Raw genomic sequence first — 143,614 nt, forward strand, 5'->3', positions numbered from 1 at the left:
ATAAGACAAAGTTTTTTCCAGAGCAAATGCTCTGAAAAACACCCCTCGTCTTATAATCGTGGTCGTCTTATAATCAGACCTCAACTAGGTGTGACTATGAGACTAAGATCCAGATCTTTCCGCTAGAGGGTTTAGCACTTGAAAATAAGGACAATTCATATGTTAAGAGTTTTTCGCTCACCTTTTTACCAAACAAAGGTGCTGACCATCCTTTGTCTTTATATTAATATGTTGTGAGTGTCTGGTTTTTTTATATATAAAACAAAATGAAGATTTTTTAAAATAAAAAATAAATGAAAAATAATGGGAAAATGCCATAGTTGGCACTTAAAATGTGCACGGGCTTCATCAGGCTATAAAATGAGCCGCCTTGTGGACATAATATAAAACAACCCTTAAAATCTGGAATGGTGCAGTTAACCCCAACTATATAGTTACATTGTCACCATTATGGTAGTGGAGACAAGGAAAATAACATCAAACTATTGAATTTAAATCATGGCAACTCAATGAGGGAATTTTTATATTCCAACCTGTTGTGTGACTTTTCTTTAAGGCAAACCTGCAGGTGTTAATTGAATGACATCTGATCCCAATCAAAGTTTGGTTCAGCCAGTGGCATCGCTACAGGGGGGGGCAATGTAAGCCCCCCATTGCCAAAATGCAGCCCGCGAGACCTCGAGTTGCGGCCCGCGTAAGATCGGCAGCCAGGGCAACTGATCTTACGCAGGCCGCACCTCGAGCCCTGCTACTTACCTGTGGGAGGGTCTTCTAAGTACTACATAGAGGAAGCGGAACCTAGCAGAGTTCACGTGACATCACATGACTCTGCTCCAGTCCTGCTTCCTCTGTGCAGTACCAGAGAACACAGAGGGAGGCCACGCATCGAGGAGCTGCAGTGCATGTAACGGGGTGGGGGTGGGTGTTTGAATGAGTATGCGTGATTGAGGGAATTAATCTGTGAATGAATGAATATATGAATGAATGAGTGTGTGTGATAGCATGGTGTGTAAGTGCTGGAACCTAGGTATGATGGGACTTTGCTGTTAGCAATCACACTCCTATCATGCCAAGTTAGCCAGTACATGCTGAAACCTAGCTTGCTGCCCCCCTTGTGTATTGATGCTGCCAGCAATGTGGGGTCTACACATCACTTACAGCCACCCTGTACCTGCATGTACTGGCTGACTTGGCATGATAGTGTGATTGCTAACAGCAATCACAGTCCCATCATGCCTAGGTACCAGCATCTACCGGTTGCCTGGGTATGATAGGAGTGTGATTGCTGTGTGGGCAGTGTGGACACCAGGGCTGGGTTTTTGCGTTATTCTGTAGATCCATATCTATATATTTCCATACATTATGTATACCTGCAAATAGTGTTTGTATGTCTTATTCAGTTGATTAATACCTGCAATGCTGTTTCCATGTATTTATTTGATCTATACCTGCAATGCTACATTTCATACTATTGTATACCTGCAAATACAGGATTTGTGTGTCTGATTCTGTTTATTTGATATATACCTGCAGTGCTTAGATCACAAGTGAATTTCAGTTGATCTATACATGCAAAGCTTGGTTTGTGTGTTAATGTGTTGATCTATACCTGCTATCGGCAACTGGGGTTAATAATATATATGGGCAGCAGGGGCATCAATACACAAGGGGCAAAAACGACAATGCAGTGTGAAAAATCCATCCTGATGTAGACATCTGTAGATTGTGTCCTGCTGTTTGTGTGTTTTTGATTATCAGTGTAGCAGAGCCTGTCCTCGGGTGTGTGTGGGTGTGGCAGAGCCTGTCTGGGTGGGGGTGTGTGGTGGTGTGGTTGTCTGTGTGGCAGAGCCTGTCCTGGTGTGTGTCTGGGTGTCGGTGTGACAGAGCCTGTGTTGGTGTGTGTGTGTGTGTGGTCATGTGTTTCCTGGCACTTAATTTACAGTAGGAATTATTTAATTTATATTTATCCAGAGATAAAATGCCCTCCTGAAGTTGTAGTGACTTCAGGGGACAAAACGTTAAAGGCCCTGAAATCATTTAGTGGAAAAGTTATTTATTGTGTTATAATATTTATTTAAAGGATTAGTCGCACTCAATTGTGGCTTCAGGCTTCCCATGTTGAATGATCAAGTATTATTTTAGCCCAATAACAAAAGTATAATTCCATAGCACATTACTTTTGGAAATTATGGAAGTTTAGAATGTTCAGGCTCCCCCTGCAGACGATTACTCTGGCTCTGCCGTCCCACAAAAAAGTAAGGAAAAAGTCTTGTATCAAACTACCGATAGTTTTAATAAGATTGTTTATGTGCAAGTGCAAACAAGTGCAGTAATATATTAAACACTTGACAAGTGCATAGTTGAGATTGTGCCCAGGAAGACCGTACCCCGTACCCAAATAATGACACAGACACTTTATTTGGGTGCAAAATATATTGTCCACAGCTTTAACATATATACAATATTTAAAGGTCATTGTCAACCAAGCCACCCCCGGTTAAACATAATTAACAGTTTTCCTCTTATTAACACTGACAATGACCTCCCATAACAAATAAATTAACCATATAACAATGGCACCAATACATACCAGGTGCCTCCACATTAACCCATTAACCACAATAGGGGTATACCAAGACACCCCTACCAGACCGTTTAACCAAATTATAACTATGTAGGGGCATACCGAGACACCCCTACACCACCAATTTAACCAAACCCCCAATGCAGGGGCATACCGAGACACCCCTACACCACCCCAGGTTCTGAGCCACAGGTCAGCTCGAAACCTACCCAAATAACTTGAACCAAGTCAAATTATTAAACCAAAACATAACAAACCACCTTACTAGGCAATAATCCCCAACTATCCCCGCCACAGGCCAGACCTTGAACCCTCAAGCCGTCTGAGCCCCGCCACACCGAAAAACAAAGCTTGGGTTAACGCATCCTGAAAACCCAAATTCAAAAAATCCATGCCCACATCAGTTAAGCGGACACCATCTTCCTAAATCGTTACCTCCCGCATGAAACAAAACAATGTCCGGAACCCCCTCCTCCTGTAAGAGGCGCCAAAGTTCCGCACACACGACATTCCATCCCGCACCACGAAGGCCAATCCAACGTAGCAACAGACGATCCTCCGGAAAGCCCAGTTGTTGACCCGTCGCACGAACTGCGGCTCTCTGACCAGCCCAATATACGTAAGGAATGACCCAGGATCCATGCCACCAAACCTGAAAAAACAAAATCAACATTAAACAGAAACCCCCCAGCAAAGCTGAGCTCATACCAGACCTTCAGGCCTAACATACGACCTAAATCGTACAGACTCCCAACACCCCAACTTCTTGACCAGATCACACTAAAACCCAGACGGGCTGCTTCTGTAGCAGCCCCAATACGAAAAGAGTGGGTACCAAACTGACGCGGATCCAGCCCCGCGCGATCCAAACAAGTACGAAAGATCCGTAAAAATCGATACCGAGACAAAGCCGACCCGTCCTCATGCAGGAGAAAAGGTCCCACCACCTCAGGGCGATGAGTCAAGTATTCAAAAACAACCCCGGACCCAAGCCATGGATACAATATGACATTGCAGCCTTTCCCAAGCACATCCATCTTGGACCGCCGTAAACGAATAGACACCATGTCCTCGCTGACCATCACATCAGACCGTTGAAGACCACCACCTCCTGCCCGACTCCTGCTCACCAGCTCCCCAATCCGGAAAGCTCCGAAAAACGCCAGAATGAATGCCAAACCGAACAACCTGGATTCATAAACCGAAAAACACCAACGGCAAAACATCAAGCACCTTCTGCAACACCTGTACAGAAACCGGGCGCCTAGAGTCACCAACACTAACCCGCCTCCGAAATCCCTTCAAAGCCTGGCGAACCAAAAATTCCTTAGTATGATCCTTCCAACCCTTAAGTTTGAACAAAAATGCCAAGGCTGACATATTCCTTCCCAAGACAGGGAATCCGCTATAACATTTAAGAAACCCAGGACATGCTCAGCCCGAAACACCACATTAAAAGACATACAGAGCAGAACAAATCTTCTTAACAACCGAACAACCGCCATAGATGAAGCCGACAGCCGATTTACCGCGTGAACCACTGCCATATTATGCGAGAAAAACACCACCTTCTTATCACGAAACGAATCGCCCCATAAAGACAAGGCAACCACCAAAGGAAAGAACTCCAAAAACGGTAAATTGCGCATGAGCGGACTGTCCCTCCAAGAATCCGGCCAACGCTCCGCGCACCAATAGCCCCGGAAGTACGCCCCGAAACCAATTCTCCCAGAAGCGTCAGTATAAAGCTCCAACTCCTCGGTGGACACCAACTCCCTGCGAAAAAACACTTTACCATTGAAATGTTGCAAAAACACCTCCCAAACCTCCAAATCAGCTCTCATAGCCGCCGAAAGCCGTACAAAATGATGCGCCAACTTGACGCCCGAAGTAGCCCTTGACAGACTCCGAATGAAAATCCTGCCCATAGGTATTGCCCGACACGCAAAATTCAAACGACCAATCAAGGATTGTAACTGCCTCAGGGTTACTTTCCGAACGCCGCGAAACTCGCGAACCACATCCCGAAGCGCCCACAGCTTATCTTGCGGCAGCCTGCATTCACCAGCAACCGAATCGATCTCCAGGCCCAAAAAACGTAAACAGGTAGTGGGACCCTCAGTCTTGTCCGCAGCCAGCGGAACACCAAACGACCCGGTCACCCACTCCAGCATCCGTAACAAGTAACCACACTCCCCAGAGCCCCAAGGACCCACACAAAGAAAGTCATCCAGATAGTGAACCAAAAACCGACTCCCTGACTCCATCCTGACCACCCATTCAATGAACGAACTGAACTTCTCAAAATAAGAACAAGAGATGGAGCAACCCATAGGGAGACACAAGTCGACAAAATACTGACCCTCAAAAGAACAACCCAACAAATGATGACAATCAGGGTGAATCGGTAAACGAAACGCCGATTCAATATCTGCCTTATCCATAAGTGCGTTCGGGCCCGCCTTCCTAACCAACTCGACAGCCTGGTCAAATGATGCATAGGAAACGGAACACAGCACTTCGTCAATGTCATCATTCACCGACAAACCCTTCTGGTATGACAGGTGATGAATCAACCTGTACTTCCCAACTTCCTTTTTAGGTACCACCCCCAATGGTGACAAACGTAAATTATCCAGAGAGGAAACAGAAAAGGGGCCCGCCATCCTGCCCAAAGAAACCTCCTTTGTCAACTTGTCCCTCACCACCTCTGGAAACTCCAAAACCGACTTCAAATTCCAACTACAACTTCTAAACTGCCGAACAGAAAAAGGAATGTAAAACCCGTAACGAAAACGCTCAAACAACTGTGCCGCTTCACGATTACCGTAACGGCTTAGCCAGGGTAGCATCGCGTTTAACCTCACCGGGGTTAGCCCCAGAGGAAGCGGCCCCGGACCCGGAAGGCGTGGTTCCCGGGACTCCTCCAGATTTTCCCTTCTTAAAATACTTTGCGAAACTATGGGCACCCCCACAACCGGAACATTCATGCTTGAACTTGCAAGCAGACCCCCACTTACAATGGCTGTCGTTGAACAGCCAGGAAAAACCTTTCCTGTTGATAGCCGATGAGGAACCGTGCCCGGCCGCGCCGGCCCCCGACTGAAAGGGCTGCGCCTTCTGCGCCATCATAAGCTTCATCCATAATGGCAGGTCCATCTGGTCCCACCGCATACCTGGATTAGCCGACAACCGCTGCCTAAACTGCTCGTCGTATTTCCACCACGCTAGACCCCCGTATGTCCTATATGCTTCCCAGATACCATCCAAGTAGCAGAAAAGGGGGGAGCACAAATTAGGTGACTTCTCCCCAATAACACTAGCCAAAATACAAAAACCCCTCAACCAATTCCCAAACGACTTGGGAATCTTCCTGTAACGCTTTTTCTTTTCCTCCTCCTCCTTCAAGTCAATAAACTCCTCTAAAGGTAACAAAGAAAATATCTCCACAAAGTCCCCTTTCCAAATCTTATCCTTAACATCCTGCTTAAGATGGACCCCCCCAGGGGGCCAGCAAAAGAAACAGGCATTCTGTCTAGCCGAATCAGGAATCCCACCTGTCAACTCTGCCCGCTCGGCACCAACCGAAGTAGCCCCCGTTGCCAAAACCTCACTACTATCCATGCCCTCCACTGCTGGTACAACCACGGCACTGGCCGCTCCCAAGCCGGAGCTAGCCGCAGACCACACCTGACCACAACCAGAACCCACCTGAGACCCCTTCTGCAGAGACCCCAACAAACCCTTCAAACCATCTAACAACTTTTGAGTTTCAACCATGGTTTTGGACTCACCATCGGAACCTCCGGCCGTAGCTCCTAGCCGCCGCCTTCACGAAGATCCCCCGGCAAGGCCGTACTACTATCACTCCCAGCCGCAGCAGGACGTCGCTGAGGACCCGGGCCATGAACTCCTTCTGCACTGGAAGACCTAGGAGGAGATAAAAGCCGAGACACCGACAGATTCCCCACGAAATGACGAATTCCGCCGAACAGGAATCCGGGACCGAAAGCCACTAACATCCCTAGCATCCCTCCCCGGGCTCCTACTGGGAGACCTAGACCTAATACAAGCCCTACTCAAACCTCTACCTAAGCCACCAGACGAAACCAGCGCTTCAATGTCATCGCGAAGACCAACATCCTGAGCCTGGCTCCCATAATCAGAAGTGCGGCCACCACGACCCACCTGCCTACCACTAGCCTCCTCAACAAAAAACCCAGCATCCTGCGTCATACGCTGCACCCGGCCCAACGAAGTGGCCGTAAATCCAGAGACGGCACCACGGGACCGCCCGTGGCCCACCGTGTAACTCCCATCACCTTCAGCCAGCTGCTCTGTCGCAAAAACGGCACCTTCCCCGCACCGAAGGCCCGAAGAAAACGCTCACCGCTGCAGAAGCCGCCCCCTCATCTTCCGACGAAAACGTCGGGGAATTCCCGCCGCTGCGCACCTCAGGGGCAGACGCACCGCCAACCACGCTGCCACCTGTCTCACCCCTCGCAGACTTGACAGCACCCCTCGACCTCCCGGGGCCCGCCACACTCGGTTCCTCATACCTGCCGACGTAGCCACGACCGCCACCAGCCAGGTCGACCTCCATCCTCTGCTGTTCCGCCAGGGCCCACTGCAGACCACGCAGCGCCCGCGAAGTACCACTCCCACGAACACCAGCTCCGCTCCGGCCTCCTGCACGCTCGTCACGCCGGTCTCCCGAGCGACTTCGGACCTGCCGTCCTCCCATCGACATCTCAGGGCTCAAACGTTCCTGAGGCCGACCCAATGAAGGAACCGTCCCGACGTCCAGTACAGGTGCCAACTGCTCCCTCAGCCATCCGGTACCGCGCAGCCATTCGAAGCCCCTCCAGAATCTCCTAAATTTCCCGCACCATCTGAAAAATAAAGCAAAAGCCTCTCCAAACCAAATCGCTCAATACAGAACAACCAGGATTTAGAAAAGCAGTTAAGTGACCGTTTACAAAATGGTTGCCACTTATATACCTTGATAATAACCCCACCCATAACAACTTTGAACCAATTAAATTAAATCACTCCTTTTGCACACCACCTAGCTCTGTCAAGGCCCACTCTGCCTAAGCTGCGCTGCTCCATGGGCTTCAGGTAACAGTGCAATGTTTGTAACAAAACTTGGGCCTTCCACAGTCCCTAGCATGCAATCACTCCCTCTGCTCCCACACTAAAATCAATTAAATATTTGCCACACTGGCTAGGAGAAGACAGAATTAATGCATTCGTTCTGACCATACTGTAACGTTGGGAGGTCCTCTCCCCCATAATCATCCCCAGAGCCCCTTTGTCACCTCATTCACTAAGCTGTACCTCTTTTACATTTCTCCCTTCAGGGATAGCTCAAATAAACATTGTGGTGTTGGTGTGTATGTATGTGTGAGAGTTCCTGTGTAGGTCAGGAATCATGGAAAGTTTAAAGGGTCGACAAGACAGCTGACATTTATGCCGCTATGTAAAAGTATTTGCTCTAAATATGTAAGACAAAATACTTTTGTGAGCTGTGTGAGAGATACTTTTTCTTTGTTCCTACAGTAAGAATGGATGGAACTGCGCACCTTGCCTATTATTTCAAGTTGTAGTTGAAGCTTCGACTAAGGGAAAGACGAGGCCTTTTCTATCCCCTCCGTAGTAGCCAAGTTAAAGAAATCAAGTCCGACAGATGTACCCCATCACCACTAAAACTAGGGCAAAACTCCTCCAATGCAACATGTCTAACCACCACCTCGCGACGTCGACGCACAAAACTCGCCATTAACTTATTAACCTTACCACGGCTACGCTCCATAGCCGCACTATCCCTCGCATGACGCCAATTGCGTCTCGGAACCATCTCCGACCAAACAAACCAGCTCCAAACGCTCAACATCACCCCCATATCCAGGCCCGGACTGGCCATCGTCGCATGACCCTGCTGCACGTTTGCTTCCCCTGTGGAGTAGAACAGGTTGTAAGCTCCGCTCAGACTTCCATGGACATAATCAGTTCAAGTGAGGGAGGCTGTATGAAGGAGAATGTGAGATTGAGTGAGTAAATTAATCAGCATCTGTGAAGGAGTGAATGAATTAATGGAGGGAATTAATGAGTATCAATGTATGAATGAATATCTGAAGGAGTGAATGATTATCTGAATTAGTGAATAAATATTTGTGAAGGCGTGAATGAGTGTGATAATATGGATGTGTAGGGGGGGCAAAGATGCAACAGGCAGGCTGTTTTAGGGGGCAAAGATGCCACAGGAAGGCTGTTTTGGGGGCAGCGACCATCACATAAATCAATACCAAAGTGAAAGCGTCCATGGAAGCCCTCCAGATGAGGGTGTCAGTGTGGCAGAGCCTGTCTTGGTGTGTGCGTTTGGGTGTTGGTGTGGCAGAGCCTGTCCAATCAGCTTACAATCCTTAGGTTAATTTATTCAGAGAAAGCAAAACAAAAAAAAAAAAAAAAAAAAGCAATGTTTCGGCCAAACAGGGCTTTTGTCAAGCTCAAAAGGCCTTGTTTGGCCGAAACGTTGCTTTTTTTGTTTTGCATTCTCTGAATAAAGTAACCTTAGGGCTGGAAGCCGATTGGAGTGCTGGGATTCTTTTTTGTATTCGTATACTTCAAGAGGGTTTATGTTGTCCCTTTTTTCCTGCTAGCACCCAGCTTCCTGGGAGTTTAGTGCTGAACCATTTTTTCTTTTTTAACTGTCCTGGTATGCGTGTCTGGTGTTGGTGTGGCAGAGCCTGTCCTGGTGTGTGTTTGGGTGTCAGTGTGGCAGAGCCTATCCTGGCGTGTGTGTGTCTGGGTGTCTGTGACAGATAACCAAACACACACCAACACAGGCTCGGTTTCCTGGCACTTAATTTACAGTAGGAACCATTTCATTTTTACTTATCCAGAGATTAAACGCCTTCCTGAATTTGTAGCGACTTCAGGGGACAAAACATTCAAGGCCCTGAAATCATTTAGTGGAAAAGGTATTGCGTTAATATTTATTTCAAGGATTAGTCGCACTAAATTGTGGCTTCAGCCTTCCCATGTTGAATGACCAAGTATTATGTATGTATGTACATATGTTTTTTCATAAAAATGGGCTGCTCAGTCTGAAATGTCCAGGCCTATTTTTTGTCCAAGTTCGGGCCTGCCCATATCATTATCCCCAGCGTGGAGGCCGTTGCGCCTAACTGCGGCTCTCCGTCGGGTCCAGTACACAAAAGAGTGGCCGATGATCCAAACGATGAAACGAGGCCCTGCAAAGCAAAACCGAAAAAAAAAAACATAACGAACAGAGGAAACAACCAAAACAAACCACAATCAACTCAACAAAAGCAACGGCCTGATAACATCCGAAAACAAGCCAACTCCTACCGACCAATTCTCTGGATGACTCCACCATCCAACCCCAAACCCGATCCGGAACGAATGCATCTCAAAACCGCCAGAAACAAGAGCACCTCAAAACAAATACCCTGCAGCACCCTAAACAATCTACAAAGAAGTCCCGCAGAAACGCAGCATCCGCCCGCCTACCGTAACGGCTTAGCCACGGCAGTATCGCGACGCGGTTCACTGGCGTTCTCCCTTTTAGACCCAGACTGACCCAAGCATGCACCTACCTCGGCACGCTTAAAGCACTTGGACAGGCTGCGACTACCCCCACGTTCTCCCCGATAACGCTCGCCAAAATACAAAAAGCCCGCAGCCAATTTCCGAAAGTCTTCGGAATTTTCCTCCACCTCTTGTCGGACTTTAAATGCACCACCAATGGACCGAAGAGACATATGCTTTCTGCCGCGCCGCATCCGGGACCACACTTGCCAACGACCCCTTATCACCCACACCCTCGCCGACCTCAACCTCAGCAGACACCCCTGCGCCCCCTACGTCTGGCCCTACCAATTGGGGTACCTCACCCGCACCACCTGCCACCGGAGCCCCTGGCTCCCACGCACCCCTAACCCCTGAGGCCGAACTGGCCCCTTGCCCACACACCTCCACCAAAACCCGAAGCCCCTGCAACAAACCCCGAACCGACCCACTGGCGCCCTGGGCAACGCGCTAATCAACTGCAATAGACACTCACCGACCCGCTGGGCCGTAGAATCCTGCACTGACGTCTATGGAACCTGTGGAGTGCCTGCCACCGAAGTCGCGCTCACAGGCTGTAAGGCCGGCTGCCGTCGATCCTCAGCATCCCGCTGACTCCTGGAAACAGAAAGACACCTGGAATGTGCTGCCAAAGACCGCAAACCCGATGACCTCTCCCGCAGCCTCAACGGAACAACCCCCCCAAGCCTGCACCCCCGTAGCCCTGTCCCGAGATACCCGCCGCCCCCCCCCCACAGGAGAACGACCCCACACCATCTGAACATCCCGACCCTAACACTGCAAACCCCCCTATCACAAGAAGAACGACGCACCAACTACGCCGGGACAGGGAACGAGAACACCTAACACGCCGAGAACGGCCAGATGCACTGCTCGCCCCCAACACCCCACCAGACCTGGGAGAACCACCCGCTGGGCCAGCACCCCCGGCCCCCACTAAATCAGCAGAAGAACCCGACGTACCACAAAGCTGCCGAGGCCCAAACACGCTACCCACAGGGGAAACAGACATACCCACCGAGCTCCTATCTGAACCCACCCCCCCCCTTATGACCCCATGGAAAAGGGGGACCCCTCACAGGACCCCCACCTGCAACATTACCCCCCCCACCTCCTGCTGCCCTGCGTACTTGTCTGGTCGACTCCTCCCAGCACACGCAGACCACGATGCAGGATGCACCCAGCTGTAAAGCCGGCTCCTCTTCCTCCCTGTCTCCAGATCCAGGGACTCTGCTCCAGACGACACCTGATCCGGGCCTCTAGGCCCCGGAGGCCTAGCACGACTGCTCCGTCTCCTGCAGCTCCGGACACTGGATCCTATGTCTGGGGAGCGAGCTGGCTCCCTGCCCGGCCTCCGGCCGGGGTCTCCATCAGCTCCAGAACGTCCCACCGTCGCCTGCCGTCCCACCGGCACCTCCTCCTCCCCCTCCGCTCCGAATCCCGGCCGCCCCCCTGGGAAATACCGGTGCTCCGGCCTGGTCCAGCTCCAGAGGCCGCACTACGATCCTCACTGGGCCTCTCCTCCTCTCCAGGACTCAACCAACGAAGCAGACGAGTCCTCTTCACCGACCTTCCAGACCCCCGAACCGGCTCCAGTGCAGAGCTATGCTCCAACGCAGCCTTCCGCACGCCAGCGAGCAGCTCCTCCATGTCCCGGTCAACCCACCAACCTGCAGGGGCAGTCAAAAGAGAGCAGGGGTGGGGGAGAAGCAAAGCCAGAAAGCAAAACAAACAGAAGAGCCAGAAAGCAAAACAAACAGAAAAGCCAGAAAGCAAAACAAACAGAAAAGCCAGAAAGCAAAACAAACAGAAAAGCCAGAAAGCAAAACAAACAGAAAAGCCAGAAAGCAAAACAAACAGAAAAGCCAGAAAGCAAAACAAACAGAAAAGCCAGAAAGCAAAACAAACAGAAAAGCCAGAAAGCCCAGCAGCACACAGACACGCAACCAAGTAAGCTGAGCCCAGGAAACCAGCCACTTATATAATCTACGCTCAACTCCACCCCCCAATTCAAATGTATTCAATTAACACCTGCAGGTTTGCCTTAAAGGGTCGTTTTATATTGTGTCCACAAGGTGGCGCTATATGTTAACTGTATAGCCTGGTGCATGTTCACACGCATGAACACACGCATGTACACAAAATATGTTCTGCTAAGCTACTTATTTGTTGTTTGATGCTGTAGGCTGCAGGTATATGGCGGCACAGAGCTGCCTTTAGGATTTCTGTGCTGAGGGCAATATATATTCATATTCAAAGCTGGGTGGCTCTGTAATAGATTTGAATACACTATAAATGCTCATCCCTGGTGAGCTTTTGCTGCAGGAAGATCCTGTCTGTATAATGTATGGTTAAATCTATGAGATTTCTCCAAAGTCTCCTCGCCTATTGAGTTATACATTATACAGGGCCAGCTCAACCTTTCTTGTTGGAGGAAACCCCCGGGATAGGACCCTTCCTAATAAACAGTGAAATGCAGTTCTCCTTCCAGCCCTCTCTTTATTAAACAGAGAGTACCTTGTTAGGTGATACACCTGCCAATTGTACAGCACTACAGAATATGATGGTGCTATATATATCAGTAATGAATAATAATCACTTTATCGCTCTATACGCGCGTACAGTATTTTGTTGATACTAAGAGACTAAAGGACACTTGAAATCTTTATTGTTTTACATTGCGGAGTTAGGAATAAGGATCCTGGGTGCTAAAGGTTTCCCCGTCATCCCTTTTGGGTATCCACATGTATTACACAGTAGAGATTTATGACCATAAACCAACCTCTTATTAGAGCCTTAAAAACATTATAGGAATGGTGTGTGTGTGTGGCTGATATAACTTCCAGAAAGGCCAAAAAAGTTATGCCTTCCCAAATCAAAAGGTTATTTCCGGCAGCCCTTTAAATAGTGGCGGAGGGAGATACGTTCAGCATATTAAGCGTATTTAATTGTGCCACCTTCAGCTCCCTTTCTTTTAAACTAAATATCTACAAATAATTCTGCTCCTTGGAAATTCGATGAGCCATTAGTTCTTTTAAAAAATAATGGAAAAATGTCATAGTTGGTCCTTAAAATGTGCACGGGCTTCATCAGGCTATAAAGTGCACATATAGCGCCGCCTTGTGGACATATATTTTAGGGGTCAATATAAAATGACCCCTAAAATCTAAACGGTGCAGTTAACCCCAACTATATAGTTACATTGTCACCATTATGGTAGTGGAGACAAGGAAAATATCAAACTATTGAATTTGAGTCTTGGCAACTCAATGAGGGCTTCTTTATCTTCCAACCTGTTGTGGGACTTTTCTTTAAGGCAAACCTGCAGGTGTTAATTGAATGACAGCTGACCCCAATCAAAGTTTGGTTCCGCCCCCTGTTTGAAGGTTAAGCTTAGAATGTTCAGGCTCGCCGTGCAGACGATTACTCTGGCTCTGCTGCCCCACACAAAAGTAAGGAAAACATCTTGTAACAAACAACTACCGATAGTTTAATTAGAGATTGTTTATGTGCAAGTGCAAACAAGTACAGTAATATATTAAACACTGGTAACAGTGCAATGTTTGCATTAAAACTTGGGCCTTCCACACCCCCTAGCATGCAATCACTCCCTCTGCTCCCACAACTCAAAATAAAATATTTGCAGTACTGGCTAAGTGAAGACTGAGAGTTAATGCAGTCTTCCCTCGTTCTGACCATGCTGTAACTTTGGGGGGTCCTCTCCCCCATAATCATCCCCAGAGTCCCTTTGTCCCCTCATTCACTAAGCTGCACCTCTCTCCTTTTTCCTCCCTCCTTACAGTTCAGGGATAGGTCAAATAAACATTGTGGTGTTGGTGTGTGTGTATGCGTTTGAGTGGCTGTGTAAATCAGGAATCGTGGAAGGTATAAAACAGTCGATAAGACACCTGACTTGTAAAAATATTTGCTCTAAAAATATAAGACAAAATACTTTTGTGAGCTGTGTATAGGTTAGAGTGGCTGTGTTCATATTTACACAACCACACTGTACAAGAACCCTAAGGTATGGAGCCAAAAACCTTGTCCTTTGTAGGCGTCCCACCCAACCACTTTTATTGAATATCTACACAGTACAATACAGAGAGTCAAATCACAAGTACAATGCAGAGAGTAACAAGTAAAGTAACAAGGCAAAAAGTAACAAGTACAGTGCAATGAATTACAAATCACAAGGCAAGGAGTAACAAATACAATGAGTTAAAAATCAATGCAAAGAATCACAAGTACAGTGCAATGAGTTACAAATTACAAAGGCATAGAGTTACAAATACAATTATGAAGTCACGAGTAACATGAAGTGAGTGTAATAGTAAATCTACATTGACAATAATCACAATTTAATTACATTCTTAGTCTGCGCCGGGTCCAGCCGCACTGCTGTTAATGTGGTTTTGTTTCCATTCCCAAAGAGATTACGAGCGGCCGGCTCCTTCTCCTCTTCAGACAAGACCTGACCACGCTGAGGCTCGGCTTTCCAGAGCAGGTGAACGTTACAGAGGGAGAATGGCATCGGATAGACCTGTGCATAAAAGATAAAGTAAGTTAATTATCACATCGTGAGCCAGACATGTAATTAATGCAGCCACAGGAAAGCTTAAATATTCTCCTTTACTCACAGAAGTAGAATGAAGGCAAATCTTTAAGAGCAGACACAGAGCTGCATTATACTCAACTAACTGACCCTCAGCTAACTCTACATGGAACATATAACCAAGACAAGTCACGCCAAATACACAACGATTCTAATCGCATGCAGTCACATTTACTTAAAGGAAAGTGTCAACATCGGGCAGTCAGGGAAGATGAATTACTGACTTCATTTACTTCAGTGCAGGGAGTCAGCCTGACTCTGGATCGCTGCCGCACGGCTTTGATAAATGAGACAGAGGGGGATCGGAGGAAAGCTACTTACAGAGGATCGAAAGAGTTGTGAAGTCCACGGAGTCATCATGTAGGACAGAAGGTATGGAGCACATGGATGGCTTGGGCTGGAGATCAGGGGTGACTTTACTGAAGTCACAAACAATAAACCGGGATTAATGCCTAGCGGCTGCTCCACTGGGTTTGCAGTCTACCTTGATAACCTGACTGGTTGATGCTTCCCAGAATCGCGCCTCTCGGATAGACTTTAATTTCTTTGTAGGTCCCGTGAGCTGCCGTTTTCTCTCTGTGCTCCCCTCCTCCATTAAAGCGAAGCGTGAACTCGTTCTGCATCCTTTCCAAGCCAACGTCATTCCACTCCCCAGTGTCTATTTTATGGTCGGGAAGTGTGACTGTTGGGACCATCACCGAGATTGTAGCAGACTGTTAGAAGCCCATGCATCACTTCGACAAAACAAACGGTGCCGTTAGATCCCCGGGTCATGCTGAACCATCGCTACGATAGCTCAGATAACTCGGTGGAAAGCTTTGATACGGACCTACCCGTTACGTTCTTACGGTTCAGTTACCCTTTGAATGTCTATTGACCCGGCTCCTCACACAGTTTGGCTGCATATCTGCGAGTTGTATGTTAGTGAATATTGGTAATAATACACATTACTAATCAAAGAACTTTCTAATTTATTCATGTCTTATAGGAATCATTACCAACCTCTGTCCTACATGATACCAGCCGTGACTATCCTGCTAACCCGCCTGGTTATACCGCGTCCCTCTGCTCAGTGACCCCCAAAGTATCGAAGCTGATCCAGTTTACCAGATGCATCCGCAGCTCCCACGTCCACTACAGAGCGGCCGTCTGCAGTAAGAGGTAAGCGATACTCTGCGTGATAGAAAGTCATTACCTGCTTATTAAGAACGACGTTGCGGAGACAGCCTTTAAAGGGTTTGTGCTGAAGGAGATTGTAGGAACGAGTAGATGACTGCTTAACGCCTCCGAGCTGCAGAACGGTATCCGGCTCCCAAAACCTGCAGAGAATGGCATGCATATCAGACACGGGTCACAGTAACACGTGGTGTGGGGCTTTACTACTGCAGATATTAAACATGCATAAAAACTATGTCATGACTCTTCAACACTTCCTTTCTTTTCAGGAAAAAAAACAATAGTTACCAATAAGATAAGCGTTTACGCTTTCACAACAATGGGCTTCAATAAAATTGAAAGCAATTCTAGTGAATGTAAGATTAGAAGCCGTCTGTAAATCCATGGGGTATAAAGACTCTCCCTGCCCGTCGTTACCTGGAATACACCATACTATCCTGAATTCTCACTGTCCCATCATGCGCTGATCTCCAATTCCTTCTGTGTAATCAGGATGCATAAAGAACGCGAGACTGAACGGCTGCCGCCTGCCCATGGAGAACACGACGGCCTCGCCGGTGTCCGTTATAAGCCGGGAAGGAGTGACCGAAGACTGCGTCTAAGACGTCTGTAGCAGCAGCCCCTGCAGCCGCGGCTTTGTCTGCGTTGATCTATGGATGAGCCACGAATGCAGGTATCACCCAACACGTGCTGGGGTCACAAGACTTCAGAAGACAGAGCTTTGGGGTCCTACCTTGTGCTTTCTAAGCATTCCCAGTTAAGCTGCACTCCATACACCGCATTCACGCCACTCGATTGTTAAACCACCACTCCCATGTGTCGAGGGATAATGAGAATCGTTGTCCTGTATGAAAGAGAAAAACATTTTGAAACACTTTACATGATTTCGTTTTACTGGCTTAAAATGTATCTGATCTTCCGCTGTTATGGTAGATTTAACCCCTTCTCTCCCTGTAACTCAACAGGTGCCCCCCCGGATACCTGCTTACAGAGAACGGCACAGAGGCTCACTGCGTATACACGGTATGTGCCAGCCACCCCTGCAAACACGGCACGTGCCACGCTCGCCAGCCAGATTCACCCACCTCTGCGCAGAGGGGTACGTCGGGAGCGGATGTCACGTCTTCAGCCCTGGACTCTGGATCAGCAATCCTTAGATCATCTTGATTTGCCTCCTGACGATCATAGGTAAATTTAACACACCGTCTCCCTCATTACCTCCCATGTAACCCGGGAGGGGGGCTCAGCACCACCTTTAAGGGGATCGGTCATTCATTAACCCAAGGGCATTGGTTTATACAGCGCTGGAAGTCCTACCAAGGGTGGATCAGGGCAAGTTAAGATTGGTAGCAACCCTGTTATTCATGATGGATCAAGAAAAAGCATTAAAATATAAAAAAATATTCAGTACCTTGCATGCTTCAAGAGGATAATTCTTGTGTCTCCATTCGCAGCGCTGATCGTCAGAATTCTGTTGTGGTCTCGCTGCAAGAGGAGGAAGACCATAAACCAAGGAGTTTATCACGGATCTGGGCATAGCCAGGACCTTGAGGACACCAGAAAAACATCTTCCATTACAACGAAGACCACGTGAGTAAAGTGTTTGTGGGATACAATGTTACATTTTTTATTCGTAGTTTGTAGCAAGTTTAAGACTTTGGTCCACTCACCAGCTGCTGCTGATCCTGGAATTCTGATACAATCCGTACTCCATACGCCTTAAGCCGCTTCATACACAGCTGAAAAGTTATAGGGATAAAGGCCTTGTGTAACGAGATGGAATGTTTTAATTACCCAAATCACACTCAAAATACATTTATGGGGGGGGGGGATTTTCCATTTTCTGCAGTAGTAGCTCTGACTCCGGACAGAGTAGGGAAGCACAGATTTGGGGCAGGACGGGTTAAATCGGATGACTACTCGTTTGGCAACTCGCTGAGACAGACGAACGAACCAATCAGTTTTAATTCGAGTGAATGTTCTCCGCAGGACGCATTCGACGTGACAGAGCTCCAGCTGTGTGATCGGAGCAGCGCCGCGCACGCTTTCTGCAGGAAGACCGGAGGGCTTCATGGAAACGGTCCCTTAAGCTGCGATTACGAGACGTCTGTCAGCCTGAAGGAGCCGTCAAAGTACCCCGCGTCGGAGCGGAGCGGTTCTTTTACCAGCAGAGATTTCGGCCGATACTTCTACGACGTGTTCCAAGAAGCTGCCTACATCCAGCAAGCGCTTTCATGCGACAGCTTAAAGTTCTATCACGTGGAAGGAGACGGCTCCCCGGCGGGCAGCCTCAGCACGCTGGCGTCGTCCGGAGCCGAGGGGGATGAGAAGTACGAGGAGGAGATAATACGGCGGGGGCCAAAGTTTGTGACTCTCTCTAAACTCTACTCTTACACGGCCGCCGAGGATCTGCAGTGAAAGAGCGATGATCGGGAAAGACATCCTATGCTTTTGGCAGAGACTTGCGGTGATAACATTGAGGATTGTGCAGCCAAAGCAACAATGGTTTGATCTGGAGAAGCTGCAGAAATAAAGGAGAGAAAGCGGACCAAAGAGCTTACAGTCTAACCAGTGGTATCCCCTCGCTCACCTTGGGACCGAGTCTGAAGATGTCCAGAACAGCAGCAAACAGGTCTGCAAACCTAGAGCCGGGACAAGAAGCTTGCATTAGTTCTCTAGTTACCCTTTATACCCCCGCGTGACTCCAATTAACGTCTGATCACCGCACCCCTATCAAAGCTTTAACGACTCCATTTAACGAGCTCCACCCGGGACTGGGATTCCATTTCCGTACGAGGGCCCAATAAGGATACAGGATTTATTTCATTTTAACATTACGGGGCTCACTCGGCCCACCCACGTGACCCCCCCCCTGTTCATGCCTTACCGCCGGCATGCATTCACCTGTGCCAAAGCCCCAGCTCCCTCTTCTGTTTTCACCCTTTAAAGTTTGAAATAAACTCAGTAAAACGATTATTCGGCTCTTTGTCCTCAGTTTGTAGTAAAACATTGTCAGGGGCCGGCGATTAAAACAAAATATGGAGACAATTGGAGACCAGCCCAAAACTTCATGAGGCCATTTTTTCTGCACTTATCTGCACTGGTGGTTATTATTGGGGCAGGCAGGGAGGTATATACAGTGCAGCTGAACAGTGTAAAACCACCCCATCACTATATAGGGGGCTTCAGCTAAGATGGGGGGGTAAATCCCCTGACACAGAGGAGGTGGAAGATAAGTGAAACAGCCCCCCAGCAGAAGTGGTAGAGGCTAATACAGTGAAGGGATCGTAAACGTGTGGGATAGACATACGGCTCCTGAATCTAAGACGAGACTGGACGGGGGCCGAATGGGGCTGATCTACTAATTTATCTGCATTTCAGGCCAGCGGCTGCTGTTGGTGCAGCAATTCCCATCATGCTGAGCCGCTGAGGGTGCAGCGGGTTGGGTTTAATAAGTAAAGTGTTTGCAGTCCTGGCCTGGTGCATGTAACCCCGTGGCTGCAGCATGTATGTGTAATAAGGGCTCGCTGAGTGTAACCCCGTGGCTGCAGCATGTATGTGTTATAACGGCTTGCTGAGTGTCACCCCGTGGCTGCAGCATGTATGTGTTATAACCCGAATGAGCTCGTCCCTAAAAAATACTTATACTCAAACTCACAACATACACCGAGACAGATGCTCTAATGAGATTAGAACCTGTAACTTTCCGCACGGCGAGTAACACAATTTACCTGCGCGTCACACTTCCGATAAATGGAGCTGCTCGTCCGTAATACAAATACTCAAATTCGCCCAATCTGAAAACATAATTTTACGTACAGGGATCAACGGGATTAGAACCAGGACCAACCTTCTTGGGATGTAACAAACACTGCCGCTGCGCCACCCTTGCAACAGACAAAGCTGCTTGTCCGTAATACAAATACTCAAATACCCCCCCCCCCCCCCCCGAAACCATAATTCTACACACTAAGCAGTTAGACACACTAAGCAATAGGCAGTGCACCTTTTAGATTGTGTGCATTATGTTAGATGTTATGTGTATTTGTGCATCACACGCAGGCGTCATATGTTCATGGCGAGGAAAAGCCTTCAATCATCCGATGGTGTAATGGTTAGGTGCACTGCCTGCCATATGTTGCGGTCCCGGTTTGATTCCCTGTAGCTCCGTGGGGAGCATCCAGCCATGTGGTGGTTTGAAGGTTCGGTGTGTTGCATACTTGATGCTGTGGTCCCAGTCTGATTTCGCTTGAAGGTTTGGTGTGTTGCCTACGAGATGATGCGCTGATAGCTTGCTTCCGTGTGGCTCGGTACAGCTACTGACAATGTCTCTGTGCGTACGGTGGTCTTACCCTGAAAAAAAAAAAAACCTGTGCTGCAGTATTATTGTTATTTTTTTTAGTATTTATAGAAAAAAGCATAAAAGGTGTTGTGTACTACCGACTGGCCCTAACCCCCAATCATCCTGACCCGCACATACGCACTTTCACACACCACCGAACATACTCATACGTCTTACACACCGCACCGAACATACCCATACGCCTTACACACCGCACCGACCATGCCGCACCGCAACCACTCGCCAGGCCTCACGGGGATTAGAACCAGAAACCAAACCGCTTGGTAAGTAAGTACACTTGACACCTGCGCCACCCTTGTGGCAGACCGAATTTGCTCGTCCGTAATACTTATACTCAAATTCACAGAGTCTAAAAACATAACTTAATGTCTCTAGTCGCAGGACTTCCTGGGGCTCGAACCCGGAACTCACGGCACAGTGTGTGATACACGCATCACACGCGCCACCTTCGAGATGGGGAAGAGCTGCTCATCCCTAATACAAATACACAAATTCACCCACTGGAAAAACATAATGTTACAAATATCCACCCTTACACGCAGGCCGCACAGGGATTAGAACCAGGAGCCTCACGCATGGTGAGCGATTCACCTAACACACGTGCCACACACACAGCTGGATTGCCGCCCTTGTCCCATCCACATATACTCAAATTTACCTACTCCAAAAAACATAAAATCATACGTTATACAGGAATCACAGAGATTAGAACCAGGGGCCAGGAGCATGGTGATGAACACAGCTAAGACATGCGCCACCAGTACCATGGGGCAAAAGTGCCTTGTCTGTTATACAAATACTCAGATTCACCGACTCTGAAAACATAACATTAGTTTATATACAGGATACATGGAGAATAGAACCTGCATCCACTTGTATGGATGAGGGGAGGGGGGGGTAACGCACCAAACACCTAGACCACCATCTCAACTGGGTCAGGAGGATTGCCAGTTCCACAAATACTCTGATGTACCTGCTCTAAAAGATTAAGAATAAGATCATACAGCAGACTGGCAGGTGAGAACCAGCAGCCAACCACACGTTAGGCAATCCACTTAACCATCACGCCATTCCACCACACGAGATGGATGCCCACCGGCTCCACATATACTAATATCTCCCGACTCTAAAAACATTAGAAATAAATCGGCCATGAAGCAAAGTGGGTTAGAAGAACTATATAGTTACCTACGGGAGCTAAGCGGGTTTGAACCATAAACCAGTCGCAGTTTAGGCGATACACCTAACCGTTACGCCACACCACGACGTGGCGTCGGCTGCCCACCTGCTCTACATTTACTCATACGGACCCCCTCTAAAAACATAAGAAGAACATGCAGACGCGCTACACACGTAGATCCAGCTTTCATGGAGATTAGAACCAAAATACTTTTATATGGTTAGTAACGCATATGATGTCTGCCTGCTCCACATATAATCATATGCACCAAGTATAAAATGATACAAATACACAGATCCACTATAACAATCAACACAACTGCACCACACATTCACAGGGACTAAAATTATCATTCACAACATGAATAACGCACCCAACCTTTACGCCACCGCATGAACGGGAGCTCGCCGGCTGCCTGATACACATACATGCACCAAATATAAAATAAGTCACACACGCACGCACTATAACACTCACTATAACACAGCCACACTATACACAGCGAGTTCACCTGTTGTATTACAGGTAATACACGCAGCCACTACACCACACCATGGCATGATAAACATATACTTAGATTCACACACTCTAAAAACATTTAAAAAAAACACATTCACCAGACGTTTGTTTACTGAGATCACGGGGTTGGAGCCAACAAAGCGCTGCATGGTAGATAATGCACCAAACACCTAACCTACCACTGCGGCTGGTTATGACTTGACTGATTGTCCCCCAAATACTCTTATGTACCCCACTCTAAACACTTAAGAAAAAAAACATTCAAGCCAACATCAAGTTACCGACAGGAGTTAAGGGGGTTAGAACCAACAACAAGAGAAACGGTAGGTGACGTACCTAACCGTTACACCACGAAGCAGCACGGCTCCTGATCTTCCCCTGCCCCACATATACTCATATATACCCCTCTAAACACATTAAAAGAAAACACACGGACATGTTGCACACATCAACATGGGTTTCACGGAGACTAGAACCGGTAGCGTTTTGGGTGGTGGGTAAGGCACCTAACATCTACACCACCGGCGCAAATTGATCTTTGCTGGCTGCTGTTTCCACAGCACAATACTCTCATGTACCCGCTCTAAAAGATTAGAAATCAGCTCATACAGCAGACTGACGGGTGAGAACCAGCAGCCAGCCACACGTTACACAATTCACTTAACCATCACGCCATTCCATTACAGGAAATGGGCGCCCACCGGCTCCACATATACTAATATCTCCCGACTCTAAAAACATTAGAAATAAATTAGCCACGAAGCGAAGGGGGTTAGAAGCACTATACAGTTACCTACGGGAGCAAAGCGGGTTTGAACCAGAAACCAGTCACAGTTTAGGCGATACACCTAACCGTTACGCCACACCACCACAGGGTGTTGGCCCGCCCACCTGCTCTATATTTACTCATACGGACCCCCTCTAAAAACATAAGAAGAACATGCAGACGCGCTACACATGTAGATCCAGCTTTCATGGAGTTTAGAACCAAAATACTTTTATATGGTTAGCAATGCATACGATGTCTGCCTGCTCCACATATAATCATATGCACCAAGTATAAAATGATACAAATACACAGATCCACTATAACGATTAGACTTGGGCACCAGGGAGCTCTTCGTGTTCGTCTTCAGGGGGGAAAAAATCTTCGTAAGGCTAGGTTTCCACTTGGGTTTTTGTCCTGCGTTTTTTTCTTGATGAAAAACGCCAGGAAAAACGCCAAGAAAACTGCCACTGCATTTACCTGCATTTTGGCGTTTTTTCTGGAGTTTTTTCTGGCGTTTTAGCCTTTCTGTGGAAATTGCTTTTTTTGACCTTAGGCAGTTTTTCCAGCCATTACAAGTTAGAAGTTTCACCCAGCTAAAAGGGATTAGGATAAATGGCAAGTATCTGCCCTCTCCTGATGTCATTTACTTGGTAGACCCTTTTGTCTCTTTTCTGTGGTTTGTAAGGCATGCTTTATTTCGAATGTCTGCTCCTCTGGGAAGATTGGCCCCAAATGATGGTGCAAATTGTTTGCTGTTGCTTTTGGCACGCAGGATCCAGTTGATGCGTCGGGTATGTTTGTTTGTAATGGTATGTTTGTTCCAAATGGTGTAAAATTCAAAATGAACCAGTCCAGGACTTTGTTTTGTGTGAAACTGTTTGTTTTCAGCCTATTTCTCGTAGGACACACAGATACTGGGTCCATCCTCTGCATTGTAACTGTGGAAAAAACGCCATAAAAAACGCCAAGGCAATAAACCCACATGGCTTTTTCATGGCGTTTTTTCTCTCCTACGCAGCCGGGAGAAAACGAAGATGAAACGGGCACGAAGAATGTCCACGAATATTCGCCCGAAAAGAAGACAGGAACGGGCGAATATTCGCGGACATTCTTCGTGCTCGTTTCATCTTTGTTTTCTCCCGGCTGCGTAGCAGGGGTTAATACGTGGTTAAGAACACATCGGAGCCGCAGCAGCAGATGCGTTCGCGCCGTGAAGGTACGTGTGTGCGACTCTATTAGTCGCCGGAAGGGGGCTCGTCTGGCATCAACAAATGAATTATTTAATTTTATTTTAAAGTTATATTTATTGTTTACTTTATTATATTTATTTAACGTTGTAGTGCTACCCTACCCAGCTATACCTACCTACGTGCACTAGTATACCTAGTTTAGCTAAATTTGATGGGACAGAACTGGAAAAAAGCAGGACTGTCCACAAAAATGTTGGGTGTGTTGGCAGGTATGCGAATGGAAAAATGTGGGACAAGAACTAAAAAATAGCTTAGGGTTAATGTACGGTTATGTTTAAGATTATTAGCAGTGCACTGTTTTGGTTAAAGATGTATTATGTCTAAATAAGAAGCTTGCATTAGTTCTCTAGTTACCCTTTATACCCCCGCGTGACTCCAATTAAGTCTGATCACCGCACCCCTATCAAAGCTTTAACGACTCCATTTAACGAATTGAATGACAGCTGACCTCAATCAAAGTTGGGTTCCGCCCCCTGTTTGAAGGTTAAGTTTAGAATGTTCAGGCTCCCTGTGCACACAATTACTCTGGCTCCACGCAAAAGGAAGGAAGGAAGGAAGGAAGGAAGGAAAACATCTTGTAACAAACAACTACCGATAGTTTTAATTAGAGATTGTTTATGTGCAAGTGCAAACAAGTACAGTAATATATTAAACACTGGTAACATTGCAATGTTTGTAACAAAACCTGGGCCTTCCACACCCCCTAGTATGCAATCACTCCCTCTGCTCCCACAACTCAAAATAAAATATTTGCCGCACTGGCTAAGCGAAGACGGTGAGAGTTAATGCAGTCTTTCCTCGTTCTGACCATACTGTAACTTTGGGGGGTCCTCTCCCCCATAATCATCCCCAGAGTCCCTTTGTCCCCTCATTCACTAAGCTGCACCTCTCTCCTTTTTCCTCCCTCCTTACAGTTCAGGGATAGCTCAAATAAACATTGTGGTGTTGGTGTGTGTGTATGTGTTTGAGTGGCTGTGTAAATCAGGAATCGTGGAAAGTATAAAACAGTCGATAAGACACCTGACTTGTAAAAATATTTGCTCTAAAAATGTAAGACAAAATACTTTTGTGAGCTGTGTATAAGTTAGAGCGGCTGTGTTCGTATTTACACAACCACACGGTACAAGAACCCTTAGGTGTGGAGGCAGAAACCTTGTCCTTTGTAGGCATCCCACCTAACCACAATGCCACAACGCTGTTATGCACTTTTTCTCCCCATTTGGCATATAAAGCCTGCCTGTTCCTGAGGAGATGTGCGTAGGGGCTGCAGGCGAGTGTAATATATCTGTGGGGGGAAGAAGTTTCCAACTATGTGGTGGCGCAAAGGTTAGGTGTAAATCCTCTGATACAGAAGGTTACAGGTTCGTTCCCCCAGCTTGACTTATGTAAATATATATAAGTTTTAGAACGAGTGCATGTGAGGATAAGAGGACTATGGAAAGTGGAAATTCTCGGCCACGCGGGTGGCACAATGGTCAGATGTCTTATGCACCATACAAAAGGTTGCTGGTTCAATTCCCATGAGCCCTAACAGTAGTGGTGTCTGTGGTGGTGGTGTCGGCCTTAGGTTGAGTGCATGAGTCGGTGTGGTTGTGTATGAGTGTGTTTGTGTGTGATGGTGTGTTTGTGTATGTCAGGACTCATGGGAATTGAATCACGAGATAAGGCACCTGTTTTTATGCCGTTATCTAAATATATTTTGTGCTGAAAAAAAAAATAATCAGTGCATGCAGCTAATTATATATTGACATAGCAGTTTTTTTCCTCAAACACAACCAGGAGGAATCAAACCAACAACCCCGCACATCATAGACAGCCCACTTAACCATCACACCACACAGTTCTTACAAATGGTCCCGCTCCCCGTGGATATATAATGCCTGCCTGTGCCTGGATCACGGAGCCGGTATATAAATGTGAAACAGAATTGTTAGTGTGACTGCCGTGTGGCGTAATGGTGAGCAATCAACCTTCCATGCAAAGGGTTGCTGGTTCTAATACCCGCGCGTCGAAAAGCTTTATTAGTAAGAGATATGTCCTTTTTTTTATTTATATTACAAAAAAACCTTGCATTTAATAAATGGATTGCAAAAAGCCGGGTGAATTTGTGATTAGGAAGTGAAGTTCATATTCTGGAAATATAATGGATGGTGGACGTTGCTTACAGTCAGGATGTGTATTTTGTTACACTGTGATGTGAGGGATGTCGATGTTGAGGGACCTAATAGTAAGAGTCAATGAGCACCCAATCTCGACTGGCTCCTTTAGTAAAGTTTCCGAGAGAGCGCAAGGGTCCCTTCTGGCTGCCTGTGTTAAACATAGAAAGTGACGGCAGATAAGAAGCATTCGGCCCATCCAGTCTGCCCAACCTCTGAATCCTTTCCTTAGTATCTGGCCTCATCCTATATCTAGCTTAGCCCTATACCTATCCCATGCTTGCTTAAATGTCTTCACTGTATTAACATCTACCACTTCTCCTGTATGGTGATTGCATGCATTCACTACCCTTTCTGTAAAGTAGTATTTCCTGATGGGCCCGTTGATGTATGGTGAATAGTACACGATGGCAGGATGCTCATGCTATTGGAACAGCACAAAATATATACGTAGAGAAGCATGTTTCCTTGTATAACATTTTGGATGATTTATAATTTACAATACAAGGCAGAAACTCTTCCTGCTACCAACGCCTCTTGTTATACAACCCAGCACCCTGCTTGCTTTTTCCAACGCTTTACGGCATTGTCTGCTTACCTTTAAGTCATCAGTAATTATTACTCTAAATCCCTGTTGTCTGCTGTCACTGGCAGAACAGCATTCCCAATGCTATAGTTTGTCTCACTATTTCTACATCCCAAGTGCATTCGTCCATAAAAGATAAACTCAAATTCACCTACTCTGAAGACTTAGATATACGCGCAGCCGCTATAATAATATATATTTACCAGGAATAGAATCACCATTACGCCACAAGACAACTAGACTTTTTGCTGTTTTGCCATGAAACAAGCTATATCTACATATATTTTGTACTATTTACCTCTCCATGGTCATAAGATGTCTGCCTGTTCCTGACTCACACCTGTACCTCATTTCCTCAATCAAAAGTCTATTTAACCCGGGCGTTTCTCCAGCCTTCCAGCCAGAACTTTGTGTTGGTCCTGCGGAGCTGATGCTCTGGTCTTGAGCTTGGAGATTGACCGGCAAAGGTTTGTGAATTCTGTGATTTTGAAATGAATGCAGCCCTCTTGATCTACCCCCCAGAAGCAAAGATCGTTTCTTTCAGTCACAGAGTGTCTCACATAGTCAGGGTATGCATAGTTTTTTTGTACAAGTTTATTTGCCTTTTGTTACCTAATGCTGTAAAAGTAATTTCTTTGTGTTACATAAGTTTTTCAGTAGTTTGGTTACTTAAATGGTTAATTTCATACTTTCAGATGCTCTTTCGCAGTATACAGGAGCTCTCAAGGGCCATAATCCTGTTAGAAGCGGTTTTCTATATATATTTTTTATTTGAAATGTGTTTGTCAAATATACTTTGAAAATGCAGGGTTTGCCCCCTATTAACACAAGCGGGCCCTCCTCACCTGTGTTTTAAGTCAAATTGTTACATACGGCTTATACCCTGTCTAGCCATTGTACGGCGCTACTAAATATGATGGCGCTATATAAAACATATTGGGGCTGGAATGTACCATGTGCAGCAAAAAATGGCCTCATGAAGTTTTGGGGTGGTCTCCAATTGTTTCCATGGTTTGTTTTAATTGCTGGCCCCTAACAATGTTTTACTATAAATTGAGGACAAAGAGCCAAATAATCGTTTTACTGAGTTTATTTCAATCTTTAAAGGGTGAAAACAGAAGAGGGAGCTGAGGCTTTGGCACAGGTGAATGCATGCCGGCGGTAAGGCATGAACAGGGGGGGTCACGTGGGTGGGCCGAGTGAGCCCCGTAATGTTAATGAAATGAATCCTCTATCCTTATTGGGCCCTCGTAAGGAAATAGAATCCCAGTCCCGGATGGCGCTCGTTAAAGCTTTGATAGGGGTGCGGTGATCAGACGTTAATTGGAGTCACGCGGGGGTATAAAGGGTAACTAGAGAACTAATGCAAGCTTCTTGTCCTGGCTCTAGGTTTGCAGACCTGTTCGCTGCTGTTCTGGACATCTTCAGACTCGGCGGACTCGGTCCCAAGGTGAGCGAGGGGATACCATGGGTTAGACTGTAAGCTCTTTGGTCCGCTTTCTCTCCTTTATTTCTGCAGCTTCTCCAGATCAAACCATTGTTGCTTTGGGTGCACAATCCTCAATGTTATCACTGCAAGTCTCTGCCAAAAGCATAGGATGTCTTTCCCAATCATTGCTCTTTCACTGCAGATCATCGGCGTCCGTGTAAGAGTACAGTTTAGAGAGAGTCACAAACTTTGGCCCCCACCGTCTCATCTCCTCCTCGTACTCCACGTCCCCCTCGGCTCCGGACGACGCCAGCGTGCTGAGGCTGCCCGCCGGGGAGCCGTCTCCTTCCACGTGATAGACCTTTAAGCTGTCGCATGAAAGCGCTTGCTGGATGTAGGCAGCTTCTTGGAACGCGTCGTAGAAGTATCGGCCGAAATCTCCGCTGGTAAAACTGCTCCGCTCCGACACGGCTGACAGACGTCTCGGAATCGCAGCTTAAGGGACCGTTTCCATGAAGCCCTCCGGTCTTCCTGCAGAAAGCGTGCGCGGCGCTGCTCCTATCACACAGCTGGAGCTCTGTCGCGTTGAATGCGTCCTGCAGAGAACATTCACTCGAATTAAAACTGATTGGCAACTCGCTGAGACAGACGAACGAACCAAACGAGCATTCATCCAATTTAACCCGTCCTGCACCAAATCTGTGCTTGCCTACCCCCCCCATAAATGTATTTTGAGTGTGATTAGGTAATTAAAACATTCCATCTCGTTACACAAGGCAATTATCCCTTTAACTGTTCAGCTGTGTATGAAGCGGCTTAAGGCGTATGGAGTACGGATTGTATCAGAATTCCAGGATCAGCAGCAGCTCCCACCCGTTATCGGCCTGTAATTGTCCATGGTTGGTATTAGTTGGTGAGTGGACCAAAGTCTTAAACTTGCTACAAACTACATATAAAAAATGTAACATTGTATCCCACAAACTCTTTACTCACGTGGTCTTCGTGCCGCCGCCTTCTTCGTTGTAATGGAAGATGTTTTTTTCTGGTGTCCTCAAGGTCCTGGCTATGCCCAGGATACGTGATAAACTCCTTGGTTTATGGTCTTCCTCCTCTTCCAGCGAGACCACAACAGAATTCCGACGATCAGCGCTGCGAATGGAGACACAACAATGATCCTCTTGAAGCATGCAAGGTACGGAATATTTTTTATATTTTAATGCTTTTTCTTGATCCATCATGAATAACAGGGTTGCTACCAATCTTAACTTGCCCTGATCCACCCTTGGTAGGACTTCCAGCGCTGGATAAACAAAGTGTTTCAAAATGTTTTTCTTTTATACAGGACAACGATTCTCATTATCCCTCCACACATGGGAGTGCTGGTTTAACAATCGAGAGGAGTGAATGCGGTGTACGGAGTGCAGCTTAACTGGGAATGCTTAGAAAGCACAAGGTAAGACCCCAAAGCTCTGTCTTCCAAAGTCTTGTGACCCCAGCACGCGTTGGGTGATACCTGCATTCGTGGCTCATCCATAGATCAACGCAGACAAAGCAGCCGCTGCTACAGACGTCTGAGACGCAGCCTTCGCTCACTCCTTCCCGGCTTATAACGGACACCGGCGAGGCCGTCGTGTACTCCATGGGCAGGCGGTAGCCGTTCAGTCTCGCGTTCTTTATGCATCCTGATTACACAGAAGGAATTGGAGATCAGCGCATGGTGGGACAATGAGAATTCAGCATCGTATGGTGTATTCCAGGTAATGACGGGCAGGGAGAGTCTCTATACCCCATGGATTTACAGATGGCTTCTACTCTTACATTCACTAGAAATGCTTTTAGTTTTATTGAAGCTCATTGTTGTGAAAGCGTAAACGCTTACTATCTGTAACTATTGTTTTTTTACCTTGATAACCCGATTGGTTGATGCTTCCCAGAGTCGCGCATCTCGGAACGACTTTAATTTTTGTAGGTCCTGTGAGCTGCTGTCGTCTCTCTGTGCTCCCCCCCTCCATTAAAGCGAAGCGTGAACTCGTTCTGCATCCTTTCCAAGCCAGCTTTGTTCCACTCTCCGAGATTGTAGGAGACTGTTAGAAGCCCATGCCTCACCTCGACAAAACAAACTGTGCCGTTAGATCCCCGGGTCATGCTGAACCATCGGGTGCTGAAGCTCCGCTATGATCTACAGGCTGCTCGCCATTGCTGCGGACCCGGACCACCTAACAGTGGAGAACTCTGGGCTCTCGCAGCGAACGCTGAAATACAATGACCCTAAAGCTGTCCCATCTACCGGCTGCTCTGAATCAGGAGCTTCAGATGTGGACGCGACTCTACCCAACGTGCAGCATGGCGCATGTCACGGTATGGACTTCATGCTGTTTGGTACCTGCAGGTGGATGGATTCGCTCCGGTCCTTAGAAGACAAACGCAGGATGATGCTGTCTGCGTTGCGTGTTCTTAACGTTGCCTGAAAATGTGTGCGCTGCGGATGGAGAGCATGAGGGAGCAGGTACTGGATGTGGCCTCCAGGATGGAAGAAGTGTTCGTGGACATCTGCAAAACGATGAGTATATAATGCAGATTACGCTATTCACTATGATACAGAAATGATCGCCCCGCAGAGCACCAGGCGGTGGCAGAGCGTTCAGATGTGATGTATGAAGAGTCCATTCTGGCGGAGCTTTGGCCCCAAACATTCGAATGGATTCCTTGATGATTGCACCGCGACTCCCCATTTTCCAATAATCTACACTATACTCTGGGCATTCACAAAGATGTCCTGGTTCAGGTGAGTCTCTTTAATATAACATAAATATTGGCATGAAAAATAGCACTTCTTCTAAATGGCTTAATATAAAACACATTTGTATATTGGGAGACATTGTGATATCAGCGAGGTGGCGGAACCATTAATTCAGGTTTCTCTCCTTTTAATGTTCTTGTAGAGTTATTACCCGTGAGCACATCGGTGAAAGCCAAACCTGTACCTTTTCTACAGTCCTGGTGAGCTGGTGGGCAATCACAGCTGGGCGTCCGGGGGTCACTGACGCAAGGAGAGTCGCAGGGTGCGGGTGATGAGCAAGCTGTACCCTTCCTCGCACAGCCTGGGGAACTATTAACGGCCTCCAGCGTGCTGCTAGATCATACACCTGTGTTAAAGGAAACACACACACCCCATAAAGAAAATTATTAGATATCATTCTGCAGGTCAGCACAAAGTAGCTCAGATAACTCTGTGGAAAGCTTTGATACGGAGCCCGCTACCGGTTGCGTTCTTACAGTTTAGTTACCCTTTGTTACCCTTAGAATGTCTATTGACCTGACTCCTCGTGCAGTCCGGCTGCATATCTGCGAGTTGTATGTTACTGAATATTGGTAATAATATACGTTACTAATCAAAACTTTCTCATTTATTCGTGTCTTATAGGAATCATTACCAACCTCTGTCCTACGTGATACCGGCCATGACTATCCTAACCCACCTGGTTATACCGCGTCCCTCTGCTCAGTGACCCCCAAAGTACCGAAGCTGATCCAGTTTACCAGATGCATCCGCAGCTCCCACGTCCACTACAGAGCAGCCGTCTGCAGTAAGAGGTAAGCGATACTCTGCGTGATAGAAAGTCATTACCTGCTTATTAAGAACGATGTTGCGGAGACAGCCTTTAAAGGGTTTGTGCGGAAGGAGATTGTGGGAACGAGTAGATGACTGCTTAACGCCTCCGAGCTGCAGAACGGTATCCGGCTCCCAAAACCTGCAGAGAATGGCATGCATATCAGACCCGGGTCACAGTAACACGTGGTGTGGGGCTTTACTACTGCAGATAATATTAAACATGTATAAAAATTGTCATGATTCTTCAACACTTCCTTTCTCTTCATCCACGCAGACTGCAAACCCAGTGGAGCAGCCGCTAGGCATTAATCCCGGTTTATCGTCTGTGACTGCAGTAAAGTCAGCCCTGATCTCCCGCCCAAGCCGTCCATGTGCTTCATACCTTCTGTCCTGCATGATGACTACGTGGACTTCACAACTCGTTCGATCCTCTGTAAGTAGCTTTCCTCCGATCCCCTCTGTCATTTATCAAAGCCGTGCGGCAGCGATCCAGAGTCAGGCTGACTCCCTGCACCGAAGTAAATGAAGTCAGTAATTCATCTTCCCTGACTGCCCGACGTTGACATTTTCCTTAAGTAAATTTGACTGCGTGCGACTCGAATTGTTGTGTATTTGGTGTGACTTGTCTTGGTTATGTTCCATGTAGCGTTAGCTGAGGGTCAGTTAGTTGAGTATAATGCAGTTCTGTGTCTGCTCTTAAAGATTCGCCTTCATTCTACTTCTGTGAGTAAAGGAGAATATTTAAGCTTTCCTGTGGCTGCATTAATTACATGTCTGGCTCACAATGTGTTAATTAACTTACTTTATCTTTTATGCACAGGTCTATCCGATGCCATTCTCCCTCTGTAACGTTCACCTGCTCTGGAAAGCCAAGCCTCAGCGTGGTCAGGTCTTGTCTGAAGATGAGAAGGAGCCGACCCCTTGTAATCTCTTTGGGAATGGAAACAAAACCCCATTAACAGCAGTGTGGCTGGACCCGGAGCAGACTAAGAATGTAATTCAACTGTGATTATTGTCAATGTAGACTTACTTTTACTTTCACTTAATGTTACTCATGACTTCATAATTGTATTTATCTCTAAGCCTTGTAATTTGTAACTCATTGCACTGTACTTGTGATTCTTTGCTTTGTGATTTGTTACTCATTGCACTGTACTTGTTACATTTTGACTTGTGATTTGCTACTCGTGATTTACTTGTGATTTGTTACTCATTGCATTGTACTTGTGATTTGACTCTCTGTATTGTACTGTGTGGACATTCAATAAAAGTGGTTTAGTTCTCGATTTCTTCTCAGTTTGAATCAATTAAAGCACAAAAAGAAACAAATAAGCCTCTCTTGCGCCTAAGAAAGCATCTGAGGGTATATAATAACTATTTAATAACCATATAAAATAACTATACAATATAAGGAAGAGAAGGTGCTCTGCCTCTGCTCTCTAGTTGTTGATGCTGCTGCTCCTCCTCCTCTCTACACCCTTTCCTGATACTCACCAACTGCGATGAAGTTCTTACGGTCTCTTGATGCTCTGCTGTGTAGTAATAATCCGTCTGTGCTGTCGCTTACGCACTCCAGCGATAGGTGGGTGGCCAATACCGTGGCCCAAAGTCAAACAGTGACACCTAGAAAAACAAACATTTTAGTTCCAAAGGTAGACTGTCTGAAGTTGGTGATGTAAGGGATAAGTCACACGGGAACATAGTCCAGAGAATCTGCCTACCTGTAACCGGTGAGAGTCGACATGCAAGTCCCACCATTCAGGCAAGGGTTTTGGGGCAGAGAATAACAGTTCTGGTAAAATTGTTTCTGTGCAGGACACGTTTCTGACTTGGGGAATTGAGACTAAAGATGCGCTACCTCCACCCACGAGAGGCGGGGATCTGCTGACTGCGCCATGGATTGTGCACCCGCCATCCTGCGAACAGAACTCAATGGATACTTGGGAATTCCTTTCCTTCAGAACTGATCGGATCTGTCATTGAGAAGAATACAAAAAAACTCAGTTAAGACGGCACCAAAAACTTATCTAGACACCATCACAGTTCTGTTGCCATTAGGCACCCCAGGACCAGCTCCCTCCCACAACAAACGCAGATAAAGATGATTAAAACGCATCGCTCTTAGAGCTTTACTTTTGTTATAAAGTAATAAACCCCCGGTTGTACCCTCAGAGATTCAAAATAAAGTGAATTATTTCCACAAAACTCTGAAAGACAAACCGGATACATCTAGATATCATGAGGCTGATAAATATTCTGCGTTTTGTAATATCATTAATTTTAAGAGACAGCCAGCGTTATTCTTACTCAGTAATAACGCCATAAACACTCTGTCCATACCTTCTCTCTCTGGGCTGTCAATAAGCTCCGTAAGATCTCGGGTTTGTGGCAGGAGGCAGCTCCGCATACTGAAAATGTCACGTCGGTCGCGTTATCCTCTGCATTCACCACACTGAAGATGTGGATATGGCTGGGATGGGCAGCTGCCACGTCGGCCTGGAGCGGGTCACGTCTGCTAACTCCAAACTCATCCTTCTCGATGAATTCCTCTGCTGTAATGCCTAAAATGCGGGTTAAAAAGTTGTGACTGAGAAGCAGAGATAGTAACATATTTACCCAGATAGGAGCGGGGAAGAGAATTGGGGTTACGCACTGAGTAGGACAGGGGTCACTTAATGCCAAGAGTGTTCCTGTCCCACCATTTCCTTTTATCCCTATGCAGGGATACTACATCATTTTAATGTCTTCATGGTACAATGTAAAGGAGTCCAGGGAAATGGTTACATATATATGTAGCTCTGGTGACCTGTACATCACTTCTTTATCTAGTGCAAACTCTATGATGGTCAAACCAGGCAGTCTTCCCATCAAATGTCCCAGCGGAGTCCTACAAGAATCTACCTGAGACCCCTCCGCACGACTTATTACTTACTTGTGAGTCTCAGAGACACCAAGCTGCGGAAGGCGTCACTTCCAATCTCTTGTACATACATTTTGATAGTAGAGAAGGTATCTGGCCACACACCGTCAGAAACCGTAATATTGAGGTTGTACGTTCCCTGCAGAGGTCTCTCGGTCATTAGGATTGTCGCTTTGTTTTGGTTCAACCAAAAATACCTACAGAAAAAAACTGTCAATGCAATGTTATCTTCCTCAGACACGTCTTCTCTCTCCCACATACACCAGACACGTCTTCTCTCTCCCACATACACCAGACACGTCTTCTCTCTCCCACATACACCAGACACGTCTTCTCTCCCCCTAATACACCAGACACGTCTTCTCTCTCCCTCATACACCAGACACGTCTTCTCTCTCCCTCATACACCAGACACGTCTTCTCTCTCCCTCATACACCAGACACGTCTTCTCTCTCTTTCATACACCCAGGGCCAGCCTTAGGGGTGTGCGACCTGTGCGGCCGAACAGGGCGCCATGGCAACAGGGGAGCCTGCCTTCCACCGCAGGACTCCGGCAACGAGGTAAGTAAGGATAGGGAGAAGGGGCAGAGGAGGGGGCAGTGAGAAGGGGGGGGTCAGTGAGAAGGGGCAGTGAGAAGGGGATGGGGGTGGCGCCAGAAGATTAGTCCGCACAGGGCACCAGAATACTTAAGGCCGGCTCTGCATACACCAGACACTTCAGCTCTCTCCCTCATATATCACACATGTATTCTCCCTCTCTTATACAACAGACACGTCTGCTCACTCCCTCATACACCAGACATGTCGTCTCTCTCCCTCATACACCAGACATGTCGTCTCTCTCCCTCATACACCAGACATGTCTGTTTGTTCCCTCATACACCAGACACGTCTGTTCATTCCCTCATACACCAGACACGTCTGCTGACTCTCTCATACACCAGAAACGTCTTCTCTCATACACCAGACACATCTTCCCTCATACACCAGACACATCTTCCCTCATACACCAGACACATCTTCCCTCATACACCAGACACATCTTCTCTCTTCCTCATACAACAGACACTTCGTCTCTCTCCCTCATACACCAGACACGTCTTCTTTCTCCCTCATGCACCAGACACGTCTTCTCTCTCCCTCATACACCAGACACGTCTTCTCTCTCCCTCATACACCAGACACGTCTTCTCTCTCCCTCATACACCAGACACTTCAACTCTCTCCCTCATATATCAGACATGTCTTCTTGCTCCCTCATATATCAGACATGTATTCTCCCTCTCTTATACAAGAGACACGTCTGCTCTCTCCCTCATACACCAGACACGTCTGTTTGTTCCCTCATACACCAGACACATCTTCTCTCATACACCAGACACATCTTCTCTCTTTATCATACAAAAGACACGTCTTCTCTCACCCTCATACACCAGACATGTCTTCTTGCTCCCTCATACACCAGACATGTCTTATGGAGCAAGAAGACATGTCTGATGTATGAGGGAGTGAGCTGAAGTATCTGGTGTATGAGCGAAAGAGAAGACGTGTCTGGTTTATGAGGGAGCGAGAAGACGTGTCTGGTTTATGAGGGAGCGAGAAGACGTGTCTGGTTTATGAGGGAGCGAGAAGACATGTCTGGTGTATGAGGGAGCGAGAAGACATGTCTGGTGTATGAGGGAGCAAGATGACATGTCTGTTGTATAAGAAAGGGAGAAGACATAGCTGGCGTATGAGGTAGCAAGCAGATGTATCTGTTGCATTTGAGAGAGAGAAGACATGTCTGGTGTATGAGGGAGTGAGAAGACACGTCTGGTGTATGAGGGTGCGACATTACGTGCCTGGTGTATGAGGGTGCGAGGTTACGTGCCTATTGTATAAGAGAGGGAGAAGGCACGTCTGCTGTATGAGGTAGAGAGAAGACGTGTCTGGTGTATGAGGGTGAGAGAAGACGTGTATGAGGGGGAGAGAAGATGTGTCTGGTGTTTGAGTAGGAGAGAATATGTGTCTGCTGTATGAGGGAGAGGGAAGACGTGTCTCGTGTATGAGGGAGAGGGAAGACGTGTCTCGTGTATGAGGGAGAGAGAAGACGTGTCTCGTGTATGAGGGAGAGAGAAGACGTGTCTGGTGTATGAGGGAGAGAGAAGACGTGTCTGGTGTATGAGCGAAAGAGAAGATGTGTCTGGTTTACGAGGGAGCGAGAAGACGTGTCTGGTTTATGAGGGAGCGAGAAGACATGTCTGGTGTTTGAGGAGCAAGATGACATGTCTGTTGTATGAGAAAGGGAGAAGACATAGCTGGCGTATGAGGTAGCAAGCAGATGTGTCTGGTGGATGAGAGAGAGAGAAGACATGTCTGGTGTATGAGGGAGTGAGAAGACACGTCTGGTGTATGAGGGTGCGACATTACGTGCCTGGTGTATGAGGGTGCGAGATTACGTGCCTATTGTATAAGAGAGGGAGAAGGCATGTCTGCTGTATGAGGTAGAGAGAAGACGTGTCTGGTGTTTGAGGGGGAGAGAATATGTGTCTGCTGTATGTGGGAGAGGGAAGACGTGTCTCGTGTATGAGGGAGAGGGAAGACATGTCTCGTGTATGAGGGAGCAAGATGACGTGTCTGGTGTATGAAGGTGAGAGAAGACATGTCTGGTGGATGAGGGAGAGAGAAGACGTGACTAGTGTATGAGGGAAGGACAAGACGTGTCTGGTGTATGAGTGAGAGAAAAGATGTGACTGGTGTATGAGGGAGAGAAAAGACGTGTCTGGTGTAAGAGGGAGAGAGAAGACGTGTCTGGTGAATGAAGGAGAGAGAAGACGTGTCTGGTGTATGAGGAAGAGAGAAGACGTGTATGAGGGAGAGAGAAGACGTGTCTGGTGTATGAGGGAGTGATCTGAAGTGTCTGGTGTATAAAGGAGAGAGAAGACATGTCTGGTGTATGAAAGAGGGAGAATTCATGTTTCGTATATGAGGGAGAGAGCAGACGTGTCTGTTGTATGAGGGAGCGAGAAGACGTGTCTGGTTTATGAGGGAGTGAGAAGACGTGTCTGTTGTATAAGAAAGGGAGAAGACATATCTGGCGTATGAGGTAGCAAGCAGATGTGTCTGGTGGATGAGGGAGAGAGAAGACATGTCTGGTATATGAGGGAGCGAGAAGACATGTCTGGTTTATGAGGGAGGGAGAAGACGTGTTGTGTATGAGGGAGCAAGGAAAAAAAATATATATATATATATATCATACATGTCTTTTCGCTTCCTCATACACCAGACACGTCTTCTCACTCCCTCATACACCAGACACGTCTTCTCTCTCCCTCATACACCAGACACGTCTTCTCTCTCCCTCATACACCAGACACATCTTCTCTCTCCCTCATACACCAGACACGTCTTCTCTCTCCCTCATACACCAGACACGTCTTCTCACTCCCTCATACACCAGACACGTCTTCTCTCTCCCTCATACACCAAACACATCTTCTCTCTCCGTCATACACATCCTCTCTCTCCCTCATACACTAGACATGTCTTCTCTCTGCCTGATACACCAGACACACTTCTTCTCACTCCTTCATACACCAGACATGTCTTCTCGCTCCCTCATACATCAGACACACCTTCCCTCTCCTTCATGCACCAGACACGGCTTCTCAGTCCTTCATACTCCAGACCCATCTTCTCTCTCCCTCATACAGTAGACATGTCTTCTCCCTCCCTTATACAGTAATCTCGCACCCTCATACATCAGTCACGTAATCTCTCTCCCTCATACACCAGACATCCCTTTTCCCTATCTTATACAACACGTCATCCCACTCCCTCATACACCAGACACATCTGTTCTCTCACTTATACACCAGACAAGTCTTCTCTCTCCCTCATACACCAGACACATCTCCTCCCTCATACACCAGACACATCTCCTCCCTCATACACCAGACACGTCTTATCCCTCTCTTATACAACAGACATGTCTTCTCTCTCCTTTATAGACCAGACACTTCAGTTATCTTCCTCATACACGAGACACATCAGCTCGCTCCCTCATACACCAGACATTTCTTCTCATTCCCTCATACACCAGACATGCCTTCTCCCTCTCTTATACAACAAAAAAACCTATCTCCCTCATATACCAGACACGTCTTCTCTCTCCCTCATTAAAAAGACACGTCTGCTCGCTTACTCATACACCAGAGTTGTCCCATCCCTTTCAGATACAACAGACATGTCATCCCGCTCCCTCATATACCAGACATCTCTTCTCTCCTTCGTACACCAGACATGTCTTCTCCCTCTTTTATACACCAGACACCTCAGTTATCTCCCTCATACACCAGACACATCTGTTCTCTCCCTCATACACCAGACACGACTGCTCACTCCCTCATACACCAGACATGTCTTTTGGCTCCCTCATACACCAGACACATCTGTTCTCTCCCTCATACACCAGACATTTCTTCTCATTCCCTCATACACCAGACATGCCTTCTCCCTCTCTTATACAACAAACAAACCTATCTCCCTCATATACCAGACACGTCTTCTCTCTCCCTCATTAAAAAGACACGTCTGCTCGCTTACTCATACACCAGAGTTGTCCCATCCCTTTCATATACAACAGACATGTCATCCCGCTCCCTCATATACCAGACATCTCTTCTCTCCTTCATACACCAGACATGTCTTCTCCCTCTTTTATACACCAGACACCTCAGTTCTCTCCCTCATACACCAGACACATCTGTTCTCTCCCTCATACACCAGACACGACTGCTCACTCCCTCATACACCAGACATGTCTTTTGGCTCCCTCATACACCAGACACATCTGTTCTCTCCCTCATACACTAGACACATCTCTTCTCTCCCTCATACACTAGACACATCTCTTCTCTCCCTCATACACCAGACACATCTCTTCTCTCCCTCATACACCAGACACATCTCTTCTCTCCCTCATACACCAGACACATCTCTTCTCTCCCTCATACACCAGACACATCTCTTCTCTCCCTCATACACCAGACACATCTCTTCTCTACCTCATACACCAGACATGTCTTCTCCCTCTCTTATACACCACACGTCAACTACCTCTCTTATACAACTGACATGTCCTCTCACTCCGTCATTCATCAGACATATCTATCTCCCTCATACACTAGACACGTCTGCTCAATCCCTCATACACCAGACGTGTCATCCCGTTCCCTCATACACCAGACGTGTCTTCTCTCTCCCTCATACACTAGACATGTCTTCTTGCTCTGTCATACACCAGACATGTCATCCCATTCCCTCATACACCAGAGATGTCTGCTCGCTTCCTCATACACCAGACACATCATCTCTCTCCCTCATACAGCAGACACGTCTTCTTGCTCCGTCATACACCAGACACGTCTTCTCTCTCCCTCATACACCAGACACGTCTTTTCTCTCCCTCATACACCAGACACGTCTTCTCCCTCTCTTATACACCAGACACGTCTACTTCCTCTCTTATACAACATGTCCTCTCACTCCGTCATTTATCAGACACATCTATCTCCCTCATACACCAGACACGTCTGCTCAATCCTGTCATCCAGTTCCTTCATACACCTTATAGACCGGCACTAAAGATCGTCCTACCTTAGCAGTGATCCACCTGAATGATCAAAGTCTGACATCTCAAACACTTGTCATGACAGAGTATTCCAATTTACCTCTGGATTGATGAATAAATATCCATCAACTTCTCTGAGACCTCTTTAAGCAACTGGTCAGCCACCGGCCGACATGGTCAACCTATAACCCATTGCGTGTCAATAGTGAAGTGCATTAATGACCATGAAATGCGTGTGTTATTCGAGCCATGGAACTCACCTGGGTATTTGAGAGACGGAGGAATAGTGTTTTATATCCCATCTTCATCCAGCACAACGACCTTCCCAATCTCTACTGATGACCACCCGGCTGTTTTAAACAAGAAAAAATGGTAAGACATTCATAAGTATGTCTGCATTCGTGCCCATCTGTATTTTTAATCATTTGTCCTACATTCTGCTGTCAGGAACTGTACAATATACGATCAGCATGCCCTGCCGGAGAATTAACTAGGACTAATTTCCAATACGTCCCTCCTGTTTAGCTCAGTTAAGCGCGGAATGAAAATAACTCTGACAGCCATTAACGTTGCCTAAAGATTATTCATTCGCTGTTGCTGCTCACTTTCACTTGGCGGCGTTTCCCAGAAGGGATTTTTGGATGTAAACTCATTGTGCAGATTTAAAGCGATCTAATAAATATCAACTCTTATATTTTACATGTCATTAGCCTACTTAAAAAATGTAAAAAAATAAGAATGGGCATGCGCGTCTGTCCTTGGCAAGGAGATTAATTATTTTTTCCTTTGTTTCAATCTCTCGTATGCTTAAATTATTCATTCATTTTATGTACATATATAAAATTCATATTTATAAATCTTCTAGCAAAAAAATGACGTGTCTAGAACGACCTTTATCTTACAGCCACCATTCGCCGCGCGTCTCTATAATCAATTTAAAAACAAACATTATTCCTGCCTCTTTATCAAGAGAACGTACGTATAACCAAACTGATGTTCGGGGGGGGGGGGGGGGGATAGGAAGGGTCATTAAAGACTTGGTGACAAGAAGAAAATTAGATTTCTGAGCCAAAACATGTAAAATAATGCATCTGGGACAGAGAACGTAAAGATATAATTCTGATGGTCATTTGGCAAAGTTAAAGTAAACGGGGCTCCGTTCTCTGCAGTATCCAGATCCACAGCATACAAAAAATCCGATGTCTCGTTGACATGGACGCTCTGAGGCCAGACTGCGTTTTCCCAAACAATAGGTTTGTACGGAGCAGCCAATGCTGGCCCGTTGTCGTTAACATCCAGAAGGTCTAGAATGACAGTTGCGCCTCGTGTTTGAACTGGGATACCCCGGTCTGAGGCTACAATGACCAGGTGGTATTGGGAAGTCACCTCCCGGTCTAGGGCTTTCACCACTTTGACAGCCCCACTTTGGTCAACATAAAACTGACCGAAGACATCAGGCTCCGCGTGAATGCCATAAGCAAACTGTCCATTTAATTCGGAGTCGGCGTCAGAAGCTGTGACATGCGTAACGGTAGAGCCCACGGTTATATTTTCCAAGAAAGGGGGCACTTGCAAAACAGATGGTCATTGCAGTCCTGTAACTCGATCAGGCAGTGGGAAACTGAAGAAAAATCACAGTTCCGGACCTCGATGGTAAGGTTAAATCTCCGTTCCTCAGGGATCTCATTATCCAGCTTCTTATTAAGTTTAATTATCGCGTGTTTCTCATTTTGGTTGCTTTCAATAGTGAATGCGTGGCCTGGGTCTCCTCCAACGATGCTAAATGACAATAAAGCGTTTTCTCCATCATCTTCATCTACTGCCACCACCTGAAGGACGTTAGAGGTGATTTCACTTGTCTCCCAGACGGTAGCATGCCACGTATCCTGGGTGAACACCGGAGCGTGATCGTTGATATCTAGAACATGAATAGTTGCCGTACCGTTGGAACTCATTCCTCCGCCGTCTTCAACTTCAATAAGAAGAAAGTAAGTATCTGTCTCTTCACGGAAAACTAATATGCATACAATCCACGGACAGACCCTGCGGCTCGGAAACAATTTATACAGCCGCGTTATTCCAAAGCTCTTGAAGATGAGATGAATGTGGACGGGAATTTGTTTCAATGGATAACACGAGTATAACTGATGCCCCATGTCAATGGCTCATTTTTTTATTTTTTTATTTCTGGCCCAATTGCCCCAATAACGCATTTTATCGGGGTTAATTTGTTCTCATTTGCAAACCGTGCTGCTCTTCAGAGGAGCGTTAGGATGTAGATCCTTCTGAACACCATTATAAATTCACGATATTAAGCCGTTTGTGAAGCCTGAAGCTGCTTCTACAATAGTTTTCATTAGCATTGCATAAAAGAATACATTTAATTTTTTGTGCATAACTTAATTTAAATACACAAAAAGTGACATGATTTGCATTAGCTTCTGGCAGGTTAAAGTCATTTTATACGAACAGAACTGCATGAGTTAATCCCTGGGTTTCTTTACATGTTGACAGGTGTGCCCAACCCTAAATATTTAAAAGGTGAGGAGGTAACAGGGCTGAGAGTTACCAACGTAACAATTGACCCTCCCTCTGGCACTGCAGCAGGATCAGACTTTGGGGTATTTTAGCAGGATCAGATGTTGGGGTGTGGAGGGGTATGGGTATCTCAGCAGGATCAGATGTTGGGGTAAAGCGGGGTATGGGTATCTCAGCAGGATCAGACGTTGGGGTATGGAGGGGTATGGGTATCTCAGCAGGATCAGATGTTGGGGTAAAGCGGGGTATGGGTATCTCAGCAGGATCAGACGTTGGGGTATGGAGGGGTATGGGTATCTCAGCAGTATCAGACCTTGGGGTATGGAAGGGTATGGGTATCTCAGCAGGATCAGACCTTGGGTATGAAGGGCTATGGGCACCTCAGCAGGATGAGGCATTGGGGTTTTATGGGCTATGGGCACTGCTTTGTTAAGATACATCGGGGTGGTTTGTGGGCAACTTAGCAGGAACAGACCTTGGGGTATGGAGTGGCATGGGTATCTCAGCAGGATCAGACCTTGGGGTAGGGAGGGGTATGGGTATCTCGGCAGGACCTTGGGGTGGGGAGGGTTGTGGGCAACTATTTAGGAATAGATCTTGGGATGTATGCTGCATTTCTGTTGAGCAGTAAGGCCACTGTGCCAAAATAAACCCCATATTATCCTCACCAGAATTGGGTTGCCCATGTTTTCCAGGTCGAGCAGACTCTGATCCATCCGACGACATAACTTCTAGGAGATACGAGCCCTTGGTCAAACACGGCAGCTGTGTAAATGACTCCTGTCTGGGGATCGATGTGGAACAGAGCATGGTCTCCGCTGCGATCTTCTAAAATAGAATAGGTGATCTGGAGCAAGACAATCAGACCACAGTTAGCGCAGGCTGCCCTGAAAACACTTTGCTGATATAAGGTGGAACTGATGGAAAATCACAAATGCTCTTTGTTGCAAAGGCCTGGAAGCTTTTACTGAACATGTTCTGCCAGGACTACATATATTATTAACGTAACAGTAATGCCGGTGCGCAGGAAATGCTGCGATCCGATGAGCAAAAGGTCTGTCTGCTCTGCCGCAAACCAATTTAATTTCTCTTTATTATTTATTCGTGGCTTTAACTGACACATGACCCCTCGACAATCAACAATCTGGCCCTAATACCAGACAGTGTTATCAGGCGAGAAAACCCCCCTATGTGGCATCAGTAACTCTAATTAACGTGCTGACCCCCTGGTCTAGTGTAGATATTGGTATGGCCCTGTCCCACGGATCAGTATGGCCCTGTACTATGAACTGGTATACACCCCTGTCCTTTGAACCAGTATGGCCCTATCCTATGAATCAGTATTGCCCTGTCCCATGAATCGTTATGGCCCTGTGCTATAAACTGGTATGCACCCCTGTCCTCTTGATAGGTATGGCCCTATGCTATGAAATGTTATGGTCCTGTCCTATGAACTAGTATGGCCTTGTCCTGCTGATTGGTATGGCCCTGTCCTGCTGATTGGTATGGCGCTGTCCTGCTGATTGGTATGGCCCTGTTTTACAGATTGGTATGGCCCTGTTTTACAGATTGGTATGCCCCTGTCCTACAGACTGGTATGGCCCTGTTTTACAGACTGGTATGGCCTTGTCTTACAGACTGGTGTGGCCCTGTTTTACAGATTGGTGTGGCCCTGTCTTACAGATTGATATTCCCCTGTCCTACAGATTGGTATGGCCCTGCTTTACGGATTGGTATGGCCCTGTTTTATGGATTGGTATGGCCCTGTTTCATGGATTGGTATGGCCCTGTTTTATGGATTGGTATGGCCCGGCACAGAATTGATATCCGGAGATTCTACCTGTAACGTTAATGTACACCGTAGTGAAGGCAGCCAATGGCACAGCAGCAACGGTCTGAGCTCGGATCTTCAGGATAAAAGTCCTGGTTGTTTCCTAATCTAAAGGTTCAGCTACAAGAACGGAGGCAGAGCCTTCTTCTCGATTTACCGTCGGGTAGAAACGAACGGACATGTTAGTCTCCGGGACCAATCCTTCCTCTAAATTGTACGTCACACGAGGGTCTCCCAGCAGTGAGGAAGCTTTACCTTTCTGTAGGAATGGCAGAACATTGTGTAATTAACAATAAACTACAGTAAAAAGAAGCCCTCAACAGCAGGAAGTCCCCTCGGAAATGACAGGCATTAGAAGGGTGATTAAGGCTCCTTAGTGGTGATGTCTCCATACCCCGTTCCCTCTCACTAGTTTCATATCAGGCCTAACGGGAAGCAGATGTCTAGATGGGTATGATCCCTGGTAGCCAGGCATGAGGGAGAAATCCATATTCAGATGAGATCATACACCAATGGGCGGAATCCTTCTATGACTCCTACCAATGGCTGGAAGCATTGTTTTTTTTAAACTTAAAATTTTTATTGTATTTTTGATTTTTTGACAATATAAACACTTGTAAAAACAGCGCATAACAGCACAAAAATAGACAGTGTCACAGCAAAGTGGGCATGAGTAACATCACAACCAGACAAAAGGCAACAGTGAAAATACACAGTTGAGCAAACTGGATGAAACATAGCGTCATCCATTAGAGAGGAAAGAAACATCAGACCACTGAATAGAAAATAGCCCTGAGAGCCTAGCACCGTAGAAAAAAACTGCACAGTGGCAGAGATCTCAAGAGGTGGAAGGCGCCATTGAAAATAATACATAACAGAAATATAAACAAAAAAACACGTTTGGATCAGGGCGGACATGAAGTCATATCAGGAACAGTGCGCATGAAGTAGGGACCCTAACAAACAATATATCACAAGGAGAAAAATTATAAAATAAAATAAGAATAAGAGAGAGACCGGGCGCGACCAATCCAGACCTCCCAACTCATCAGACGTGCCACAAGGGCGAGAGCCGGATTTGGGACCAGGGAGCCCAAATTTTATCATACAGAGGGAGCAGCTGATCATTCTGAAAAGAAAGCTTTTCAAAAACATGTGTGCGGTCGAGATGGAGGAGAATGTCAGGGAGGCGAGGGACCAAGGGCGATTTCCAATTACGAGCAATCAATAACTTCATAGTTAAAAAAAAATGGATAACCAGTTTCCGGGTGGCCGAGGGGAAATCATCTGGGAACATGTGGAGGAGAGCCAATTGCGGAGTACAGGGGAGAGGAATATGTAGTTCAGACTCTAATAAACGGAATAACTTCTTCCATACAGCAAATATCGGAGGGCACAACCACCACACATGTACCAAAGAACCAACCTCCATACAGCCCTTCCAACACATGGGGGAGCAAGAAGGAAACATATGAGCCAAACGTTGTGGGGTGAGATACCATCTACAGACCAATTTTTATTGTAATTCAATATGATTAAGGCAATGCGAGACACCTCTCATTGCTTCCTCTGAGGAAAGCCACGTCTCAAGTTCAAAGGGGGAGTGTAAATCTCTTTCCCACGCCAACATGTGAGGGAGCTTGTTGTCCCAATGGTACTGCAAGAGAGAAGTATAACAGAAGGAGATCATCCCCTTAAAAGAGGCAGGTTTACAACATGCATGTACTATAGGGTCATCAGAGAAAGTGTTAATTGTAAATAAGGAGGAGTGTGACTGTAACAAAGAGGCAGGCAGTGAATAAGTAACCCTAATGTCGGAGAACGAGCGCAGAGTCCCCTTATCAAAAAGATCCCCCACGCGCAGAGTAAATCCGCTCCCCCAGCCCTGCAGGCGGAGATTGGGAACAAGAAGTTCCAAGGAACTAAGCGGAGTGGCTCTAGTAATATGAAGCAAAGAAGGCCTACGTTTAGCCACTTCACCCCATATTTGAAACGCACATAGTGTGGTGGGAGGGAGAGGAGACAACTTGGGTCTGAGACGAGGGGGGAGCCATAACAATTGGGGGACAGAGTACGGTAGAATCTGGAGATTCTCCCGACTAACCCATTGAGGAAGATTGCCGCGATAATGAAATAAAAGCGTTTGAGAAAGGATAGTGGCACGGTAATAAGTGAAAATGTCTGGGGCCCCTAAGCCACCCTTAAACCTGGGAGAATAAAAGGCACTCCTGGAGATGCGTGACCTACCCCTAACATTAATAAAATCAGTGAGTGTCCTCTGCATGTGTAACAAAAATGAACGGGGAATACTGGTCGGGACTGCCCTAAAGGTGTACAACAACTTCGGCAAAATCACCATTTTGACAGAGGAGATGCGGCCCAGCCAGGAGAGATCAAAGAAACGCCAACGATTAATATCAGTGAGAACTTGCTTCCAAAGGGAACGAACATTGAAATCATGCAATTTAGAGATGTTACGAGGCAACTTAATACCGAGATAGGAAAGGTAATCCCTCCTCCAATCAAAAGCATAAGAGGCTCGGAGCGAACTGGACAGCTGATCAGGTAAGTTAAGTGACATTGCTTGAGTTTTGTGCACATTGATCTTATGGTAAGAAATTGCAGCATATTGCTGGAAATGGTGGAGTAGCGACGGCAACGAAGCGGACGGAGACGTAATAGAAGCTAAAATATCATCAGCAAACAACCCCAGAGTAACATCCGCCCCGAGTTTAGAAGGAAAACCCTTAACCCTAGGATCGGAACGAATGTGTTGAGCCAGGGGTTCCAAGGCCAGCGTATACAATAGTGGGGAGAGCGGACAGCCCTGGCGCGTCCCATTAGAAATCATAAAAGGGGAAGAAAGAAAGCCCGAATAGGAGACCGAAGCCGAGGGAGAAGAGTAGAGAGCCATTATCGAACGGACCAAGGGAGGTGAAAATGCAAATTTAGAAAGAACCGAAGATAAAAGTTGCCAATGAAGGCGGTCGAAAGCCTTTTCCGCGTCAAAGGATAGCAGGACTCCCGGGATCTTAGCAACGGAAGCCTGCCACAATACATTGATAAATTTATGAGTGTTATCGTTCGCTTGCCTATGGCGCACGAAACCGACTTGGTCGGAGTGCAGTAGGGAAGGGAGTAACAGGGTAGGTCTATTCGCGATAAGTTTTGCGTAAAGTTTCACATCATTATTCAACAGTGAAATGGGGCGGAAATTTTCACATCTATCCGTAGATTTACCGGGTTTAGGGATCGTGACAATATGGGCGTATAAGTTTTCAGAGGGAATATGGCCCTTGGTCATAAAAAGACTGGAACAAAGAAAGAAGGTGGGGACCCAAAAGCGGAAAAAAGGTTTTATAGTAAAAGCATGTTAAACCATCAGGCCCCGGAGCCGAATTTTTCTTCAGCATGCGGACTGTGGAATGGAGCTCATCCAAGGTCAGGGGGGCCTCTAGTTGCGATAACATCTCCTTCGTAAGAGTAGGCAGAGACACAGAGTCAAGATACGTATTAATAGAGGAGAGAGTGGGTTGAGGCGTAGAAGCACCGTAAGTTATGCAAGGAAGAGTAGAAAGTGGCAAACCTATCCGCTATGTGAGAAGGGTTTTTAAGGGGGAGTCCCTGTGGTGACAAGACAAATTGAGGACGCGCCAGGGCCATCGAATGCCTGAGCTTATTAGCCAACATAGAGTCGGCTTTATTACCTTTAGAGTAAAAGCGCTGACGCAAGCGCAACAGCATGCGAGACGTGTGTTCAGCCTGAATCGTGGACAGTTTAAGCTTTATAGCAGCAATGTCAGCAATCAATTGATCAGAGGGGTGTTGTTTATTTAGGGATTCTAAATCATAAAGCTGTAAAAGTAAGGAGTCCTTATCACCAGCCATGGCCCTTTGCTTCTTCAACTGGGAAGCAATACTAATAAACCGACCACGGATGACCGCTTTATGGGCATTCCATAATGTCTCTATGGAGGTGTGCGGGGATTGGTTTTCAGCAAAATACAGGCCTAGATGAGAATGAACCTGAGATTGTATCTCCACATCAGAAATAAGGGAATTATTCAGGCGCCAAGACCCCTTGCCAACAAAAGAATGATCAACCCGAAGCGAAAGAAACACCGGCGCATGATCCGACCAATTTATAAGCAGTCCCAAACCAGTTGGAGTGTATGTTTGTCAACCAAAATATGATCAATTCTAGTGTAAGACTTATGCACTGCCGAAAAAAAAGAATAGTCCCTGTCAGTGGGTGACGTAAGCGCCATGTATCGTAAAGCTGAAAGGTGTGAAAGGATTTAGTAAGAGAAGTAGCCAACGACTTCACTTGTTTACCATAACTGCCCCTAAAAGTAGTGGAAGTGTCTAATGTAGGGTCCAGAAGAGCGTTAAGGTCACCACCCAGAACCAGACGGCCTTTTTTCAGGCGATCAATCTTAGACAAAAGCTTAGTCACAAAGTGCAGTTGTGACGTGTTAGGTGTGTAAAAGGAGACCAGAGTGTATTCGTGTGAGTTGATAATGCAATTAAGAATCAGAAATCTCCCCTGGGGGTCAGCCGTCTTCCTAAGTAGTTGAAACGATAGGTGCCTAGACAAAAAAATAGAAACACCCGCTGTACAAGTCTTGGCCATAGAATGAAAATGCCACGGGAAATCTTTGGAAAAATATGGTGGGGGCTTTGATTGCTTAAAGTGCGTTTCTTGGAGACATAAAATGTGTGCATGAGCTTTTTTGGCCTCCGAGTATAACATCCGCCGTTTGTGAGGCGTGTTGAGCCCATTAACATTAATGGACATTACAGTAAGAGACGCCATCAGGAGAATATGGAGGGAGCACTAGAGACTGCACACAGGGTGACAAAATAAAAACCTAGAAAACATAATAGAAAGGGCCAAGACACAAAAAGAAAACAAAATGACGAAGACCCCCAGGGAAGACCGCCGAATAGCAAAAGGAGAAAAAGATCGCGCCCAGTCTCTGTACATAACGGTATTACCGAGAAACAACATAAGGTACCCAAAGAAATCAGGAAGCCTGAGAAAAATATGCATGCGAATACATTCCATTGGTCAGAAGGGTCACAATGCGCAAAAAGATATGACATAAGGTAGGTATAATATGCGTCCGATAGCTGATCCAAAACAGAACAAAAATAATAATATGTAAACAAAAACAGATCAAACGGAAACATGTTCCGAAAATCACGACCTAGGAAGCAGGAGGCCGCCAAGGGGGGAGGCAGATAGAGAACCCTGTGTACCGAAAACAGGGCTCCCAAGAGAGGAGAGGAGGTGGAACGTGTGAGCTAATGTGAGAGCGTGCAAGAGGAGACCTCCGGCACAAATACCACAAAAACTATGTAAGGAAATGATATATAAACAAACCATGGTGCATGTGTATGAGAGAAAAGAAGAAAAAAAAAAAAAAAGGGGAAAGGGGAAAGGGGAAAGGGGGGGAGGGAAGGAAGGGCAAGAAAATAAATGGGGCCAAAGTACATCATAGGAAGGCCGAAAATAGTAGTAACCATATATAATCAGGCCGAAACCTAGCCAATAATGTGGTGTAAAAAAGGCCGGCACAGGCAAAAACAGAAAGAATAAACAAAAAACTGAAAAACTGCTCGGGATCTCGAAGAATATGCAGGTGGCTCGCTCAACAGGACAATGTGTAGTGTGTAGTGTAAAAAAGAAAGAAAACGTGTAGGCAACAAAGGAATTAAAAACGCTAGCAATGAATACAGCATCTCACGTATAAGCCGGCAGCAACGTAAATGAGTCCCGTGGAGCAGAGACACCATCTGGAGACGCTGCCGGGCAGCCGCAGGACACGAACACATCCCACATCGGGAAGTCACAGAGACACGCGAAGCGGGGGAGCCGAAAAAGCAAACCCCCAGATGTACAGTCTTCATCTGTCAACGTCCTTGACGAATGAGGTGAGGAGGCCACTCTCAGCCCGGCAAACTCGCAGACTACCGCAGAACGGCGGGAAGTTGAAGAGGCAGCAAAAAGAAGGCCCGGGGTGCGAGGGCGACATCTACCGGCAGATCCAATCGGTCGAGGAGGCTCAGCCGTAGCAATCCCGGCAAACATCGTCCCAGTGTGTAGCAAACAATAATAAAATAAAAAATAAAAATAAATAATAATAATAAAAAAAAAAAAAAAAAAAAAGAAACCAAAAGGGGGAATCCAGCAACCCGGCAAACACAATAGTGGAATACGAGACGAGAGCCCAAAAACCTTAGGGAGCGGAGCGCGTAGCGGACACCGTGGACCATTCTCGTGCCAATCGCTTGGGTGAGGAGGCTGTAGAGCAGGAAGGCGGTGGAACCGAGGGAGGGTTCTGTGGTTGCACATCTAAGCCCCAATCCGCCAATAAGGCCATACCGTCCCTGGGAGACCGAATCAAGTGGGTCATACCGTCCCTAGAAATCAGGAGGCGAGTAGGGAAACCCCACTTGTACGATATTTTGTGGAAGCGTAGTGTAGCTGTGATCGCAGACAGGGATTTTCTGTGTTGCAGTGTATATTGTGAGAGGTCATTAAAGAGTTGCAAATGGCGGTATCGCTCAGGTATGTCCGTGTTGAGTCTCACCTTGGACATGAACTGTTCCTTGAGTTCGTAGTAGTGTACCCTCAGAATAACATCACGAGGAGGGGAACCCTTCAGTGATTTACGGCCCGGCAGGCGATGTATACGGTCAATATGTATGTCAGCCGTGTCAGGAAGATCCACCACCTCACGCATAAAGGAGGAAACATAGGCCCGTAGGTCGCCAGGCAATACATCCTCAGAAATCCCACGAATGCGAACATTGTTACGGCGTGACCAGTCCTCCAAATCACTCAGCTTCAGGCGTAGGGAGTCAGCTTCAGCCTGGAGAGAATCACACACATCCACTACCGTATTATGGGCGGCGGAGAAGTCCTCCATTTTGTTTTCCAGGTGGCTCGTTCTGTCTCCCAAGTTCTGCAGGTCCCTCTGGACAGCAGAGAAGGTTTCCTCAATGTCATGACGAAACTTGTGTCTCATCTCCTCCAGCAGCAGTTTCATAGATGTAATGGTAACCGCTTGATTTTCAGAATCGTCCGTGGAAGGAGTCGGCGAGGCCGGTTGGAGAGCAGGGTCTGGAAGCAACATGGGATCATCTACCTCCTCCCCCCCACGCGCCAACTGCAAAGCGCGGGAAGCCGCCTTTCTCTTTGGCTTAGGCTCAAAAAAGCCAGGTAAGTTTTGGGCAGACGATCGATTCCTATTCAGGGACATCACAGCAGCCAGGTACAAGCCAAAAAAAACTCAACCAGGTGCCAAAAATGTAGTATATACTGCAAATATAGAACAAAATCCGGAGGAGCTCCACCAACTTGCGTCCTACTTCTTAGCCATCCAAGCCACGCCCCGGCTGGAAGCATTGTAAGGTGCCCAACCAATGGCTGGAAGCATTGTACAGTTCCCACCGACGGGTGGAAAAATTCCACTGGTTTCCAGGTCAGAGGTCACGTCATACCACAACAGGCGTATCTCTCATGGTATTTTCTGGAATCACCAGGTCATATCTTTCTTTTTCCCAGACCGGAGGCTGATTCTGAGCATCTGTGATTCGAACGGCTACTTCCACCTGCGTGCTTCTATTTCCTCCGTCCGTGGCCGTGACCTCTAGTGTTATTAATGATTTCTGATGGGGAAAAAAAGGTTAAGACAAAAAAATTAATTACATTCACTTAAACCTTCTCCATTCAGCAACCTCCCCGACCAAAAAAAACAAACCCAAAATTGCTCTCCCAATTGATTTAAAAGCTGTGAGTGACAGATGGTTGACGAGTTTCATGCACCACTCACATACTCTGGTACTCAAAGTGTTATTTAGTTGTATGGTACTTTTTCTAGAGGGTTTTTCATTCTATCGCCCAACCAATTTCCAATTGCAGAGCTAACCAGAGGCACGTAAAAAAAACAAGAAAAAAAAAAGACAGTGGACGATTCCCAGCAAACAGCTGGACTTCTGCAATGAAGAGTCTCATTTAGCGGTAACCTCGGGGACTCACACGGGGGGCCTTCCGATCAGTGTCCAGATGTCGTCGTCTGGTCGTAGAGACTTTTGATTTTAGAAAAAGCAAACATGACAGCTTGACAATGCCTTAAAACTATCCAAAAAGCCCCGTTACGTCCCCACTTAAAAAGCCACCAGCTGTGTTTGCAAAGCATAAAGTTGAAATATCCAAACACAAAGCTACTCGCTGTCATAAGAGATACATTGTAGTTTGTCCGCATGTACATTAAACCGGTTACTTAATATTATGAACAAAAGAGAGATACAAGTGCGCCATATCTTATTACGGCATTATATATATATTATATATATATATATATATATAGTGGCTTACAATCCTACTATAAGTCATATTGTATAAAGGGGTCTGGGGTCAGAAGGTGACCCCGCAATATTTTTATTTAAGAGTACAATCACTTGTTGAAATGTAAGTTGTATCTCTAAACACGGCATGTAAACGCTTGCTACGTTACCCGAGATATTGGCTGGCGAACATAAAGCCACCCCGTAGAGGTGTTAATGCTGAAGGCCACTGGTTCCTCTCCAGACACGGAGTAGGTGATCGTTCCATTCAGGCTATAATCGTCATCACGGGCCGCAACGCGGAGGAAGCTGCTCCCCACGGCAGCATCTTCTCTCAGGAAATCTAGGACAAGAATGAAAACATTTGAATTCTATGTTGTCCACTGGGGTCCCAAATACCCCATGGGCGAGCCGGCCAAGCTCTTGTGGACCAGCAGATCTAGGAAGACTCTTAACGCTGAATTCCACTTAAAGCTATAATTAGAAGAGGACAGAAGAACATGATGGGGACTTGGTGCTTGTAGAGATCTCATACTCTACCCACGGAGACTCAATTACATTCGTAGTGGTTGTTCTCAAAGCTGGGGTCGTCATTTTGGTCTTGGATCTGTATGTTGATCTGGCACAGCCCTATGAGAGGCTCGGCCGCCTGGTCTGTGGCTTTGATGGCGACGGGGAACTCTTTCTGCTTCTCCCGATCAATGCTCTGAAGGGTTGTCAGGACTCCTGCGTGGGAAACGTGTTAAAGAAAGCACGGAGGCGATGTGACTGGTGATTCCTGCTATAACACGTGAAGAACATTTTCTCATAAGCTTTTGAGAAAAAAAGCTTGGCTGATTAACCTGAAATACAACCATGGTTAAAACCTGCATCGCCGAGCCTATCTGACCCACTGGTTTTAACAGAATCAAATGAAGCTCCATGATGTCACCTCTGGCTGTTGACCCTGGGGTAGAAGGGTAGAAGCGTATCCACCAATCCAGCAATCCAGCAAAAAGCATATTAAAAACCTAGAACACAAATACACTGGGGAGGAAAGTGTGTCCTCGGTCACCGTGCCGCAGCCCGTCTCTCCATACAATGTTTAAAGGGCTTTAAGGTATAGGAGGCGGTGGCACCTGTGTCCGGATGGATGCTGAATGCAGGAAGAGAGCCCTCGCGATGAACGATCCCGTACTTCACTTGACTGTTGACGCCAACGTCTGCGTCTTTCGCCTCCACCTGCAGCACAAACGTTCCTGGGGGCTGCTTCTACAGGACTACGGCGTGGTGACGGTACTGGGCACACTGGAAATAACATTAAATCCACACATTTGTTTTAGGATCCGGCTACATCTTGGAGCCAAGGACAGTTCTAACGCGGCTTTAGTTCGTTGGCGTTCAGTAAGGGATGATTCTCCTAAGCAGTTTTCTGGAGTTTGATTTAATGTATGAGGTACCTGATGGAAGACGGGCTTGTTCTGGTTGACGTCATCGACTCTCACGACGACTGTAGTCGTGCTGGTGAGGCTGTGAGGACCCCCCGAAGCGGTGTCATCTGTGGCGGTCCCATACAGAACATACTCGGCTCCATGATGCTTTGGAAGCAGGTTAGAACCAAGACGGATTATTCCTGTTAAATGGTTTGAGGATAAATCAGTCCCATTGTTACAAATCCTTAACCCAGGGTAAGTGATACCCCCTACTCAACTATTTAGGAACTTCAAGTTATAGTTACTGTGACGGAATTCTGGGGAGGAAGTCGATTTTATCTCGATGACTAATTTTTTTCTTTATGTAGCAGAATATGCGAGAAATCATCAGGTATCTGTAAAAAGCATCGGTGGCATTGGGGGGGGTGTTAGTTATGGATGTATACAAAATATAGCTCTACGTACCTTTCTCGGAATCAATAATAAAGCTCCCTTCTTTATTTCCTTCCGAAATGTTGTAAGTCACATGATCTCCATCTGGATCAAAGGCATGTACGGTGGCAACCAGGGTGTTGGGAGCAGCTTCCTCCGATACAAACGTTCTGTATCTGGAAAACGGAGTACATAATCAAGTTCGTCCGCAGAGAAACGCTGCCAAGAGACCCATTCAGTGCTACCCCCTACCCCGAGGCTCGGCCAACACCAAACCTATAGGCCTTCTGAGCTGAAAACTCATCCCAGCCTCACCGGCCCTGGCAAAGAAGTTATAGAATGAAGTCTATGCAGTCGCCTTTCATTTATGGATCGTATTGGGACAAACCCCCGAGCCTTCGTTGGGAGAGACCTGATGAACCGCAATGTATTACAATGTATTAGGTTATGGGAGTGAAGCTACAATATTTTACGCCATAAAGAAAAAAGTAGACTTGCGCATTCGTCTTCGGGCGAACATGAAAACGAGCACGAAGAGGCCGTTTTTTTGTTCGTTCCGAAGACACGCCGAAGAGAATACAGTGCCGGCAAAACGTAGGAGAAGACGAAGACTCACAACCACGAAGAATCGAAGAACCACGAAGATCGTCTTCGTTTTTGCCGCGCAGCCGCCAAAATTTCAAACAGGAGTGAGCTGATCTCGTCTGTCCAATCAGCTCACTCTTGTGACGTCACGCTAAGGGTCTCGTCCAATGCCTGTCCTGCTGTTTTTTGAATTCTGAAGGCGCCTTTATAAGACCAGAGCTTGCCTGAGAGATCCATTCATTTTTCGCTGTGACTGCTTTGGCAACACTGCTGTGCTGCATCCGAGCGTTACAGAGAGATTGTTCTGTTCTGTGTGAGACTGGTAAGCCTCAGCCTGCCATTTCTCACAGTGTACTTCATCCTCACTTCAGTGCTACTTAATATAATTAATAATAATAATTTGATTAGTTTAATTTTTTTTTTATTTAATTTGTCATTAAGTGTAGTGTAAGTGCTGTTGAGTTGACAGTGCACCCAGTGCCTCAGTGGCACTGGGGTGCCCTTGCCCTGGGCTGGCACTAGTGCCTACTGCCTGTCCTGCTGAAATAAATTAAATAGAATTTATAAATAATAATTTAATAGAATCTATAATTTAATAGCTCATTATAATATATATATATATATTTGTCAGTCGTATATATATATACTATAGTATACTAGTGTAGAGTGTACTGTAGACATTCATCTACTAGTGTCTAATTTAAAATCAGTAATATTAATTAATATAATTAATAATTGAATTCATTATAAAATTATATATTTGTCAGTTATAGTTAGTAATAGTATACTAGTGTAGAGTGTACTGTAGACATTCAAGACATCTACTAGTGTCTAATCTAAAATCAGTAATATCAATAATTCTTATCTTAATAGTTAATTAAATTAGTTAACTATAAATAAAAGTAATAATATTAATTAATTACTACTAGCGTATAGTTCAGCTAATCTTATTAGTACTGGTGCTGCAGCTCTATAGTTTGTGCTTTGTTTTAGCAACGGTAAGAGACCAAGTAGATTTTTCTTAATTAATCTTTCATTTTATTTCATTTGATTTGCTCACCTCAGTCCATCAGTGAAGTGAACTTGTTGGGCTAGTGAGTGCAGCCGCATAAGTGCTGTGTTTTTTTTTGATCAGCAAGCAGTGACGTTAACTGTTTTGCAAAGATTTTCTCATTTATTTTACATTTTATTTCAATTTTATTAAAAGTACCCTTAGTGCTTTGCTCACCTCAGTCCATCAGTGAAGTGAACTTGTTGGGCTAGTGAGTGCAGCCGCATAAGTGCTGTGTGTTTTTGTTCAGCAAGCAGTGAAGCTAACTGTTTTGCTGTGACATTTTATTTTATTTCTAATTCTTTTCAAGAAAAATTGACTGTGTGACGAGCTGTACTAAGCAAAGCTTCAAGCTACTAGCTGTAGTACTAAAATAATTCTAATCTTCTTTAATCTTAATTTATAATATATTATAAATAATATATAACAATATCAATTCTAATTCTAAATTCTAATTCATAATCTATATTCTTCTATCTATAATACATAATATATAAGTAAATTATTTCTAATCTATTAATATAACTTAATATTAATTAATAAATCATAAACTGAATCTGATTTAACCTCACTTTAGCTTAGTGGGTTTGAGAGCGTCTGCCTAGAGGTAGACTTATAGTAAGGCTAAGCTCTTAGGCCCGTGTAAATTCAAATTAAAAATAAAATACTGCTAGTTAGTAAATAGTTAATCTTGAGTTAATAATTTAAATAACTTTAGCACTTTGGCAGATTGCACACAACAGCACAGTGCAGTAGTGCATAGTTTTACTTTTTAAGCAGTAGCACTGAAGAGAACTTCCTCTAATTTTTTTGTCTTTAATTAATTTTTCCTTTTTTTTTTTTTTTTTTATTTTTTTTTTTTTTTTATAGTTTTTTAAACACTACACTACACTACACTACACACACAACACACACAACACAAAGTTTGAAATGGATCCTCCTTTTGGGACTAAGGAGGGACAAGCTCCATCTACCACCACCAGCACCACCACCAGTTCTAAGATGCAGCCTTTGCGTCAGTCTAGTCGGCCAAGTAGGCCAAGCTCTCGCTTATCATTTGGGGAAGCATTGCTTGAAGGATCATCAAGTAAAGGAAAGGAACCAAAAGCAGGCAGTAGTAGTGCGGCTAGGCCCACGAGCTCTATGGTTTTTTACGGAAAGCATAAAGCACCAGAAGCACGTTCAAAGTTAAAGGGTAGCACAAGTAGTACCAGCCCAGTGACTAAAAAGAAGTGCCTTTTGCCCCAAGCAGCATCTTCCCCATCCACAAGCAGCATGCAAGGTACCAAGCAGAGCCAAATTAGCAGCAAGACTCAGAGGGGTCCCAAACCAAAGCGATCTCATCCCCCCCCCACCTCTACCACCACTAGTGCTGCGCCTACTGTTCCCACTGGTACCGCCACGCTATGTCCTCCTAGTACCTCTAGCAAGCCACAAAGTCCTTACAACATTTTTGTAAAGACAGTTAGAGAGAGGGCTACACATAGTGGAACTCCACCTAGCGAGGTAGCAGAAGAGCCTGAGACTGAGAGGCCAAGTGCAGAGTCTATTCTTCCTGCTCGCACTACTACTAGTCACGAGTCTCACGACGATATCAGTCTTAGCTCCAGCCTAGCAGGAATTCCATTCGATCTGGCTAATGAAGAGCTAGACTATGAGCCATTGGAAGTAGAGGAGATGAGTGGTCAGGAATCAGATTCCTCAGGGAGCAGTGTCCAAATGACTAGTGCACAATTTTCCCCTGAGCCTCCACCTTCTCCGCTACGATCATCACCATCACCGCCACCAGCAGCAGCAAAACCTAGCAAATCTAGAGCGAAAGCAATTAGCAGTCCCACTATGGCCAGTACTGTTACCACCAGTCCCACCACCACTAGTTCTGCCTCTGTTCATCCACCCCGAGCAGTAGGAGCAGCACCCAAGGCACACTCCAAGGCTATGCGCCCCCCAATTTGGGAGCACTTTGAAACTGTTGAAGAAGGGCGCTATGGAAAGTGCAAACATTGTGGGAAGCTAATAAGCAGAGGGAAAGTGTCTGGCCATTTTACCAGTGCTAGCATGAAGCATCACCTCAGCACTCAACACAACGCTGTGCTATTGGGGAAAGATGCAGAAGTAAAACTTAATGCAGGCAGCATAGCTGGTGGGCGTGGAAAACCCCCAACAGCTTCTTCTTCTGAGCCAATAGCAGCAGCAGCAGCAGCTAGTGCTGGCAGCCAGAGACCAAGGCAGGTTGGAGCACTGCATGTCCAGCCCACCCTGGCATTCCAATCCAAAAGGTCAATGCCCAAACAGCAGGCCAATAAAGTAACGCGACTGATTGGTCAGTTCATTGCTGTTGGAGGGGCATCCTTCTCTATGATCGAAGGGGAGCCTTTCAAACAATTGATGGCGGCTGTGGCTCCACAATATACAGTTCCGTCACGTTCCACTTTCAGCAGGAACATTGTCCCCTCATTGTATCGGTCCTGTGTTGCAGCAGTGAAAGAGGAGCTTTCCAAGGCTGCTGATCAGTCTGTTCATTTCACTACAGATTTGTGGAGTGCACCTAGCGGCCAGCATGCCTTTCTTTCTTTGACAGCACACTGGTGGCAGCCCGGTGTGTCTAAGGAAGCTGCTGCAGCAGGCTACCGATCTTTCCTTCTCCATGCAGAAGTGATGGATGAAAAGCACATTTCCCAAAATATTCTGCATGCAATGAGGAAAATGTTTAGCCTTTGGGTGGGAGCAGAGGCGGGCACCAATGTTGAAGTTGGTTTTGTGGTAACTGACGGAGGTGCCAATATGGTGAAAGCGCTGCGAGATGGTCATATTGTTGGTGTGCGCTATGCAGCCCACATCATCCATCTTGTAGTGAAGGCAGCAATGTCAGAAGGAACTAATGTGGCAGCAGTAGTTCTGTCCCGCTGCAGAAAGATCGCTGGGCACTTTCACCATAGCGTTAAGGCTAGCCAACTTTTGAGGGAAGAGCAAGAGAGGTCAGGTCTTCCCATACACTGCCTACGTCAGTATGTCAGTACACGGTGGAACTCCACGTTAGACATGCTGGAGAGGATTTTGGAGCAGCAGAGGGCAATCCATAATCTTGCCTCAGAGCACAATATTGGGATTACCTCTCCATTGAATAGGGAGGATTGGACAGTGATCGCCCAGCTAGTGGCAGTCCTTAAACCATTCAGGGATGCCACAGAAAATTTAAGCTCAAACACTGCCAGTCTGGCCCAGGTAAACCCAGTGTTCTCCCATCTAGGCAGCAAGATGGATGTGTTCCTTGGAAACCGTGAGGCTGTTCAAGGTGGCACTCTACATCCTGACATAGCAGCCATAGTCAGGAAGCTGAAGTATCTGCTAAAAGTACAGCTAGCGTGTCTTTGCGATCCAAGAATTAAGGGAAAGCTAGCTTTGAAATTTAATGTTCTCAGTAGCTACCGGGAGCAATTGGTCAACAAGGTGCGTGACTGGCAGCGTAAAATGGGAATGCTGTCCGAGGAGGGAAAGGTGCAGGAGGAGGAAGAGATGATGTGGTCTGCTACTCCTAGCAGCAGCATCAGCAGCAGTGCCACAAGCAGCACAACACAGCTGAGTGGAGCAGCTGCGTTTTGGGAAGAGGCACTTGGGAGTATAGTTGGACCATCTGACAGAGCTAACAGCAGAAAGGAGAGTAGTGCTGCTGAAATGGTCAAACTTTACCTCTGTGAAGTTCCTTCTGCGCCTAATGTTGATCCTCTTAGCTACTGGGATGAAAAGAAGAGTGTGTGGCCTGCACTCTCATGGGTTGCACAGCAGCTACTATCATGTCCGCCAACCACTGTTCAAAGTGAGCGCATGTTTTCTATGACTGGAAACATACTGAGTCCACAGCGCTCACGCATGCCACCTCATCTGATGGAGCAGATTGCCTTTCTTACATTCAATCTGCCCAAGTTGGGTTACCCAGCTCTTTGCTTGGAAAGAAACCCTGGAGTCATAGGCGTAAGGGGAACGTGACCCTGCCAGCACTACAGGACGGTGCACATGGTATTAGGGCAGGAAAGGGTTAACTCAGCAAGGGTTAGCACGAGGTAAGAATGCACAGGGAACGAGGGGGAAGTCACAAGGAACGTGACTGTAGGGGGAAGGGGACAGGGCTATAAAGCCCCTCTAAGCACACGTGCAAGGGGCAATTACTGAACACCACAGGAGCAGTTTCCCGCCCGCCCACCCTCCCCCTTTTTTGTCTTTTGGCTTTGTGTTTCTGTGTTGGCTTTGTGTGTTTTTTCTTTCCCCCTTTCTTTTTGCAGGATCTGTTTTCTTTGCTGTGGCGGAGGAGTTCCCTGGAGAAGTTTGAATGATAATGGGAGTGGCAAGTTGATGGTTTTGGTTAGAGGTTAGAGTTAATGCCCTCCCTGTACAGGATTAACCAAAGCGTTAAGGTGGAGCTCCCCTATCCGACCCGCGGTCGCTTGGGCGATTGTGGTATCCGGCGGAAGGGATAGTATGAAGCCATTGTTTTGTGTTTAGGTTGGGAACCCTCAGCTGTTTGTACACAGGTGTACAGAAGACTGTATAGTATTTATACAGAAGTTATTATTAAAGTGTTTTTACAATAATTTATAAGATGTTAAATAAAGTTATGTCGAGACATTTGTTAAATAAATGTCTCGGCCTTTTCTAAATCCAATCCTGCTGGTGTCTGTCTCTTATTTCAGGTTTGGGAAATGGGGAACCTCCTGGGTATGGGCAGTGCAAGGGTCAAGTTAATTTTTTTTCTCTGTAATGTTTAAGGTAGTTTCTCCCCCTGGTTGCACTTGCTGCGGGTGTGGCAATGCCTGCTACCTCCGCCGGTGTAGCCAATTTACGCTAGGGCCTAGTGTCTGAGTTCTGGAAGTCCGCTCCCAAACGCCAAGGACTGACAGTCTTCGGATGCTTTGCCCTGGGGTGAAACAGGTGAGCGGGTCGTCAATTGCCCACTCATTCATCTTTTTCCGTTTCCAACGCTGCTGCATGTGGTAGTGCCAGTATCTTTTGCCAGTTCGCTTCCTGGCTGAAATCATGCCTCAAATGTCCCTAATGGAGAGGGTAGTTAATCCCCCAGGTTGCACTTGCTGCGGTGTGGCAATGCCTGCTACCTCCGCCAATGTAGCCAATTTACGCTAGGGCCTAGTATCTGAGCTCTGGAAGTCCGCTCCCAAACGCCAAGGACTGACAGTGTTTGGATGCTTTGCTCTGGGGTGAAACAGGTAAGTGGGTCGTCAATTGCCCACTCATTCGCCTTTTCCATTTCATTATTTTCCTTCTGATACACAACCAACCAACCAAACATAACACACAATAACACAAATAACACAGTGACATAACACATAACACACATAACACATACACGTACAATGCACAAATCACAAGGACCTTTCCTCTTGTTATTTGTCCTGGCCTTCACTTCTACACTCACTAGCATTAACGCTATAACTCACACTTCATACTATAACATTTTTCCATCCACATACCTGCCAACAGACCCAGCTTTTTCAGGGACAGTCCTGCTTTTCTCCAGTCTTGTCCCATCTAATTTAGCTATCTAGGTATGCAAATACACGTTGGTAGTTATAGCTCGGTAGGTAGCACTAGTATAAACATTAAATAAATATAATAAAGTACTAAATAATAAATCTAACTTTAAAATACATTTAAATAAACCCCTAATTTTTTCTTTAAAACCCATTAAAATTAAATTATTATTTAGACATAATACATCTTTAACCAAACCAGTGCACTGCTACTAATCTTAAACATAACCGTACATTAACCCAAAGCTATATTTTAGTTCTTGTCCAACATTTTTCCATCCGCATACCTGCCAACACACCCAAGATTTTGGTGGACAGTCCTGCTTTTTTCCAGTCCTGTCCAGTAAAAGTTGGGTTGTTGCAAAGTATGCCATTGTGAATAGGTAGCAAATGTTAGGCATGTATTACAAGTGGTCCAAAATCAATTTAAAAATGTAAAATAATCCCTATTCTTTTATTAAACATCTATGGATGTGTGATTGTGTATGATAAACGGAGGCCAAGTTCCTTGGAGCATTTGTCTCTAGGTCATTTTGTGTACAGTACACCTCAGTACGTGTGTGCAACTCTATTGGTCGTTTCGGCAGGGGGCTGGCCTGCCATCAACGGATGAAGTGCGTTCTGCAATTCACTTGTTGATGCCAGACCAGCCCCCTGCCGAAACGACCAATAGAGTTGCACACACGTTCCTTCGCGGTAGCTGCTGCTGCTCCGATGTGTTGTTAACCCCGTATTAACCCCTGCTAGGCAACCGGGAAGGAAACGAACATTAAACGAGCACGAAGAACGTCCGCGAATATTCGCCCGAAGAGAAGACAGGAACGGGCGAATATTCGTGGAATACGAAGGTTTTTTTTTCCCCCGAAGACGAGCACGAAGACGAACACGAAGAGCCCCCTGGTGCCCAAGTCTAGAAAAAAGACCGAACCGTGACCTTCTCCCCGGCAGAGACGTAATAGACGTTCTACGCCCCCGGCTTTAAAATGTATCGCGCTCCAAAGAATCGCGGCAGTTACAAACATGTCATCGTTAATAATAGGTTAAAAAAGAAAAAACTAAATTGCATGAATTTGTGCAAGCGGAAGAAATATGAAATGAGAAAACCCTGAATGAGAAAAAAAAGTAACCAACGGCCATTACGCCGAGACGTCTGCTCTGTCCGGATCACACGGTTGCAAATTGAAGGAGACTGGCCCCTGTCTTTGCCTCCGGTCTAACGAGCAAATTGATTTTAGCTTTGACAGTTTTAAAGCTAAGTGACTTCGCGGGAAGGTCTCGCAAGACAAAGGAGGCTTTAAAGAATAAAAGTAGGGCAACAATGTATCAGTTACAGAAGGTGCAAGTTTGTGATGGGGGAGAAGAAGGGAGAGAAGAAAGGATTCCGGCAATACACCGAGATGCGTTAATGGACAAAACAAAACAAACTTTGGCCCCTCGAGACGCCTCTCTTTAAACGACCATCTCACGCTCATTAAACTGACTAATGGCCCTGCAATCATTCTGACAATCAGGGCTATACACGGCACCCCGGGTAGAGCGAGTGCAACATACAGGACAACAGAAACGGCATTTCATACGCCTCGCGGAGCGGGTGCACCATCACCCCGGCCTGCGGGGGGCAGTATAGAGTGGCTGTTAATTACCTGACAACACTATCCCTCTTCTAAAATGATCACCTAGCATTGTATTGCCCTCCCCTTGGGAAGCGAAGCTTAGAAAATTGCCCAAAGTTTAACAATTAATCTTTGGGAAAGATTGCCCAAACCTCTCAAGTTTGAATCTGTTTTGGATCCATTACTTCCACGCTGTGAAGGGGAAAGGTTTGCCACCTACATGTCGGCCCTACCCTAACTAAGAAGAGTCTCGTGAGCTGCACCTACGTGGTTTGAGAGAACTCCGGAGCTTCATCGTTCATGTTGGAGACATGGAGACACGGATGCGGACGGTGGCTGTTCCGGTGTTTGGGTCTTCTCCGTGGTCTATCGCCAGAACCACAAACTCGTAAAGATGGTTGGGCCTCTCGTAATCCAACTCCTGGAAGGGGCTGATAACGCCCTCCTCGGAGATGCCAAAATCGGGGCTCAAAGAATAATAGGAAACCTCGCCATTCAAACCGGAGTCGCAGTCGGTGGCTGTCACTGGTTAGAAGCAATCACAAGAACAATAAGCATGCGCGGCGCTCTGATACACCATATCATTACACATCAATACAGCTGGCAATACAGCTGGCAATACAGCCCTATAGTAGGACAGCCATACGGTTTGGGGGATTACGGCTGTAATTGAGTCTGCTGCTGATCGCTCGACGTTCACTTTCTTTATTCCCAGATATCACTGGGTGAAAATTATTTTGAAGCCTTAAAGGGAAAATGACATTTTACCCAATACATTTATACACTTATACACACACACATACACACACGCACACATACATCCATATACATATACACACATACATCCATACATATACACACATACACACACACATACATCCATATATATACACACACACATTCATACATAAATATATATACACACATACACACACACACACACATACACACACATAAATAAATACACACACATACATATACATACACACACATACATAAATATATATACACATACATACACACATACACATAAATATATATACACACATACACATACACACAAACACAAACACACATACATACATAAACACACACACACATATACATACTCTGCTAATTCCACTTCTGGAAGTAGGAGCATTATAGAAATAGAGCACCGAGTATCTCACCGCATGGGTGACATCTTTCAGACTGATGCAGGAAGCTATATTATACTGTATATTATACCATATATAATACTATATATTATACCATATACTATACTATATATTATACCATATATGATACCATATACTATATATTATACCATATACTATATATTATACCATATACTATACTATATATTATACCATATATAATACTATATAATTATATTATACTATATATTATACCATATACTATACTATATATTATACCATATATTATACTATATATTATACTATAGAAATATGACAAAGTCTTAAAAAATGAAAGTTTTCCAGTCCCAGAACGGAGAAGAGTCAGTCTCGGTTTCTTAACGAATAATGAAATTCTACCTCTTCAGTAATTAACAAATAGATCCTCTTCTCAGCCGCTATCTCCTAATATACCAAGAAGTGAGAGTTATCACCTGAAAAGTGCATTCTATGTCGTGGGGCGTACGGGTAGAGAGCTATAAGACCCCCCCACGCCAGTAAGGACTATCACATTAACCTTGTAAGAGAGCGGCTGCCGCAGGCACTGTTTCAGGTACGTTATCCTTGCTAAGGATTCGCTGCTGAAATTCTGGCTTGCAGTCATTAACATCTGTGATTCCAACCGCCACCTGCAAGATATTCAATGAGAAAAATATTCAATCTGCATAACATAGCAACGCATCCAAATGTATACCATGCGCGCGGAGACATCTCAAGCCACTAAACGTCTCCTGCCGGGGTGCGTTCTCCCCAAACGCGTGCGTAAGCGCTGCACGTCCCGGCAAACGAGCGGACATCTTTCTGATGCATAAATTCCACTATTTTATCTCCTTTTGGGCTAGAAAGAGTCTCCCACCATCTGTGCAGGCATTAGCGAGCCTCTCTGTGCAGCACTTTAATTAAAATATATAGGAACATTATGGAAGAATATTATAGGAGCTCTGTTTCCTGATCTCGTACTTCATTGAAACATAATGACTACCTGGCTACGAATGTATGAGATACGGGGCAACACAACAGCGTACATTGCGGCATATACAGAGAAATACTCCTAGACCCCGTCCGCCGTCTGTTGGGCTACCTGCACGGTGCTCTTCAGGTCCGTCGGCTTTTTGGTAGCGGCAACTCCCAGTAGAAACTGGTGCGGGTCACTCTCAAAATCTACACCTGATGAGCGTCACCTCGCCAGTGATCCGGTCCACGGAGAACAAGCTTTGGGGATCTGCGACAATGCTGTAGCTCAGGGGATTACTTTGATGCGATATCGCGGATACGGTCACCAACCTAGAACACGTAGGACAGGTCAATCCATCGCGGGCAGCGGCTCCAAAACCAAAGAGACCGTTGAATGGCGACTTACGTGCTTCCCGGGGCAGCGCTTTCTGGAACGTGTACGGTGTATGAAGCTTGTTTAAATTGTGAGGGTCTGACACCGGCGATCACAGACACGACAGCCGGGGAACCTCTCCTCCCAAGCTTATCAGCGGCCTGCACGTTGAGCAGATACTCCTGACCTTCCTGTAGACTCTGGTTAGTTGTCCGTATCCAACCTGTGCTGTGGTCAACGACAAATCTGTCTTCTCCACCTGGAAAGCCAACAGATGTCATAAAACTGTACATCAAGAGCAAACCATCAAGCAAGAACACTCTCGCCCCAATGCCAAGTTAAAAGCCCTACAGGGGGCTTGCAGAAAAGGTTCTGGGATACCCACCAGAAATGGCACACATCTGAGAGAGGAACGCGTCGGGATCATATACATTGTGCATTTCGTATGCTGTTTCTGGAATTATTACCTTCCAATAAGAAATACTCCACTTCTCCGCTCATGCCTTTGTCTTTATCCATAGCATGTAGCTTATACACGCGTGTTCCCGGGCCGGCAGAAGGTAACACCGCAGCCAGGAAAGGCGAGGACTCCATTGTCTGGGCTCTGGTCATTAACGTCCACCATGGTCAGCTCCAGGTGAACGAGGTACAGAGCCGCTCCTGGCGGAGTTCCGAATACCGGCCTAGCGTCTCCAGTCATTGTCCTGGCCCTGAAGGCTTCTTTATTCAAACATCAGGTGTTGTAGAGCAGCTAATTATAAGCTTGTACCATTCAAGTGATTTAACCCACCTGTCACGGAGCTGGCTAGTCCGACCGACTACCTCCGGTGTCTTATGCTCCCTTAGCCTGGGACAACACACTTTCCCTGGTTCCCCAGTCACTAGCCGAGACTCAGTGTAGGGTAAAACCAAACGAAGACTGATTTATTTTAGACACACAGAGCTGGATATATCCAGCAAAACACACATTAACATAAAACAAGATATTGGGACACAAACCGCCCCCTTAATCTGCCTCTCAGAGACAACAGGGGCAGTAACGGGATTAACAATACAATAGGTGGGGGGAGACTGATTTATACAACATTAAACATCAAAGAATGGTGGTCACTCCCTGGTGGCAGATCCTGGCTGTCTGCTGGAGATAATCCTCTCAGCCAGCGATGAGAGGATACTGCTGGGGCTAGCCCAGGGGAGGGCTGGCAGCCTAAGGCCTGGGGGGCAAGTCTAGTCAACTGGCCCATTGCACCATCAAAGCGGCTGCGAGCGACATTGAAAGCGGCCGTCGTGCGGCAGTCACTCCACCAGTGCCTAATGAAATTAAAGTGGCCGGCGTGCACGCACCGCATGCCTCAGCTCTTCATCCCACCACTTTTAAGACGTGGGAAGAGGAGCTGAGGCATGGCCGTTGGGTCTGAGAGCCGCATGATGCAGGGGCGTACCTAGAGTATTTGGCACCTGTGGCAGACCCTGTATGTGGCACCCCCCCCACACACACACACACTTTAAAACTGCATAGTTTCTATGGTTAGGCAAACATTGACAGGGGTACAGCATATTTGTTATCATTATATGCTTAGCACAGCATATTACGCAGCACCACCGTCAATGTGAGCCTATACATTGAGCCAGACACTGACAACCCCTATCACTATATACTAAGCCAAACATTGATGTGGTGTAGGCTTACCACTTTAGTGACTGGCATAGTATATAGTAGGGATGCACCGAAATGAAAATTCTGGACTGAAACTAAAAATTCAGCATTCACTTGGCCAAAACTGAAAAAAAAAAAAAAAAAAACTTTAAAATACTTTATTAAAAGTAACACCAAAATTAGACAAAAAAATCAACAATAATATTAACACATATATATATATATATATATACACACACACATATATATAACAACATAAATCACAATCCTATCATGCCTAGGTTCTAGCATGTGCTGGCTGACTTAGCATGATAGGAGTGTGATTGCTGTTTGCAATTATATATATAAATATATTAATACTGTCATTGAATTATTCTGTCCAATAAAAGTGTTAACACACCGAAGTTGGACCAAAAAATAATTTATAACAGCAATCACACTCCTATCATGCCTAGGCAGCCACAACATGCTGGAATCTGGGCATGAAAGGAATGTGATTACGGACTCCCTATGCCAAGCTATCCCCCAACACTTACACATCCATGCTATCTGAAACCCTCATTCACAAACATTCAGCATAACACCCATCACTCTCACACACTTACATTCAGCATAACACCCATCACTCTCACACACTTACATTCAGCATAACACCCATCACTCTCACACACTTACATTCAGCATAACACCCATCACTCTCACACACTTACATTCAGCATAACACCCATCACTCTCACACACTTACATTCAGCATAACACCCATCACTCTCACACACTTACATTCAGCATAACACCCATCACTCTCACACACTTACATTCAGCATAACACCCATCACTCTCACACACTTACATTCAGCATAACACCCATCACTCTCACACACTTACATTTAGCATAACACCCATCACTCTCACACACTTACATTCAGCATAACACCCATCACTCTCACACACTTACATTCAGCATAACACCCATCACTCTCACACACTTACATTCAGCATAACACCCATCACTCTCACACACTTACATTTAGCATAACACCCATCACTCTCACACACTTACATTCAGCATAACACCCATCACTCTCACACACTTACATTTAGCATAACACCCATCACTCTCACACACTTACATTCAGCATAACACCCATCACTCTCACACACTTACATTCAGCATAACACCCATCACTCTCACACATTTACTAATCCACTCTCTCCTACCTTTTCTTCTTTCACTCTCACTTTTCCTCTTCCTCCTCTTCTTCTTCTACTTCTTCTTCCTGTCCTGTGCACGAGCGCGGAAGACGGTGGGCGTGGCTTCAGTGTTGTGCGCCGGGATTTGACATCAAGTCCCGGCGCACAGCCACAGTTGCCGCGCGCACCGTTTCTGGAGGCGTGCCGGCATGGTGGCAGCCCTCAGATGAGCGGCAGCCGGGGCGGACCGCCCCCCCTCCCTCCCCCGCCAGGTACGCATGACGGCCGCATTCGATCCTGCTCGCGGCCGCTTAATTTTTAACTTTGCGGCCGCAGCCGCATTGAATGCCTGTCTGCCGGTCGTCCGTCCGGCCCACCGGCCCGGATTTAGGGCGGCCTGGGGGGCAATTGCCCCCCTGCCCCCCGGCCCAGCCCGCCCCTGGGCTAGCCACAGAAGCCTTTACAAACCCAGGGCCCATAGTCAATAGGGAGGAGGCTGGCAGTCAGGCTTCTCCAGTGGTCCCAGTGATGGAGGCTTCCGTCACACCACCCAAGCAGTTAAAATCTTTTTTTAAAGATTAATGTGCACTCTGCACTGAAAAGCAGTCCCTACTAACGGGATAGGTTGTGTGTATGCACATGGGTTAATCCTTGGTAACAGTATCCAGTCCCCAGAAGTGCCAAATGATTTAAATGCCCCCCCAAAGCAATAATTATTATTGTTGTTCACGAGAGCAGACAAGCGGTGTGGGGGGACCCGAGGTGTGCTGCGCTCAGACAGGCGCCTTCCGCCTATGGCTCCGGCTATATACATCTAGAAAATCACATTGCCCCCGGGCCACCACGAGCTACGGATCCAGCCGTCCTTTCCCTTTTAAATGAGCCTGCGCAAACGTCTCCAGCGGAAAATCACACCGCGGGCGATGCGGGGGGTTAGGGATTCTGACAAGGGCCACACAATCTGATGCATGGGGTTAGGGGCTCTGACAAGGGCCACACAATCTGATGCATGGGGTTAGGGGCTCTGACAAGGGCCTCACAATCTGATGCGTGGGGTTAGGGGCTCTGACAAGGGCCACACAATGTGCTGTCTCTGCGTCTGGGGCGATCCCGCGACACGTTATAGTTCAGGATGGTATGAAGTATCTGGTAAACCGGGTGAGGGTCTAACATGAGACTAAAAGTCAATGCACAGGGAATCTCTTCCTAGAGGGTTTCCGGACCTCTCTTGATTCGCCTTCGTTAGGATATCTGCTTCCACCAACCTGAGAAAGGACGGTCAGCTGAACAATGACCTGCGCGAGACACGCTGCTAGTGACCATATAAAAGAAAATGTTAGTATCTTCATTCTCTCAGCGAGGTCTTATGCTGGTCTGGATGAACCCGGACGTATAGCGCATGAGCCCGGACGTATAGCGCATGAGCCAGAACCCAGACAGAGAGAAGGGAGAAAGAGAGAGACAGAGAGAAAGGAGGAGACAGAGAGAAAGGGGGAGACAGAGAGAAAGGGGGGGACAGAGAGAAAGGGGGAAACCAGAGTTACGAATGGACCCCTTACCGGTGCCGTCCAGCACTCTCTGTCCAGGGTCCTGAAGGGGGTCACGGCGCCGGTCTCCCAGTTCACCCCAATGGGACAGTCCCCAGGGGAGACTGGCTGGAATGAGGAGCCATTGAGTTCTCCAGGTTCCAGGGCGCTCACAGCAGAGCCCGGGGCGGCGTCTTCTGCTATGGAGATGGCATAGAACGCCTGGGGCACGGGGGATGCCCTCTTCCGCCTGAAGATGCCCGGAGATGCCTCCTCTTTACTGGGCATCGAAAACGTCTTGGCCCTGGGGCAGATCCGCAGCTGTAGAGGGGCGCTGCGCAGCGGGGGCTGGCCATGGTCCCGGGCATACACAGTCAGGTTGAGGGGCTTCTTGACGTTGAGAAGGGACCCCACCAGGACCACCTGGCCGGTCTTCGGGACGATGAAGAAGTAGTCGCTGGTGGGCTCGGCGAAGTACACCAGCTCGGCGTTGGTCCCTTGATCCTGATCGTGGGCAAAGATTCTGAACACCACGGACCTCCGCCCCGCCGTCTCATCCAGGCTGATCGTGGAGCGGTTCGCGGGGGAAAACCGGGGGGCATTATCATTCTCATCCAACACGTGCACGGTGAGCACGGCCAGCTCGCTGACGGTATGCCCCGGAGAGGAGCACCGCTGGCAGCACAGCCCCAGCCTGAACTCATACCGGGAGCTCTCCTCCCTGTCCAGCACCTGGGTGGTCTTCAGAGACAGCTGGGCATACCTGTGGTGGAAATAGACTTCAAACAGAGACCCCCTGTCCCCGAGCAGCTCCAGATGCAGCTGGGGACCTGTTACCCCGGAGCACCAAGGCTGGGGGCTGATCCTGTTCAGGGGGATGTTTAACCCATTCACTTTAGTCCCTATGGGCCAGTTCTCCTGCACCGACCCAGAGAAGACAGGTCTTCTGAGTTTAGGTCCTTCATCAGTCCAGGTAGCCAGAGACACCAGAGCCCACCTGGAAAGGAGGATGCAGAGCAGGCAGCCCCTGAGCCGGGTCCTCATCACCCCCAGCAGGCTAGGAAAAGGGGATTCAATGGGAACGAGAAGATACAACGTATCAAAACCCAGCAACATCTGCGATCCTCCTGGAGCTGAAGGCAGTTTGATGCAGAAAGCCAGAGATTTGGTCAAGTTGGAGGCGTTTAGGGCACCCTCTATGGGTGGAGGAGGAGACCTTCAGCCCGCTCTCTGTGTGTGGCAGAGACATCAAGGGGTCTGCTAGGATGTGATGGGAAGGGAGAGGAGGGGGCATTTCAGTTACCAAAACAAGCCTTTGATATACTAAGCGATGCATGAGACGGGGCACGAAGAACGTTCAGAATTACTGTAGAACAAGGCAAAGAACGGCGGATTTGAGATTCATCCTGTAATTAAATCAGTGAGCTTTCCATTGGGAACAATATACGATGTGTTAACTCTCGGTGTGCCAGCGCCGGTCTTTTTGCCACTTGGGTAAACAAGGTTAAATCGGAGAATGTCCCCCTTTCTCTATATTTACGCGTATCAGTGATATTATCGCACGTCCTCAAACCAGAAAGTCATCAAAAATTTGGGGGGGGGAGACCTAAAAAAATACCCATCCAAAAAAAAAAGATATTTTTCTGCCTGTAACGTGAAAAAGGGAACTTGAGGCGTTTTCTTTCGTTCTAGAACGTTTTTAAAATGTTACACGTCAGGTTTTTTTTCTTTAAGACCATTTTTTCCCCCCCAGTAACATTTTTATTCTTCAAGTGAAACCTAAACCTAAACCTAATGGACACAACATTTTTTCCATTAAAGTTATGAAAGGAAAGATCTGGAGGCCGGCTCTTAAAACTGTCAGTCTGACCGATTCCGAGGAAGAGTGACAAATCCCATATGTTTCTATAGGAGCTTAACAAGATCTGCGAGCGTTTGGCTAAATAATGTGTGGCAAACGTAATTACTCGTAGAGCCGTAAGCCGCTTACGATGTCATTTGCACGATGCAGTCTTTGGTGTATGATACCCCGGGGAGTTATTCTCAAGTACTATTTATTGAGGTGCATTACACTTTATTACCTCTCCAGATGGGCTACACATTGAGTTTGGCTGCCGGCTTTTAGACCACAAATCAGGCTTTAGATAACCCTCATCTTTCCTCTGCGTGCAAATAGATCCGATGATATCTACGGCAATACAATCCATAAAGACCTCAGAGCTCATGCAAACTCAAGCAGAACTGTCCGTCATCAACCATCCTCTTTGTAAAGCTCATAACTGCTGCAGATCCTGAGAAACCCGACTTGTACTCCACAGCCGCCATCAACCTCTTAGCTTCCAAAGAAGATCTGCAGCAGCTGTAGGGTTTGTCTGGTACATCATTACAAACTCAACAGCCAGCAGGATAAATGCTTTAGAACCCAACATGTATGCAGTCGAACAATAGGAACCTTTAAGAACCCAAACTTGTAGCCCACTGCGCCATCAACCTCTCAGCTTCCAAAGCAGATCTGCAGCAGCTGTAGGCTCCGCGGACCACCGGGTATATGGACGTTCCACGGCACTGAGTACGCGCACAGGCAGCAGGTCCGCGGGCAGCAGGTACCCGCGCGGACCCGGGCAGCAGGTCTTTACAAGATAAAGATGCAGATCCGCAGATATAAAGTTGGAATATAAAGACGCAGATATAAAGTTATAATTTAAAGACGCAGATCTGCAGATATCAAGTTATAATATAAAGACGCAGATATAAAGACACAGATATGCAGATATAAGGTTACGATATAAAGAGCCAAATCCAGTGAAAGTAACGTGTGGCCGAGCCAACTACCCACAGCCATTGATATCACATTTGTTGCACAAAGTCAGAATTATCCGGGCAATTAAACACGGAACGTCCAGTACACGGCAGAGAAACGAGGGGCATCTAGGGGCGTGCGGGAGGCTTTAAATAACACATAGCAAACAAAAATGGCAGACGGCATTATTACTATTATTATTATTACTTATATACACAATATATACAACGTATCAGCACCAAGAGCTTTACACACATGAGAGGGTAACCGGCACGCCGCGGCCCAGCGAGCGAATCAAACCCCAGAACATGGACATAAACTCTGCACAAAGAGTAAACAGCGCTACAATATTAACCCTCTGTGTTCCACAGCGGCGTGCGGCCCATTGCAAGGCAAACACAATCGTATTGTTAAAGACATATAAGCGAGCGGCAAACATCTCAGATGCTACATCACAACAGCATAAAACACAGGCTTTAACCCTTTCGGCCCAGTTTGGATTTTTTAAAAAAAAACTATTTATTGGTAAATAAAACCACATGCTTGTCTTGTAAACAAGCCACTCACTGGCCCTCCGTGTCCTTACTGTAATAGTCCAAACAATCCCTCCATGCGGTAGATTTTGGTGTAATAATCCATTCCCCAGAGCTCCGCCGATCTGCAACCAATATTATATTCCAGGGCCTTGGCCTGCTGCTTGATTGAGCAGATAATTCCCCACTTCACTCCAAACAGACTTTTCGGGGGGCAGAAAGTTGACAGCAGCCCCCCACGCAAACTTGTGGGGTCTTTAGGGTTTCCATTTCCTAATAGAAAGAGTGGATTAAGCGGCAACATCAAAGCAGCTCTTTGTTCAGTGGAAATCACTGAACAGCCCAGCAGTCCTGACCCAGGTGGATCAATCAGGGCCGCCCTCTACCTGCAAGATCCACCTCCATTCCTACCAGGAGATCCTGACAGCCCGCGGGGATCAGACCTCGCAGTAACAATACGTGAATAAACTGTGATATTCGTCGGAGGACAGCTACAGGAGCTGTAACAGGGCACCTACCGCATGGAGAGGGGCAATAATAATCATTATTATGTGAACGATGTATAACGGGGCAATATCTGCACTTTATGCTTTAAGATTGGACTATAGTATGTGTTATACAAAGTTTCAGACATGGCGTCTGTTCATCCTCACCCCAGCCTCAGGGGGTACCGGAAAATTAATGGGGTTCATTGTCAACCAACATATTCAATAATGCAACATTTTTAAAAAATAAATGATTGTATCGATAACAATAATAATAATATTATTAATAACAATAATAGCAATACTACTAAAAATAATCAGAAAAAATATCAATACTAATAGTAATAATATTATTAATAGTAGTAATAATATTATTAATTAATAATAATAACAGTACCGTATTTGCTTGATTATAAGACGAGGTTTTTTCCAGAGCAAGCGGAAGTTGTCTACGCGAATCGCGTACAGCTCTACACGCTGCCCGGACTAAGCACCGGGGACTCAGAAGCACCGGTAAGTTTGGAGGAGGGAGGGGGAGGGAGTGTTAAACGGGGGGCATACAGCGGAATCTTTGTGTTTAATATAATTGGATATATAATATCATATAATAACGGTTTAATATGAGGGAAGCACATACTTCACCCGTGGCTACAGCGGAATCTTTGTGTTTAGGCTTTTTATGCAAATTGTCCCATTTATGACAATCTCCAAGCTGCTACTTATACCTCCAGACTGAGAGGGTGGATGATTGCTCTGCTATACAAATGCGCAGATTGCAGAGTGTATCATTCTGTATATACAATACAATTTGTCAAAAATGCATCCAGGGAACATGAATACAGAAGTAAGGGAAAGGTGATTGGAGATTATACAATGGGCCATTTTAGGAATATCAGTTTTGAAGTGTTTTATATGCAGGGAAACGACGGTCCCTCTTTTTCGAATGTATCTGTTTCTCTTGGTCTGTCAATTCTAAATTTGTCACAGCCTTTGAATGTATGGACTGTATGAGGCGCTGCAGAAATAATAACAACAATAATAATAAATAATAATAATGAAGCAGTTCTATGTCCAAAAGCAGGCAGTGTTAGGTCGCCCCCTGCTGGAGAAGAAGCGCAACTACATTCAAATCAAGGTTCTTGCTCCGGATATTTCTTCCACCAGGGCTAAGAATATTTTTTTTTCTTGCATGTTGACATCTATGATTTTTATTTGTTCTATATTGATGCAAACATGCATGGAATTCACTGTCGGTTCCATTAGTATTGTACATATGGAGTTGCCCCTATGTGTAAGATATTATAGAGGGGGGGGTGTATGAGGTACATGTAGTGTAAATGTATTGGTCCAATGGAGGAATTTTTTTACCCCTTTTCTGATATAGAAAAAAGTCTGTTTTTAACCAATGGGTTAAAATTTAGTGCTCTATATTTTTAAATTGCCACAGTAAGCTTTTCCGTATTGTAAGATATTATAAAGGGGGGGTATATGTGACACGACTGAACTGTTAATATTTTGGTACGATGGGGGAAATTTTTTAACCCCATGTAGAATGTTGAAAAATGCAAGTTGCTAACTACTGGGCAGATATTTGGGGCGCTATATCTTTACATTTCCACTGTAAAAACACATCGTATTGTAAAATAGACCGTATTTGCCCGATTATAAGAAAGTTTTTTCCAGAGCAAATGCTCTGAAAAACACCCCTCGTCTTATAATCGTGGTCGTCTTATAATCAGACCTCAACTAGGTGTGACTATGAGACTAAGATCCAGATCTTTCCGCTAGAGGGTTTAGCACTTGAAAATAAGGACAATTCATATGTTAAGAGTTTTTCGCTCACCTTTTTACTAAACAAAGGTGCTGACCATCCTTTGTCTTTATATTAATATGTTGTGAGTGTCTGTTTTTTTTATATATAAAACAAAATGAAGATTTTTTAAAATAAAAAATAAATGAAAAACAATGGGAAAATGCCATAGTTGGCACTTAAAATGTGCACGGGCTTCATCAGGCTATAAAATGAGCCGCCTTGTGGACATAATATAAAACGACCCTTAAAATCTGGAATGGTGCAGTTAACCCCAACTATATAGTTACATTGTCACCATTATGGTAGTGGAGACAAGGAAAATAACATCAAACTATTGAATTTAAATCATGGCAACTCAATGAGGGAATTTTTATATTCCAACCTGTTGTGTGACTTTTCTTTAAGGCAAACCTGCAGGTGTTAATTGAATGACATCTGATCCCAATCAAAGTTTGGTTCAGCCAGTGGCATCGCTACAGGGGGGGCAATGGGGGGCAATGTAAGCCCCCCATTGCCAAAATGCAGCCCGCGAGACCTCGAGTTGCGGCCCGCGTAAGATCGGCAGCCAGGGCAACTGATCTTACGCGGGCCGCACCTCGAGCCCTGCTACTTACCTGTGGGAGGGTCTTCTAAGTACTACATAGAGGAAGCGGAACCTAGCAGAGTTCACGTGACATCACATGACTCTGCTCCAGTCCTGCTTCCTCTGTGCAGTACCAGAGAACACAGAGGGAGGCCACACATCGAGGAGCTGCAGTGCATGTAAGGGGGTGGGGGTGGGTGTTTGAATGAGTATGCGTGATTGAGGGAATTAATCTGTGAATGAATGAATATATGAATGAATGAGTGTGTGATAGCATGGTGTGTAAGTGCTGGAACCTAGGCATGATGGGACTGTGATTGCTGTTAACAATCATACCCCTATCATGCCAAGTCAGCCAGTACATGCTGAAACCTAGCTTGCTGCCCCCCTTGTGTATTGATGCTGCCAGCAGTATGGGGTCTGCACATCACTTACATCCACCCTGTACCAGCATGTACTGGCTGACTTAGCATGATAGGAGTGTGATTGCTAACAGCAATCACAGTCCCATCATGCCTAGGTTCCAGCATTTACTGGTTGGATGTGTAAGTGCTGGAACCTAGGTATGATGGGACTTTGCTGTTAGCAATCACACTCCTATCATGCCAAGTTAGCCAGTACATGCTGAAACCTAGCTTGCTGCCCCCCTTGTATTGATGCTGCCAGCAGTGTGGGGTCTACACATCACTTACAGCCACCCTGTACCTGCATGTACTGGCTGACTTGGCATGATAGTGTGATTGCTAACAGCAATCACAGTCCTATCATGCCTAGGTACCAGCATCTACCGGTTGGCTGGGTATGATAGGAGTGTGATTGCTGTGTGGGCAGTGTGGACACCAGGGCTGGGTTTTTGCGTTATTCTGTAGATCCATATCTATATATTTCCATACATTATGTATACCTGCAAATACAGTGTTTGTATGTCTTATTCAGTTGATTAATACCTGCAATGCTGTTTCCATGTATTTATTTGATCTATACCTGCAATGCTACATTTCATATACTATTGTATACCTGCAAATACAGGATTTGTGTGTCTGATTCTGTTTATTTGATATATACCTGCAGTGCTTAGATCACAAGTGAATTTCAGTTGATCTATACATGCAAAGCTTGGTTTGTGTGTTAATGTGTTGATCTATACCTGCTATCGGCAACTGGGGTTAATAATATATATGGGCAGCAGGGGCATCAATACACAAGGGGCAAAAACGACAATGCAGTGTGAAAAATCCATCCTGATGTAGACATCTGTAGATTGTGTCCTGCTGTTTGTGTGTTTTTGATTATCAGTGTAGCAGAGCCTGTCCTCGGGTGTGTGTGGGTGTGGCAGAGCCTGTCTGGGTGGGGGTGTGTGGTGGTGTGGTTGTCTGTGTGGCAGAGCCTGTCCTGGTGTGTGTCTGGGTGTCGGTGTGACAGAGCCTGTGTTGGTGTGTGTGTATGTGTGGTCATGTGTTTCCTGGCACTTAATTTACAGTAGGAATTATTTAATTTATATTTATCCAGAGATAAAATGCCCTCCTGAAGTTGTAGTGACTTCAGGGGACAAAACGTTAAAGGCCCTGAAATCATTTAGTGGAAAAGTTATTTATTGTGTTATAATATTTATTTAAAGGATTAGTCGCACTCAATTGTGGCTTCAGGCTTCCCATGTTGAATGATCAAGTATTATTTTAGCCCAATAACAAAAGTATAATTCCATAGCACATTACTTTTGGAAATTATGGAAGTTTAGAATGTTCAGGCTCCCCCTACAGACGATTACTCTGGCTCTGCCGTCCCACAAAAAAGTAAGGAAAAAGTCTTGTATCAAACTACCGATAGTTTTGATAAGATTGTTTATGTGCAAGTGCAAACAAGTGCAGTAATATATTAAACACTTGACAAGTGCATAGTTGAGATTGTGCCCAGGAAGACCGTACCCCATACCCAAATAATGACACAGACACTTTATTTGGGTGCAAAATATATTGTCCACAGCTTTAACATATATACAATATTTAAAGGTCATTGTCAACCAAGCCACCCCCGGTTAAACATAATTAACAGTTTTCCTCTTATTAACACTGACAATGACCTCCCATAACAAATAAATTAACCATATAACAATGGCACCAACACATACCAGGTGCCTCCACATTAACCCATTAACCACAATAGGGGTATACCAACACACCCCTACCAGACCGTTTAACCAAATTATAACTACGTAGGGGCATACCGAGACACCCCTACACCACCCCAGGTTCTGAGCCACAGGTCAGCTCGAAACCTACCCAAATAATTTGAACCAAGTCAAATTATTAAACCAAAACATAACAAACCACCTTACTAGGCAATAATCCCCAACTATCCCCGCCACAGGCCAGACCTTGAACCCTCAAGCCGTCTGAGCCCCGCCACACCGAAAAAACAAAGCTTGGGTTAACGCATCCTGAAAACCCAAATTCAAAAAATCCATGCCCACATCAGTTAAGTGGACACCATCTTCCTAAATCGTTACCTCCCGCATGAAACAAAACAATGTCCGGAACCCCCTGCTCCTGTAAGAGGCGCCAAAGTTCCGCACACACGACATTCCATCCCGCACCACGAAGGCCAATCCAACGTAGCAACAGACGATCCTCCGGAAAGCCCAGTTGTTGACCCGTCGCACGAACTGCGGCTCTCTGACCAGCCCAATATACGTAAGGAATGACCCAGGATCCATGCCACCAAACCTGAAAAAACAAAATCAACATTAAACAGAAACCGCCCAGCAAAGCTGAGCTCATACCAGACCTTCAGGCCTAACATACGACCTAAATTGTACAGACAACACCCCAACTTCTTGACCAGATCATCACTAAAACCCAGACGGGCTGCTTCTGTAGCAGCCCCAATACGAAAAGAGTGGGTACCAAACTGACGCGGATCCAGCCCCGCGCGATCCAAACAAGTACGAAAGATCCGTAAAAATCGATACCGAGACAAAGCCGACCCGTCCTCATGCAGAAGAAAAGGTCCCACCACCTCAGGGCGATGAGTCAAGTATTCAAAAACAACCCCGGACCCAAGCCATGGATACAATATGACATTGCAGCCTTTCCCAAGCACATCCGTCTTGGACCGCCGTAAACGAATAGACACCATGTCCTCGCTGACCATCACATCAGACCGTTGAAGACCACCACCTCCTGCCCGACTCCTGCTCACCAGCTCCCCAATCCGGAAAGCTCCGAAAAACGCCAGAATGAATGCCAAACCGAACAACCTGGATTCATAAACCGAAAAACACCAACGGCAAAACATCAAGCACCTTCTGCAACACCTGTACAGAAACCGGGCGCCTAGAGTCACCAACACTAACCCGCCTCCGAAATCCCTTCAAAGCCTGGCGAACCAAAAATTCCTTAGTATGATCCTTCCAACCCTTAAGTTTGAACAAAAATGCCAAGGCTGACATATTCCTTCCCAAGACAGGGAATCCGCTATAACATTTAAGAAACCCAGGACATGCTCAGCCCGAAACACCACATTAAAAGACATACAGAGCAGAACAAATCTTCTTAACAACCGAACCACCGCCATAGATGAAGCCGACAGCCGATTTACCGCGTGAACCACTGCCATATTATCCGAGAAAAACACCACCTTCTTATCACGAAACGAATCGCCCCATAAAGACAAGGCAACCACCAAAGGAAAGAACTCCAAAAACGGTAAATTGCGCATGAGCGGACTGTCCCTCCAAGAATCCGGCCAACGCTCCGCGCACCAATAGCCCCGGAAGTACGCCCCGAAACCAATTCTCCCAGAAGCGTCAGTATAAAGCTCCAACTCCTCGGTGGACACCAACTCCCTGCGAAAAAACACTTTACCATTGAAATGTTGCAAAAACACCTCCCAAACCTCCAAATCAGCTCTCATAGCCGCCGAAAGCCGTACAAAATGATGCGCCAACTTGACGCCCGAAGTAGCCCTTGACAGACTCCGAATGAAAATCCTGCCCATAGGTATTGCCCGACACGCAAAATTCAAACGACCAATCAAGGATTGTAACTGCCTCAGGGTTACTTTCCGAACGCCGCGAAACTCGCGAACCACATCCCGAAGCGCCCACAGCTTATCTTGCGGCAGCCTGCATTCACCAGCAACCGAATCGATCTCCAGGCCCAAAAAACGTAAACAGGTAGTGGGACCCTCAGTCTTGTCCGCAGCCAGCGGAACACCAAACGACCCGGTCACCCACTCCAGCATCCGTAACAAGTAACCACACTCCCCAGAGCCCCAAGGACCCACACAAAGAAAGTCATCCAGATAGTGAACCAAAAACCGACTCCCTGACTCCATCCTGACCACCCATTCAATGAACGAACTGAACTTCTCAAAATAAGAACAAGAGATGGAGCAACCCATAGGGAGACACAAGTCGACAAAATACTGACCCTCAAAAGAACAACCCAACAAATGATGACAATCAGGGTGAATCGGTAACAAACGAAACGCCGATTCAATATCTGCCTTATCCATAAGGGCGTTCGAGCCCGCCTTCCTAACCAACTCGACAGCCTGGTCAAATGATGCATAGGAAACGGAACACAGCACTTCGTCAATGTCATCATTCACCGACAAACCCTTCTGGTATGACAGGTGATGAATCAACCTGTACTTCCCAACTTCCTTTTTAGGTACCACCCCCAATGGTGACAAACGTAAATTATCCAGAGAGGAAACAGAAAAGGGGCCCGCCATCCTGCCCAAAGAAACCTCCTTTGTCAACTTGTCCCTCACCACCTCTGGAAACTCCAAAACCGACTTCAAATTCCAACTACAACTTCTAAACTGCCGAACAGAAAAAGGAATGTAAAACCCGTAACGAAAACGCTCAAACAACTGTGCCGCTTCACGATTACCGTAACGGCTTAGCCAGGGTAGCATTGCGTTTAACCTCACCGGGGTTAGCCCCAGAGGAAGCGGCCCTGGAAGGCGTGGTTCCCGGGACTCCTCCAGATTTTCCCTTCTTAAAATACTTTGCGAAACTATGGGCACCCCCACAACCGGAACATTCATGCTTGAACTTGCAAGCAGACCCCCACTTACAATGGCTGTCGTTGAACAGCCAGGAAAAACCTTTCCTGTTGATAGCCGATGAGGAACCGTGCCCGGCCGCGCCGGCCCCCGACTGAAAGGGCTGCGCCTTCTGCGCCATCATAAGCTTCATCCATAATGGCAGGTCCATCTGGTCCCACCGCATACCTGGATTAGCCGACAACCGCTGCCTAAACTGCTCGTCGTATTTCCACCACGCTAGACCCCCGTATGTCCTATATGCTTCCCAGATACCATCCAAGTAGCAGAAAAGGGGGGAGCACAAATTAGGTGACTTCTCCCCAATAACACTAGCCAAAATACAAAAACCCCTCAACCAATTCCCAAACGACTTGGGAATCTTCCTGTAACGCTTTTTCTTTTCCTCCTCCTCCTTCAAGTCAATAAACTCCTCTAAAGGTAACAAAGAAAATATCTCCACAAAGTCCCCTTTCCAAATCTTATCCTTAACATCCTGCTTAAGATGGACCCCCCCAGGGGGCCAGCAAAAGAAACAGGCATTCTGTCTAGCCGAATCAGGAATCCCACCTGTCAACTCTGCCCGCTCGGCACCAACCGAAGTAGCCCCCGTTGCCAAAACCTCACTACTATCCATGCCCTCCACTGCTGGTACAACCACGGCACTGGCCGCTCCCAAGCCGGAGCTAGCCGCAGACCACACCTGACCACAACCAGAACCCACCTGAGACCCCTTCTGCAGAGACCCCAACAAACCCTTCAAACCATCTAACAACTTTTGAGTTTCAACCATGGTTTTGGACTCACCATCGGAACCTCCGGCCGTAGCTCCTAGCCGCCGCCTTCACGAAGATCCCCCGGCAAGGCCGTACTACTATCACTCCCAGCCGCAGCAGGACGTCGCTGAGGACCCGGGCCATGAACTCCTTCTGCACTGGAAGACCTAGGAGGAGATAAAAGCCGAGACACCGACAGATTCCCCACAAAATGACGAATTCCGCCGAACAGGAATCCGGGACCGAAAGCCACTAACATCCCTAGCATCCCTCCCCGGGCTCCTACTGGGAGACCTAGACCTAATACAAGCCCTACTCAAACCTCTACCTAAGCCACCAGACGAAACCAGCGCTTCAATGTCATCGCGAAGACCAACATCCTGAGCCTGGCTCCCATAATCAGAAGTGCGGCCACCACGACCCACCTGCCTACCACTAGCCTCCTCAACAAAAAACCCAGCATCCTGCGTCATACGCTGCGCCCGGCCCAACGAAGTGGCCGTAAATCCAGAGACGGCACCACGGGACCGCCCGTGGCCCACCGTGTAACTCCCATCACCTTCAGCCAGCTGCTCTGTCGCAAAAACGGCACCTTCCCCGCACCGAAGGCCCGAAGAAAACGCTCGGGGGCTGCCACTAACCCTCACCGCTGCAGAAGCCGCCCCCTCATCTTCCGACGAAAACGTCGGGGAATTCCCGCCGCTGCGCACCTCAGGGGCAGACGCACCGCCAACCACGCTGCCACCTGTCTCACCCCTCGCAGACTTGACAGCACCCCTCGACCTCCCGGGGCCCGCCACACTCGGTTCCTCATACCTGCCGACGTAGCCACGACCGCCACCAGCCAGGTCGACCTCCATCCTCTGCTGTTCCGCCAGGGCCCACTGCAGACCACGCAGCGCCCGCGAAGTACCACTCCCACGAACACCAGCTCCGCTCCGGCCTCCTGCACGCTCGTCACGCCGGTCTCCCGAGCGACTTCGGACCTGCCATCCTCCCATCGACATCTCAGGGCTCAAACGTTCCTGAGGCCGACCCAATGAAGGAACCGTCCCGACGTCCAGTACAGGTGCCAACTGCTCCCTCAGCCATCCGGTACCGCGCAGCCATTCGAAGCCCCTCCAGAATCTCCTAAATTTCCCGCACCATCTGAAAAATAAAGCAAAAGCCTCTCCAAACCAAATCTCTCAATACAGAACAACCAGGATTTAGAAAAGCAGTTAAGTGACCGTTTACAAAATGGTTGCCACTTATATACCTTGATAATAACCCCACCCATAACAACTTTGAACCAATTAAATTAAATCACTCCTTTTGCACACCACCTAGCTCTGTCAAGGCCCACTCTGCCTAAGCTGCGCTGCTCCATGGGCTTCAGGTAACAGTGCAATGTTTGTAACAAAACTTGGGCCTTCCACAGTCCCTAGCATGCAATCACTCCCTCTGCTCCCACACTAAAATCAATTAAATATTTGCCACACTGGCTAGGAGAAGACAGAATTAATGCATTCGTTCTGACCATACTGTAACGTTGGGAGGTCCTCTCCCCCATAATCATCCCCAGAGCCCCTTTGTCACCTCATTCACTAAGCTGTACCTCTTTTACATTTCTCCCTTCAGGGATAGCTCAAATAAACATTGTGGTGTTGGTGTGTATGTATGTGTGAGAGTTCCTGTGTAGGTCAGGAATCATGGAAAGTTTAAAGGGTCGACAAGACACCTGACATTTATGCCGCTATGTAAAAGTATTTGCTCTAAATATGTAAGACAAAATACTTTTGTGAGCTGTGTGAGAGATACTTTTTCTTTGTTCCTACAGTAAGAATGGATGGAACTGCGCACCTTGCCTATTATTTCAAGTTGTAGTTGAAGCTTCGACTAGGGGAAAGACGAGGCCTTTTCTATCCCCTCCGTAGTAGCCAAGTTAAAGAAATCAAGTCCGACAGATGTACCCCATCACCACTAAAACTAGGGCAAAACTCCTCCAATGCAACATGTCTAACCACCACCTCGCGACGCCGACGCACAAAACTCGCCATTAACTTATTAACCTTACCACGGCTACGCTCCATAGCCGCACTATCCCTCGCATGACGCCAATTGCGTCTCGGAACCATCTCCGACCAAACAAACCAGCTCCAAACGCTCAACATCACCCCCATATCCAGGCCCGGACTGGCCATTGTCGCATGACCCTGCTGCACGTTTGCTTCCCCTGTGGAGTAGAACAGGTTGTAAGCTCCGCTCAGACTTCCATGGACATAATCAGTTCAAGTGAGGGAGGCTGTATGAAGGAGAATGTGAGATTGAGTGAGTAAATTAATCAGCATCTGTGAAGGAGTGAATGAATTAATGGAGGGAATTAATGAGTATCAATGTATGAATGAATATCTGAAGGAGTGAATGATTATCTGAATTAGTGAATAAATATTTGTGAAGGCGTGAATGAGTGTGATAATATGGATGTGTAGGGGGGGCAAAGATGCAACAGGCAGGCTGTTTTAGGGGGCAAAGATGCCACAGGAAGGCTGTTTTGGGGGCAGCGACCATCACATAAATCAATACCAAAGTGAAAGCGTCCATGGAAGCCCTCCAGATGAGGGTGTCAGTGTGGCAGAGCCTGTCTTGGTGTGTGCGTTTGGGTGTTGGTGTGGCAGAGCCTGTCCAATCAGCTTACAATCCTTAGGTTAATTTATTCAGAGAAAGCAAAACAAAAAAAAAAAAAAAGCAATGTTTCGGCCAAACAGGGCTTTTGTCAAGCTCAAAAGGCCTTGTTTGGCCGAAACGTTGCTTTTTTTGTTTTGCATTCTCTGAATAAAGTAACCTTAGGGCTGGAAGCCGATTGGAGTGCTGGGATTCTTTTTTGTATTCGTATACTTCAAGAGGGTTTATGTTGTCCCTTTTTTCCTGCTAGCACCCAGCTTCCTGGGAGTTTAGTGCTGAACCATTTTTTCTTTTTTAACTGTCCTGGTATGCGTGTCTGGTGTTGGTGTGGCAGAGCCTATCCTGGCGTGTGTGTGTCTGGGTGTCTGTGACAGATAACCAAACACACACCAACACAGGCTCGGTTTCCTGGCACTTAATTTACAGTAGGAACCATTTCATTTTTACTTATCCAGAGATTAAACGCCTTCCTGAATTTGTAGCGACTTCAGGGGACAAAACATTCAAGGCCCTGAAATCATTTAGTGGAAAAGGTATTGCGTTATTTACTCGTTAATATTTATTTCAAGGATTAGTCGCACTAAATTGTGGCTTCAGCCTTCCCATGTTGAATGACCAAGTATTATGTATGTATGTACATATGTTTTTTCATAAAAATGGGCTGCTCAGTCTGAAATGTCCAGGCCTATTTTTTGTCCAAGTTCGGGCCTGCCCATATCATTATCCCCAGCGTGGAGGCCGTTGCGCCTAACTGCGGCTCTCCGTCGGGTCCAGTACACAAAAGAGTGGCCGATGATCCAAACGATGAAACGAGGCCCTGCAAAGCAAAACCGAAAAAAAAACCATAACGAACAGAGGAAACAAACAACCAAAACAAACCACAATCAACTCAACAAAAGCAACGGCCTGATAACATCCGAAAACAAGCCAACTCCTACCGACCAATTCTCCGGATGACTCCACCATCCAACCCCAAACCCGATCCGGAACGAATGCATCTCAAATTCAGCCAACGCCAACCCAAATTACCAAGCCCCAGCCTCATCACATGCAAAAACTGAAACAGAGATACTGGTGATAAATCCCGATGAACCAAGAATGACACCCCACTTGCCGGCCGAACACCCCAATAACGCCGCACGCACTGCACAGGGCAAAGCATTCAACTGTACCGGCTCGCCTCGTCCCAACACATCCGTCTTAGAAGACCTCAACCAGATAACCACAGACTCACCCTCACACGCGACATCCCACAAAGCCAAACCACCTTACACAGACTTAGTGGGACTAACCAATTCCGACACCCGAAAAAGGCCAAAGCAAAAACCGCCAGAAACAAGAGCACCTCAAAACAAATACCCTGCAGCACCCTAAACAATCTACAAAGAAGTCCCGCAGAAACGCAGCATCCGCCCGCCTACCGTAACGGCTTAGCCGCGGCAGTATCGCGACGCGGTTCACTGGCGTTCTCCCTTTTAGACCCAGACTGACCCGAGCATGCACCTACCTCGGCACGCTTAAAGCACTTGGACAGGCTGCGACTACCCCCACGTTCTCCCCGATAACGCTCGCCAAAATACAAAAAGCCCGCAGCCAATTTCCGAAAGTCTTCGGAATTTTCCTCCACCTCTTGTCGGACTTTAAATGCACCACCAATGGACCCAAGAGACATATGCTTTCTGCCGCGCCGCATCCGGCACCACACTTGCCAACGACCCCTTATCACCCACACCCTCGCCGACCTCAACCTCAGCAGACACCCCTGCGCCCCCTACGTCTGGCCCTACCAATTGGGGTACCTCACCCGCACCACCTGCCACCGGAGCCCCTGGCTCCCACGCACCCCTAACCCCTGAGGCCGAACTGGCCCCTTGCCCACACACCTCCACCAAAACCCGAAGCCCCTGCAACAAACCCCGAACCGACCCACTGGCGCCCTGGGCAACGCGCTAATCAACTGCAATAGACACTCACCGACCCGCTGGGCCGTAGAATCCTGCACTGACGTCTATGGAACCTGTGGAGTGCCTGCCACCGAAGTCGCGCTCACAGGCTGTAAGGCCGGCTGCCGTCGATCCTCAGCATCCCGCTGACTCCTGGAAACTGAAAGACACCTGGAATGTGCTGCCAAAGACCGCAAACCCGATGACCTCTCCCGCCGCCTCAACGGAACAACCCCCCCAAGCCTGCACCCCCGTAGCCCTGTCCCGAGATACCCGCCGCCCCCCCCCACAGGAGAACGACCCCACACCATCTGAACATCCCGACCCTAACACTGCAAACCCCCCTATCACAAGAAGAACGACGCACCAACTACGCTGGGACAGGGAACGAGAACACCTAACACGCCGAGAACGGCCAGATGCACTGCTCGCCCCCAACACCCCACCAGACCTGGGAGAACCACCCGCTGGGCCAGCACCCCCGGCCCCCACTAAATCAGCAGAAGAACCCGACGTACCACAAAGCTGCCGAGGCCCAAACACGCTACCCACAGGGGAAACAGACATACCCACCGAGCTCCTATCTGAACCCACCCCCCCCCTTATGACCCCATGGAAAAGGGGGACCCCTCACAGGACCCCCACCTGCAACATTACCCCCCCCCCCCACCTCCTGCTGCCCTGCGTACTTGTCTGGTCGACTCCTCCCAGCACACGCAGACCACGATGCAGGATGCACCCAGCTGTAAAGCCGGCTCCTCTTCCTCCCTGTCTCCAGATCCAGGGACTCTGCTCCAGACGACACCTGATCCGGGCCTCTAGGCCCCGGAGGCCTAGCACGACTGCTCCGTCTCCTGCAGCTCCGGACACTGGATCCTATGTCTGGGGAGCGAGCTGGCTCCCTGCCCGGCCTCCGGCCGGGGTCTCCATCAGCTCCAGAACGTCCCACCGTCGCCTGCCGTCCCGCCGGCACCTCCTCCTCCCCCCTCCGCTCCGAATCCCGGCCGCCCCCCTGGGAAATACCGGTGCTCCGGCCTGGTCCAGCTCCAGAGGCCGCACTACGATCCTCACTGGGCCTCTCCTCCTCTCCAGGACTCAACCAACGAAGCAGACGAGTCCTCTTCACCGACCTTCCAGACCCCCGAACCGGCTCCAGTGCAGAGCTATGCTCCAACGCAGCCTTCCGCACGCCAGCGAGCAGCTCCTCCATGTCCCGGTCAACCCACCAACCTGCAGGGGCAGTCAAAAGAGAGCAGGGGTGGGGGAGAAGCAAAGCCAGAAAGCAAAACAAACAGAAAAGCCAGAAAGCAAAACAAACAGAAAAGCCAGAAAGCCCAGCAGCACACAGACACGCAACCAAGTAAGCTGAGCCCAGGAAACCAGCCACTTATATAATCTACGCTCAACTCCACCCCCCAATTCAAATGTATTCAATTAACACCTGCAGGTTTGCCTTAAAGGGTCGTTTTATATTGTGTCCACAAGGTGGCGCTATATGTTAACTGTATAGCCTGGTGCATGTTCACACGCATGAACACACGCATGTACACAAAATATGTTCTGCTAAGCTACTTATTTGTTGTTTGATGCCGTAGGCTGCAGGTATATGGCGGCACAGAGCTGCCTTTAGGATTTCTGTGCTGAGGGCAATATATATTCATATTCAAAGCTGGGTGGCTCTGTAATAGATTTGAATACACTATAAATGCTCATCCCTGGTGAGCTTTTGCTGCAGGAAGATCCTGTCTGTATAATGTATGGTTAAATCTATGAGATTTCTCCAAAGTCTCCTCGCCTATTGAGTTATACATTATACAGGGCCAGCTCAACCTTTCTTGTTGGAGGAAACCCCCGGGATAGGACCCTTCCTAATAAACAGTGAAATGCAGTTCTCCTTCCAGCCCTCTCTTTATTAAACAGAGAGTACCTTGTTAGGTGATACACCTGCCAATTGTACAGCGCTACAGAATATGATGGTGCTATATATATCAGTAATGAATAATAATCACTTTATCGCTCTATACGCGCGTACAGTATTTTGTTGATACTAAGAGACTAAAGGACACTTGAAATCTTTATTGTTTTACATTGCGGAGTTAGGAATAAGGATCCTGGGTGCTAAAGGTTTCCCCGTCATCCCTTTTGGGTATCCACATGTATTACACAGTAGAGATTTATGACCATAAACCAACCTCTTATTAGAGCCTTAAAAACATTATAGGAATGGTGTGTGTGTGTGGCTGATATAACTTCCAGAAAGGCCAAAAAAGTTATGCCTTCCCAAATCAAAAGGTTATTTCCGGCAGCCCTTTAAATAGTGGCGGAGGGAGATACGTTCAGCATATTAAGCGTATTTAATTGTGCCACCTTCAGCTCCCTTTCTTTTAAACTAAATATCTACAAATAATTCTGCTCATTGGAAATTCGATGAGCCATTAGTTCTTTTAAAAAATAATGGAAAAATGTCATAGTTGGTCCTTAAAATGTGCACGGGCTTCATCAGGCTATAAAGTGCACATATAGCGCCGCCTTGTGGACATAATATAAAATGACCCCTAAAATCTAAACGGTGCAGTTAACCCCAACTATATAGTTACATTGTCACCATTATGGTAGTGGAGACAAGGAAAATATCAAACTATTGAATTTGAGTCTTGGCAACTCAATGAGGGCTTCTTTATCTTCCAGCCTGTTGTGGGACTTTTCTTTAAGGCAAACCTGCACGTGTTAATTGAATGACAGCTGACCCCAATCAAAGTTTGGTTCCGCCCCCTTTTTGAAGGTTAAGCTTAGAATGTTCAGGCTCGCCGTGCAGACGATTACTCTGGCTCTGCCGCCCCACACAAAAGTAAGGAAAACATCTTGTAACAAACAACTACCGATAGTTTAATTAGAGATTGTTTATGTGCAAGTGCAAACAAGTACAGTAATATATTAAACACTGGTAACAGTGCAATGTTTGTAACAAAACCTGGGCCTTCCACACCCCCTAGCATGCAATCACTCCCTCTGCTCCCACAACTCAAAATAAAATATTTGCAGTACTGGCTAAGTGAAGACTGAGAGTTAATGCAGTCTTCCCTCGTTCTGACCATGCTGTAACTTTGGGGGGGTCCTCTCCCCCATAATCATCCCCAGAGTCCCTTTGTCCGCTCATTCACTAAGCTGCACCTCTCTCCTTTTTCCTCCCTCCTTACAGTTCAGGGATAGGTCAAATAAACATTGTGGTGTTGGTGTGTGTGTATGCGTTTGAGTGGCTGTGTAAATCAGGAATCGCGGAAGGTATAAAACAGTCGATAAGACACCTGACTTGTAAAAATATTTGCTCTAAAAATATAAGACAAAATACTTTTGTGAGCTGTGTATACGTTAGAGCGGCTGTGTTCATATTTACACAACCACACTGTACAAGAACCCTAAGGTATGGAGCCAAAAACCTTGTCCTTTGTAGGCGTCCCACCTAACCACTTTTATTGAATATCTACACAGTACAATACAGAGAGTCAAATCACAAGTACAATGCAGAGTGTAACAAGTAAAGTAACAAGGCAAAAAGTAACAAGTACAGTGCAATGAATTACAAATCACAAGGCAAGGAGTAACAAATACAATGAGTTAAAAATCAATGCAAAGAATCACAAGTACAGTGCAATGAGTTACAAATTACAAGGCATAGAGTTACAAATACAATTATGAAGTCACGGAGTGCAATAGTAAATCTACATTGACAATAATCACAATTTAATTACATTCTTAGTCTGCGCCGGGTCCAGCCGCACTGCTGTTAATGTGGTTTTGTTTCCATTCCCAAAGAGATTACGAGCGGCCGGCTCCTTCTCCTCTTCAGACAAGACCTGACCACGCTGAGGCTCGGCTTTCCAGAGCAGGTGAACGTTACAGACAGAACGGCATCGGATAGACCTGCGCGTAAAAGATAAAGTAAGTTAATTATCACATCGTGAGCCAGACATGTAATTAATGCAGCCACAGGAAAGCTTAAATATTCTCCTTTACTCACAGAAGTAGAATGAAGGCAAATCTTTAAGAGCAGACACAGAGCTGCATTATACTCAACTAACTGACCCTCAGCTAACTCTACATGGAACATATAACCAAGACAAGTCACGCCAAATACACAACAATTCTAATCGCATGCAGTCACATTTACTTAAAAGGAAAATGTCAACATCGGGCAGTCAGGGAAGATGAATTACTGACTTCATTTACTTCAGTGCAGGGAGTCAGCCTGACTCTGGATCGCTGCCACACGGCTTTGATAAATGAGACAGAGGGGGATCGGAGGAAAGCTACTTACAGAGGATCGAAAGAGTTGTGAAGTCCACGGAGTCATCATGCAGGACAGAAGGTATGGAGCACATGGATGGCTTGGGCTGGAGATCAGGGGTGACTTTACTGAAGTCACAGACAATAAACCGGGATTAATGCCTAGCGGCTGCTCCACTGGGTTTGCAGTCTACCTTGATAACCCGACTGGTTGATGCTTCCCAGAATCGCGCCTCTCGGATAGACTTTAATTTCTTTGTAGGTCCCGTGAGCTGCCGTTTTCTCTCTGTGCTCCCCTCCTCCATTAAAGCGAAGCGTGAACTCGTTCTGCATCCTTTCCAAGCCAACGTCATTCCACTCCCCAGTGTCTATTTTATGGTCGGGAAGTGTGACTGTGTTGGGACCATCACCGAGATTGTAGCAGACTGTTAGAAGCCCATGCATCACTTCGACAAAACAAACGGTGCCGTTAGATCACCGGGTCATGCTGAACCATCGCTACGATCTACAGGCTGAAATACAATGACCCTAAAGCTGTCCCATCTACCGGCTGCTCTGAATCGGACGCTTCAGATGTGGACGCGACTCTACCCAACGTGCAGCATGGCGCGTGTCAAGGTATGGACTTCATGCTGTGTTTGGTACCTGCAGGTGGATGGATTCGCTCCGGTCCTTAGAAGACAAACGCAGGATGACGCTGTCGGCGTTGCGTGTTCTTAACGTTGCCTGAAAATGTGTCTGCTGCGGATGGCGAGAATGAGGGAGCAGGTACCGGATGTGGCCTCCAGGATGGAAGAAGTTTGTGGACATCTGCAAAAGGATGAGTATATAATGCGGATTACGCTATTCACTATGATACAGAAATGATCGCCCAGCAGAGCACCAGGCGGTGGCAGAGCGTTCAGATGTGATGTATGAAGAGTCCTGTCTGGCGGAGCTTTGGCCCCAAACATTCGAATGGATTCCTTGATGATCGCACCGCGACTCCCCATTTTCCAGTAATCTACACTATACTCTGGGCATTCACAAAGATGTCCCGGTTCAGGTGAGTCTCTTTAATATAACAAATATTGGCATGAAAAATAGCACTTCTTCTAAATGGCTTAATATAAAACACACTTTATAGTGGGAGACATTCTGATATCAGCAAGGTGGTGGAACCATTAATTCAGGTTTGTCTTTTTATTGTTCTTGTAGAGTTATTACCCGTGAGCGCATCGGTGTAAGCCAAGCCTGTACCTTTTCCGCAGTCCTGGTGAGCGGGTGGGCAATCACAGCTGGGGGTCCAGGGGTCACTGACGCAAGGAGAGTCGCAGGGTGCGGGTGATGAGCAAGCTGTACCCTTCCTCTCACAGCCTGGGGAGCTATTAACGGCCTCCAGTGGGGCTGCTAGATCATACACCTGTGTTAAAGGAAACACACACTGCATCAAGAAAATTATTAGATATCATTCTGCAGGTCAGCACAAAGTAGCTCAGATAACTCGGTGGAAAGCTTTGATACGGACCTACCCGTTACGTTCTTACGGTTCAGTTACCCTTTGAATGTCTATTGACCCGGCTCCTCACACAGTTTGGCTGCATATCTGCGAGTTGTATGTTAGTGAATATTGGTAATAATACACATTACTAATCAAAGAACTTTCTAATTTATTCATGTCTTATAGGAATCATTACCAACCTCTGTCCTACATGATACCAGCCGTGACTATCCTGCTAACCCGCCTGGTTATACCGCGTCCCTCTGCTCAGTGACCCCCAAAGTATCGAAGCTGATCCAGTTTACCAGATGCATCCGCAGCTCCCACGTCCACTACAGAGCGGCCGTCTGCAGTAAGAGGTAAGCGATACTCTGCGTGATAGAAAGTCATTACCTGCTTATTAAGAACGACGTTGCGGAGACAGCCTTTAAAGGGTTTGTGCTGAAGGAGATTGTAGGAACGAGTAGATGACTGCTTAACACCTCCGAGCTGCAGAACGGTATCCGGCTCCCAAAACCTGCAGAGAATGGCATGCATATCAGACACGGGTCACAGTAACACGTGGTGTGGGGCTTTACTACTGCAGATATTAAACATGCATAAAAACTATGTCATGACTCTTCAACACTTCCTTTCTTTTCAGGAAAAAAAACAATAGTTACCAATAAGATAAGCGTTTACGCTTTCACAACAATGGGCTTCAATAAAATTGAAAGCAATTCTAGTGAATGTAAGATTAGAAGCTGTCTGTAAATCCATGGGGTATAAAGACTCTCCCTGCCCGTCGTTACCTGGAATACACCATACGATCCTGAATTCTCACTGTCCCATCATGCGCTGATCTCCAATTCCTTCTGTGTAATCAGGATGCATAAAGAACGCGAGACTGAACGGCTGCCGCCTGCCCATGGAGAACACGACGGCCTCGCCGGTGTCCGTTATAAGCCGGGAAGGAGTGACCGAAGACTGCGTCTAAGACGTCTGTAGCAGCAGCCCCTGCAGCCGCGGCTTTGTCTGCGTTGATCTATGGATGAGCCACGAATGCAGGTATCACCCAATGCGTGCTGGGGTCACAAGACTTCAGAAGACAGAGCTTTGGGGTCCTACCTTGTGCTTTCTAAGCATTCCCAGTTAAGCTGCACTCCATACACCGCATTCACGCCACTCGATTGTTAAACCACCACTCCCATGTGTCGAGGGATAATGAGAATCGTTGTCCTGTATGAAAGAGAAAAACATTTTGAAACACTTTACATGATTTCGTTTTACTGGCTTAAAATGTATCTGATCTTCCGCTGTTATGGTAGATTTAACCCCTTCTCTCCCTGTAACTCAACAGGTGCCCCCCCGGATACCTGCTTACAGAGAACGGCACAGAGGCTCACTGCGTCTACACGGTATGTGCCAGCCACCCCTGCAAACACGGCACGTGCCACGCTCGCCAGCCAAATTCACCCACCTCTGCGCAGAGGGGTACGTCGGGAGCGGATGTCACGTCTTCAGCCCTGGACTCTGGATCAGCAATCCTTAGATCATCTTGATTTGCCTCCTGACGATCATAGGTAAATTTAACACACCGTCTCCCTCATTACCTCCCATGTAACCCGGGAGGGGGGCTCAGCACCACCTTTAAGGGGATCGGTCATTCATTAACCCAAGGGCATTGGTTTATACAGCGCTGGAAGTCCTACCAAGGGTGGATCAGGGCAAGTTAAGATGGGTAGCAACCCTGTTATTCATGATGGATCAAGAAAAAGCATTAAAATATAAAAAAATATTCAGTACCTTGCATGCTTCAAGAGGATAATTCTTGTGTCTCCATTCGCAGCGCTGATCGTCAGAATTCTGTTGTGGTCTCACTGCAAGAGGAGGAAGGCCATAAACCAAGGAGTTTATCACGGATCTGGGCATAGCCAGGACCTTGAGGACACCAGAAAAACATCTTCCATTACAACGAAGACCACGTGAGTAAAGCGTTTGTGGGATACAATGTTACATTTTTTATTCGTAGTTTGTAGCAAGTTTAAGACTTTGGTCCACTCACCAGCTGCTGCTGATCCTGGAATTCTGATACAATCCGTACTCCATACGCCTTAAGCCGCTTCATACACAGCTGAAAAGTTATAGGGATAAAGGCCTTGTGTAACGAGATGGAATGTTTTAATTACCCAAATCACACTCAAAATACATTTATGGGGGGGGGGGGGGGGATTTTCCATTTTCTGCAGTAGTAGCTCTGACTCCGGACAGAGTAGGGAAGCACAGATTTGGGGCAGGACGGGTTAAATCGGATGACTACTCGTTTGGCAACTCGCTGAGACAGACGAACGAACCAATCAGTTTTAATTCGAGTGAATGTTCTCCGCAGGACGCATTCGACGTGACAGAGCTCCAGCTGTGTGATCGGAGCAGCGCCGCGCACGCTTTCTGCAGGAAGACCGGAGGGCTTCATGGAAACGGTCCCTTAAGCTGCGATTACGAGACGTCTGTCAGCCTGAAGGAGCCGTCAAAGTACCCCGCGTCGGAGCGGAGCGGTTCTTTTACCAGCAGAGATTTCGGCCGATACTTCTACGACGTGTTCCAAGAAGCTGCCTACATCCAGCAAGCGCTTTCATGCGACAGCTTAAAGTTCTATCACGTTGAAGGAGACGGCTCCCCGGCGGGCAGCCTCAGCACGCTGGCGTCGTCCGGAGCCGAGGGGGATGTGGAGTACGAGGAGGAGATAATACGGCGGGGGCCAAAGTTTGTGAATCTCTCTAAACTCTACTCTTACACGGCCGCCGAGGATCTGCAGTGAAAGAGCGATGATCAGGAAAGACATCCTATGCTTTTGGCAGAGACTTGCGGTGATAACATTGAGGATTGTGCAGCCAAAGCAACAATGGTTTGATCAGGAGAAGCTGCAGAAATAAAGGAGAGAAAGCGGACCAAAGAGCTTACAGTCTAACCAGTGGTATCCCCTCGCTCACCTTGGGACCGAGTCTGAAGATGTCCAGAACAGCAGCAAACAGGTCTGCAAACCTAGAGCCGGGACAAGAAGCTTGCATTAGTTCTCTAGTTACCCTTTATACCCCCGCGTGACTCCAATTAACGTCTGATCACCGCACCCCTATCAAAGCTTTAACGACTCCATTTAACGAGCTCCACCCGGGACTGGGATTCCATTTCCGTACGAGGGCCCAATAAGGATACAGGATTTATTTCATTTTAACATTACGGGGCTCACTCGGCCCACCCACGTGACCCCCCCCTGTTCATGCCTTACCGCCGGCATGCATTCACCTGTGCCAAAGCCCCAGCTCCCTCTTCTGTTTTCACCCTTTAAAGTTTGAAATAAACTCAGTAAAACGATTATTCGGCTCTTTGTCCTCAGTTTGTAGTAAAACATTGTCAGGGGCCGGCGATTAAAACAAAATATGGAGACAATTGGAGACCAGCCCAAAACTTCATGAGGCCATTTTTTCTGCACTTATCTGCACTGGTGGTTATTATTGGGGCAGGCAGGGAGGTATATACAGTGCAGCTGAACAGTGTAAAACCACCCCATCACTATATAGGGGGCTTCAGCTAAGATGGGGGGGGTAAATCCCCTGACACAGAGGAGGTGGAAGATAAGTGAAACAGCCCCCCAGCAGAAGTGGTAGAGGCTAATACAGTGAAGGGATCGTAAACGTGTGGGATAGACATACGGCTCCTGAATCTAAGACGAGACTGGACGGGGGCCGAATGGGGCTGATCTACTAATTTATCTGCATTTCAGGCCAGCGGCTGCTGTTGGTGCAGCAATTCCCATCATGCTGAGCCGCTGAGGGTGCAGCGGGTTGGGTTTAATAAGTAAAGTGTTTGCAGTCCTGGCCTGGTGCATGTAACCCCGTGGCTGCAGCATGTATGTGTAATAAGGGCTCGCTGAGTGTAACCCCGTGGCTGCAGCATGTATGTGTTATAACGGCTTGCTGAGTGTCACCCCGTGGCTGCAGCATGTATGTGTTATAACCCGAATGAGCTCGTCCCTAAAAAATACTTATACTCAAACTCACAACATACACCGAGACAGATGCTCTAATGAGATTAGAACCTGTAACTTTCCGCACGGCGAGTAACACAATTTACCTGCGCGTCACACTTCCAATAAACGGATCTGCTCGTCCGTAATACAAATACTCAAATTCGCCCAATCTGAAAACATAATTTTACGTACAGGGATCAACGGGATTAAAACCAGGACCAACCTTCATGGGATGTAACAAACACTGCCGCTGCGCCGCCCTTGCAACAGACAAAGCTGCTCCTCCGTAATACAAATACTCAAATTCGCCACCCCCCCCCCCCCCCCCCCCCCGAAACCATAATTCTACACACTAAGCAGTTAGACACACTAAGCAATAGGCAGTGCACCTTTTAGATTGTGTGCATTATGTTAGATGTTATGTGTATTTGTGCATCACACGCAGGCGTCATATGTTCATGGCGAGGAAGATCCTTCAATCATCCGATGGTGTAATGGTTAGGTGCACTGCCTGCCATATGTTGCGGTCCCGGTTTGATTCCCTGTAGCTCCGTGGGGAGCATCCAGCCATGCGGTGGTTTGAAGGTTCGGTGTGTTGCATACTCGATGCTGTGGTCCCAGTCTGATTTCGCTTGAAGGTTTGGTGTGTTGCCTATGAGATGATGCGCTGATAGCTTGCTTCCGTGTGGCTCGGTACAGCTACTGACAATGTCTCTGTGCGTACGGTGGTCTTACCCTGAAAAAAAAAAACCTGCGCTGCAGTATTATTGTTATTTTTTTTTAGTATTTATAGAAAAAAGCATAAAAGGTGTTGTGTACTACCGACTGGCCCTAACCCCCAATCATCCTGACCCGCACATACGCACTTTCACACACCACCGAACATACTCATACGTCTTACACACCGCACCGAACATACCCATACGCCTTACACACCGCACCGCAACCACTCGCCAGGCCTCACGGGGATTAGAACCAGAAACCAAACCACTTGGTAAGTAAGTACACTTGACACCTGCGCCACCCTTGTGGCAGACCGAATTTGCTCGTCCGTAATACTTATACTCAAATTCACAGAGTCTAAAAACATAACTTAATGTCTCTAGTCGCAGGACTTCCTGGGACTCGAACCCGGAACTCACGGCACAGTGTGTGATACACGCATCACACGCGCCACCTTCGAGATGGAGAAGAGCTGCTCATCCCTAATACAAATACACAAATTCACCCACTGGAAAAACATAATGTTACAAATATCCAACCTTACACGCAGGCCACACAGGGATTAGAACCAGGAGCCTCACGCATGGGGAGCGATTCACCTAACACACGTGCCACACACACGGCTGGATGGCTGCCCTCGTCCCATCCACATATACTCAAATTTACCTACTCCAAAAAACATAAAATCATACGTTATACAGGAATCACAGAGATTAGAACCAGGGGCCAGGAGCACGGTGATGAACACAGCTAAGACATGCGCCACCAGTACCATGGGGCAAAAGTGCCTTGTCTGTTATACAAATACTCAGATTCACCGACTCTGAAAACATAACATTAGTTTATATACAGGATACATGGAGAATAGAACCTGCATCCACTTGTATGGATGAGGGGGGGGGGGGGGGTAACGCACCAAACACCTAGACCACCATCTCAACTGGGTCAGGAGGTTTGCCAGTTCCACAAATACTCTGATGTACCCGCTCTAAAAGATTAAGAATAAGATCATACAGCAGACCGGCAGGTGAGAACCAGCAGCCAACCACACGTTAGGCAATCCACTTAACCATCACGCCATTCCACCACACGAGATGGGCGCCCACCGGCTCCACATATACTAATATCTCCCGACTCTAAAAACATTAGAAATAAATCGGCCATGAAGCAAAGTGGGTTAGAAGAACTATATAGTTACCTACGGGAGCTAAGCGGGTTTGAACCATAAACCAGTCGCAGTTTAGGCGATACACCTAACCGTTACGCCACACCACGACGTGGCGTCGGCCGCCCACCTGCTCTACATTTACTCATACGGACCCCCTCTAAAAACATAAGAAGAACATGCAGACGCGCTACACACGTAGATCCAGCTTTCATGGAGATTAGAACCAAAATACTTTTATATGGTTAGTAACGCATATGATGTCTGCCTGCTCCACATATAATCATATGCACCAAGTATAAAATGATACAAATACACAGATCCACTATAACAATCAACACAACCGCACCACACATTCACAGGGACTAAAATTATCATTCACAACATGAATAACGCACCCAACCTTTACGCCACCGCATGAACGGGAGCTCGCCGGCTGCCTGATACACATACATGCACCAAATATAAAATAAGTCACACACGCACGCACTATAACACTCACTATAACACAGCCACACTATACACAGCGAGTTCACCTGTTGTATTACAGGTAATACACGCAGCCACTACACCACACCATGGCATGATAAACATATACTTAGATTCACACGCTCTAAAAACATTTAAAAAAAACACATTCACCAGACGTTTGTTTACTGAGATCACGGGGTTGGAGCCAACAAAGCGCTGCATGGTAGATAATGCACCAAACACCTAACCTACCACTGCGGCTGGTTATGACTTGACTGATTGTCCCCCAAATACTCTTATGTACCCCACTCTAAACACTTAAGAAAAAAAACATTCAAGCCAACATCAAGTTACCGACAGGAGTTAAGGGGGTTAGAACCAACAACAAGAGAAACGGTAGGTGACGCACCTAACCATTACACCACGAAGCAGCACGGCTCCTGATCTTCCCCTGCCCCACATATACTCATATATACCCCTCTAAACACATTAAAAGAAAACACACGGACATGTTGCACACATCAACACGGGTTTCACGGAGACTAGAACCGGTAGCGTTTTGGGTGGTGGGTAAGGCACCTAACATCTACACCACCGGCGCAAATTGATCTTTGCTGGCTGCTGTTTCCACAGCACAATACTCTCATGTACCCGCTCTAAAAGATTAGAAATCAGCTCATACAGCAGACCGACGGGTGAGAACCAGCAGCCAGCCACACGTTACACAATTCACTTAACCATCACGCCATTCCATTACAGGAGATGGGTGCCCACCGGCTCCACATATACTAATATCTCCCGACTCTAAAAACATTAGAAATAAATTAGCCACGAAGCAAAGGGGGTTAGAAGCACTATACAGTTACCTACGGGAGCAAAGCGGGTTTGAACCAGAAACCAGTCACAGTTTAGGCGATACACCTAACCGTTACGCCACACCACCACAGGGTGTTGGCCCGCCCACCTGCTCTATATTTACTCATACGGACCCCCTCTAAAAACATAAGAAGAACATGCAGATGCGCTACACATGTAGATCCAGCTTTCATGGAGTTTAGAACCAAAATACTTTTATATGGTTAGCAATGCATACGATGTCTGCCTGCTCCACATATAATCATATGCACCAAGTATAAAATGATACAAATACACAGATCCACTATAACGATTAGACTTGGGCACCAGGGAGCTCTTCGTGTTCGTCTTCAGGGGGGAAAAAATCTTCGTAAGGCTAGGTTTCCACTTGGGTTTTTGTCCTGCGTTTTTTTCTTGATGAAAAACGCCAGGAAAAACGCCAAGAAAACTGCCACTGCATTTACCTGCGTTTTGGCGTTTTTTCTGGAGTTTTTTCTGGCGTTTTAGCCTTTCTGTGGAAATTGCTTTTTTTGACCTTAGGCAGTTTTTCCAGCCATTACAAGTTAGAAGTTTCACCCAGCTAAAAGGGATTAGGATAAATGGCAAGTATCTGCCCTCTCCTGATGTCATTTACTTGGTAGACCCTTTTGTCTCTTTTCTGTGGTTTGTAAGGCATGCTTTATTTCGAATGTCTGCTCCTCTGGGAAGATTGGCCCCAAATGATGGTGCAAATTGTTTGCTGTTGCTTTTGGCACGCAGGATCCAGTTGATGCGTCGGGTATGTTTGTTTGTAATGGTATGTTTGTTCCAAATGGTGTAAAATTCAAAATGAACCAGTCCAGGACTTTGTTTTGTGTGAAACTGTTTGTTTTCAGCCTATTTCTCGTAGGACACACAGATACTGGGTCCATCCTCTGCATTGTAACTGTGGAAAAAACGCCATAAAAAACGCCAAGGCAATAAACCCACATGGCTTTTTCATGGCGTTTTTTCTCTCCCATAGACTTCTATTGGAGAAAAACACCAAGATTTCCTTGAAAAAACGCCAGAGTGTGAACATGCTGCGATTTAGAAAAACTGCCACAGAGCCCAAAAAAGCAGAAAAACGCCAAAGAGGACTGAAAAAAAGCCAAAGAGGACTGAAAAAACGCCAAACAGAAAAACGCCAAGTGGAAATGGCATTTTGCGATTTCCTATTGAAGAACAGCTAACATCTGGCTGCAGGGTTTTTCCACTAAAAAAACGCCAGGTGGCGCTATTGGCGTTTTTATGGGCGTTTTTAGAAAAAAAAAAACCAAGTGGAAACCTAGCCTAACCCCTGCTACGCAGCCGGGAGAAAACGAAGATGAAACGGGCACGAAGAATGTCCACGAATAGTCGCCCGAAAAGAAGACAGGAACGGGCGAATATTCGCGGACATTCTTCGTGCTCGTTTCATCTTCGTTTTCTCCCGGCTGCGTAGCAGGGGTTAATACGTGGTTAAGAACACATCGGAGCCGCAGCAGCAGATGCGTTCGCGCCGTGAAGGTACGTGTGTGCGACTCTATTAGTCGCCGGAAGGGGGCTTGTCTGGCATCAACAAATGAATTATTTAATTTTATTTTAAAGTTATATTTATTGTTTACTTTATTATATTTATTTAACGTTGTAGTGCTACCCTACCCAGCTATACCTACCTACGTGCACTAGTATACCTAGTTTAGCTAAATTTGATGGGACAGAACTGGAAAAAAGCAGGACTGTCCACAAAAATGTTGGGTGTGTTGGCAGGTATGCGAATGGAAAAATGTGGGACAAGAACTAAAAAATAGCTTAGGGTTAATGTACGGTTATGTTTAAGATTATTAGCAGTGCACTGTTTTGGTTAAAGATGTATTATGTCTAAATAAGAAGCTTGCATTAGTTCTCTAGTTACCCTTTATACCCCCGCGTGACTCCAATTAACGTCTGATCACCGCACCCCTATCAAAGCTTTAACGACTCCATTTAACGAATTGAATGACAGCTGACCTCAATCAAAGTTGGGTTCCGCCCCCTGTTTGAAGGTTAAGTTTAGAATGTTCAAGGAAGGAAGGAAGGAAGGAAGGAAGGAAGGAAGGAAGGAAGGAAGGAAGGAAGGAAGGAAGGAAGGAAGGAAGGAAGGAAGGAAGGAAGGAAGGAAGGAAGGAAGGAAGGAAGGAAGGAAGGAAGGAAGGAAGGAAGGAAGGAAGGAAGGAAGGAAAAAAAACATCTTGTAACAAACAACTACCGATAGTTTTAATTAGAGATTGTTTATGTGCAAGTGCAAACAAGTACAGTAATATATTAAACACTGGTAACAGTGCAATGTTTGTAACAAAACCTGGGCCTTCCACACCCCCTAGCATGCAATCACTCCCTCTGCTCCCACAACTCAAAATAAAATATTTGCCGCACTGGCTAAGCGAAGACGGTGAGAGTTAATGCAGTCTTTCCTCGTTCTGACCATACTGTAACTTTGGGGGGTCCTCTCCCCCATAATCATCCCCAGAGTCCCTTTGTCCCCTCATTCACTAAGCTGCACCTCTCTCCTTTTTCCTCCCTCCTTACAGTTCAGGGATAGCTCAAATAAACATTGTGGTGTTGGTGTGTGTGCATGTGTTTGAGTGGCTGTGTAAATCAGGAATCGTGGAAAGTATAAAACAGTCGATAAGACACCTGACTTGTAAAAATATTTGCTCTAAAAATGTAAGACAAAATACTTTTGTGAGCTGTGTATAAGTTAGAGCGGCTGTGTTTGTATTTACACAACCACACGGTACAAGAACCCTTAGGTGTGGAGCCAGAAACCTTGTCCTTTGTAGGCATCCCACCTAACCACAATGCCACAACGCTGTTATGCGCTTTGTCTCCCCATTTGGCGTATAAAGCCTGCCTGTTCCTGAGGAGATGTGCGTAGGGGCGGCAGGCGAGTGTAATATATCTGTGGGGGGTAGAAGTTTCCAACTATGTGGTGGCGCAAAGGTTAGGTGTAAATCCTCCGATACAGAAGGTTACAGGTTCGTTCCCCCAGCTTGACTTATGTAAATATATATAAGTTTTAGAACGAGTGCATGTGAGGATAAGAGGACTACGGAAAGTGGAAATTCTTGGCCACGCGGGTGGCACAATGGTCAGGTGTCTTATGCACCATACAAAAGGTTGCTGGTTCAATTCCCATGAACCCTAACAGTAGTGGTGTCTGTGGTGGTGGTGTTGGCCTTAGGTTGAGTGCATGAGTTGGTGTGGTTGTGTATGAGTGTGTTTGTGTGTGACAGTGTGTTTGTGTATGTCAGGACTCATGGGAATTGAATCATGAGATAAGGCACCTGTTTTTATGCCGTTATCTAAAGATATTTTGTGCTGAAAAAAAAAATAATCAGTCCATGCAGCTAATTATATATTCACATAGCAGTTTTTTTTCCTCAAACACAACCAGGAGGAATCAAACCAACAACCCTGCACATCATAGACAGCCCACTTAACCATCACACCACACGGTTCTTACAAATGGGCCCGCTCCCCGTGGATATATAATGCCTGCCTGTGCCTGGATCACGGAGCCGGTATATAAATGTGAAACAGAATTGTTTGTGTGACTGCCGTGTGGCGTAATGGTGAGCGATCAACCTTCCATGCAAAGGGTTGTTGGTTCTAATCCCCGCGCGTCAAAAAGCTTTATTAGTAAGAGATATGTCCTTTTTTTTATTTATATTACAAAAAAACCTTGCATTTAATAAATGGATTGCAAAAAGCCGTGTGAATTTGTGATTAGGAAGTGAAGTTCATATTCTGGAAATATAATGGATGGTGGACGTTGCTTACAGTCAGGATGTGTATTTTGTTACACTGTGATGTGAGGGATGTCGATGTTGAGGGACCTAATAGTAAGAGTCAATGAGCACCCAATCTCGACTGGCTCCTTTAGTAAAGTTTCCGAGAGAGCGCAAGGGTCCCTTCTGGCTGCCTGTGTTAAACATAGAAAGTGACGGCAGATAAGAAGCATTCGGCCCATCCAGTCTGCCCAACCTCTGAATCCTTTCCTTAGTATCTGGCCTCATCCTATATCTAGCTTAGCCCTATGCCTATCCCATGCTTGCTTAAATGTCTTCACTGTATTAACATCTACCACTTCTCCTGTATGGTGATTGCATGCATCCACTACCCTTTCTGTAAAGTAGTATTTCCTGATGGGCCCGTTGATGTATGGTGAATAGTACACGATGGCAGGATGCTCATGCTATTGGAACAGCACAAAATATATACGTAGAGAAGCATGTTTCCTTGTATAACATTTTGGATGATTTATAATTTACAATACAAGGCAGAAACTCTTCCTGCTACCAACGCCTCTTGTTATACAACCCAGCACCCTGCTTGCTTTTTCCAACGCTTCACGGCATTGTCTGCTTACCTTTAAGTCATCAGTAATTATTACTCTAAATCCCTGTCGTCTGCTGTCACTGGCAGAACAGCATTCCCAATGCTATAGTTTGCCTCACTATTTCTACATCCCAAGTGCATTCGTCCATAAAAGATAAACTCAAATTCACCTACTCTGAAGACTTAGATATACGCGCAGCCGCTATAATAATATATATTTACCAGGAATAGAATCACCATTACGCCACAAGACAACTAGACTTTTTGCTGTTTTGCCATGAAACAAGCTATATCTACATATATTTTGTACTATTTACCTCTCCATGGTCATAAGATGTCTGCCTGTTCCTGACTCACACCTGTACCTCATTTCCTCAATCAAAAGTCTATTTAACCCGGGCGTTTCTCCAGCCTTCCAGCCAGAACTTTGTGTTGGTCCTGTGGAGCTGATGCTCTGGTCTTGAGCTTGGAGATTGACCGGCAAAGGTTTGTGAATTCTGTGATTTTGAAATGAATGCAGCCCTCTAGATCTACCCCCCAGAAGCAAAGATCGTTTCTTTCAGTCACAGAGTGTCTCACATAGTCAGGGTATGCATAGTTTTTTTGTACAAGTTTATTTGCCTTTTGTTACCTAATGCTGTGAAAGTAATTTCTTTGTGTTACATAAGTTTTTCAGTAGTTTGGTTACTTAAATGGTTAATTTCATACTTTCAGATGCTCTTTCGCAGTATACAGGAGCTCTCAAGGGCCATAATCCTGTTAGAAGCGGTTTTCTATATATATTTTTTATTTGAAATGTGTTTGTCAAATATACTTTGAAAATGCAGGGTTTGCCCCCTATTAACACAAGCGGGCCCTCCTCACCTGTGTTTTAAGTCAAATTGTTACATACGGCTTATACCCTGTCTAGCCATTGTACGGCGCTACTAAATATGATGGTGCTATATAAAACAAATATTGGGGCTGGAATGTACCATGTGCAGCAAAAAATGGCCTCATGAAGTTTTGGGGTGGTCTCCAATTGTTTCCATGGTTTGTTTTAATTGCCGGCCCCTAACAATGTTTTACTACAAATTGAGGACAAAGAGCCAAATAATCGTTTTACTGAGTTTATTTCAATCTTTAAAGGGTGAAAACAGAAGAGGGAGCTGAGGCTTTGGCACAGGTGAATGCATGCCGGCGGTAAGGCATGAACAGGGGGTCACGTGGGTGGGCTGAGTGAGCCCCGTAATGTTAATGAAATGAATCCTCTATCCTTATTGGGCCCTCGTAAGGAAATAGAATCCCAGTCCCGGATGGAGCTCGTTAAAGCTTTGATAGGGGTGCGGTGATCAGACGTTAATTGGAGTCACGCGGGGGTATAAAGGGTAACTAGAGAACTAATGCAAGCTTCTTGTCCCGGCTCTAGGTTTGCAGACCTGTTCGCTGCTGTTCTGGACATCTTCAGACTCGGCGGACTCGGTCCCAAGGTGAGCGAGGGGATACCACGGGTTAGACTGTAAGCTCTTTGGTCCGCTTTCTCTCCTTTATTTCTGCAGCTTCTCCAGAGCAAACCATTGTTTCTTTGGCTGCACAATCCTCAATGTTATCACCGCAAGTCTCTGCCAAAAGCATAGGATGTCTTTCCCAATCATTGCTCTTTCACTGCAGATCATCGGCGTCCGTGTAAGAGTACAGTTTAGAGAGAGTCACAAACTTGGCCCCCACCGTCTCATCTCCTCCTCGTACTCCACGTCCCCCTCGGCTCCGGACGACGCCAGCGTGCTGAGGCTGCCCGCCGGGGAGCCGTCTCCTTCCACGTGATAGACCTTTAAGCTGTCGCATGAAAGCGCTTGCTGGATGTAGGCAGCTTCTTGGAACGCGTCGTAGAAGTATCGGCCGAAATCTCCGCTGGTAAAACTGCTCCGATCCGACACGGCTGACAGACGTCTCGGAATCGCAGCTTAAGGGACCATTTCCATGAAGCCCTCCGGTCTTCCTGCAGAAAGCGTGCGCGGCGCTGCTCCTATCACACAGCTGGAGCTCTGTCGCGTTGAATGCGTCCTGCAGAGAACATTCACTCGAATTAAAACTGATTGGCAACTCGCTGAGACAGACGAACGAACCAAACGAGCATTCATCCAATTTAACCCGTCCTGCACCAAATCTGTGCTTGCCTACCCCCCCCCATAAATGTATTTTGAGTGTGATTAGGTAATTAAAACATTCCATCTCGTTACACAAGGCAATTATCCCTTTAACTGTTCAGCTGTGTATGAAGCGGCTTAAGGCGTATGGAGTACGGATTGTATCAGAATTCCAGGATCAGCAGCAGCTCCCACCCGTTATTTTCCTGTAATTGTCCATGGTTGGTATTAGTTGGTGAGTGGACCAAAGTCTTAAACTTGCTACAAACTACACATAAAAAATGTAACATTGTATCCCACAAACTCTTTACTCACGTGGTCTTCGTGCCGCCGCCTTCTTCGTTGTAATGGAAGATGTGTTTTCTGGTGTCCTCAAGGTCCTGGCTATGCCCAGGATACGTGATAAACTCCTTAGTTTATGGTCTTCCTCCTCTTGCAGCGAGACCACAACAGAATTCCGACGATCAGCGCTGCGAATGGAGACACAAGAATGATCCTCTTGAAGCATGCAAGGTATGGAATATTTTTTATATTTTAATGCTTTTTCTTGATCCATCATGAATAACAGGGTTGCTACCAATCTTAACTTGCCCTGATCCACCCTTGGTAGGACTTCCAGCGCTGGATAAACAAAGTGTTTCAAAATGTTTTTCTTTTATACAGGACAACGATTCTCATTATCCCTCCACACATGGGAGTGCTGGTTTAACAATCGAGAGGAGTGAATGCGGTGTACGGAGTGCAGCTTAACTGGGAATGCTTAGAAAGCACAAGGTAAGACCCCAAAGCTCTGTCTTCCAAAGTCTTGTGACCCCAGCACGCGTTGGGTGATACCTGCATTCGTGGCTCATCCATAGATCAACGCAGACAAAGCAGCCGCTGCTACAGACGTCTGAGACGCAGCCTTCGCTCACTCCTTCCCGGCTTATAACGGACACCGGCGAGGCCGTCGTGTACTCCATGGGCAGGCGGTAGCCGTTCAGTCTCGCGTTCTTTATGCATCCTGATTACACAGAAGGAATTGGAGATCAGCGCATGGTGGGACAGTGAGAATTCAGCATCGTATGGTGTATTCCAGGTAATGACGGGCAGGGAGAGTCTTTATACCCCATGGATTTACAGATGGCTTCTACTTACATTCACTAGAAATGCTTTTAGTTTTATTGAAGCTCATTGTTGTGAAAGCGTAAACGCTTACTATCTGTAACTATTGTTTTTTTACCTTGATAACCCGATTGGTTGATGCTTCCCAGAGTCGCGCATCTCGGAACGACTTTAATTTTTGTAGGTCCTGTGAGCTGCTGTCGTCTCTCTGTGCTCCCCTCCTCCATTAAAGCGAAGCGTGAACTCGTTCTGCATCCTTTCCAAGCCAGCTTTGTTCCACTCTCCGAGATTGTAGGAGACTGTTAGAAGCCCATGCCTCACCTCGACAAAACAAACTGTGCCGTTAGATCCCCGGGTCATGCTGAACCATCGGGTGCTGAAGCTCCGCTATGATCTACAGGCTGCTCGCCATTGCTGCGGACCCGGACCACCTAACAGTGGAGAACTCTGGGCTCTCGCAGCGAACGCTGAAATACAATGACCCTAAAGCTGTCCCATCTACCGGCTGCTCTGAATCAGGAGCTTCAGATGTGGACGCGACTCTACCCAACGTGCAGCATGGCGCATGTCACGGTATGGACTTCATGCTGTTTGGTACCTGCAGGTGGATGGATTCGCTCCGGTCCTTAGAAGACAAACGCAGGATGATGCTGTCTGCGTTGCGTGTTCTTAACGTTGCCTGAAAATGTGTGCGCTGCGGATGGAGAGCATGAGGGAGCAGGTACTGGATGTGGCCTCCAGGATGGAAGAAGTGTTCGTGGACATCTGCAAAACGATGAGTATATAATGCAGATTACGCTATTCACTATGATACAGAAATGATCGCCCCGCAGAGCACCAGGCGGTGGCAGAGCGTTCAGATGTGATGTATGAAGAGTCCATTCTGGCGGAGCTTTGGCCCCAAACATTCGAATGGATTCCTTGATGATCGCACCGCGACTCCCCATTTTCCAATAATCTACACTATACTCTGGGCATTCACAAAGATGTCCTGGCTCAGGTGAGTCTCTTTAATATAACATAAATATTGGCATGAAAAATAGCACTTCTTCTAAATGGCTTAATATAAAACACATTTGTATAGTGGGAGACATTGTGATATCAGCGAGGTGGCGGAACCATTAATTCAGGTTTCTCTCCTTTTAATGTTCTTGTAGAGTTATTACCCATGAGCACATCGGTGAAAGCCAAACCTGTACCTTTTCTACAGTCCTGGTGAGCTGGTGGGCAATCACAGCTGGGGGTCCGGGGGTCACTGACGCAAGGAGAGTCGCAGGGTGCGGGTGATGAGCAAGCTGTACCCTTCCTCGCACAGCCTGGGGAGCTATTAACGGCCTCCAGCGTGCCGCTAGATCATACACCTGTGTTAAAGGAAACACACACCCCATAAAGAAAATTATTAGATATCATTCTGCAGGTCAGCACAAAGTAGCTCAGATAACTCTGTGGAAAGCTTTGATACGGACCCCGCTACCGGTTGCGTTCTTACGGTTTAGTTACCCTTTGTTACCCTTAGAATGTCTATTGACCTGACTCCTCGTGCAGTCCGGCTGCATATCTGCGAGTTGTATGTTACTGAATATTGGTAATAATATACGTTACTAATCAAAACTTTCATTTATTCGTGTCTTATAGGAATCATTACCAACCTCTGTCCTACGTGATACCGGCCATGACTATCCTAACCCACCTGGTTATACCGCGTCCCTCTGCTCAGTGACCCCCAAAGTACTGAAGCTGATCCAGTTTACCAGATGCATCCGCAGCTCCCACGTCCACTACAGAGCAGCCGTCTGCAGTAAGAGGTAAGCGATACTCTGCGTGATAGAAAGTCATTACCTGCTTATTAAGAACGATGTTGCGGAGACAGCCTTTAAAGGGTTTGTGCGGAAGGAGATTGTGGGAACGAGTAGATGACTGCTTAACGCCTCTGAGCTGCAGAACGGTATCCGGCTCCCAAAACCTGCAGAGAATGGCATGCATATCAGACACGGGTCACAGTAACATGTGGTGTGGGGCTTTACTACTGCAGATATTAAACATGCATAAAAATTGTCATGATTCTTCAACACTTCCTTTCTCTTCATCCACGCAGACTGCAAACCCAGTGGAGCAGCCGCTAGGCATTAATCCCGGTTTATCGTCTGTGACTGCAGTAAAGTCAGCCCTGATCTCCCGCCCAAGCCGTCCGTGTGCTTCATACCTTCTGTCCTGCATGATGACTACGTGGACTTCACAACTCGTTCGATCCTCTGTAAGTAGCTTTCCTCCGATCCCCTCTGTCATTTATCAAAGCCGTGCGGCAGCGATCCAGAGTCAGGCTGACTCCCTGCACCGAAGTAAATGAAGTCAGTAATTCATCTTCCCTGACTGCCCGACGTTGACATTTTCCTTAAGTAAATTTGACTACGTGCGACTCGAATTGTTGTGTATTTGGTGTGACTTGTCTTGGTTATGTTCCATGTAGCGTTAGCTGAGGGTCAGTTAGTTGAGTATAATGCAGCTCTGTGTCTGCTCTTAAAGATTTGCCTTCATTCTACTTCTGTGAGTAAAGGAGAATATTTAAGCTTTCCTGTGGCTGCATTAATTACATGTCTGGCTCACAATGTGATAATTAACTTACTTTATCTTTTATGCGCAGGTCTATCCGATGCCATTCTCCCACTGTAACGTTCACCTGCTGTGGAAAGCCAAGCCTCAGCGTGGTCAGGTCTTGTCTGAAGATGAGAAGGAGCCGACCCCTTGTAATCTCTTTGGGAATGGAAACAAAACCCCATTAACAGCAGTGTGGCTGGACCCGGAGCAGACTAAGAATGTAATTCAACTGTGATTATTGTCAATGTAGACTTACTTTTACTTTTACTTAATGTTACTCATGACTTCATAATTGTATTTGTATCTCTAAGCCTTGTAATTTGTAACTCATTGCACTGTACTTGTGATTCTTTGCTTTGTGATTTGTTACTCATTGCACTGTACTTGTTACATTTTGACTTGTGATTTGCTACTCGTGATTTACTTGTGATTTGTTACTCATTGCATTGTACTTGTGATTTGACTCTCTGTATTGTACTGTGTGGACATTCAATAAAAGTGGTTTAGTTCTCGATTTCTTCTCAGTTTGAATCAATTAAAGCACAAAAAGAAACAAATAAGCCTCTCTTGCGCCTAAGAAAGCATCTGAGGGTATATAATAACTATTTAATAACCATATAAAATAACTATACAATATAAGGAAGAGAAGGTGCTCTGCCTCTGCTCTCTTGTAGTTGATGCTGCTGCTCCTCCTCCTCTCTACACCCTTTCCTGATACTCACCAACTGCGATGAAGTTCTTACGGTCTCTTGATGCTCTGCTGTGTAGTAATAATCCATCTGTGCTGTCGCTTACGCACTCCAGCGATAGGTGGGTGGCCGATACCGTGAAATGTTCTGAGTCTGCTGGCAGCGTGGCCCAAAGTCAAACAGTGACACCTAGAAAAACAAACGGAAACATTTTAGTTCCAAAGGTAGACTGTCTGAAGTTGGTGATGTAAGGGATAAGTCACACGGGAACATAGTCCAGAGAATCTGCCTACCTGTAACCGGTGCAAGTCCCACCATTCAGGCAAGGGTTTTGGGGCAGAGAATAACAGTTCTGGTAAAATTGTTTCTGTGCAGGACACGTTTCTGACTTGGGGAATTGAGACTAAAGATGCGCTACCTCCACCCACGAGAGGCGGGGATCTGCTGACTGCGCCATGGATTGTGCACCCGCCATCCTGCGAACAGAACTCAATGGATACTTGGGAATTCCTTTCCTTCAGAACTGATCGGATCTGTCATTGAGAAGAATACAAAAAAACTCAGTTAAGACGGCACCAAAAACTTATCTAGACACCATCACAGTTCTGTTGCCATTAGGCACCCCAGGACCAGCTCCCTCCCACAACAAACGCAGATAAAGATGATTAAAACGCATCGCTCTTAGATGTTTACTTTTGTTATAAAGTAATAAACCCCCGGTTGTACCCTCAGAGATTCAAAATAAAGTGAATTATTTCCACAAAACTCTGAAAGACAAACAGGATACATCTAGATATGAGACTGATAAATATTCTGCGTTTTGTAATATCATTAATTTTAAGAGACAGCCAGCGTTATTCTTACTCAGTAATAACGCCATAAACACTCTGTCCATACCTTCTCTCTCTGGGCTGTCAATAAGCTCCGTAAGATCTCGGGTTTGTGGCAGGAGGCAGCTCCGCATACTGAAAATGTCACGTCGGTCGCGTTATCCTCTGCATTCACCACACTGAAGATGTGGATATGGCTGGGATGGGCAGCTGCCACGTCGGCCTGGAGCGGGTCACGTCTGCTGACTCCAAACTCATCCTTCTCGATGAATTCCTCTGCTGTAATGCCTAAAATGCGGGTTAAAAAGTTGTGACTGAGAAGCAGAGATAGTAACATATTTACCCAGATAGGAGCGGGGAAGGGAATTGGGGTTACGCACTGAGTAGGACAGGGGTCACTTAATGCCAAGAGTGTTCCTGTCCCACCATTTCCTTTTATCCCTATGCAGGGATACTACATCATTTTAATGTCTTCATGGTACAATGTAAAGGAGTCCAGGGAAATGGTTACATATATATGTAGCTCTGGTGACCTGTACATCACTTCTTTATCTAGTGCAAACTCTATGATGGTCAAACCAGGCAGTCTTCCCATCAAATGTCCCAGCGGAGTCCTACAAGAATCTACCTGAGACCCCTCCGCACGACTTATTACTTACTTGTGAGTCTCAGAGACACCAAGCTGCGGAAGGCGTCACTTCCAATCTCTTGTACATACATTTTGATAGTAGAGAAGGTATCTGGCCACACACCGTCAGAAACCGTAATATTGAGGTCGTACGTTCCCTGCGGAGGTCTCTTGGTCATTAGGATTGTCCCGTTGTTTTGGTTCAACCAAAAATACCTACAGAAAACAAACTGTCAATGCAATGTTATCTTCCTCAGCCACGCCTTATAACTCCCACATACACCAGACACGTCTTCTCTCTCTCCCTCATACACCAGACACATCTTCTCTCTCTCCCTCATACACCAAACATGTCTTCTTTCTCCCTCATACACCAGGCACATCTTCTTCCTCTTTAATACAACAGACACACCATCCTGCTCCCTCATACACCAGACACGTCTTCTCTCTCCCTCATACACCAGACACGTCTTCTCTCTCCCTCACACACCACACACGTCTTCTCGCTCGCTCGTAAACCAGACACTTCTCTCTTCCTTATACACCAGACACGTCTCCTCACTACCTCATACAACAGACACTTTGTCTCTCTGTCTCATAAACCAGACACTTCTTCTCTCCCCCTAATACACCAGACATGTCTTCTCGCTCCCTCATACACCAGACACATCTTCTCTCAAACACCAGACACGTCTTCTCTCACCCTCATACACCAGACGCGTCTTCTCTCGCCCTCATACATCAGACATGTCTTCTTACTCTCTCATACAACAGACACGTCTGCTTACTCCCTCATACACCAGACACGTCTTCTCTCTCCCTCATACACCAGAAACATCTTCTCGCTCGCTCATAAACCAGACACCACTTCTCTCTTCCTCATACACCACACACGTCTCCTAACTCCCTCATACACCAGACATGTCTCCTCACTCCCTCTTACACCAGACATGTCTCCTCACTCACTCATACACGTCTTCTTTCTCCCTCATCCACAAGACACGTCATCTCGCTCCCGCATACACCAGACACTTCTACTCTCTCCCTCATACACCAGACACGTCTTCTCTCTCCCTCATACGCCAGACATGTAATCCTGCTCCCTCCTACGCCAGACACGTCTTCTCTCTCCCTCATACACCAGACATGTCTTCTTGCTCTCTCATACACCAGAGATGCCTCCTTGTAAACTTATACAACAGACAAGTCCTCCAGCTCCCACATACCCGAGACACGTCTCATTACTCCTTCACACACTAGACACATCATCTCGCTTCATCATACACCAGACACTTCATCTCTCTCCCTCATATATCAGACATGTATTCTCCCTCTCTTATACACCAGACATGTCTGCTCACTCCCTCATACACCAAACATGTCTTCTTTCTCCCTCATACACCAGACACGTCTTCTTCCTCTTTAATACAACAGACACACCATCCTGCTCCCTCATACACCAGCCACGTCTTCTCTCTCCCTCATACACCAGCCACGTCTTCTCTCTCCCTCACACACCAGACACTTCTTCTCGCTCGCTCGTAAACCAGACACTTCTTCTCTCTTCCTTATACACCAGATACGTCTCCTCACTCCCTCATACAACAGACACTTTGTCTCTCTGTCTCATAAACCAGACACTTCTTCTCTCCCCTTAATAGACCAGACATGTCTTCTCGCTCCCTCATACACCAGACGCATCTTCTCTCAAACACCAGACACGTCTTCTCTCTTCCTCATACACCAGACGCGTCTTCTCTCGCCCTCATACACCAGACACGTCTTTTCTCTCCCTCATACATCAGACACGTCTTCTCTCTCCCTCTTACACCAGACATGTAATCCTGCTCCCTCATACACCAGACATGTCTTCTTGCTCTCTCATACACCAGAGATGTCTCCTTGTAAACTTATACAACAGACAAGTCCTCCAGCTCCCACATACCCAAGACACGTCTCATTACTCCTTCACACACTAGACACATCATCTCGCTTCATCATACACCAGACACTTCAGCTCTCTCCCTCATATATCAGACATGTATTCTCCCTCTCTTATACACCAGACACGTCTTCTCTCTCCCTCATACACCAGAGACATCTTCTTTCTCCCTCATACACCAGACACGTCTTCTCTCTCCCTCGTACACCAAACACGTCCTCTCTCTCCCTCATACACCAGACACTCCATCTCACTCCCTCATACACCAGACACTTCTACTCGCTCCCTCATACACCAGACACGACTTCTCTCTCCCTCATACACCAGACATGTAATCCTGTTCCCTCATACATCAGACACATCTTCTCTCTCCCTCATACACCAGAGACGTCTCCTCGTAAACAGACAAAAGAAAAGTCACCCAGCTCCCACATACCCAAGACATGTCTCATCACTCCCTCACACACCAGACACGTCATCTCACATCATCATAAACCAGACACTTTAGCTCTCCATCATAAATCAGACATGTCTTCTTGCTCCCTCATATATCAGACATCTGTTCTCCCCTCTAATACAACAGACATGTCTGCTCACTCCCTCATACACCTGAAATGTCTTCTCTCTCCCTCATACACCAGACACTTCTGTTTGTTACCTCATACACCAGACACGTCTGCTCACTCCCTCATACACCAGACACATCTCTCTTCCTCATACACCAGACAAGTCTTCTAACTCTCTCATACACCTGACACATCTGCTTGCTCCCTCATACACTAGACACATCTTCTCCTTCCCTCATACACCAGACACGTTGTCTCGCTTTCTCATACATCAGACATCTCTTCTTACTCTCTCATACAACAGACACGTCTGCTTACTCCCTCATACACCAAACACGTCTTCTCTCTCCCTCATACACCAGACACGTCTTCTCTCTCCCTCATACACCAGACACGTCTTCTCTCTCCCTCATACACCAGAGACGTCGTCTTCCTCCCTCATAAATCAGACATGTCTTCTCACTCCCTCATAACCCAGATATGTCTCCTCACTCACTCATACACGTCTTCTCTCTCCCTCATCCACAAGACATGTCATCTCGCTCCCTCATACACCAGACATGTCTTTTCTCTCCCTCATACACCAGACACGTCTTCTTGCTCCCTCATACACCTGACACATATGGTTGTTCACGTACATAACAGACAAGTCATCAAGCTCCAACATACACCAGACATGTCTCCTCACTCCCTCATATACCAGACACTTCTGTCCGCTGCCTCATACACCAGACATGTCTTCTATCTCCCTCATACACCAGACACGTCTTCTTGCTCCCTCATACACCTGACACATATGGTTGTTCACGTACATAACAGACAAGTCATCAAGCTCCAACATACACCAGACATGTCTCCTCACTCCCTCATATACCAGACACTTCTGTCCGCTCCCTCATGCACCAGACATGTCTTCTATCTCCCTCATACACCTGACATGTATTCTCCCTCTCGCATACACCAGACAAGTCACCCAGCTCCCACATACACCAGACACGTCTGCTTACTCCCTCATACACCAGACATGTCGTCTCTCTCTCTCATACACCAGACACGTCTGCTTACTCCCACATACACCAGACACATCTTCTCATTTCCTCATACACCAGACACGTCTTCTCCCTCACTCATACACCAGACGTGTCTTCTATTTTCCTCCTTCAGCAGACACATCTTCTAACTTCCTCATACACCAGACACGTTGTCTCGCTCCCACATACACCAGAGACGTGGTGTTTCTCCCTCATACATCAGACATGTCTTCTTACTCCCTCACACACCAGACACATCATCTCTCTCCCTCATACACCAGACATGTCTTCTCACTCCCTCATACACCAGACATGTCTCCTCACTCACTCATACTGACATGTCATCTTGCTCCCTCATATACCAGACACTTCAGCCCGCTCCTTCATACATCAGACACTTCAGCCCGCTCCCTCATACATCAGACATGTCTTCTTGCTCCCTCATACATCATTCTTGTCTTCTCGCTCCCTCATACACCAGACACGGCTTCTCAGTTCCTCATACACCAGACACGGCTTCTCAGTTCCTCATACACCAGACGCGTCTTGTCTCCTTCATTAACCAGCCATGTCTTCCATCTCCCTCATTAACCAGACACGTCTTCTCTCTCCTTCATTAACCAGACATGTCTTCTCCTTCTCTTATAATACAGACATATCATCCCACTCCCTCATACACCAGACATGTCTTCTCTCTCCCTCATACACCAGACACGGCTTCTCAGTCCCCCATAAACCAAACACGGCTGCTCGCTACCTCATACACCAGATATGTCTTCTCCCTTTCTTATACACCAGACACGTCTTCTCGTTCCCTCATACACCAGACACTTCAGTTCGCTTCCTCAAACATCAGACATGTTGTATGATGTCTGGTGTATGAGGGAAAGAGCCCTCATTTCGCTCCCTCTTACACGAGACACATCTTCTTGTTCTCTTATACACCAGACATGTCTTTTCACTCCCTCATCCACCAGACATGTCTACTCCCTCTCTCATCCAACAGACATGAAACCTCGATCCCTCATACACCAGACACGTCATCTCGCTCCCTCATACACCAGACACGTCTTCTCTCTCCCTCATACACCAGACACGTCTTCTCTCTCCCTCATACACCAGACATGTCTTCTTCCACTCTAATACAACAGACACGTCATCTGGCTCCCTCATACCCCACACACATCTTCTCTCACCCTCATACACCAGACACGTCATCTCGCTCCCTCATACACGTCTTCTCTCTCCCTCATACACGTCTTCTCTCTCCCTCATACACGTCTTCTCTCTCCCTCATACACGTCTTCTCTCTCCCTCATACACTAGACGTGTCTTCTCTCTCCCTCATACACGAGACACGTCTTCCCTCTCCCTCATACACGAGACACGTCTTCTCTCTCCCTCATACACGAGACACGTCTTCCCTCTCCCTCATACACGAGACACGTCTTCCCTCTCCCTCATACACGAGACACGTCTTGCCTCTCCCTCATACACGAGACACGTCTTGCCTCTCCCTCATACACGAGACACATCTTGCCTCTCCCTCATACACCAGACACGGCTTCCCTCTCCCTCATACACCAGACACGGCTTCCCTCTCCCTCATACACCAGACACGGCTTCCCTCTCCCTCATACACCAGACACAGCTTCCCTCTCCCTCATACACCAGACACGGCTTCCCTCTCCCTCATACACCAGACACGGCTTCCCTCTCCCTCATACACCAGACACGGCTTCTCAGTCCTTCATACACCGGACACGTCTCCTGTCCCCCTCATCTCGCTCCCTCATACACGTCTTCTCTCTCACTCATACACGTCTTCTCTCTCCCTCATACACTAGACGTGTCTTCCCTCTCCCTCATACACGAGACACGTCTTCCCTCTCCCTCATACACGAGACACGTCTTGCCTCTCCCTCATACACGAGACACGTCTTGCCTCTCCCTCATACACGAGACACGTCTTGCCTCTCCCTCATACACGAGACACGTCTTCCCTCTCCCTCATACACCGGACACGGCTTCCCTCTCCCTCATACACCAGACACGGCTTCCCTCTCCCTCATACACCAGACACAGCTTCCCTCTCCCTCATACACCAGACACGGCTTCCCTCTCCCTCATACACCAGACACATCTTCCCTCTCCCTCATACACCAGACACGGCTTCTCAGTCCTTCATACACCGGACACGTCTCCTGTCCCCCTCAAACACCAGACACGTCTTCTCTCTCCCTCATAAAAAATACACGTCTGCTCGCTCACTCATACACCAGAGTTGTCCCATCCCTTTCATATACAACAGACATACTCATCCCGCTCCCTCATATACCAGACATCTCTTCTCTCCTTCATACACCAGACATGTCTTCTCCCTCATTTATACACCAGACACCTCATTATCTCCCTCATACACCAGACACGACTACTCACTCCCTCATACACCAGACATGTCTTTTGGCTCCCTCATACACCAGACACATCTGTTCTCTCCCTCATACACAAGACACATCTGTTCTCTCCCTCATACACCAGACACTTCTCTTTTCTCCCTCATACACCAGACACATCTTCTCACTCTCTTATACACCACACATGTCAACTACCTCTCTCATACAACTGACATGTCCTCTCACTCCGTCATTCATCAGACACATCTATCTCCCTCATACACTAGACACGTCTGCTCAATCCCTCATACACCAGACGTGTAATCCCGTTCCCTCATACACCAGACATGTCATCCTGTTCCCTCATACACCAGACATGCCTTCTCTCTCCCTCATACACTAGACATGTCTTCTCGCTCCGTCATACACCAGACATGTCATCCCGTTCCCTCATACACCAGAGATACCGGAATAGTGTTTCGTATCCCATTAATCTTCATCCAGCACAACGACCTTCCCAATCTCTGCTGATGACCACCCAGCTGTTTTAAACAAGAAAAAATGGTAAGACATTCATAAGCATGTCTGCATTCGTGCCCATCTCTATTTTTAATCATTTGTCCTACATTCTCCTGTCAGGAACTGTACAAGATACGATCAGCATGCGCTGCCGGAGAATTAACTAGGACTAATTTCCAATACGTCCCTCCTGTTTAGCTCAGTTAAGCGCAGAATGAAAATAACTCTGACAGCCATTAACGTTGGAAAAAAATTATTCATTCACTGTTTCTGCTCACTTTCACTTGGCAGCGTTTGCCAGGAGGGATTTTCGGATGTAAACTCATTGTGCAGATTTAAAGCGATCTAATAAATATCAACTCTTATATTTTACATGTCATTAGCCTACTTAAAAAATGTAAAAAATAAATAAAAAAAAATATGAGTGTGCATGTGCGTCTGTCCTTGGCAAGGAGATTAATATTTTTTTTGTTTCGATCTCTCGTATGCTTAAATTATTCATTCATTTTATGTACAAATCTAAAATTCATATTTATAAATCTTCTAGCAAAAAATGACGTGTCTAGAACGACCTTTATCTTACAGCCACCATTCGCCGTGGGTCTCTATAATCAATTTAAAAACAAACATTATTCCTGCCTCTTTCTCAAGAGAATGTACGCATAACCAAACTGATGTTCGGGTGGGGGGGGGGATAAGAAGGGTTGTTAGAGACTTGGTGACAAGAAGAAAATTAGATTTCTGAGCCAAAACATGTAAAATAATGCATCTGGGACAGAGAATGTAAAGATATAATTAATAGCTACAACACTGGTCACAAGAGCAGAGAAGAGACTAATGAGGCTACTCACTTTCCAGGATGTAAACGCTGATGTCTTTGTGAGCTCCTCGGTGCGGGTTATCATTTTGATCACCAATAGTTATGGTTAACGTGCTTGTGGCGGCCCTAGGCAGGTTTCCGCTATCCGTAATTATAACTGGAAGATAAAAAGTCCTCTCTATCTCTAGATCGAAGGGCCTCAGAGTCTCAATAGAGGCCGTGCTGTTGCCGTGGTCAATTAGCATGAATGTTGAAGAATTCTGATGGTCATTTGGCAAAGTAAAAGTAAACGGGGCTCCGTTCTCTGCAGTATTCAGATCCACAGCATACAAAAAATCCGATGTCTTGTTGACATGGACCCTCTGAGGCCAGACTGCGTTTTCCCAAACAATAGGTTTGTACGGAGCAGCCAATGCTGGCCCGCTGTCGTTACCATCCAGAAGGTCTAGAATGACAGTTGCGCTTCCTGTTTGAACTGGGATACCCCGGTCTGAGGCTACAATGACCAGGTGGTATTGGGAAGTCACCTCCCGGTCTAGGGCTTTCAGCACTTTGACAGCCCCACTTTGGTCAACATAAAACTCATTCCTCCGCCATCTTCAACTTCAATAAGAAGAAAGTAAGTATCTGTCTCTTCACGGTCTAGGTTCCCGAGGTCTGTAAAAATAACACCGGTGGTGGAGTCTATGCCGAAGATGCTTCGGTTAAGCAAATCCAGGGGATTGTTAACGATGGAGTAAGTCAGAATAGCATTGGAACCCTTGGTTTTCTCATCTCGATCAACTGCACTCATCTCCATGATGGACGCGTTGGCAGGAGCATTTTCCAGCACATCTCCACTGCAGGTGTTTCTCTCGCAGATGAAATGCGGCAGGTGGTCATTCACATCATCTACATAAATGATCACATCGGCAAAGAGGCCATCTCCTTCTTCATCTGTTGCAAGAATCACAAACCTCCAGAGAGTGTGTTCCTCGCGATCCAGAGGCTGTTGGGCAAATATTCCTCCTGTCCCTTCATCTATCGTAAAAAACATTACCGGCTCCGCTTCCATGCAGAGAATACTTCATGGTTCCTTGTTCACGGTCATCTGGGTCTACAGCAGAAACCTTGACATACGTCAAAGAGTAAACACAGTAGTATTGTTATTATTGGCCAAGAACATTTGAAGAATACCCCTAACCCCCTTGTTCTGAGAGTTATAAGGAAGATGAGGTCAAACAAGTTCTGGAAACATGTTCAAAGTACAAGAGACAAGTGGTGTAGACAGGGATACCTGCAGTACCAAAACCGGTAAGTGTGACAGTTCTTCCATTATTTGACCTTGGTACTTGTTCTGCGAGAAAACCGGAGCCTCATCATTTTTGTTCAACACGTTGATCATGACCGTGGTATAATCTTCCCGCTTCCCGTCCGACACCAGCACAGTGAGTTCATAGACCGCCACCTCCTCGTAATTCAGTGGCTGGAAAATGAAGACAGCGCCGGTTTCTGGGTGTACATCCAGGGCTCCCAGCTGTGATCTGATAGCGGATCTTTGCATTCATCCCTGTAACATAAATAGAGATTCTGAGAGCTTCTTCCAAACCAAACAGCTTCCCTTTAAACGGAACGACTTGTATGTCGAGTCAAATGAATGAGATATTACTAGTTACTGATAATTCCTTTGCTCACCAAACTTCCGTTACATGGACTTTATGTAGATTAGCAATTTCTTCTTGGTACAAAAAATCAGTTTATTACCATTCTTTACTCTTTTGAGAACTAGGGGTGGAAACCCCTGGTCTAGGGGTATCATTTGAACTATCCTTGGTCACATTCCTAGACCCAGCTGAACTATCCTTGGTCACATTCCTAGACCCAGTTGAACTATCCTTGATCACATTCCTAGACCCAGTTGAACTATCCTTGATCACATTCCTAGACCCAGCTGAACTATCCTTGATCACATTCCTAGACCCAGCTGAACTATCCTTGATCACATTCCTACATTTATAACTCTTTGGGGGCTGAGCTCTGTAACTCTCTTACAACTCGGTCACACTTATTTCACCTTCGTCTGGATCAGTGGCACTGTCAAGGGCAGCAATGGATCCCACGTCCTGGTCTTCCTGCATGTTAACGTGGTACGGCTGGTTATCATTAACATCGCTGATGAAAACGTGCACGTACGCCGAGTCTGCAGTGTCACTGTTTCGCTGGACTATTAAGGAAGGTCGTCCCCGCAGAAGTTCTTCTGCCCAGACTACCGCTACTGAGAGGGGAATTCCTGGCAGCAGCAGTCCAGGACTTAGACGATCCCAACAGTGGACAAATTCCCACCAGCTGAAGATAGGTTCTGAGCGGCAGCAGCCGCGGCAAGGCGCAGCACAAGACAGGAGCACAATGCGGGTAGTCAGCAGAGCCAGGGGTCGGATACACGGAGCGGATAGTCGGACGAGCCAGGGGTCTGATACACGGAGCAGGTAGTCGGACGAGCCAGGGGTCTGATACACGGAGCAGGTAGTCAGCCAAGCCAGAGGTCAGATGCACGAAGCGGATAGTCAGACGAGCCAGGGGTCAAAACCATCACAAGCAAAGGTACCGAATCGTGGAGCAAAGGGGAGTCAGGCTAGCCGAGGGTCAAAAACAGGAAACTTGATGCACGAGCTAAATACACAAACTGAAGACCACAACAGGGTGCTTGTGAAAGGCACAGCCGGCTTTTAAAAACTGGCACCATTCCACAAGCCCCTCCCGCACCAGAACCAAAACCACGCCCCCCAGCCGTCCATCATTCCTCCTGCAACGTGCAGCGTGCCCGGGAGGCGGGCCGACGACCGGAGGACGGGTAAGTACACAGGCCGAATCCTCCCCGTGTCCCAATACCTCGGGCGGAGGGTCGTCCGCTGTCCGGGGAGATGTTTTCCCGGGAACCGCGGCCAGACCTCCTCCCGGCGGCGTCCGGAGCCGGGATGGTGACACTCCCGGCGGCATCCGGAGCCGGGATAGTGACATGCAGAGACGAGAGGCAGGAGATTAAAATACTTAACAGAGGCACTTCTGTCAGCCGCAATTCCTTAAACTGTCCGCCCGCACGTTAAATGAAAACTAATATGCAGACAATCCGCGTCTGGCAATTCCTGCTATAACACGTGAAGAACATTTTCTCATAAGCTTTTGAGAAAAAAAGCTTGGCTGATTAACATGACCTACAACCATGGTTAAAACCTGCATCGCCGAGCCTATCTGACCCACTGGTTTTAACAGAATCAAATGAAGCTCCATGTCGTCACCTCTGGCTGTTGACCCTGGGGTAGAAGGGTAGAAGCATATACACCAATCCAGCAAAAAGCATATTAAAAACCTAGAACACAAATACACTGGGAGGAAAGTGTGTCCTCGATCACCTTGCCGCAGCCTGTCTCTCCATACAATGTTTAAAGGGCTTTAAGGTATAGGAGGCGGTGGCAGCTGTGTCCGGATGGATGCTGAATGCAGAAAGAGAGCCCTCGCGATGAACGATCCCGTACTCCACTTGACCGTTGATGCCAACGTCTGCGTCTTTCGCCTCCACCTGCAGCACAAACGTTCCTGGGGGCTGGTTCTCCAGGACTACGGCGTGGTGACGGTACTGGGCACACTGGAAATAACGTTAAATCCACACATTTCTTTTAGGATCTGGCTACATCTTGGAGCGAAGGACAGTTCTAACACAGCTTTAGTTCGTTGGCGTTCAGTAAGGGATTATTCTCCTAAGCGGTTTTCTGGAGTTAATGTATGAGGTACCTGATGGAAGACGGGCTTGTTCTGGTTGACGTCATCGACTCTCACGACGACCGTAGTCGTGCTGGTGAGGCTGTGAGGACCCCCCCCCCCCGAAGCGTTGTCATCTGTGGCGGTCACATGCAGAACATACTCGGCTCCATGATGATGCTTGGGAAGCAGGTTGGTACCCAGACGGATTATTCCTGTTAAATGGTTTGAGGATAAATCAGTCCCATTGTTACAAACCCTTAACCCAGGGTAAGCGATACCCCCTACTCAACTACTTAGGAATGTCAAGTTATAGTTACTGTGATAGAATTCTGGTGAGGAACTTGATTTTATCTGAATTTTCTTCTCAAAGGTAGCAGAATATGCAAGAAATCGTCAGGTATCTGTAAAAAGCATCGGTGGTATTTTACAAAAGAAAGCTCCACGTACCTTTCTCGGAGTCAATAATAAAGTTTCCTTCTCTATTTCCTTCCAAAATGTTGTAAGTCACATGATCTCCATCTGGATCAAAGGCATGTACGGTGGCAACCAGGTTGGGAACCGCTTCCTCCGATACAAACGTTCTGTATCTGGAAAACAGTCCCCAGAGTACAAAATCAAGTTCCTCCACAGAGAAACGCTGCCATAGAACCATTCAGTGCTACCACCTACCCCGAGGCTCGTGCAACACCAAACCTATAGGTCTTCTGAGCCTAAAACTCATCCCAGCCTGACCGCCCCCGGCAAACCACTTGTGAGACGTTATAGAACACAGTCTATGCAGTCGCCTTTCATTTATGGATCGTATTGGGACAAACTCTCGAACCTTCGTTGGGAGAGACCCGATGAACCGCAATGTATTACAACGCATTAGGTTATAGGAGTGAAGCTGATACGCCGGCTGTAATATTTTACGCCATGAAAAAAAAAAAGACCGAAAGGTGACCTTCTCCCCGGCAGAGACGTAATAGACGTTCTATGCCCGGCTTTAAAACTTATTGAGCTCTCGTCTCCAAAGAATCGCGGGAATTACAGACATGTCATCGATGATAATAGGTTAAAAAAGAAAAAAAAATTGCATGACTTTATGATAAATGAATTTGTGCAAGCGGAAGAAATATGAAATGAGAAAACCCTGAATGAGAAAAAAAGGTTACCAACGGCCATTACGCGGAGACGTCTGCTCTGTCCGGATCATAGGACTGCAATTCCAAGGAGACCGGAGAGGAGATTATTGGGGAATCCCTCGTTTCTCCAATACGCAGGACCCTCACTCACGAGTTTCTCCAATAAGCCGGACCCTCACTCACGAGTTTCTCCAATAAGCCGGACCCTCACTCACGCACTCAGTCCAGACGGTTTCTTATGATGTTGTTCGGATCGCAGAATATCGTGGAGTTCTGCTTTGAGGTCCCTGCATTGCCCCTAAATCAGATTCACAGAGCTTAGAGAGAGAGAGAGCATGGCAATACATATCCGTGGGCTCTGATCACTGCAGGTTATAACAGGGATCGCTCCATAGATCGCTCCCACAGATTTCTCTATTAATTGTTTAAAAGCAGAACCACAGCAAGATTTTACATGGAGACCAGTGTGATGTTTGCCATGTAGCACTTTGTCCCAGAGTTCCGAATGGACCCCTTCCCGGTGCCGTCCAGCACTCTGACGAGACAGCGGTGTTTGGCAGCGGACTCTCTGTCCAGGGTCCTGAAGAGGGTCACGGCGCCGGTCTCCCAGTTCACCCCAACAGGACAGTCCCCGGGGGAGACCGGCTGGAATGAGGAGACATTGAGTTCTCCAGGTTCCAGGGCGCTCACAGCAGAGCCCGGGGTGGCGTCTTCTGCTATGGAGATGGCATAGAATGCCTGGGGCACGGGGGATGCCCTCTTCCGCCTGAAGAAGCCCGGGGAAGCCTCCTCTTTACTGGGCACCGAAAACGTCTTGGCCCTGGGGCAAATCCGCAGCTGTAGGGGGGGGGGGCACTGCGCAAAGGGGGCTGGCCGTGGTCCCGGGCATACACAGTCAGGTTAAGGGGCTTCTTGACGTTCAGAAGGGACCCCACCAGGACCACCTGGCCGGTCTTCGGGACGATGAAGAAGAAGTAGTCGTTGATGGGCTCGGTGAAGTTCACAAGCTTGGCGTTGGTCCCGTGATCCGGATCGTGGATCTGAACACCACGAACCTCAGCCCCGCCGTCTCATCCAGACTGATTGTGGAGCAGTTCGCGGGGGCAATCCGGGGGCATTATCATTTCAGCCTGCTCTCTGTGTGTGGCAGAGACATCAAGGGGTCTGCTAGGATGTGATGGGAAGGGAGAGGAGGGGGGGCATTTCATTTACCAAAACAAGCCTTTGATATACTAAGCGATGCGTGAGACGGGGCACGAAGAACATTCAGAATTACCCTAGAATAAGACAAAGTACGAAATCAGTGAGCTTTCCATTGGGAACAATATACGATGTGTTAACTCTCGGTGTGCCAGCGCCGGTCTTTTTGCCGGTCGGAGAATGTCCCCCTTTCTCTATATTTACGTGTATCAGTGATATTATCGCACATCCTCAAACCAGAAAGTCATAAAAAATTTGAGGGGGAGTCCTAAAAAAACACCCATCCAAAAATGTATTTTTTTTTTTCTGCCCGTAGGCATAAAAAAGTGGAAAAGTGAATTTGAGACGTTTTCTTCTGTTCTAGAAGGTATTTCAAATGTTACGCGTCGGGTTTTTTCCTTAAGACCATTCCCCCCCCCCCCCCAGTAACCTTTTTATTCTTCTTCAAGTGACCTTTGGAAACATTAGTAGATATTTCTACTGCAGAAACCTAATGGACACAACATTTTTTCCATTAAAATTATCAAAGGAAAGATCTGGAGGCAGGCTGTCAATGTGACAGATTCCGAAGAAGAGTGACATAGCCCATCTGTTTCTATAATGTGTGGCAAACATAATTACTCATAGAGCCGTAAGCCGCTTACAATGTCATTTGTACAATGCAGTCTTTGGTGTATGAGACCCCGGGGAGTTATTCTCAAGTACTATTTATTGAGGTGCATTACAGTTTATTACCTCTCCGAATGGGCTACACATTGAGATTGGCTGCCAGCTTTTAGACCACACATCAGGCTTTAGATAACCCTCATCTTTCCTCTGCGTGCAAATAGATCCGATGATATCTAAGGCAATTAAATCTACAATCCCACTCGGCGAGGTCAACGTGGGGTATCCATAAAGACCTCAGATCTCATGCAAACTCAAGCAGAACTGTCCGTCATCAACCATCCTCTTTGTAAAGCTCATAACTGCTGCAGATCCAGAGAAACCCAACTTGTAGTCCACCGCCGCCATCAACATCTTAGCTTCCAAAGCAGATCAGCAGCAGCTGTAGGGTTTGTCTGGTACATCATTACAAACTCAACAGCCAGCAGGATAAATGCTTTAGAACCCAACATGTATGCAGTAGAACAATAGGAACCTTTAAGAACCCAAACTTGTAGCCCACTGTGCCATCAACCTCTTAGCTTCCAAAGCAGATCTGCAGCAGCTGTAGGCTCCGCGGACCACCGGGTATATGGACGTTCCACGGCACTGAGTACGCGCACAGGTAGCAGGTCCGCGGGCAGCAGGTACCCGCGCGGACCCGGGCAGCAGGTCTTTATAAGATAAAGACGCAGATCCGCAGATATAAAGTTAGAATATAAAGACGCAGATGTAAAGTTATAATTTAAAGACCCAGATCTGCAGATATCAAGTTATAATATAAAGACGCAGATATAAAGACACAGATATGCAGATATAAGGTTACGATATAAAGAGCCAAATCCAGTGAAAGTAACGTGTGGCCGAGCCAACTACCCACAGCCATTGATATCACATTTGTTGCACAAAGTCAGAATTATCCGGGCAATTAAACACGGAACGTCCAGTACACGGCAGAAAAACGAGGGGCATCTAGAGGCGTGCGGGAGGCTTTAAATAACACATAGCAAACAAAAATGGCAGACGGCAGTATTACTATTATTATTACTTATATACACAATATATACAACGTATCAGCACCAAGAACTTGGAACGATCAGCTTTACACACATGAGAGGGTAACCGGCACGCCGCAGCCCAGCGAGCGAATCAAACCCCAGAACATGGACATAAACTCTGCACAAAGAGTAAACAGCGCTACAATATTAACCCTCTGTGTTCCACAGCGGCGTGCGGCCCATTGCAAGGCAAACACAATCGTATTGTTAAAGACATATAAGCGAGCGGCAAACATCTCAGATACTACATCACAACAGCATAAAACACAGGCTTTAACCCTTTTGGCCCAGTTTGTATTTTAAAAAAAAAAAACTATTTATTGGTAAATAAAACCACATGCTTGTCTTGTAAACAAGCCACTCACCGGCCCTCCGTGTCCTTACTGTAATAGTCCAAACAATCCCTCCATGCGGTAGATTTTGGTGTAATAATCCATTCCCCAGAGCTCCGCCGATCTGCAACCAATATTATATTCCAGGGCCTTGGCCTGCTGCTTGATTGAGCAGATAATTCCCCACTTCACCCCAAACAGACTTTTCGGGGGGCAGAAAGTTGACAGCAGCCCCCCACACAAACTTGTGGGGTCTTTTGGGTTTCCATTTCCTAATAGAAAGAGTGGATTAAGCGGCAACATCAAAGCAGCTCTTTGTTCAGTGGAAATCACTGAACAGCCCAGCAGTCCTGACCCAGGTGGATCAATCAGGGCCGCCCTCTACCTGCAAGAGCCACCTCCATTCCTACCAGGAGATCCTGACAGCCCGCGGGGATCAGACCTCGCAGTAACAATACGTGAATAAACTGTGATATTCGTCGGAGGACAGCTACAGGAGCTGTAACATGGCACCTACCGCATGGAGAGGGGCAATAATAATCATTATTATGTGAACGATGTATAACGGGGCAATATCTGCACTTTATGCTATAAGATTGGACTATAGTATGTGTTATACAAAGTTTCAGACATGGCGTCTGGTCATCCTCACCCCAGCCTCAGGGGGTACCGGAAAATTAATGGGGTTCATTTTCAACCAACATATTCAATGATGCAACATTTTTAAAAAATAAATGATTGTATCGATAACAATAATAATAATATTATTAATAACAATAATAGCAATACTACTAAAAATAATCAGAAAAAATATCAATACTAATAGTAATAATATTATTAATAGTAGTAATAATATTATTAATTAATAATAATAACAGTACCGTATTTGCTTGATTATAAGACGAGGTTTTTTCCAGAGCAAATGCTATGAAAAATACCCCTCGTCTTCCGCTCAAGCGGAAGTTGTCTACGCGAATCGCGTAGAGCTCTACACGCTGCCCGGGCTAAGCACCGGGGACTCAGAAGCACCGGTAAGTTTGGAGGAGGGAGGGGGAGGGAGTGTTAAACGGGGGGCATACAGCGGAATCTTTGTGTTTAATATAATTGGATATATAATATCATATAATAACGGTTTAATATGAGGGAAGCACATACTTCACCCGTGGCTACAGCGGAATCTTTGTGTTTAGGCTTTTTATGCAAATTGTCCCATTTATGACAATCTCCAAGCCGCTACTGATACCTCCAGACTGAGAGGGTGGATGATTGCTCTGCTATACAAATGCGCAGATTGCAGAGTGTATCATTCTGTATATACAATACAATTTGTCAAAAATGCATCCAGGGAACATGAATACAGAAGTAAGGGAAAGGTGATTGGAGATTATACAATGGGCCATTTTAGGAATATCAGTTTTGAAGTCTTTTATATGCAGGGAAACGACGGTCCCTCTTTTTCGAATGTATCTGTTTCTCTTGGTCTGTCAATTCTACATTTGTCACAGCCTTTGAATGTATGGACTGTATGAGGCGCTGCAGAAATAATAACAACAATAATAATAATAATAATAATAATGAAGCAGTTCTATGTCCAAAAGCAGGCAGTGTTAGGTCGCCCCCTGCTGGAGAAGAAGTGCAACTACATTCAAATCAAGGTTCTTGCTCCGGATATTTCTTCCACCAGGGCTAAGAATATATTTTTTTCTAGCATGTTGACATCTATGACGTCATATTTCGGCGCTCAGCAGTGAAGCAGTGGCCACCGCAGCAGAGAAGGAAGACAGAAGCCTCGTGCTCCTGTCGCTGGACTTAAAGGTGAGAGAACTACAAAGGGGGAGGGTAGATAGTGAGTAGGGAGAGGGGTTAGAAAGTGATAAGCGAGAGGGGGTAGAAAGTAATAAGGCAGGGGCATCCAAAATGCAGCCCACGAGACCTCGAGTTGCGGCCCGCGTAAGATCGGCAGCCAGGGCAACTGATCTTACGCGGGCCGCACCTCGAGCCCTGCTACTTACCTGTGGGAGGGTCTTCTAAGTACTACATAGAGGAAGCGGAACCTAGCAGAGTTCACGTGACATCACATGACTCTGCTCCAGTCCTGCTTCCTCTGTGCAGTACCAGAGAACGCAGAGGGAGGCCACGCATCGAGGAGCTGCAGTGCATGTAAGGGGGTGGGGGTGGGTGTTTGAATGAGTATGCGTGATTGAGGGAATTAATCTGTGAATGAATGAATATATGAATGAATGAGTGTGTGTGATAGCATGGTGTGTAAGTGCTGGAACCTAGGCATGATGGGACTGTGATTGCTGTTAACAATCATACCCCTATCATGCCAAGTCAGCCAGTACATGCTGAAACCTAGCTAGCTGCCCCCCTTGTGTATTGATGCTGCCAGCAGTATGGGGTCTGCACATCACTTACATCCACCCTGTACCTGCATGTACTGGCTGACTTAGCATGATAGGAGTGTGATTGCTAACAGCAATCACAGTCCTATCATGCCTAGGTTCCAGCATTTACTGGTTGGATGTGTAAGTGCTGGAACCTAGGTATGATGGGACTTTGCTGTTAGCAATCACACTCCGATCATGCCAAGTTAGCCAGTACATGCTGAAACCTCGCTTGCTGCCCCCCTTGTGTATTGATGCTGCCAGCAGTGTGGGGTCTACACATCACTTACAGCCACCCTGTACCTGTATGTACTGGCTGACTTGGCATGATAGGAGTGTGATTGCTAACAGCAAGCACAGTCCCATCATGCCTAGGTACCAGCATCTACTGGTTGCCTGGGTATGATAGGAGTGTGATTGTTGTGTGGGCAGTGTGGACACCAGGGCTGGGTTTTTGCGTTATTCTGTAGATCCATATCTATATATTTCCATACATTATGTATACCTGCAAATACAGTGTTTGTATGTCGTATTCAGTTGATTAATACCTGCAATGCTGTTTCCATGTATTTATTTGATCTATACCTGCAATGCTACGTTTCATATACTATTGTATACCTGCAAATACAGGATTTGTGTGTCTGATTCTGTTTATTTGATATATACCTGCAGTGCTTAGATCACAAGTGAATTTCAGTTGATCTATACATGCAAAGCTTGGTTTGTGTGTTAATGTGTTGATCTATACCTGCTATCGGCAACTGGGGTTAATAATATATATGGGCAGCAGGGGCATCAATACACAAGGGGCAAAAACGACAATGCAGTGTGAAAAATCCATCCTGATGTAGACATCTGTGACGTAGATTGTGTCCTGCTGTTTGTGTGTTTTTGATTATCAGTGTAGCAGAGCCTGTCCTTGGGTGTGTGTGTATAGGTGTTGGTGTGGCAGAGCCTGTCCTGGCATGTGTTTGGGTGTTGGTGTGGCAGAGCCTGTCCTGGGGTGTGTGTGTTTGGATGTGGGTGTGGCAGAGCCTGTCTGGGTGGGGGTGTGTGGTGGTGTGGTTGTCTGTGTGGCAGAGCCTGTCCTGGTGTGTGTCTGGGTGTCGATGTGACAGAGCCTGTGTTGGTGTGTGTGTGGTCATGTGTTTCCTGGCACTTAATTTACAGTAGGAATTATTTAATTTGTATTTATCCAGAGATAAAATGCCTCTGAAGTTGTAGTGACTTCAGGGGACAAAACGTTAAAGGCCCTGAAATCATTTAGTGGAAAAGGTATTTATTGTGTTATAATATTTATTTAAAGGATTAGTCGCACTCAATTGTGGCTTCAGGCTTCCCATGTTGAATGATCAAGTATTATTTTAGCCCAATAACAAAAGTATAATTCCATAGCACATTACTTTTGGAAATTATGAATGCCCCCCCCCCCCAGTTTGACTGTGGTATCTTGTGTGCCCCCCTATATATTGTTTCTAGAGTCACCACTGGGTTCAGACCTGTTTGAAAGTTAAGTTTAGAATGTTCAGGCTCCCCCTGCAGACGATTACTCTGGCTCTGCCATCCCACAAAAAAGTAAGGAAAAAGTCTTGTATCAAACTACCGATAGTTTTAATAAGATTGTTTATGTGCAAGTGCAAACAAGTGCAGTAATATATTAAACACTTGACAAGCGCATAGTTGAGATTGTGCCCAGGAAGACCATACCCCGTACCCAAATAATGACACAGACACTTTATTTGGGTGCAAAATATATTGTCCACAGCTTTAACATATATACAATATTTAAAGGTCATTGTCAACCAAGCCACCCCCGGTTAAACATAATTAACAGTTTTCCTATTAACACTGACAATGACCTCCCGTAACAAATAAATTAACCATATAACAATGGCACCAACACATACCAGGTGCCTCCACATTAACCCATTAACCACAATAGGGGTATACCAAGCCACCCCTACCAGACCGTTTAACACAATTATAACTATGTAGGGGCATACCGAGACACCCCTACACCACCCCAGGTTCTGAGCCACAGGCCAGCTCGAAACCTACCCAAATAGCTTGAACCAAGTCAAATTATTAAACCAAAACTTAACAAACCACCTTACTAGGCAATAATCCCCAACTATCCCCGCCACAGGCCAGACCTTGAACCCACAAAGCTTGGGTTAACGCATTCTGAAAACCCAAATTCAAAAAATCCAGGCCCACATCAGTTAAGTGGACACCATCTTCCCTAAAATAACCAGGCAACAGGGACTCCAACTCCCAATGCCGTATTCACCAGGCCACCACATCGCCTAATAAAGCTCGCCATGAGCTTATTCACCTTACCCTTGCACCGAGCAAGGGCAACCGCATCACGAGCATGCCTCCAATGCAGCCTCGGAACTATCTCTGACCATAAAACCAACACCCTGGGAACCAAAGTCCTCAACCTCTCCACATCCCACTTCATCCGCCAAACTAATTCCCACTGGGGAACTACACCTAAATCGTTACCTCCCGCATGAAACAAAACAATGTCCGGAACCCCCTCCTCCCGTAAGAGGCGCCAAAGTTCCGCACATACGACATTCCATCCCGCACCACGAAGGCCAATCCAACGTAGCAACAGACGATCCTCCGGAAAGCCCAGTTGTTGACCCGTCACACGAACTGCGGCTCTCTGACCAGCCCAATATACGTAAGGAATGACCCAGGATCCATGCCACCAAACCTGAAAAAACAAAATCAACATTAAACAGAAACCCCCCAGCAAAGCTGAGCTCATACCAGACCTTCAGGCCTAACATACGACCTAAATCGTACCGACTCCCAACGCCCCAACTTCTTGACCTGATCATCACTAAAACCCAAACGGGCTGCTTAAGTAGCAGCCCAAATACGAAAAGAGTGGGTACCAAACTGACGCGGATCCAGCCCCGCGCGATCCAAACAAGTACGAAAGATCCGTAAAAATCGATACCGAGACAAAGCCAACACGTCCTCATGCAGGAGAAAAGGTCCCACCACCTCAGGGCGATGAGTCAAGTATTCAAAAACAACCCCGGACCCAAGCCATGGATACAATACGACATTGCAGCCTTTCCGAAAACGAATAGACACCATGTCCTCGCTGACCATCACATCAGACCGTTGAAGACCCCCACCTCCTGCCCGACTCCTGCTCACCAGCTCCCCAATCCGGAAAGCTCCGAAAAACGCCAGAATGAATGCCAAACCGAACAACCTGGATTCATAAACCGAAAAACACCAACGGCAAAACATCAAGCACCTTCTGCAACACCTGTACAGAAACCGGGCGCCTAGAGTCACCAACACTAACCCGCCTCCGAAATCCCTTCAAAGCCTGGCGAACCAAAAATTCCTTAGTATGATCCTTCCAACCCTTAAGTTTGAACAAAAATGCCAAGGCTGACATATTCCTTCCCAAGACAGGGAATCCGCTATAACATTTAAGAAACCCAGGACATGCTCAGCCCGAAACACCACATTAAAAGACATACAGAGCAGAACAAATCTTCTTAACAACCGAACCACCGCCATAGATGAAGCCGACAGCCGATTTACCGCGTGAACCACTGCCATATTATCCGAGAAAAACACCACCTTCTTATCACGAAACGAATCGCCCCATAAAGACAAGGCAACCACCAAAGGAAAGAACTCCAAAAACGCTAAATTGCGCATGAGCGGACTGTCCCTCCAAGAATCCGGCCAACACTCCGCGCACCAATAGCCCCGGAAGTACGCCCCGAAACCAATTCTCCCAGAAGCGTCAGTATAAAGCTCCAACTCCTCGGTGGACACCGACTCCCTGCGAAAAAACACTTTACCATTGAAATGTTGCAAAAACACCTCCCAAACCTCCAAATCAGCTCTCATAGCCGCCGAAAGCCGTACAAAATGATGCGCCAACTTGACGCCTGAAGTAGCCCTTGACAGACTCCGAATGAAAATCCTGCCCATAGGTATTGCCCGACACGCTAAATTCAAACGACCAATCAAGGATTGTAACTGCCTCAGGGTTACTTTCCGAACACCGTGAAACTCGCGAACCACATCCCGAAGCGCCCACAGCTTATCTTGCGGCAGCCTGCATTCACCAGCAACCGAATCGATCTCCAGGTCCAAAAAACGTAAACAGGTAGTGGGACCCTCAGTCTTGTCCGCAGCCAGCGGAACACCAAACGACCCGGTCACCCACTCCAGCATCCGTAACAAGTAACCACACTCCCCAGAGCCCCAAGGACCCACACAAAGAAAGTCATCCAGATAGTGAACCAAAAACCGACTCCCTGACTCCATCCTGACCACCCATTCAATGAACGAACTGAACTTCTCAAAATAAGAACAAGAGATGGAGCAACCCATAGGGAGACACAAGTCGACAAAATACTGACCCTGAAAAGAACAACCCAACAAATGATGACAATCAGGGTGAATCGGTAACAAACGAAACGCCGATTCAATATCTGCCTTAGCCATAAGGGCGTTTGGGCCCGCCTTCCTAACCAACTCGACAGCCTGGTCAAATGATGCATAGGAAACGGAACACAGCACTTCGTCAATGTCATCATTCACCGACAAACCCTTCTGGTATGACAGGTGATGAATCAACCTGTACTTCCCAACTTCCTTCTTAGGTACCACCCCCAATGGTGACAAACGTAAATTATCCAGAGGGGAAACAGAAAAGGGGCCTGCGATCCTGCCCAAAGAAACCTCCTTTGTCAACTTGTCCCTCACCACCTCTGGAAACTCCAAAACCGACTTCAAATTCCAACTACAACTTCTAAACTGCCGAACAGAAAAAGGAATGTAAAACCCGTAACGAAAACCCTCAAACAACTGTGCCGCTTCACGATTACCGTAACAGCTTAGCCAGGGTAGCATCGCGTTTAACCTCACCGGGGTTAGCCCCAGAGGAAGCGGCCCCGGACCCGGAAGGCGTAGTTCCCGGGACTCCTCCAGATTTTCCCTTCTTAAAATACTTTGCGAAACTATGGGCACCCCCACAACCGGAACATTCATGCTAGAACTTGCAAGCAGACCCCCACTTACAATGGCTGTCGTTGAACAGCCAGCAAAAACCTTTCCTGTTGATAGCCGATGAGGAACCGTGCCCGGCCGCGCCGGCCCCCGACTGAAAGGGCTGCGCCTTCTGCGCCATCATAAGCTTCATCCATAATGGCAGGTCCATCTGGTCCCACCGCATACCTGGATTAGCCGACAACCGCTGCCTAAACTGCTCGTCGTATTTCCACCACGCTAGACCCCCGTACGTCCTATATGCTTCCCAGATACCATCCAAGTAGCAGAAAAGGGGGGAGCACAAATTAGGTGACTTCTCCCCAATAACACTAGCCAAAATACAAAAACCCCTCAACCAATTCCCAAACGACTTGGGAATCTTCCTGTAACGCTTTCTTTTCCTCCTCCTTCTTAGCATCCTTCTTATCCTCCTCTTTCAAGTCAATAAACTCCTCTAAAGGTAACAAAGAAAATATCTCCACAAAGTCCCCTTTCCAAATATTATCCTTAACATCCTGCTTAAAATGGACCCCCTAGGGGGCCAGCAAAAGAAACATAGGCATTCTGTCTAGCCGAATCAGGAATCCCACCTGTCAACTGTGCCCGCTCGGCACCAACCGAAGTAGCCCCCGTTGCCAAAACCTCACTACTATCCATGCCCTCCACTGCTGGTACAACCACGGCACTGGCTGCTCCCAAGCCGGAGCTAGCCGCAGACCACACCTGACCACAACCAGAACCCACCTGAGACCCCTTCTGCAGAGACCCCAACAAACCCTTCAAACCATCTAACAACTTTTGAGTTTCAACCATGGTTTTGGACTCACCACCAGAACCTCCGGCCGTAGCTCCTGGCCCCGAGGCTGCATCCTGGCCGCCGCCTTCACGAAGATCCCTCGGCAAGGCCGTACTCCTATCACTCCCAGCCGCCGGCGCAGGACGTCGCTGAGGACCCGGGCCATGAACTCCTTCTGCACTGGAAGACCTAGGAGGAGATAAAAGCCGAGACACCGACAGAGATTCCCCACGAAATGACGAACTCCGCCGAACAGGAATCCGGGACCGAAAGCCACTAACATCCCTAGCATCCCTCCCCGGGCTCCTACTGGGAGATCTAGACCTAATACAAGCCCTACTCAAACCTCTACCTAAGCCACCAGACGAAACCAGCGCTTCAATGTCATCCTGAAGACCAACATCCTGAGCCTGGCTCCCATAATCAGAAGTGCGGCCACCACGACCCACCTGCCTACCACTAGCCTCCTCAACAAAAAACCCAGCATCCTGCGTCATACGCTGCGCCCGGCCCAACGAAGTGGCCGTAAATCCGGAGACAGCACCACGGGACCGCCCGTGGCCCACCGCGTAACTCTCATCACCTTCAGTCAGCTGCTCTGTCGCAAAAACGGCACCTTCCCCGCACCGAAGGCCCGAAGAAAACGCTTGGGGGCTGCCACTAACCCTCACCGCTGCAGAAGCCGCCCCCTCATCTTCCGACGAAAACGTCGGGGAATTCCCGCCTACGCGCACCTCAGGGGCAGACGCACCGCCAACCATGCTGCCACCTGTCTCACCCCTCGCAGCACCCCTCGACCTCCCGGGGCCCGCCGCACTCGGTTCCTCATACCTGCCGACGTAGCCACGACCGCCACCAGCCAGGTCGACCGCCATCCTCTGCTGTTCCGCCAGGGCCCGCTGCAGACCACGCGGCGCCCGCGAAGTACCACTCCCACGAACACCAGCTCCGCTCCGGCCTCCTGCACTCGTCACGCCGGTCTCCCGAGGGACTTCGGACCCGCCGTCCTCCTGTCGACATCTCCGGGCTCAAACGTTCCGGAGGCCTTGTCCGCCGTACGGGCCGACCCAATGAAGGAACCGTCCCGACGTCCAGTACAGGTGCCAACTGCTCCCTCAGCCATCCGGTACCGCGCTCCCGCGTAGCCATTCGAAGCCCCTCCAGAATCTCCTCAATTTCCCGCTCCATCTGAAAAATAAAGCAAAAGCCTCTCCAAACCAAATCGCTCAATACAGAACAACCAGGATTTAGAAAAGCAGTTAAGTGACCGTTTACAAAATGGTTGCCACTTATATACCTTGATAATAACCCCACCCATAACAACTTTGAACCAATTAAATTAAATCACTCCTTTTGCACACCACCTAGCTCTGTCAAGGCCCACTCCGCCTAAGCTGCGCTGCTCAATGGGCTTCAGGTAACAGTGCAATGTTTGTAACAAAACTTGGGCCTTCCACAGTCCCTAGCATGCAATCACTCCCTCTGCTCCCACACTAAAAACAATTAAATATTTGAATTTCCTGCACTGACGTCTACGGAACCTGTGGAGTGCCTGCCACCGAAGTCGCGCTCACAGGCTGTAAGGCCGGCTGCCGTCGATCCTCACCATCCCGCTGACTCCTGGAAACAGAAAGACACCTGGAATGTGCTGCCAAAGACCGCAAACCCGATGACCTCTCCCGCCGCCTCAACGGAACAACCCCCCCAAGCCTGCACCCCCGTAGCCCTGTCCCGAGATACCCGCCCCCCCCCCGACACACAGGAGAACGACCCCACACCATCTGAACATCCCGACCCTAACACTGCAAACCCCCCCTATCACGAGAAGAACGACGCACCAACCAACTACACCGGGACAGGGAACGAGAACACCTAACACGCCGAGAACGGCCATATGCACTGCTCGCCCCCAACGCCCCACCAGACCTGGGAGAACCACCCGCTGGGCCAGCACCCCCGGCCCCCACTAAATCAGCAGAAGAACCCGAAGTACCACAAAGCTGCCAAGGCCCAAACACGCTACCCACAGGGGAAACAGACATACCCACCGACCTCCTACCTGAACCCACCCCCTCCTTATGACCCCATGGAAAAGAGGGACCCCTCACAGGACCCCCACCTGCAACATTACCCCCCCACACCTCCTGCTGCCCAGCACATGCAGACCGTGATGCAGGATGCACCCGGCCGTACATCCGGCTCCTCTTCCTCCCTGTCTCCGGATCCAGGGACTCTGCTCCAGACGACACCTGATCCGGGCCTCCTCTAGGCCCCGGAGGCCTAGCACGACTGCTCCGTCTCCTGCAGCTCCGGACACTGGATCCTATGTCTGGGGAGCGAGCTGGCTCCCTATCCGGCCTCTGGCCGGGGTCTCCATCAGCTCCAGAATGTCCCACCGTCGCCTCCCCCTCCGCTCCGAATCCCGGCCGCCTCCCTGGGAAATACCGGTGCTCCGGCCTGGTCCAGCTCCAGAGGCCGCACTACGATCCTCGCCGGGCCTCTCCTCCTCTCCAGGACGCAACCGACGCGGCAGATGAGTCCTCTTCACCGACCTTCCAGACCCCCGAACCGGCTCCAGTGCAGAGCTATGCTCCAACGCAGCCTTCCGCACGCCAGCGAGCAGCTCCTCCATGTCCCGGTCAACCCACCAACCTGCAGGGGCAGTCAAAAGACAGCAGGGGTGGGAGAGAAGCAAAGCCAGAAAGCAAAACAGAAAAGCCAGAAAGCAAAACAGAAAAGCCAGAAAGCAAAACAGAAAAGCCAGAAAGCCCAGCAGCACACAGACACGCAACCAAGTAAGCTGAGCCCAGGAAACCAGCCACTTATATAATCTACGCTCAACTCCACCCCCAAATTTAAAAGTATTCAATTAACACCTGCAGGTTTGCCTTAAAGGGTCGTTATATTGTGTCCACAAGGTGGCGCTATATGTTAACTGTATAGCCTGGTGCATGTTCACACGCATGAACACACGCATGTACACAAAATATGTTCTGCTAAGCTACTTATCTGATGTTTGATGGTGTGGGCTGCAGGTACATACCGACACAGAGCTGCCTTTAGGATTTCTGTGCTGAGGGCAATATATATTCATATTGAAAACTGGGTGGCTCTGTAATAGAAGTAAAACACGGAGGATTTTAAATAAAGTTAAAAAACAAACAAACAAAAAACCCCATGTTTTAATTTAAGTCCCGGGCAGGCGCCCCTGTTGCCATGGCCCTAAGGTCGGCCTTGGGGCCAGCTCAACCCTTCTTGTTGGAGGAAACCTTGGAATTGGTCCCTTCCTAATAAACAGTGAAATGCAGTTCTCCTTCCAGCCCTCCCTTTAGTAAACAGAGAGTACCTTGTTAGGTGATACACCTGCCATTTGTACAGCACTACAGAATATGATGGTGCTACATATATCAGTAATGAATAATAATCACTTTGTCGCTCTATACGCGCGTACAGTATTTTGTTGATACTAAGAGACTAAAGGACACTTGAAATCTTTGTTTTACATTGCAGAATGAGGAATAAGAATCCCGGGTGCTGAAGGTTTCCCCGTCATCCCTTTTGGGTACCCACATGTATTACACAGTAGAGATTTATAACCATAAACCAACCCCTTAGCAAAGAAAATTGGAGCCTTAAAAACATTATAGGAATGGGGGGGGGTGTGGCTGATATAACTTCCAGAAAGGAAGCCCTTTAAATAGCAGCGGAGGGAGATACATTCAGCATATTAAACGTATTTAATTGTGCCACCTTCAGCTCCCTTGGTAGGTAAAAGGCTCCTTTCTTTTAAACTAAATATCTACAAATAATTCTGCTCATTGGAAATTGGATGAGCCATTCGTTCTTTTAATAAATAATGGAAAAATGTCATAGTTGGCCCTTAAAATGTGCACGGGCTTCATCAGGCTATAAAGTGAACATATAGCGCCGCCTTGTGGGCATAATATAAAACGACCCTTAAAATCTGGAACGGTGCAGTTAACACCAACTATATAGTTACATTGTCACCATTATGGTAGTGGAGACAAGGAAAATAACATCAAACTATTGAATTTGAGTCATGGCAACTCAATGAGGGCTTGTTTATCTTCCAACCTTTTGTGGGACTTTTCTTTAAGGCAAACCTGCAGGTGTTAATTGAATGACAGCTTCAATCAAAGTTTGGTTCAGCCCAGTTTGAAGGTTAAGCTTAGAATGTTCAGGCTCCCCGTACAGACGATTACTCTGGTTTTGCCGCCCCACAAAAAAGTAAGGAATAAACACTAAGCTGCACCTCTCTTTTTCCTCCCTCCTTACAGTTTAGGGATAGCTCAAATAAACATTACGGTGTTGGTGTGTGTGTATGTGTTTGAGTGGCTGTGTAAGTCTGGAATCATGGAAAGTATAAAACAGTTGATAAAACACCTGGCTTTTATGCCGCTATGTAAAAATATTTGGTCTAAAAATATAAGACAGAATACTTTAGTGAGCTGCGCAGCTATGTATATGTTAGAGTGGCTGTGTTCATATTCACACAACCACACGGTACAAGAACCCTTAGGTATGGAACCAAAAAACCTTGTCTTTTGTAGGCACCCCACCTAACCACAATGCCACAACGCTGTTAAGCTCTTTTGCTCCCCATTTGGCATATAAAGCCTGCGTGTTCCTGAGTAGATGTGCGTGGGGGGGCAGGCGTGCTTAATATATCTGTGGGGTGCAGAAGTTTCCAACTACCTGGTGGTGCAAAGGTTAGGTGTATATCCTCTGATACAGAAGGTTACTGGTTTGTTCCCTCAGCTTGACTTATGTAAATATATATAAGTTTTAGAGAGAGTGCATGTGAGTATAAGAGGACTACGGAAAGCAGAAATGGTTGGCCACGAGGGTGACACAATGGTCAGGTGTCTTATGCACCATACAAAAGGTTGCTGGTTCAATTCCCATGAGCCCTAACAGTAGTGGTGTCCGTGGTGGTGGTGTCGGCCTTAGGTTGAGCGCATGAGTCGGTGTGGTTGTATATGAGTGTGTTTGTGTGTGATGGTATGTTTGTGTATGTCAGGACTCATGGGAATTGAATCACGTGATAAGGCACCTGTTTTTATGCTGCTATCTAAAAAAATTTTGCACAAAAAAAATAATATAATCAGTGTGTTTTTACACACAACTACAAGGAATCAAACCAGCAACCTTGGCCATCATAGGCAGCTCACTAAACCATCATGCCACAAGTTTCTTACAAATGATCAGTCTCCCTGTGGATATATGATGCCTGCCTGTGCCTGAATCACGGAGACGGTATATATATGTGAACCAGCGGTGGCTTTTCATACTCCTGTGTGGGGTAATGGCTAGGTATCAACCTTCCATCTAAAGGGTTGATGGTTCTAATCTACCTGACTCTTGTCACTGTATAGTGTCCTTTTTTTACTTCTCCTCAGACCTTAACTTCTGGTGTTTTTGAAGGTGGAGGGAGATTTAAAAGTAAAGTACCCACGTCTGCTGACTTTTGGATTGCAACTAAAAGCGGGCGACGGATTAACTATTGATTGCAAGACCTTACTGGGGAACTTTTTGGAGAGCTATGGGGAGGTGGAGAACAGTTATACTGCCATCTGCTTATCTTTTGTTTTAATCTCTTAGAAACAGTCTGTGCTTGTTTATTCAATTATTCACTCCCTCTCTTGCTGAATTAGGTTTGAATTTTTTCCCTTTAAGACTATTTAACATGTAATGGAAATAGAGAAGGTGAAAGGATTATGCCAGGTTGTAGGCGACGATATGAACTTCCTGATATTGAGAGGGAATGGAGACATGAAACATAACATCGTGATGCTGGGACGTCAATAAGGATGGCACAGTGAAGATCCAAGCACATTGAAAAGCTTTATGAGTAAGAGATACGTCCTTTCATTTATATTACAAAAAAACTTGCATTTAACATCTAAACGAATTGCAAAAAGCTGGGTGAATTTGTGATTAGAAAGTAAAGTTCATATTATGGAAATATAATGGATGGTAGACATTGCTTAGTCAGGATGTGTATTTTTTTTTACAATGTGATGTGAGGGATGTTGAGGGACCTAAGAGTGAGAGTCAATGAGCACCCAATGTCGACTGGCTCCTCCTTTAGTAAAGTTTCCGAGAGCGCAAGGGTCCCTTCTGCCTGCCTGTGTTAAACATAGAAACATAGAAAGTGATGGCAGATAAGAACCATTCGGCCCATCCAGTCTGCCCAACCTCTGAATCCTTTCCTTAGTATCTGGCCTTATCCTATATCTAGCTTAGCCTTATGCCTATCCCATGCTTGCTTAAATGTCTTCACTGTATTAGCATCTACCACTTCTACTGTAAGGCGATTCCATGCATCCACTACCCTTTCTGTAACGTAGTATTTCCTGATGGGCCCATTGATGTATGGTGAATAGTACACGATGGCAGGATGCTCATGCTATTGAAACAGCACAAAACATAAGAGAAGCATGTTTCCTTGTATAACATTTTGGATGATTTATAATGTACAATACAAGGCAGAAACTCTTCCTGCTACCAACGCCTCTTGTTATACAACCCAGCACCCTGCTTGCTTTTTCCAACGCTTTACTGTATTGTCTGCTTACCTTTAAGTCATCAGTAATTATTACTAGACTTGGGCACCAGTGGGCTCTTCGTGTTCGTCTTCGTGCTCGTCTTCGGCAAAAAAAAAAACTTCGTATTTTCATTCTTCGTGTTTTCTTCGTTTTCCCCGGTTAAGGGGTTAAACGGGGTTAAAGCCGCTCTGGCGCCAGGAGTTTAAATGTCCGTATGAGCAACTCTATTGGTCGTCAGCAGGGGGCTCGTCTGCCATTGGTTGATGGCAGACGAGCCCCCTGCTGGCGACCAATAGGGTCGCTCGTACAGACTGTTAAACTCCTGATGCCGTAATTGTCCGGCAGATCCCGCTGGTCTCCCTGTTCTATCATTTATTAACTGATAGAACAGGGAGACCAGTGGGATCTGTCGGGTAAGTTGCAGCATTGGGGTTTTAAAAGTCTGCACGAGCGACTCTGTTGGCACATCCCACTGGTCTCCCTCCCTGTTCAATTAATTAAATGTCCGTACGAGCGAACAATAAAGTCGCTCGTATGGACATGTAACTAATGGTACAGGGAGGGAGACCAATGGCATCAGCAGGGTAAGTTGCAGCATTGGGGTTTTAAAACCCCAATGCTGCAACTTACCCGGCACATCCCACTGGTCTCCCTCCCTGTTTAATTAATTAAATGTCCGTACGAGCGAACAATAAAGTCGCTCGTACGGACATTTAACTAATTGAACAGGGAGGGAGACCAGTGGCATCGGCAGGGTAAGTTGCAGCATTGGGGTTTTAAAACCCCAATGCTGCAACTTACCCGGCACATCCCACTGGTCTCCCTCCCTGTTCAATTAGTTAGG

General features: G+C 46.8%; 1 pseudogene; it reads right to left on the minus strand.

Moving 5' to 3' along the window:
- Nucleotides 1-28,431: 28,431 nt before the first annotated feature.
- LOC149298466 (protocadherin Fat 4-like) lies at nt 28,432-91,996 on the minus strand (annotated as a pseudogene).
- Between the last annotated feature and the right edge of the window lie 51,618 nt (nt 91,997-143,614).

Source organism: Sceloporus occidentalis, unplaced genomic scaffold, assembly GCF_023333645.1.
Source record: "Sceloporus occidentalis isolate IW3139 unplaced genomic scaffold, rSceOcc1.0.p SCAF_32, whole genome shotgun sequence".
Classification (NCBI taxonomy): Eukaryota; Metazoa; Chordata; class Lepidosauria; order Squamata; family Phrynosomatidae; genus Sceloporus; species Sceloporus occidentalis.